General features: G+C 38.5%; 1 protein-coding gene across 2 annotated transcripts; it reads right to left on the reverse strand.

The window, feature by feature from the left end:
* Positions 1-3,459: 3,459 nt before the first annotated feature.
* On the reverse strand, positions 3,460-93,175 carry MAPKAPK2 (MAPK activated protein kinase 2). 2 transcript variants are annotated; one of them, XM_026715546.2, is made up of 10 exons: positions 92,486-93,175; positions 18,462-18,601; positions 15,880-15,944; positions 12,280-12,359; positions 10,958-11,084; positions 8,403-8,478; positions 6,938-7,062; positions 6,064-6,149; positions 5,890-5,970; positions 3,460-5,312 (listed from the first exon to the last, which is right to left on the reverse strand). In XM_026715546.2, the coding sequence occupies exons 1-10, from the start codon at positions 92,792-92,794 to the stop codon at positions 5,169-5,171; spliced, it is 1,233 nt and encodes a 410-aa protein (XP_026571331.2). In that variant the 5' UTR covers positions 92,795-93,175; the 3' UTR covers positions 3,460-5,168. The 2 variants fall into 2 exon arrangements, with proteins under 2 accessions (XP_026571331.2, XP_087785501.1); XM_087929375.1 differs by having other exon boundaries at positions 12,280-12,407; positions 92,486-93,165.
* Between the last annotated feature and the right edge of the window lie 51,004 nt (positions 93,176-144,179).

Below are 144,179 nucleotides of genomic sequence, written 5' to 3' on the forward strand. Positions count from 1 at the left end.
AAAAAGAAAGGTGTGTTACTTTCCAATACAGGATGGCAAACCCAACTGCTCTGACTCATAATTCCCCTTCCAGCCAAAACCATTGTGGCATACAGCATGAGCTGAAAAATCAAGGTAGGAGCAATATGGTTCTTGTAGACATGACTGAAATCCTAAGTACATGTTTAGTATCTTCTGCCCTGATTGACTTGGTAATTTTTAGGAGTTTTTCTTTAAATTGTAATGGCAAGACAGAATTAAAAAAAATAAAAGCAGTGGATTGCTACAACATGATGAATATATGGTGGATTTGTTGGTAGGGAACACTCAACAGTGGGCTAACTGAGGAGACAAGGATTTTGTCTTCTAGCAAATTTCTGTTATGTGATTTGATTAACACACTTTAATAACCATTTGACAACAAGACGGCCTTTCTCCACCAGCAGTTATTTTGTACTCTCAATAAACTCTTAAATGTGCTCAGTATCCTAAAAAGTTTGCTCACTCTTGCAGTGAAAGAAGTGTATTCATTCTATTGTTTTGTCTATCTAGAAATCTTTCACAAAAATTATGCCGTTTCTTTATTATTAAACTTGCATATTATTCCTTCAAGTCTTTAGTTTCATTCTCTCTGATCCCCAGATAGGATCCCCACTCACCCTCATATTCTGAGGAAAGATTTTGCAAAAGGATATGCCCCATGGAACTGTCATTTAATGAGAAACTTGCAAAATGTATTCAGAATTCCAATCATCCCCAAACAGTTACTAGATTCCCACTTGAAAGGTTTGAGGGGTGGAAACTAGCCAGTGGTGTTTATGGAAGATAGCATTGGGAGACCTGTATAGAATCTCACTCCACAGATTTTGCAAATGCGAACGTAGTAAATGAGATAAAGAAGACTAGAGCACTATTTCAGTATACATTCATTCTTGTACTCTGCAGTCACTGAGACTCAGTTACAGGGCTGAGTAATGCCTAAAGTAATTGCATTTCTTTTTTGTTTAGTTATGGATTTGTATATGTTAAAGTCTGCGTAATTGAATTCCATTCCAGCCTGTGGTTATCATCCTTGAGCTTAGCAGTCTCTCTTGCTGTCCATAGGCTTCGATAGGTAAAAGTTACCAAATAATAGGTAATTTTGGAGAAGCTAGGCATAGAAAAATTGTAACTTTGGTTTGTTGTAAGAGTTTCAACAAAAAGGATATATGTGAAGGGAACTAAACATCTGTAAGAACTATAAAAGTGTTTTCTTTTGCTTTGTGTTACTACAGTATTAGGAGCTAGGCATCTTGTTTAAAAATCTTTCATTTCATTGAAAAAATACTCTATTACAGATTTTATTTTTTATTTTATTTTAGCTTCCCTTGGGCAGAGTTTGATTCTAAAGTAGAACATATGTACACAATCCCTACAGCAATATTCCCTTTGTCTTTTGTATAGAAGAATGACATTTTTCCCAATATAATAAAAAATTGAAATGCCTCTTGATATAAGAGTCCAATCATTCAAAAACAGTCTTACTGAAGAACAGAGAACTAAGCAGGAAAGAGCAAAGCCCACATACATGGCTGATACAAATTAAATCTCATCCAACTGAAAAAAAAATCAAAAGCACTGCCAAATTAATGTTTTTTAAACAATCTCAAAAATGCATTCATTTTAGATTTGTGTGAATGGATCTAGATTTTAAAAATGTTCCTTATATTACCATTGTTCCTAATAATGACTATGTGAAGTTTTGTACACTCGGCAAACTTCCAAAAGTTTACAAGCATCACTGTAGAGGAACAAATGTTTTAAAATGTTCCTATAGTTCTTTGGATCACATTTTTCTACAAAGCAAGGAAACTACTAAAACATCTTGCATGGCTGAAATAATGAGTATTCTCTGGTTCTCTGAGGTATGCTGAGGTGTTTTTTTCACATCCTTTATTTAACCCAGGCTTCCTAAATGACAATTCATTTCAAATGACAAATTCTTAGTTTGAAACATTGACTCAACAGCAAAGTAGACATGTTGTGTTTCCACCATTGTAATCAGTCCAAGGATTGGTAATCATGTAACTTTAATTTTGTACTCATACAAATCCAACAGTTCAGCTCACACGACTTAATCAAAATGAAAGATGTCTGGCATCTTCCCATTATGCTTGTTTCTCACCAATCAAAACCTATTAGCCAGAGACACTGGAAATAAAAATGCTTTGGGTGTGATTGTTTTAGGTGTGATATCTATCACACAGAAACTGCCCAGCCTAATGCAGAAATTAAAAGTTCATTTGAAAAGATCCAACATTCATTCACTTTCTGAATAGTGATAACTGCAAATTTAAGCAACTGGCTCCATCTAGAGGAAACATTCTTTCAGAAATTAAGGAAACATCCCTCCAGAAATTAAAAAAGCTCATTTGAAAAGGTCCAACATTCATCTGCTTTCTGAGCAGTGATAGCTCTAAATTTAATCAAGTGGCTCCGTCTAGAGGAAACTAGAGGAAACGTCTTTCCAGAAATTAAACTCATTTGAAAAGGTCCAACATTATTAATTCACTTTCTGAACAGTGATAGCTCCAAATTTAAACAATTGGCTCTGTTTAGAGGAAACACTCAGCCAAAATGAAGAGCTCTTCCTACGGAGAATTGCATTTCCAATATTTTTTCATCATCATGGAGAAAAGATTTGTTGTCCAACTGAATATGCCAATTAAATGTTAATATTTTGTTACCTCTGTCTCCACCACAATCTAGGATAATCAAGACACTGATTATGGAGTAGGCAAGTAGGAACAAAATTCCTAAATTTGTCTAGACCTAAAACAACTTCCTTCCTTCTTCTATTTGTGTGATCATTAGCCATGGCATTTGTTGATAATAGGAGTTGTAAGATAACATAACTGGAGGTTTAACATGGTGGAATTTCTATGAAAGCCTAGAATGGAGTTATGGAAAAGTTATGTTACAAATAACAGCTTTTAGCATCTCCAGTCAACATGGCTGGTGCTGTGGAATGTTGGAGGTTATAATTCAGCAACATTTTTAAAAATGTCATTTTGCTCATACATAGACAAGGTTCTGATTGGGTGCACACAGCCACTGTTCAAGCTTTTGTATGTAGATCTGTGTATTACTCAGCAGATTGAGGGATTTTATTTTTTGCATCACCAAAGTCAACAATGCGTCTGTTGTTGAAGTAGTACTGAAGTAGAGGTCACTAAAGTCCTTTACTATTTCACCCAATGAGAGCCAGATTCTTCTTATCAAGACGACTCAGAAAAGATGACAGGATTTTCTTCTAAACAAGCATGGCCAGAACTAGAGATATAAGTGTTGTTCTGGAAACTTTTGTATGTGCAAAAACATGCACATATGTTGATTACAATAAAGCTTCTTTCCATGGATATATAATTCTCATAGCAGAAACTGTCCGGTCAGTCTGGTGAGCAAGGCAACAATTAACACACATAAATACAAAAGCAAACATTGATGTATTAGGTGTCTTTAATCCAAAATGAGGGAAAGCAGGAAAGCAGACTAAATCCTCTTGTTAGCAATAAGACACCAAAACAAATTGAACATTTTTTTTTACAAATTAAAGTTCCTTACAGTGTCTAAAATGTCACTAAAAACTAAAGTTTTCTTTTCAAATGGAAAGGAAAGCAAGTATGTGTGCTTAAAAAAAATACCAATAAAACAAATATGATAAAAAGATATCCATTCATGGGAGGATATATGGGGGTGGGGGACAAAAATTGACCATCAGGCAAACGAGGCAAATTTGTATATAAAGATTTTCTCCTCCATGAAATAATTGTAAGAATCAGAAAAACTCTCAATTTTAAACAAATGTGCCCAAGGAAAAAAAAGATAATCCCAGCTGAAGTTTGCAAACCTTGTAGATACATTCCATCTTATTCAAAATAAAATTGTGGCGCTTTGGTTTTCTAAACAGAACTCACACCATAATCATCACATATTTGTGCCACATTGCCAACTACTACCTAGAAAAGTTCAGGTATTCATTCAACAAAAAAGCTAATTTTTGTTGCATTTATCCTTTTACATCATTATGGCAGGGGCAGACTCCATCCTACGTGAATCTGAAGCTACCTAAAGCTTCCATGAGATGCTTATCTCATATGTAAGTAGTCAGTCCCAAGAGTTGTGGGTTCTTAGTAATTTTTTATTCCTAAAAAAAGGGGGCCACCATGAGCAGCTACAAAATGCAACAGCATGAGATCTTTTTAAATGGATTCAGTTTGACACTGAATGAGATGATGGTGGAAACTGGGCAACAAGACATATTTTGGTATACTGCTCCAGGATCAGCTAGTGAAAGAGATCAGTTAACCAGCAAACACCTTCTTTCTGTCATGCCACCTAAATACCCTGAGATCATAATTGACTTCTGAGTGCATCATGGATCCCACCATTATCGCTCAGAAATTCAAGTTAAACTACAAAAAGTAGGGACTTCCTCCTTCTACTAAACATTCTACTACAGCATTATATATGATCTGCTAAATCACAAGCAAAGGGGAAATAATCCTGTGCATACCAGTGAGTGACAGAAAGAGAGAAGGCTTCCAGTTTAAGATGGTATCTTACACTGGGACATTTGATTAATTAACTCTTAAGATTACAAACTGAGGTCTTTACAAGTTGCACAAACAACAGAACAGTTCTTGTTAAATGAAGACAAAAAAATCAACAATGCCTTTGTTTCAGATGGCATTTCAATGGCCCAGAAGTTCCTCTGAAACAAACCAAAAGCCTTATCTTTTAACAAAACAAAACAATCAACACCATAATACTTTGCACAGGACTCTGTTGGGGTTTCAACTCTACAGTAATTTTAAAAATATATATATATATTATTATTAACCCTTATAAGGTTATCACAGAAATTTCAGTGTTTCTGAGGATCAAGGGGAGATTTTACAAATAAAAATCCAATTATCAGAATATTTTTCCTATTGGACCATTAAAAAAATTAAAAATAATAAAAGGGTGTATTTGTACAGCAGCTGTTTCCTGCCTCATCTTAGAAACATGAAGGGCAGCTAGAACTAGTCTGATATAAAGAACTGAATTCCATGTGTTTGATAGGACAGTCTTGTTTCCAATTTCGTTTAAAAATATATAAGTATTATTATTGCTTTCACAACCATCAACCAGGCTCTATTTAATTCTCAGTGAGGGAGAACTGCAGTTTCAGAAGTGTTTGCTTTCTTCCGCCTTTTCATGAGCAATGGATTAGAGGAGTCTTCAATTTTCTTTATTTTAATCTGTTCATAATCTACCCTCATAGTGGCCAAGGCACTTGTCATCTCCTCCTAAATTGGGGTAGAGAGAAAACAAAATTACAGGAGATTAGTAACAGAGAAATGAAGCCACAAATTTAGAGAAGATGCTGGAGGTCTCATAAAAATAATCAGCATGGATAGATGATAAGGAACACTTCTCCCTAGAGATCTCCCACTCTATCCTTTGCCATTTTCAGTGTTGGCTTTTTAGAATACTATTGCCTCTGTTCCAAATTAAATATCTTCAAATAACTTTTACCTGCCTTTCCCTGCTATATTTTATAGTACCTATATAGCAAGATTAAAAGTTAAAAGTCTAAGGCTCTCAGTGAGCAGCTATCCCTTTTATTTTCTTCCCAGTAATAGCTGGTACCAAACATTTATAAGAAAATAGGGGCCTATTGCAGATTCAGCCTGGATGTCTTTGATCAATCTTTTAGCATTTTTAAAAAAAATTCTAGCATAAGACAGAGGGAAGGAGGGTATCTTTCATTTTGTACTTTGTCTATGCATACTCTTTATCATTATAGTGTGTGTGTGTGTGTGTGTGTGTGTGTGTGTGTGTGTGTGTGTAAAAATATGTGACATATAGAGTGTAGGAATTTACCTTCACATCCTCCCAAAGGTCTTTCTCTTCTTTCAAAACTCTACTAGTATGCAGAGGTGTCTGCGGCACTTGCATTGATTGCTATGGAGAGAAAAGAAAGAGCAAATTAGTATATTCTCAGATGTTCCTAGATTACACATCAATATTTACTGCTAATAAACAACTGAGTCTTACCATTATCCATGGATGATTCATGAACTCTGTTATAGTCATCCGCTGGGTAGGATCTGTTTTCAGCAAATTTCGAATCAATTGTTTAACTGAAGGAAGAAAACACCAGATATATCAATATAATGCGCATTATTTTTTCTCATATACATGACGTGATAATGGTGAGAACAAAATTTGCTCCTTTAGTTCAAGAAATACAGCACTGCAACTTCATCTTCTACTGTTCTCAGGTTGATCTAACTATCTAAGCATATCAGCACATTAAAGCTAGTATAAGCCAATTTCCCCCAACATGGCACCTTCCAGATCTAATGGACTATAACTTCCATTATCTTTTCCAAATTGCTGGCAGAAGATAATGAGAACTACAACCTAACACAGCTGGAAAGACCATGACAGTATATTTTGTCAAAATGTGAAGTGACACTCATTAAAGAATATCTTGAGAAACACTTTCAATCTGTTTTGATTTTTTGCTGTAATGAGTGCTGAAAGTTATGGATACATGAAAAAAGATATTGGGGCTTTTAATGCCTGCTTTCTTAAAAACTCATGCTCCTTATAAACTTTCATTCAAAATGCTTCTAGTAATATGTTCTTCTCCAGTGGATTCTACTAGCAAAAGCTGAAGAGAAATTTACCAACATCTCCTCTTCATTTAGGACTAGGGTATATGAAAGAATGCAAAACTCACAAAGCAGTTCTCTTGGATCATGGCCAGATTGTGGAATAACTTTAAGTTTTCAAACATTAAAAAGTATACAGGATCCCCTAAGATCCTTTACTTCTTTTCTTATTCAAAGCACAGGTTTGAAACTCATTAAGCCACCTTTTCCCCCAAAATCCCAAAACAATAATTGTTCACAATAACATTTACCTTCTTCTGATACTTCAGACCATTCTGGGTTTGGAAATTCATATTGACCCATTCTGATCCTTTTCTTCATCCCTGGAGAAATTGCCAAACCATGGTTTGAATAAAAAGGAGGGTAGCCACATAGTCTACACAAAATAGAGAGAGAAATTATCTTGCGTTATTTATTTTGCATTAGTCACTTTCAAAGGCAGTCCCATGTAATATCTAACTGTGAGTGTGAATTACTATGGGCCGGTCATTCCTTCCAAGGGTCACTTGCAGCCTGAGTGACAGAAATGAATGCAGAAACAGTGTACAGTGCTCTTTCAATCTGAAGCCTCGTAGAGTGTTTGATGATAGAAGTTGTATATACTGAGTTCACATGAAAGAAAAGAGTAAAATGTCCTCATGACTTCAAAACTACACTCAGAAGGAGGGAGGCAGCGATAATAATCATTAGAGGAGCAGAAATAAGCTTTAATAGCATCCTTCTTCTTAATTTAGTAACCCTGATAAAGAGTAGATATATCTATAGTAAATAGAGTCAAGGGTCCATCAATATTGGCTCATCTAAAAAAAAACAGCCAAAACTAGCAGACACCAGGACCTTATCTCTTATTTTTGATTTACTGTTTCGCAAAATTCAGGAGCAATCAACTTCTCTTTGTTCTTACTACATTTCTGGCTCTCAAGAAGAAAGTATGAATTATTTTCACTGTTGCTCTCAATTATAGAAACTTGACACCTCTGGCCTCAAAGGTGAATTAATTTGTTATACAGTAGTATTGGTAGTCTAGCAGTCAAATCACACGGCAAGGTATTCCTCTTCAGAGCTGGCTGAGAGGTTCATGGGTTGCCAAGATACTATTGGTTGCCAAGATACTCAGAAAACCTTTATGGCTCAGTATGGAAATCATAAACTCTACTTCCACTTCCCTCTTCACTTATTTGAAACTGGGGAGAAAAATTGTGTTTGTTTTTTTATCTGAGTGTCTATTTTAGCATTTTCATATATGCACTTTAACTCAAATGCTGACTAGTGAAAAATGTCAAGTAATTTGGTACAAAACTGCTTAGAAATTCAAATGACAAGATCAGCTTTTGGAATAACGCTCATGAACATTGTTGATACCCTTTTACCCATTAATCACTGTTTTCTAGAATGGAAATATAAGCAACAATACCAAGACATGCAATCTTTCCATTCTATCTTATAATAATAGGCTTTATCACTATTTCCATTTTGACAGCCTGCTCATTGTCCACCCCACCTGCAAATAAGCTGAGCTTGTAAGCATATTCTGTGCATCACCTTTAGTGCTTACTGATAATTATTTTGAACTGCATAACTGATTTGATATGAACTGCACAACTGATTTTAAAAAGTTGATATACTGAAAGGCCTGTTTATAGGTTCAATAAAATCTAGAACACAGTATGGAGAGCAGAAAATTCAAAGTAATTCCAGGTAAGCCAAGCAACTTACAAAATATACATGATGACACCAAGAGACCACATATCACAGGATTTGTCATATTTCTCTGGGCCTAGTACTTCTGGAGCTAAAGGGGAAAAGAAACAGAGATTTAACTGAATGTGATCTCTATTCTGCTGTGCCTCCAAGCAGTGAGGCAACATTTGTGAAGTAGAGAAGACAGAGAGCAGAAAGATGTATCACAGAAAAGCAGCCAGTATACTGCATGGGTGCTAATTATTTTTTCATCTACAAAACCTGAATGAGCATTCCTGCTTTGGTAGCTTAAAACAGTTCCCTTGTCATGATGAGTAAATTCCTCCTCACGATAGAGAAAAGGAATTAGTTATATCAATATCATGATATTATTAGTCATAATATCAAAAGAGGAGGAGGAGGAGGGGGAGGGGGAGGAGGAGGATTCTCAAGAGCTTCCTATAGCCAGAAAACAAGCAAAGAATCTTCAAGGAGAAAGATCTGAGAGTTTTTCACCATCTTACCATAGCTGACGCTAAAGAATAAGAAAGGAATAAGTCAGTCTCTACTTCCTCATGTAGATGATTTTTTTTCCCTTGCCATCCACAGCTCTTAAAACTGGATACAAGCTCCAAACACCCTCTTTTTATTTACTTACATTTGTATTTATTAACCAGTTAGGGCTAGAAAAAGCAGGCTCTGGTAGAGACAGTATAGGCCACAGAGCAAGCCAGCCAATTACAATCTAAGAATGTTGCTTGCTTTGAATTATGGGCAAAATGACCACTTAGCCTTTTGAAATAATTGCTAAAAATTACTCTGGGGAAATGGATTATATATAGTCCAAACTGTAGCTGACATATTTTTGAATCCCTTAAGCAAAGACTTGAGCAGCAGAAAATGACTACCTAAGACAGCAATAGACCATCAGCCTGTGTTTTAAGAAGAAAAGAAGTATGTTAATTCTGAAGAAAAGGCTGACATTATTAGGTAAAAGACACCACTAGAAGAGCAAAGTATGACATGGCAGGATAATAAAAGACATCTTTTATTTTAACAAGAGTATAGTATTCAGGCTTTTACAAAAGAACATAATTGTCTCTTCATTTAGGAACTTATTACCCCTGGCACTGTGCCTGGAAAACCCTTGCTTCAGTATTTGCAATTTGGACACAATTTATCAGCACAAACTATCCCTTCAGTTCCTGTGAAAGAGACTGTGAGTGACTGATAAATACAATTTGAAAGTTTGCCAGCAAAAGATCATTAAAGGTCATTAAAAAAGATTTAAAAGTTGCATTAAAAGTCATTTTGTAACTGAGTTGGATATCACTCCACGCACATTCTTTTAAAATTATCAACAAGATAGTTATTTTACATAATTGTATATATAGGCTTTGTCTTTTTTCTTTATTTATAGATTTAGAAACTTAATTTTTTTTTCTTTATGAAAGCAAGCTTGTTTTAATTGGACATTGCAAAGTAGAATTTCTACATTCTACTCATATTGAGAAGCAAAAATATTAAAACAATTCAATTAGTCTTCCTAGATGGAATAAACTAATTGAAAGCCATCTTCTGGATATGCCAGTAAATGTGGCTTCAATTCTGCACAATTCATGTTGAAAACAAAAATGCAATCATTATAAGCATATTTGTTCACCCAATCAGCTGGAAGAAGAACTAGATGGATTAAATCTATTGATGGATAGTTCTGCCCATTTTTGCAGGAAAAAGGACATATTTGGAATCTCATTCCAAAATTAAGGTATACCCAGAATAAATAAGTAAGTAGAATGTGGCAATAGTCAGATTTGATTTCATTCTGTTCACATTTACATATGCTGAAATTAAAACTAAAGAGTATTACTTAACTTTTACTAATATTAACACATTCCATGTATTTAATAAGTTTATAATGCCCAGGCAACTTTTGAAGCACCTACTTCCACAACTTTCAAGGAATTCAGAAATACTTTGCTGCCACCTAATGGTTGTCTGGAGATTTACAACCCAAATTTAGTAACTAGAAATTACCAATCAGTTCCTATGAAGTGCTGCCTTGCATTCTTGAACATTTGTTCTTGTTCCATCCCAGCTATTTTCAGAACAGAGCAATATGCATGACCTTCACCTGAATTTTACCATCATTGTCTCTCTAAAGATACAGATAGTCCTCAACTTACAGCCATTCATTTAATTACAATGGGACCAAAAAGTGACTTATGACAAATAAGTGTTGCAGCATCTCTATCGTCACATGGTCAAAATTTGAATGTTTGTCAACTTGCTCATATTTATGACAGTTGCAATGTTCCAGGGTCATGTGATCATGTTTCACGACCTTCTGAGAAGCAAAGTCAATAGGGAAGCCAGTTCACTTAACAACCAAGTTATTAAACAACTCCGGTGATTCACTTAACTGGAAAGAAAAGTTGTAAAATGGGGCAAAACTCACTTAACAACTGTCTTGCTTAGGAACAGAAATTTTGGTCTTAAGTCGAGTATTACCTGTAACAGCAGAAGCCTGTAAGACTCAATCTCAAAAAAGCATTGTGTTCACAAATTATTCATGTAGTGATGTTACTTACCCACATAGTATGGTGTGTAGCATGGTGTAGCTAAGGAGTTATGTGTTGTGGTTTCTTTAGCAAAACCAAAGTCTGTGAGTTTTAATACAGCATTTGGCCTTTTTGAGGTATATAGAAGATTTTCTGGCTACAAGACATAAAAAGATAACGTCCTCAATCAAAAGCTATCTTCTATATCAACTTTTAAAAATTGTTCTAATCATAGAAGGTAAAAAAAGAGCCCAGCACATAAAATCATGTAATGCTATTTCCTCTGTAATTTCATTCAAAATAATTCCTACAATTTATTTATACAATAATTTTATAGGCTACCTCATATGCATGACTAACTCTGTGGTTGATTTCAGTTCCTCTAAATCAATCCCTAAATTGTTCTTACTCTGTTTTACTCTGCCAACAGCTAACATGTTATAAACAGAGTAAAAGAGAGTAAGAAAACCTTTTTAAAAAACTAGAACATTTATTGCTTGACTTCATTTATACACTCACAGTCTGGAGGCCAGCCCTATTCAGCTGTTAGAAACCACTTAGCTTAAGAAAAATAAGTACAATCAGTAAATGAAAACATCAAGATTATAAATGAAAAACATACACGGTGGCTCAGTGGCTAAGAGGCTGAGCTTGTCGATCAGAAAGGTCGGCAGTTCAGCGGTTCGAATCCCTAGACTGCATAATGGAGTAAGCTCCCATTACTTGTCCCAGCTTCTGCCAACCTAGCAGTTCGAAAGCATGTAAAAATGCAAGTATAAAAATAGGGACCACTTTGGTGGGAAGGTAACAGCATTCTGTGTGCCTTCGGCATTTTAGTCATGCCAGCCACATAACCACGGAGATGTCTTTGGACAGCACTGGCTCTTCGGCTTTGTAACGGAGATGAGCACTGCCCCACTACAGCCGGAAATGACTAGCACATATGTGCGAGGGGAACTTTTATCTTTTCCTTAGTGCACAATAGCAAGCAAAAATATTGGGAGCAACTTAAAATAATTCATATGGATATGTTAAAATGGCTGAAAAAAGGATCTTTTCTGATCCTTCATGAAAAGGAATACATCCTTCAAAGGTGAATGCTGTATAAACAGAGTATCTCTGATTTAAAAAAGCCCCAACCATGGTTGTAACCTATCTAAACTTAGAACGTTCATCATGCAAAGAGCTCCTTATAATCTGCCACTAATTATTCAGTTTAAAACCAAAAAATATCACATAGTTCAAGCATACTGCATTAAGTAAGGCCTCCTTTTGCTTGTGGCGATATAGGTATTTAAGAAAAAACTTTAGAAATTATCGGTTATATTGCATAGGTCTAAGATAATACATACCTTAACATCCCGGTGTGCAATGTTGATAGAGTGTAAATACTGGATGGCTTCACCAATACTTTTCATTATTTCAGAAGCCTCTGAAGGAGATAGAGAAAGGGGGGAGGAGGAGACCCCCACCTCAGTAACTAAACAGGCAAAAAATTCACATCCCAATTAAAGATCACAAGGCCATTGCATTTCGGTATTAGATTAAGATTCAGAGCATAATCAAATGTAGCATGGCTACAACTTGCACACTGTGCATTTATATTACATTTCTCTCTTCCCTTTTATAACGTGGTTCTTCTGTCCTCATGTTATAAGGTATTTGTTTCCTAATTGTTGTTCACATCATAGGCTGGAATAGACTGCCTATCCCAGCCTATGGGATTTGACCATGTCAAATTTAAGGGACTGATTGCACTCAAAATACCATCCCATCTTCAATTCTATTTTAGGATACTAACCATGATGTTCAGGCTGGTAAAATTACTGTATGTTCAACATCTATCCAGAATCTCAATAATGTTTTTTTTTTTTAAAAAAAATCTGGTTTAAAATTGTTAAACTGAAAGCTCTTAAATAGATGCAGATGCAGATGATGTTAAGGGAGACTTTGATGGACATTACTGGAGAAGTGGGCTGTTTTTTTTAAAAAAAAGTCACTGACACTGCTGTAAAAAGGAGGGCACAATTCGAGACTAATGAAGGACTTTGGTTAATTTGAGGGAAACAGGCAGTTAAGAAATATGAAATATAAATAAATAAATACGGTTTTTGTGGGAAAAATGCTGGCAAAGTAGTTAGAATGCAGGCAGTCGGTAGGCTAATTCTACTGACTGCCAGAGTTTGATTCTGACCAGCTCATGGTTGAGTCAGCCTTCCATCCTTCCCAGGTGGGTAAAATGAGGACCCAGATTGTTGGGGACAATATGCTGACTCTGTAAACCACTCAGAGAGGGCTTTAAAGCACTGTGAAGCACTATATAAGTCTAAGTGCTATTACTATTCATTGACAACACCAGCTTCAAGCAACAGAATGACAATCTTTACCTCAAGCACCAACAAACAGACTTCATCAAATATATTATATAACAGGAAATCTAGATACAGATTATTAAAAAATACCATGAATTACTTATGTAATTATTGATGTAGATAGCTGCCCTAGTAAGATGTGAGCTGGAGAATATACAGGATAATATTAATGTAAGAAGCATGTACTTAACTAACCTGAAAATATACCTGAGGAAATGTAAAAATTGACAAGAGATATAATACTGGAAAAAATACTGGAAAGTATTCATAAAATTTCAAAGGATCAAGACAGAAGATTAAAGCCTAAAGCCATAGGAAAAACATAATAGTTGAAAGCAGAACTTTTAACATCAAGCAAGAAAGGCCAAACAAAAATCCACTTTGTGTCTGTGTGTGTGTGTGTGTGTGTGTGTGTGTGTGTGTGTGTGTGTGTGTAATTGCTTAATGGGAAGTATATATACTTAAAGTAGGATTTTCAAGAGTGATAATATATATGAGAAGCCATAGAGAAAAAGACTACTATAATGAAATGTTTTATGGATGAGAGTATAGAATAACAAAAATGAGCCCCTCCCCAAGGGACATGGGTGGTTAAGAAGTATGAAATATAAATAAATAAGAAATATTTAAGGAGAGAAGAGATATTCAGTACAGTCCCCACCAGAAAACAGACAATGGACTGACAAATACACACACACACACAAAAACAGATGCAAATGAAACCTATAGGAAAAATGAGAGTTAAACTCTATGCCAACAAATGTAGGATAAAATTGTGTGATCTAGAGATTGGGGGAAAAAGTGGGGAGGGGGAGGGAGGGAGAGAGGGGGCAGACAGTCAAATTCAAATGAAGAGAAAATTCACACAAGGCAGTGGGAAAGATAATGAAAATAAAATTGATAATGAAAAACAAATTGAAGAGATTTCCTTCTTCTTTAATGATACAACCTTTGATTGCCAGATTGTGGAATATATTAAAGCTACCCGGTGGGTCCAAACACCCAATTATTACAATGAATAAAAAGCTGATACAGGAACTGAATCTGAAGAAATAACGTAACTCAGAGTAAAAAGAATATGAAACAAGGGTCTATATTGTCACCATATATTTTTAAGTTCTATGCTTTTGGAAAGGGTAACTGCTGGAATCAAACTGGAAGCTAAAACTCTAACAGTCTAAGATGTGCAGAAAATATTTTGTTAGCAGAAATCTAAAAAGACTAAAAAGACCTCATTATGAAATTAAAAGTGTACAGTGAAAAACAGATTAATGTTAAGTATTTAAAAAAATACTGTCAACAGGCATGCTGAATGAACTTACACAGTTGGTGATCAAGAAGTGAAGTAGATAGTTTTATTTTCTTGGACTTAGATAAAGATGGGCAGAGTGCTGGAGAGGTAAAGAGGAGATTAGTGCGATGGAGGAGGGACATAATACAACAGACAAAAACATGAAGGATTAGAATATGTCCCTGATAATAAAGATCAGAATAGTTAAAGTAATGCGTTTTCCAATGGTAATGGAAAGTTGGGACACTGAAAAAGAACAAGAGAAAAGAAGATAGATTATGAAATAGGGCAAATTACAAAAGAGTGTCATGGACAGCAGAAAGAATCAATCAACCAACCTAAAACAGTTACAGACTGACCACTCCTTTGAAAAGGTTATTATTAGTAGTACTATAAGGCATTGCTAATTAGCCAGGAGATTACAATGCTAATGTAGATTAGTAGTTTGGCTGCCAATTTGCTAGCCCTGCTTGTGCGCTTCCCAAGGTGCGCCATAGAAGGACAAGCTAGCTTCACATCAGAGAGAAAGACGAGATGAAGTGTTCATGGAAGGCCCTCTTCCTCCACAAGATCCACCTCACAAATGGATGTCACAAAGAGGAAAGTTCAGAGCCAGCAAGAATCTGACCGCCTGCACAAAGCACAGCTCATTTCCCTACTCAAGTGTTCCTATTTATCTACTTGCTCAGGACATGCTTTCAAATTACTAGGTAGGCAGAAGTTAAGGCAAGTGATGGGATCTCACCCCACCACACAGTGCTAGGGCTCGAACCGCTGAGCAAAGACCATCTCCAGTGTCATCAAGCTGCTGAGCCACCATGCCTTCTTTGAAAAGATGATCAGCAAGAAAAAAAGCCTCTTATATTTTAGGCATATCAGACTGGAAAAAGCAAGTAGGCTGGCAAGGGAACTAGAAAAAGGGAAAGACTATGGGTAAGATGGACAGACAGGATCAAAGACATTGTGGGAAATTTACTGGAAAAGCTATGGTATTATCTCTGGAGGCAAATTTAAACATCCATCATCCTATCACCAGAATCTGGGCCAGATTCAGCAGCACTCGACTAACTAGCTTGTTACTGATACATTATGAGATCAAGAAAGATAAAGAACACAGTAGATTTAGTGGCCTAAAGTTTATCCAAGCCTATTTGAAATAATTTTTGGGAAACTCCTTGGAAGAATTGGGTTAGGAGTCTTAGGACTTTTTCAATAGTGCCCTTGCTAAAGAGTAGCAGAATATGAACACATGTATTAGGCTTGAACAAATCTATTCTATCCCTTCATACCTCTTTCTGTGAAAGCTTGATCTCCTCTATCTTGAATTCGACTGAAGAGTTCCCCTCCATCCAAGCTGAAATTCATAAACAAATTTAGTTATGATAACAATTGCTGTCTCAACCCAAAACTATGAACACATTTCTATCACCTCTGAACCACAAATACTCGGATCTTCAGAATATTGTCCCTTTTAAGTAAATTGGCATTGCAGTAGATTGGCTGATTACACTGATGCACGAAACCAGCAATGTCCAACTTGGCAACTTTAAGACTCGTACACTTCAGTTCTCAGAATTTCCTGGCCACAAAGTGAAATAGCCACAATGTGAATCATAAAACATACTTTTCAAACTATAGTGGCTGAAATCGGGCATTCCTGCTAAGCAAAATCAAACTATAAAATCTTCTGGTTACATAAGAATGTGAACTCAGTCACTGTCTCAATATTCAGATAATTGTGTTCATTGGCTAAAGAAGAAACAACAGAGTTATATGTAAAGTTAGACTAATATATTAGATGTGATGCAGTCCACAAACCCCCCCACCTCCCACGATAATAAACATGGGGTATTAGAGGGGCACAAGACAATTATTGTCTCAACAGTAAGTATGTTAATTCTCCAAATCAAATCAAAGCATGGAATGGATCAGAAATGCAGCAACTTCAAAGATTAAGATATATAGACACTGAGAATATATTCCACAACATAATCATTCCTATAACCAAGAAATAGGTTCCTACCCATATTCAAGGCCCCAAGACCAGGCATGGGGCCAGATCATTAAGGACTTGCTTCCTTAAGAAACCTGTCAAGAAAATTGCTTACAGCAGTAAGATCCACCCTGGGATGTAAATTTGCTACTTGGAAAAGCACCTAAGATTTACAACCTCCAAATGAAAGAATGAGAAAGTTGCTCATTTTAAGCAGTTTTCTCTTAAATGTTGCAGCTATTTGGAAGGTCAGATGATCCAGTTACTAAGATAGATAGTGGCCCACAGCATCTGGTGCCACAGGATTCTTGGAAGTAGAAATACTTTTGAAAGGTCAGTGGGAGGGTAGAATTCAGTATACAAGTGTGCTAAGCTGGGGTAGAAGCCTGCACAGTTATATACTCTGATAATGACTTTGCATTCACAAAATTACTACTGATAGCATAAAGTAATTAGAAATGTATAAGTCATCATTCTAGACAGAATTTCCATTATACAATATTAAATAATATTTTTCAAGCAAGATTCATCATTCCCCATTCCTCATTTGCTTTAGAGAACAATTTCTGGGGGGAAAATTCCTTTAATTCTCTCTACAAAGTCTCTATATTTCAGTGATGCACTGGTGTTAACAGTTCCATCTGGGTGGAGAGATTTAGAATTTCTTCCAATGCTTAAAAACTGGGCAGAAGCATTTCTCATTAATTTAAAAAAATATCTCTCTCTTCAGCCTATACTCTACTGCACAAATCTGTCTGCCTTCCTGGCTTTGCCCAACGACCAGCATGAAGCTAGGCACAGAAGAAAAGATACAAGGCCCACAATCTGTATGGAGGCATGTAGAATGGAGTTGTCCCAAAGATGTTTTTTCAAGAGGCAACTGGACTTCCTTGTTTTTTCTTTGAAGACGTTTCATGTCTCATCTAAGAAGCTTCTTCATCTCTGACTGGATGGTAAGGAATGGAAAGAATTATATTCTTTGCAGACAGCTGGTCATTTGCATTCTTTTAGAGAGTTGTTGAGGCCACTTGGGGGTTTGTCTGTATCCTCAGAGTCACCTGAGTAGTGCAAATGGAGCCTTCTTCGAACTGTCATTCCCCACCATCCAGTCAGAGCTGAAGAAGTTTCTTGGATGAGAAGTGAAACATCTTCAAAGAAAAAGAAGAAAGTCCAGGTGCTTCTTGAAAAAGCACCTTTGGGAACAACCATGACCTGGATGATGGACCTGTAGAATGGAATTAGCAGTTTGCTGCAGCCCACTTGGACAAGTAGAAAATGAAATGAAATGAATCATTGCACATCCTCTTACCCCTATCTTTCTCTTCTAGGTCTTACTATACCACCCATTCCCTCTTCCTCTTTTAGCCAGAGAATGCTTATTTGCTTAAATTGCAATATGCTCAAGTTTAAAATAATATGTCCTATTTTTTTAAAAAAAATCTTACTGTTATATTTAAATTATGACTTAAATTGATTGGATGGTTTACTTTACCTTTGAGTATGAGATGGGACTACCTTTAGAAACTGCCCAGAAAATTCAGCTGATCCAAAAAGCTGCAAAAGTGCTAACATGATCACTTAGCAATGAATATATTATCTGGCCCTTGAAAGATAGAATTTAACTTCTATTATCTTTATGAGCCTGATTCAACAAGTTGACTTTAGTTATATAGCTCTGAGTGGCCAAGGCTAAATAATGTGAAAAACCATATTCTTTCTACCGTGCTATGCCGTTTACAAAACCCTTATCTTACATGCTTTGTTTTGGCATAAGGCAAATGGAATTCAAAAGAAGAACATCTCTATGGAGCGGAAGGGAACTACTATGCCTTTAGATTTCCACTCCCCCGCCCCCCCCAACCAATAAATGACACTCACCATTCCATAACTATCAGGAGACACTTTCGACCCTGGTAAAGATTTTCATAGACATCCATGATCTTCACAATATGGGAACACTGAGATGCTCTCCAGTGGAGTTCAACTTCCCTTCGAGCTTTTGGACAGTCTTGCAACATCTAGAAAGGACAAAAGGAGAAAGAGGGATTTCTCCCTTAATTTGAGAAGCACACTTTGAGAGCATCTTTGGTCAATACTGATCAGTAACCATGGGATACTGCAGATTAGAATCTCAACTCCTTTACCAATTGGAAACTAGATTTCACATGGTCTACCATAATAACACATTCGTTAAAAATGAATGATTTACTAATTTTACATATCTGCCACTTCCAAGTACTTCCTTTGCACTCCTGGAATAGATGGGGAGATTTTGTTTCCAGTTTGTTCTTTGGTTGGGGGTATTAAGGATTTTAAGGCCCTTTCCTAAATTCACATCCTGAATAGATATTTCTCATTTTGTAGCAAGTTGACACAATCAAAACCTTCAAAATCACTTTAAAGGCTTTATAAAAAGAAACTAAATTACAAAACATTTTGAGCCCTTTAAAAAGGTCTCCGCTCATGATGTGCCCTCTAGTGGTGGACAATTACAGCCTATAGATTCTGGGTATGTTATATTAGTGAAAGAAGGGATTGTGTTAGATTTCCCAGTTTTCTGAATCTCTTTGCTGCCATCTAGTATTACCCAGATTTCTGCAGTTTATGCCATTTTCATAACTAAACTAATAGAAAATGAAATTGGTTCAACAGGAATAAACATGGCTGATAGGAAAAGAGGCCAGGATCCTGCAGCTTTGTCATACAAATTAATCATGATGAAATTCCTAATGGTAATTCTAAATCAGGGTCTTCTATGATTAGCTTAATTTATACTAAGCACAGATGAATTAAAGCTCTCTCTGCATGCATTCCTCTAAGACAGGGGTCTTCAAACTTGACAGCTTTAAAACTTGTGGACTTCAACTCCTATAATTCCTCCTCTATTCATGTTAGCTCAGGAATTCTGGGAGTCGAAGACCACAAGTCTTAAACTTGCCAAGTTTGAAAACCCTTGCTCCAAGAAGAAAGGTAGGAAGAACCCAGAATGCAAGGGATCATGACTTTCTCTATAGCTTGATACTAACTAGATCATCACAAGTATGAGTTTGGTGTAGTGACTATGACAGGGGTCCCCAAACTTGGCAACTATGCTGGCTGGAGAATTCTGGGAGTTGAAGTCCACAAGTCTTAAAGTTGCCAAGTTTGGAGACCTCTGGACTAAGACATTAGGCTAGATGTCAGTTGGGTAACCTTGGAACTGTCCTATGAAGGAGGCAATAACAAATTATTTCTGAAACCCTTACCAAGAAAAATGCAAGGACTTGTCCAGGCAATCTCTGAGAATTGGACATAATTGATCAGAAGTGGGGGGAAACAGCAGTAACAGAACATTGGAAGAGAGATTCTACTTTCAAGATTTCACTTGTTATGCTTAGTGATGACTAAGTATTGCTTCCAGAATTTTAAAATAAAAATCATTTACAGAGAAATGAAGAATCTTGCAACCTCAAAAGATAAACATGTAAATGAAGGGAAGCTTTGTCATTTAGCCATAAGTATAAAACCTCTTTAATTGGCCCAACTGTTCCCATGTAATGTTAATATGATATCTGGACTACTTGTTTAAAATTAACATTCAGTATTTAAAGGGAAGTGGTGCATAGTTCCAGCTCTGTACATGTTGCTTTTAAAAGTTATCAAATGTATATTAAAAGGGTAGGCTTAAAGTAGAGGAAGTTGGTTGTGTGGGCTTCATAATCTTCCTCCATAAATTTAAATACTGTTTCACTGCTTGTTACAGGCAATGAAACTTGTACAATTCTCTCACCCCATTTGCTCAGAAATCAAGTATACAAAGCATGAGAAGAATAATCCTGACTAAGCCAATACAATAATCAATAATCAATCTCTCACAAAGCTCTCTAATAAACATGTGCATACTTCAAAAATGATTTGGAAGGATTACTTTAGAAAAACTTTTTCAGGTTTTTAAATGAGCATGTTCCTTGAAGCAATATTATCTTTCTTCATACTTGAGAGAAAAACTGAAAAAATTGTGTGGGATATTTTAATGAACGCTGGAGAGATGTTGTGCTCATGCTGACATAAGATCCACAGAACTTCTTTTTGAAGCATGCATTGCCATACATTCACAAATTCCTTCCCAAATATGACACAGAGACAGCAAAAACAAATGATAAAATGATGCGAAATTTTAATGATGCAATAGTCACAGCACAACAATGGGAAGAATTCTGGACCAAATCCGTAACATTCACTCCAAGCCTAAACAAAATTGATACATAATGTTTTACTGATAGTATACAACTCCACAAATAATCCCCAAGATAGATAAATCATACAATAATGATGTTGGATATGTCATGGAGCAGAAGGAACATTTTATCACATGTAGTAGATACATAACCAAATTCAAGCAAGAATGATTCCGATATATAATATATTACACACCAAGCAAATACAAACATTTACAAGGTGGCTTCTAAGGGGGCCTACATATAAACTGGTCAAAGTATTAAAAAGGGGGGAACCAAATACTTTTTCAACTTTTTTGAATGACCTTTGATTAGTTTTTTTCCTCTTTTCTAATATGCATAAACAACAAGAAGTAACAATAGAGTGGAGACCTTAGTGTTAAATATTAAGCTTAAGACAGAAACCTTTATTAAGTAACAAAACATTAATGGTTTTTGCAGCTGTTTATCAACGCCATACTAGTTCTGGATATATGATTTAAGCAACCTTATATTAATTAGCATTTTAGAAATCATAATATTGATACATTTTCCCTTATCTTTAAAGGTTTATATTATATAAATTTAACTCAAGGAAATCATGCACACTCTTAGAGAAAGGAAATCACCCCAATCAACAGAAAGGAAATCACTCCAATACAAAGCCAATTGTGCCACCTGGTGGCAAATGTTCATCTATACATTAATCAACCCATATTTTTATATAACTAGCATTCTCCTTTTCAAAATGGTATCGCTGACTAAATACCTTTCCTGAGATTCATTCAGTAATCCTGAGTTTTCATTATTTCTCAAGTCTTCAGTGATCATTAATTTAAAAAGTAATTAAATATAAAAGCTGCCATAAGTCATTTAGGGGTTTAAAAAAGGCTTATTTTAAAAATCCAATTTTCAAAAAAATAAGTATCTTCAAAATTAAAACTTTATCTTGTAGTTTCTATAGAAAAATGATAATGAAAATTCTTGCTGGATCAGACAAAAATATCCCCAGTGTAGCATCCTTTTTCCATGTTGGCCATCTTACTGGTAAGAGTGGTGGACACAAATGCTGTCATTCCAACTATGTCCTGCTTGAGGTATTTTTCTTGGTCCCAAATCTTTCTATAATGATATGTGAGAATGACTTTGGGGGATGAAAGAAAGAACTGCAAACTATGCAACCATACTATAAACCAGCAGGAAAAAGGGGACATGGGAAGCATTTCAGAAGGGACCCTACACCTTGTTTTCTGGAAAGTAAAAAATAAAGGAAGGGAGAAATGCTTTCAAATTTGAAAGATTGTCTTACTGTAACCCTACAATAAAGTTGCGGCTAATTTAACTCATGGTTTGGGCTTCTTTTCTGGACTACCTTGCAGTGGCTTCACTTCACACTTTCAGCATCTTTGACTGACATTCAGTTGTTGCTTTGAGGAGAATGTTTTCATATCTTATCTTCCTAGCAAAACCATTCTATACACCTGCAGCATATTCTTTGCTGGTCATTCAATCCCTTCCCCAGATTATAACTTTACCTCAAAAAGGGATTCTTCTATCCCCGTGAAATCTTTTAGCTAATTTTTTTCATTGGGATTCCTTTGGCCACCATAGAATGCAAATGCACAAAGGCCACAAAGGCCACATTCCATCTGTGCAAATTTCACTTGAAAGAAATGACCTCTGCCCAAGCTATGATGAGAGTTGTAATCCAATATAAATGAAGGTGGCACTAGATGAGATAAATTAAAATATTAAATATATTATGACATAGACCTTTTCAGCTTGTTTACAAGAAAGATCCGACTGCTTGATACTAAATCACAGCTTTTCCTTTTTCCTAGGAAATAACCTAGCAAATTTCCACTATTTATCTATGTGCAACTAACAGCTGCCACCTTTGGGAATAAAACGTGTTAATTAGTGTAAACTGTGCCTGTTTATACATAACATTGAGGTGTCTACATTTGAAATTTTGGGGATGTTTGATGGAATCTAAATTAGATGCCAATTATAATTGGAATCTAAATTTGGTCTTTTCCAGTTTTTTAGCAGAAATCAAGGCAGAACACATTCTCCCCCACTCCATCCCCACAGAAAATATAAGCCAATAAATATGCTTGTATTGCTGGCTAAATCTAATGTTTTCCTGGATGATTGTTTTAAGAGGAACTTTCAATCATGTGATAGTTTCTCCTTCAATCATGTGATAGTTTCTCCTTCTGCATGGAATTTGTGTTATATTCAGACTGGCAGCTATGGTTTAGTGTTGCAATGCTTTCCTGGCAAAGCAAAACTACTATGTTACCTTAGCAAACTACTGCTTTCTAGACTTGGAAATATGTCTCTGGAGTCTAATTTGTTTAATTATATGTATAGTATACATTTTTTTTAATTTTGATGTTAACAAGAATAACTTCCCTAGCAAAGAACAACAGCTTTACAGAGAAGACAGAGAAAGAGATAGAAGAGAAAGAGAAAGAAGGCCTTACTCAGGGAAACATGATAGCCAGCATTTGACTTAGCTTCTCAGGTCACACAGTCAAGGCTCAAAATAAATCCTGTCTTTCAAGCAGACAACATCAAAAGAACTGCATAATCTCAAACTTGAAAGATTGGGAGAGTTGTCTTAATATTATAGCAACATTTGTCACATGTCCACATGGAGGGTTAAAAATCTAGTAAAAAGTTCCCCATATTGGGCAAATATTGCCAATTCATCTCCAAGCATGAGAATCAAATACTTCTGGAGGGCATCAGGTTGGGAAATGCTGACCTAATCCATGCTTCTATGATGCTCCATTGAAGTTTACAAAGAAGATATAAGATCAAAATAATCCCCTGGTATTTGTCCCTTCTTCTAATATTAGAAATATACAAATGTAGTTTCATTTAATGATCTTGCCTGATAGGAAAGGCTTCCAGGGATGAATCAGGTAAAGGAATTTAAAACTTGTTTTGAATGGAATTAAGGGCTGAGAAGCTGGCAGGGTAGATTGGATTATAACACTTCTCCTGTTGGGTGGCGCCAAAGCAGTGAGGGAGAATCTGACCTAAGATAAGAACTTCCACAATCTGTGACATGCTTTGGAAGATCTTCCATACTCTAGGTATTTTTATCTTCATATACATCCTACAATTAAAGTTTATTGTAAAAACATTTCTATTGTTTACCTCCTAAATACAGCCATGAATGGTAACACTATTTGTTAAACTTTTTTGCCACACAACTTGCCATGGGTCTACTCTAGGTGGCAGTACTAGTTGTACTTTATATACTTTGAAGAAAATGCCCCCAGGGAGGATGTCAAAGATGGTGAAGGTTTTATCCTGTTTTTATTTTAGTTTATTATATTAAATGTAGGAAGGAATTTAAATGATTAAATGCTTCTACATTTTTGGAAGAAAAATATCCTCAGGAAAGTTAGGTTTGTCTAGAACTCTAGAACATGTTCATTTTTTTTTAAGTATGGAGAATGTTTTTTGTATGGATGAACATTCAAGACAGCTGTGAGCCCATGATAGTCTGAAATGATAGAGGCCAGAAACACATTTGCTGCCTAAGTAGAAGGAAATTTTTATTGTATCTTGAACTTTACATAGTAAAACCCCTTGGCAGTTTTCTGGCTAAGGTTCAGGAAAGCTTGACATTAGTAGAAAATATTTAAGCCCGGGTGCTAAAGAAGATGAAAATCCCTGATAATATCTCTGAGCATGGAAAGAAGCTGAATGTTAATAAGTTTATGTGGCTTCTCACAATGGCTTACAATTCTGAGAATTGCAATTTCAACATACATTTGGAGAACCTGATGAACCTAACAGTGAAAGCCACATAAAAGCCCTAATCACTTATAAACCACTCCCTTCATCCTGCTCATTTACTACTGCAATTTTTATTTTGCAGTAAGTCAAGCTGATGATTTACCAATTATTTAATCAGAATTAGGCAAATGCAGTCCCAACTCCCAAATCAACCACTCCAACATTCTTTTAATCCATGGAGCTCCTCCTCCTGAATTACTTCCATTTCAAACATTATTATTTTCTGTTATCAATTTATCCCCACGTCCTTTCTTTTTCTTGGATGCATAAACATTAGTTTGAAATCTGATGCAGATTATCTCCAGTTCAGGACAAAATATAGATACAGAAATTAAAAGGAAATAGCAGACCTCAGAATCAGTCATCTAACCAATAATATGTGAGTGCCTAATAGGTCAGTCAGGCTATCTTTTTTCACTCAGTTCTTCTTTACTGGTTGATATAGCAGCTGTCAGTACAGGCACAGGTGTGCATCAAGATTCTCCAAGCCTCCTAGTCCATAATGTAAGAATTTGGGGGAGGGGAGGAGGAGAGACGTCCACAGATAGAACACATAACATTGCTTTCCTTCAGTGTTAAACTCTCAAACATTCAGTTAAAGAAATGCTTTGCTGAAGGCAAATAAAAGGGCTTCCCTGGCACCATTGATGCCAGACCCACAAGTCAATGACAGTATATGGAAAGAATGTGGCACTTGGCAAGTACAGAATGTCTAGGATCAAGTCAGCTACTAGGGTGATCAAGAGAGGAAATGGAGAACTGTGGCTGAGGCAAGGCACACTCCAGAAGCTTTAAAAACAGAGGACTCTCATGCTTATGAAGTCACTTGAATTTCAAAGTTCTTCATGGGCCAAACAAGCAAAAGTCCTGGCTACATATTACAAAGGGAGGGGACAAAAAGAAAAAAGTCTTCAGAATCAAGAGCATATCAAATAGTCAAAAAAAGCAATACGTAGTGTGGAGCAGGATCACAAAGTCCTATTTAGAAACACAAGATACCCTGCACTGTGATTAAACAACAGTATCATACAATACAAATGTTATATTGTATTTAAAAATAATGGAATGCACATATTCTTGTAGCATTTTTGAAGCAAACTATTTTGATTTTACGTATCATACAGCACTGCACATAGCTGCACAAGTCACAACTTTGTTAAAAATCTAATTTTAGATATGCCTTTAATTACTAAATTCACAGCCATTCAAACAACACTGGCATGGAGGTTTCTAAATGTCTGATGCCATATTAAAGCATATATATTCTCCAGGTGTTTAATTAGCTGTAGCCATCACATATCATGTATAGAGGATAAGGTACTATTTTCAGGTTTTTGAGGAATTGTGGCTTTAAGTATTTTATAGCTTTTCTGAAAGTTTTAAAAATTTAATTGTATGTAACTACTTTTAACTTAACTGTAATCAAGTGGGTTAATTATTTTAATTATATTTTTAACTTTGGGATTGCTTTAGAAATGATTATTTCACATTGTAGCTATTATAAATAAATGATTTGAAATCTAAAACAAAGAGAAAAATCTTAAAACATCTCAGGCATTACACATTAACATCACACATGTAATGGTAAAGGAATAAGTAAATACATATACTGAAAAATGTGAGGAAATGCAAAAGATGTCTTGATGTTGATTACAATGTATAGAGTTTTGTTTTACGTTTTTTGGAAAATTAATAAAAAAATTATTTAAAAAAAAATCACACATTTTCAGCACATGACTGTATTATGCATTGAGTTGACATTCTGGAGATGCCTCCTTTAGCTTTAAAACCACACATTCTATACAGCAATTGACACATTTAATTGATTGCATGCTGAGAAAATGCTAGAATTATTGAAAGAATTAAATGCTCTTGTAAAAGAAATTATCCTACTAAAAGAAGGAAGGAAAAGCAGTAATAAGAGGACTTTTTATAAATATCTATGCCATATTAAATCAGGGAATGAATTAAATATTTTAGGTGAATAACAACAATAACACAAAATCTAAGAGTTATATATTTACTGTTCCATGTGGTGCTACATCATGGGTGATAGCAATTGCCCGCAGATAAACTGATCTTAACTTCCATAATATGAACTATATTATTTGAGCCAGACAACAACAAACCAAAGTACTTTGGCAGCTGTTTTCAGGGTGGGGGGTTGATGATGGTGCCAGTCTTGGTGTTGTTATCAATAACAGTACTATGACTGCTATGTTGACAGTGCTTCCTCCTACTGGAAAAAAAACATAGCACAAGTACAGGTGACCTCTGGGCAGAATAGTAGGACACAAATCAAAATGAATAAGCAAGCAAATAAGTAAATATGGGTGGCACCATCTATCAGCCTCCTGCTGTCAGACAGGAAACGTGACAAAGTGACTTTATTGTAAGGCTACATTAACAGAATCTTGCAAGATTGAAAGCACAAATCTCCCCCTGTCTCTTTTTACCATTTGATGAGTAAGGGCCAGATCCTTTCTAAATGTCTTCCTCCATCCATTATTCAGGTGTGGGCTCCCCTCCCCCCAAATTTTCTCCCAAATGTTTGGAATTGTTCCAGAGGTGGTATTCAGCAGGTTCTGACCAGTTCTAGAGAACCGGTAGCGGAAATTTTGAGTTCAGAGAACCGGCAAATTCCACCTCTGACTGGAGATTTTATAGTATCCTTCCTCTGCCATGCCCACCAAGCCACGCCCACAGAACAGGTAGTAAAATAATTTGAATCCCGCTACTGGATTGTTCCCTAGGCAGTACCTCTTCCCCTTGCCTCCCATATACCATTATACTGTCCTTGGAAGTTACATTCCCACCCCCCACCAACTGTCATGATTCTGAAGTGTCCATTCAGGAAGATCTTATATGATCAGAACAGAAAGCAGACAAATGCTTACAATCAAGTAAATATATCTATAGGAAGGGAGTAATATGCAGTGATGATTAGGAAACAAAACAGAATCAATTATTTTAGCTTTCCATTATGATTATAGGTGTCTTAATCATCAACTGTATTTAAAACCCCTTTTAAAAATAATTGCTCTCAGGCAGCCTTGTCTATATGATAAACATTCTGTTCCATCAAAAGAATTCTAAATGCAATACGGAAACAGGAAACACCAACACTATAAAAAGCAAAGGAGTCAGAAGAGGCTAGAGGAAGTTACCGCACACCCTCCCATGAACTGCTTGTGAAATCGGGAGATCCCCAGCCACCCCCCCCCACCAAAGTATGCCCTTTTGAGTTTCAAGGCCATGTGACTGGGGGTGGGAATCTACCTCTATTAATAGCAGGCATGCTTAACCTTAATATTTGGCCTTCCAAGCTTTTGGAAATTGGATGAGGAGGTTTCTCAAAGGAGAACTCCTGCTACATACATTGTTTTCTTTCAGAAACTAGTAACCCTATTCAAATTTCAATCTATTATATCTTTTTTTTATAATGGTCTATATAGGAATGACTAGGAAGATCTGCAGACTAGGCAATAGCCTGATGAGGCAGCTCAGTCTGCAGGTTGGGGGGAAAGCATGCAAAATGTTTGGAAGAAACCAATGTTGGGATTCAATTTTTTTTACTACCAGTTCTGTGGGCGTGGCTTGGTGGCCATGGCAGGGGAAGGATACTGTAAAATCTCCAGTCAGAGGTGGTATTTGCCGGTTTTCTGGACTACTCAAAATTTTTGCTAACAGTTCTCCAGAACTGGTCAGAACCTGCTGAATACCACCTCTGGAAGGAACTCTCCCTAGTTTTTCAGAGACTAAAACAGAGAGGAGGGGAGAAATACTTTCAGCCTTACAAGATTCTGTTAATGTAATTTTCAATGAAATAGTGTTAGTTCATGTGGGTGTACTTCTTGTCTGGACTACCTTGCAAAGTTGGCATCTTTCAACATATATTAACAGAGAAGTTGGATTTATTTTGATCCTTGTGTGGGTTAAGTGTGTAGACATCCATATGAACACTCAGGCACTTGTAGACATCTCATTTGAGCTAAGGGCCTCCCTGCACTATGCAACTTTAAAAAAATATAGGGAAGCAATATTTTATTTAAAAAGGAATGCCCATGGAAACCGGAATATCAGTCTCTAATCTCACCTTTATTCACAAAAATATCTCCAAGTCCTAATAGTTCTCAAGGCATTTTTTGAAAATAAAAAATGTAGATGACTACAGAGGTTTGCTTCAAGTTGTGTTCATCTAACTATGCAAGGGATGAAGATGAAAAGACCACAGCAATAGGTTGTGTGTGTTTGCATGAGTTCACCTCCATTATAGTTACTATTGTGAAAGCAAGCAGAAATCCCATGGTAGTCCAAAGTGGTTCCAACTAGTTCTAAAATTGTTTATTTCTAGAGTAAGAAATGCAAGAATATTTGCCTACTAATAAAAAGATAGATGCAATAGTTCATTAACCAGATTTTTTAATGGAGGGTTGTTTGAATTCTGATATGACCTACAGAGATCTCTTTGATCCCACAGGAAAAATACCTTAGTTAAAATAGAAACACAATGCAAATTGTTTTATTGCAACCAGATTCAGTACAAAGATAGCTTCACAATACTGTCGCTAGTTAGCTTGATTTTCAGGGAACTCATTTTCAGAATAAAAGTATATCAAAATAACTAACAGGCTGATTATGTCTTGTTAATCCGTTACATAACAACAGTCACCATTGCGAGTTTTATTTCTGTACTTCAGGACTTAATGTAATAATGCCGAAGGCCATAGGGCACATTAAGGCTATAAGATTATATGATCTAGTAAATCAATATAAATTGTGAACTACATAATCAAGGATAAGGCTAACAGAAATTCACAGGGCATTAGACTTCTGGTTTGGGCTTCTTTGGCGATGGACCGAAATCACGATCGTCCACGGTTTTGATCCATGCTCACCGCTGGAGCGCCCCAAGCCACCCGGATTCAGGGCTGAAGCCACCCTGTAGAGGTGGTGAAGAAGGGGGAGCCATCAGCGGGGTTGAGGAGAGCTGCATCTCTCCTTCTCGGCTGGCCATTACTCCCTTTTCCAAAGGCAGTTGCAGCGGTGGTCAGAAATGGCCACCTCAAAGAAGAACCCGACCGGACAAGATTGTGCAGGAGGAAGTTTAAAGGAGAAAATTTGACTGACCAGGTTGAATGGAGAACATCTATTTAAGGTACCTGGAACCTGAATTTTAAAGACTAATACTATTCCTAAAAAAGATTTTAAGCTGGAAAAGAGAAAGGGAGAGGAAACATAATTGGCTTTTTTTCCTCTAACATCGACAGTTTTGACTGACTTGGAACATTAAGAAGAAGAGATTCGAATAAGAAATTGATACTAATCCACTTTGACATGAATAGGCTATTTCTAGCTGAAAATAAAGTGTCAAAGGGATAAAGATTCTTGGATAATTTAAAAACTTTCTTTAAAAAAAGAAAGAAAGCAGTGGAGGGAAAAAGGAAAAAAGAGGGTGGAATCTGGAAAATGGACGAGACCACCTGGAACTTTTAAAAAAATGATAATGGAATTTTAATAAGGCTTGCAAAAGATACATTGCAGCTGAAACTTTGTTATAAGATAACAAAGGCCCTGGAAAGAGAAAGTGAGAAAAGAAGCAAGAAACAATTTTGGATTATTGGAGGATCCTAATGAAATAAAATAAAATCAATTGGGGGTTGTTTAAAAATTTTTAAAATGGCATCACTCCTTGAAGAGTTAAAAATGAGACTTAAAGAACAAAAAGAAGAAGCACAAGACAGAAGAGGATATTTTGGCTTCATATTTCGATTTTTAGAAATGGAGATCTTGAACTATGAAAAACAACAAGAAACGCTGGCAGAACAAGAAGGGCAGGACAACGAAGAAGCCATCTTTAATGACCAAGCAATTTTAAACGGGGTAAAAAAGGGAAAGGGGGAAAGGGGATTAAAAACTTAAGCACTGAGGCAACAACCAAAAAAAAGAGTAATTTGAAAAGTAATCATAATATCAGGAAAAAGCAGAAGGGAGGATCACAGAAGGGAGAATCAGATAGAAAAGGGAATAAAATGGGGAAGGAGAAGAAGAGAGGGAAGAGGGAAAGGAAAAGAAGCTACAAAAGACAGAAACAAGATATAGAGGTACAAGAAAAACGTACAAGAATTAAAGGTATAAACCTATTAAAAGACACAGAGAGAATGGTTAAAATTTAATTTAAGGAGAGGATTCTGCAAGGGTGCATGGGATAGCATTGTTATATTAGAAAAAGAAAAGGGTAAGAAAATATGTTAGATGATTAAAGTGATAGAAAAAATGTCTTTTGATGTGTAGTGGAATATTTGTTTGTAAAGAGAACAAGGCTCTCAATGATTTAAAAAGAATGTTTTTAAAAAAACTGAAAAGAAACATGGAAGATTTTTATCAGTTGACAAGATGAACTTGAATAAGAATAATAACTATTGACTCCTGTTAATAACTATTGTTTGGTTTTTTTATTTAAAGACAGTAATAAATAAAATATGAAATATAGATGATTAAAGTGAAAGACAACTGATATTACTAGGTAATGTTTCTTAAAAGAAATAGAAATGTAAAATATTGTTATTAATATTAATGGCAGAGCTGCACTTGAATAGAATAATTATTCCATTTACTATTGTTATACATGTATACACAGATATATATACATATATACTTCTTTCTTTTAAGAATTTAGTGTGTATTTTAAGGGAATGTACCAAGCAGAATTCGATTGAAAATAGGCATGTGTTATAAAATAGAGGTTAGAAAATGAATGTTATAATTGTAAAGATGTAATTTAAATTTTTAAATAAGATTTGAAAAAAGATACAAAGGTGTTACACTCCAGTCTAGTAATTACAGGGGAAAATTTGTTTTATGTGAAAAGATAATATGAAATTGTAAACAGGACAGACAAAAGTATAAAAACATTGATTAGAAAGATTTTAAAAATTAGAAAAAGATATGTAATTGAATTAAGAAAGGAATGAGATAATGTAAAGTAAGGCTATAGAAAGTAAAGAAAGGGAAAAGCTATTGAAAAAATTGTGAAAATAGTTATAAGATATGGATTAGAATGTATAAGATAAATACGTATTGAGTTTATGTCTGTATGGAGAAGTGATAACCCGGGGCCACACTGTTCTCAAAAAAAGATATTTTATTTGTATTTGTATGTTTTGTGAAAACTTAAATAAAGCTTTTATTTTTTTTTAAAAAAAGAAATTCATAGGACATTAGTGGCACTTTTGTGCCACAGAACAAAAAAAAAAAAACTGCTGCCAGGCTATTAAAGTACTTATTTCAAATATTACACCCCTGTGCAAATGTATACTGTACCTGAACTTTTTGATCAGATTAATTAGACCACAAGAATGGGTTTTAGTAACTATATTTGTTTTTTTGCATAATTGCATGATTGGTTAGCTTAATACAGAGTAAATTAATGTGTGGGGTGGGGAATCCTAGTACCATAAATACACTGATAAAATTCTTCTCACAGTTAACCAATAGCTCTGAACCTCTCCTCCATCTGTCAGCCATCAAGGCCCCAAGTAATTTTCCCCAAATTTCTGTTCTTTAGGAAAGACAAATAGCAAGGGGAAAGTTGTGCTTGAAACTTCTTTCCATTCCTCTAGTAAGAAAGTCAAAGGAAGCCTGTATTGTGTTACTTTCTGCCTTAAAGAGTAAACAATTTAGCTGATTTTTAAGCAGTGGTGAGAAAAGGCCTAGCAAATCAATCAGCCATCTTAACCACATTGTCAGCTAGCAGCCGAAAATAAATCAGATCAGCTCAAGGAGTAAACTCCCAAGAGTTCTTCTTAATATTCACTGCAAGTTATTGATGGCCCATCGTTGTCTTTCAATACAAATATTTAAAAACAGCTTCAGAAGTAGATTAATGTTTTGTTGCCAGGCAGCACAAACCATAGAAAGTAGGAATTCAGTTTCAATATAATCTTTCTGTAAAAATCAACAACTGTTTAGCACTGGTTCTGAAGAATTGTTTCGTTTCCATAAAACAAAAACATACAATGCTCCTCGTTTCCTTTCGGGCCACAAGACTAAGGAACAGCTCCCATCCCAAAATAGGAATGGAATGAAGAATAATCATCAATGGCAATGCTGCATTTGGCATTTTAAAGAATGTGACCTCGGTCCAAAATTCCAGCTACAAGTTTTAAAATTCCAGAGCATATTTTTCAGTCAAATTTTGTTGACAATGGTAGAAAATGAATGGCTCTTATTTTGAGATTTCAAAAACTGATGGGCTCTGTGGCATTGTATAAATACATTTCTTAAAAATGGTAGAATAGCTATGAACAAGCCACAACTGGTGGTAATGGAGTGTGAGCATAAGAATACTTTTTTTAATGCACTAGGTAGTCAATATCCATTAAGTGGTCACTGCTAGAACCTCTGCAGTTAAACCAGTTAAATGTCAAGACTTCCTTCAAACAAATCCAAGGTAGCTTAATAAAGATCCTCATAAACCTGCTACAATGGAGCTCCCCTTTAATAGCACTGCATGTCCCAGAGTTCTTTGGAGAGAAGAAATCCTGATTAAGCTTACTGATAGGTTTAAACAAGAAATTCACCTATAGCCCTTTTTCCTCTCCCATATTTTATTTGAGTGTTGCATTAACACTTTGAATTAAAACCCAGAAATAATTCTGCATTACTTTGGTTTTAAAGAACTAAGGTTTGAAGGACCCAATTCATTACCTCACTTGATTTCAATAGAACACTTATCTCATAGGCCTCCAGATATAACTAAACTCTTTACAAGATAGCATTCTTGCATTAAGTGATTTTCTTGCCATTCCTCTTCCTATTCTTTGACTCTGATGCCACTGTCACAAGTCAACCATCTTCTATCATGCCCTTATCAAACCCCAAATATTCTGGTTGCATTAAAACTTCGGCAAAACCAGGTAGGGATGTTCATCAAAAAGTAATAGGGGGAGACTGCCTTTGCAAAAACCACATCCTTGACAACAAATTAGCCTCAATTTCACAATATTTCATGCTCCAAATCTCTCCTTCCTGAGCCTTTACACTGCTTCCAAAGTCTTCCAAAGTCTATTAGACTCAAAAGCCCCTTAGTAAGAAACAGAAGTGCGTAGGCTAATCAAACTTATTTGCTACTTCCTCATAAAAGGGGCGTTGGTTCTTACCTGATACGCTTCTTTTCGTAGAGCTGCATAGAGTGTCCAGGCTGGGAGGTGCTCCAATCTCGGCTCTCACAGGCTGAGCTTGAAATTGAGGAATGCCTCTCACCATCACGTGGTCCTCTGGGCGTCCCCAGTTTTGCGAAGACGAGAAGGAAGGCCCTGTTCTCATCCTAACTAAAGAGTGTTAATTTGCTTGGCCGAACAGTGAGGTTCCCCACCAGACGGACTAATGGGTGGGACTGGACACTCTATGCAGCTCTACGAAAAGAAGCGTATCAGGTAAGAACCAACGCCCCTTTTCCATAGAGCTGCTACGAGTGTCCAGGCTGGGACATACCAAAGCTTGGCGAGTCCTGCAGGTGGGCTCCCGTCTGAGGTGGAACCTCCCCTGGAACCTCGAGGACCCGCTGAAGGACCCGCCTGCCAAAGGAAGCCTCGGCGGATGCAAATACATCAATCTTATAGTGCTTGATGAAGGGAGATGGGGATGCCCAGGTGGCAGCCCTACAGATGTCGATTATAGAGGCTTGTGTGGCCCATGCGGCGGAAGTAGCCGCACTTCTAGTAGAGTGGGCGGTGATGCCCATGGGAACGGGAAGGGACTGTGTCTGGTAGGATTTGGCGATGGCGGCCCTAATCCAGCGGCCCACGGTTGTGGGCGTCACCTTGTGACCGAGAGAAGCAGGTTGGAAGGACACAAATAAGGCCTCTGACTTGCGAAAGGGCTGGGTGCGTTTGATATACACTCTCAAGGCGCGCCTTACATCAAGGGAATGCCACTGTCTCTCCCTCTCGCGAGAGGGATTGGGGCAGAAGTTAGGGAGTATGAGCTCCTGAGCTCTGTGAAATGCTGAATTTATTTTAGGGAGGAAGGTGGGGTCGGGGCGGAGAACGACTCTATCAGAGTGAAAAATACAAAGGTCCTGTCTAATGGAAAGGGCTGCCATCTCCGAGATCCGACGAGTGGATGTGATGGCCACGAGAAAGACAGTCTTGAGGGTGAGAAACTGTAAGGAAGCCTCCCTAATGGGTTCAAAGGGGGGCTTGGTAAGAGTGACCAGGACCTTGTTGAGGTCCCAGGTCGGAAAACGGTGTATGGTCGGGGGGCGGAGATTGGAAGCTCCCCTGAGAAAAGCCTTGATAAGGGGGTGATGGGAGATGGAACCCCCAGTGTCCGAGGAGACAACTGTTGTAAGGGCAGTGACCTGACACCTTAGGGTGTTGGTAGACAGACCCTTGTTAAGGCCCACCTGAAGGAAGTCCAGGATCTGAGCAGTGGAGGAAGAAAGAGGGTTAATTTGAAGCTTGAGGGCCCAAGAACGGAAGGCGACCCACGTGGCATTGTATATACGGGTGGTCGAGGGTCGCCTGGCTGCCAGGATGGTGTCTATAACCTGGCTGGAAAATTTCTGTGCCTTTAGGCGGTTCCGCTCAACCTCCAGACGGCTAACTGGAGCCATTGGGGTTTCGGATGTAGTAGAGGGCCCTGGGACAGGGAGATCCTGTCTGGAGGAATCCTCCAGGGAGGGGCCACCGAGAGGTTGCGGAGGTCCGCAAACCAAGGGCGTCTGGGCCAGTAGGGGGCTACTAGCAGAATCTCTGCCCTCTCCAATATCAACTTGTGTATCACCCTGGGAATGATGGAGAGGGGGGGAAAGGCATAGAGGAGCCCTGGGGGCCAAGGGCAACGGAGGGCATTGTGATTCTCCGCCCCGTGGGAGGGATATCTTGAAAAAAACCTCGGTAGTTGGGCGTTGAGGGGGGATGCGAAGAGATCCACCGTGGGGAGCCCGAAGATTGAGGCTGCTTCCCTGAAGAGAGAGGGGTGGAGGCGCCATTCTGCTTGGTCCAGAGTGGCCCTGCTGAGCCAATCTGCTTGAATGTTTAGGGACCCTGATATGTGATCTGCCCTGATGGAGGCCAGATTCGATTCCGCCCAACGGCAAAGGCGTTCGGCTTCTCTCATGAGCCTTGCTGACTGAGTGCCCCCCTGTCTGTTGATATGTGCTTTTGTGGTGATGTTGTCTGTGAGGACCAGGACGTGACGTCCGCGTACCTGGGGAAGGAAGCTGCGAAGCGCCAGGTAAACAGCATGAAGCTCCAGCCAATTTATGGAGCAGAGTTGCTCTGTTGTCGACCATTTGCCCTGTGACGAAATGGAGAGGACGTGAGCACTCCAGCCGAGTAGGCTCGCGTCCGTGGTGACGGATAGCCTGTCGGGTTCCTTGAAGTAGTGACCCTTGTTGATGGCCGGCTTGGTCCACCAAAGGAGGGACGTGAGAACTCTTGGAGGAACTCTGACCCGGAGTCGCGAGTTGCTCCTTCCTGAGCGTTGATACGGCAGCAGAAACCATTGTAGGGACCTGGTATGGAAACGGGCCCAAGGGATAATAGAGATGCATGAAATAAGCTTCCCCAACAGTTTAGACAATTCTAAAAGAGGAACTGTTCTTGCCCTCCTGACCTCTTTAATGGATTGTTGGATGCTAAGCCACCTGTCTGGAGACAGGAAAACCAATTCCCGGGCGGTGTCGATCACTGCCCCCAAGTGAGTGAGTCGGGTAGAGGGGGAAAGGTGACTTTTCCTCCAATTAATAATGAACCCATGGTTCTGAAGGGTGTTAAGGGTCAGTTTAGTGTCTCGTTGGGCGAGAGCCCTAGAAGAGGAAAGGATGAGTATGTCGTCCAGGTAACAGTGGAGCCGGACAGGGAAAGATCGCAAGTGGGCGGCAAGGACCGCCAAAACCTTGGTGAACACCCTGGGGGCGGAGGACAGACCAAAGAGAAGCGCAACGTACTGGAAATGTTGTCTATTGTAAGAAAAGCGGAGAAACTTGTAGTGGGAGGGACGAATTGCAATGTGTAAATATGCCTCGGAGAGGTCAATTGAGGTGAGCCAGTCCCCTCGCCGGGTTCCCGTAAGGATAGACTGCAAGGTGTGCATCTTGAATTTGCGGGGGGCAATGTAGCGGTTTAGTCTTTTTAGGTCTAGGATATCCCTCCAACCCCCCGAATGCTTGGGCACTACGAACAAGTGGGAATAGAAGCCTCGCCCCCGTTCAGATGCGGGGACGGGCTGGATGGCCTTTATGGCAAGGAGGTGGCTAATGGCAGCCTCCATGAGAGCCCTTTCTGCAGGGTTCCTGGAAAGGGGGGAAGACATGAAGAACTCGGGAGGGGAAGATTGGAACTCGAGTGCCAGGCCGAGGTGAGTCGTGTCCCTGACCCATGCGTCGGTAGTGATGGCCTCCCATCGATGGGCAAAGTGTTTGAGGCGGCCGCCTATGGGGAGATTTGCATTAACGAGATCGGCGGAAAGGTCTGTTTCCGGATCCCCGGAAGGGCTTCTTGAAGGAGGCACCTCTTCTGGACCTGTCGGACGGATCCGACCGGTCGTGAGAGGGGGGGGGTTCTGTAGGAGGGTTGGGAGTATCTGGGGGGGAAGTAGGCATGGGAGGAGGGACGAAAGGAACCTCGGCGAAGGGAGGGAAAGGAACCTCTGGGGTCGGGCCTCCGAAAAAGAGAGGGGAGGTACTTGCGTTTGTCCCAGGTCTCAGCCAGGAAGGGGTCAAGAGCCGGTCCAAAAAGTTTCCCCCCAGAAATGGGAGCTGAGGCCAGCTTGGCCTTGTTTTTGACGTCCGCTTGCCAATGGCGGAGCCAGAGCAAGCGGTGGGCGGTGACCTGGGACGAAATGGCCCTGGTGGAGAATTTTGCGGCTTGGAATGTGGTGTCCACCGAGAACTCGGCCACGGCCATGAGCTTAGCGATATCCTGCTGGGCTCTGAGGTTGGCTGCGGGGACATGCTGTTTGAGCTGTCGAAGCCACTTGATGGATGATCTAATAAAGAAAGACGCGGCAGTGGATGCCCTGACTGCCCAAGCGTCAGAGTGGTGAGCGCGGCGCAGGGCCAGCTCGACTCGTTTGTCCTCGGGCTTGAGTGCCTCGAGGGCGTCACTAGGAGTTGAACGGGAAGCTAGGCCTACAATAGGCTCATCCACAGAGGGGGGTCTAGCAAGAGGAAGAACTGCAGGTCGAGGTTGAAGAAACGCTTGTCCTGGGTGGTGGGAGGGGGAGGGGGCCCTGAGGAGGCTAGCTGCCTGGAGACCATATCAGAGAAGATAGGTGGAACAGGGACCACATCAGTTTCCACCAGGGGCTGGGAAAAAATGGAATCGAGGGGTTCCCCCGATGCCGCTGGCTGGGATGGAGTGGGGGGGGGTCAGGCCAGAGGTATTTTTGGCCTTAAATAGAATGGACCTAAACAGGTGTGGCTTGAACAGCCCCACAAAAACGGGCTGGTCCGGAGAGAGGCCCTCGTCCTCCGACATGTCCCCCTCCAGTGGGTCTGCTCCCGAGAAGGGCTCACTGCCAGTAATGGACCCCAAGTCGAGGTCCTCCTCTTCCCCAAAGTGGGTAGGGCCCCCAAGCTCCTGGGTCTCCATCTCCTCCATCCCCAAAGGCAGAGGCAAATCCCTGTGGGATGCTACCTGACCGTGCGAGGCCTCAGATCCGCAGAATGATCGATCGGAAGGTGCCTGAACTTAAGGGACCGCGGACCGTGGGGCCGGACCGGCCATGTGCTGGAGCTGTTGCGCTATCCCTTGCCGGATGGCCAGCTCCATCCATTGCTTCAAGTTCTCCGGAATCTCCACCGTGGGGGGTGGGTGAGGCTCCTCCAAGCGCAGGCCTGCAGCAGTGGGAGTAAAGGTGGCCTCAGGGGCCTGTCTAGGCTGTGAGGATGAGGAGGGAGCAGGGGAGGAGGGGAGAGGGGGTTGGATGGAGGTTGAGGGAGTGGAGGCGGAAGGAGCCAGGGGCACGGAGCATAACTCTCTGGACCGCCTATCAATTTCCTTCTCAAGTGCCCTGTGGCGCCTGAGGGCATCCCTCTGGGAGGCTTTGGAAGCTTCCTGTGTCTGTTTGCGCAGGTGGTGGGTTTTTGACTTGGCCTTCAAGGAAGTGCCACGAGATGCTTTGTCATCTGCCATCTGGAGAAGAGAAAAAAGGGGATTTTGAATTAATATGAGACGGTTGGCACGTCTGGATGCGGCCTACGGAAGGCCGGGGATCCCACGCCTGTTTCACACACCCCTTTGATCAAAAAAATTTTTTTTGTAAACTGCTATTAAAGCTCAGGGCCTAGCCCAGGAAAACCAATCAGCCAGAAAGTGAACGCCCATGCAGCTGCCCTCTTCCAGGCAGACCGGGAGGGGAGGGTGACAGTGCTGCTACCTCGCCTGCTGGGGAGGCTGCAGAGCCAACGGATCCTTGGTGCTGTAGAAAAAAAACCTTTGAACAAAAGACCTGGAGGTACGAGCTGTAATGTAGGCAGTCCCAAGGATCTGCCTAGTGATCCAGAAATACAAGCAGCCTGCAGAAAAAAGGCCTCTAACAATGTCGGTAGGCCATGCGGCCACACTCAAAATGGCGCCAACACCTGAGTGCACTCAAGATGGCGGACGCCATGCGGTGCCCCAAAATGGCGGCCGCAAACTATTCGAGGCTACAACCAGCGGCGGAACTCTCCCAGAGCAAAGGGAGAGGCAGGGGAGGCGATTTCCCCTGGGCTAAGGGGCGTTCGTGGGGGCGAAACAGCGATCGAAGAACAAGGCAGGCAAGGAACGAAGCGGCTTCGCATGGAGCGAAGAAACGGCATGCGAAGGAGGGGGGGGTGGGGGGGTGCAGCGCCCGAAGCGCTAGCTTCTACCCCTGGAAAAGAGAAATAAAACTCCCCCCTTGGAACAAGAAGAATCCCTTGGGAATTCAAACCTCAATTCCACCACGCTGCTGAAGAAGAGGGTCCAATTTCAATAATTATAACTGTGAAAATGCTGATCAGCCAAGAGCTAAGGAACAAACAGCCTGACTACCACGAGGCTGAGCTAAAAACTGGGGACGCCCAGAGGACCATGTGATGGTGAGAGGCGTTCCTCAATTTCAAGCTCAGCCTGTGAGAGCCGAGACTGGAGCACCTCCCATCCTGGACACTCATAGCAGCTCTATGGAAAATGATATTGATCATCCTTTTGCCTCTCCTATTTTCTATCTAAAGGGATACTCCCCAGAGGTTTCTCCACTCTTTTGTAGAAACTTCAAACCTCTCAAGGTTATCAGCATTCTTATCCCTGTTCTAAACCATGTGGATGTCTTCTTTCTATGGAGGATTAGATAGTTAATGAGGCTGAAAAAAAAGCATGTTCATAAATTATTCACATATACAATGCTATTATGAAAACAAGACGACCAGAGATTTAGTCCATTTCACTCACCTTTCTAACACAGATATTCACACCTTGAATGTAGTTGTTTACAAAGCTGTCCTAATGTTTTTGGGGGTGTTGAAGTGTTTAAGTTGCAAAATTAGGAAATCCCTAATTCCTTTACCAAGATTAGTTGAGCATTCTACTGGTTAACAATTGAAAATGCCCCTTTTCAAATAGTTCTTTAATTGTTTGCTTTATTTTTCTTCATTATGTGTAATTGCTTTTAATATTGATTTTTATTTAAATCCCAAGATTCTAGTAGTTCTTAAAGAATACCTTTAAAAACAAATAAAAGTATAATATCGAAGATCCCTTCAAAGATGTAACATGCTACAAGGATGACAGGTGACATCAGGACCAAAAAATAAACAAGTCCACTCCCACTTCCAAACAATAAGAACTTACCCAGGAGTAATATAGGCATAGGTCTTAAGTTGGCTAAACAAAAGGAAATGTCCAAGCCATTCACTCCTTCAGGAATCTCACTGTTCATGGCTTCCTCCTGGATCAGATTGTACTTGTAGTGGAGAGGGAAGCAAAGGAGCTCAAAGCTGCTTGTAACTTCTTAAAAGTGAAATTTAACCATGATCCATAAGCTACAGAGAAGGCAATGAATGAAACAAACTTCACTACATTCATATTTCATAATTGCACGAGTACCCTTTCCTTTTCATATACATAAGATTCACCATCAGAATAGAATATCAAAGCATGAATATAAAAGTAGAGACACCGCAGACAGGATAAAAACGAATAGACTTGCTTTGCTTAAATGATGCAAGAAAGCTATTTTTATATTTTAAAAAAGTTCCACTCCAACAGTTCTAATATAATTGTGTGCAGTTAAACTCCAGGTGTTTTACTGATAAAGCCAGATAAACAGCAGGCAAGAAAAACAAATACTCAGATGCAAAACAAACCCATAAATGTAAACTCTGAGACAATGTGCCAATTCTCACAGAGACCAAGGAAACCACTTTTGGAACATCTGAACAGACTTTTGGAAAGAAACCTGATTTCCAGTTTCCCCAGCTGCTGCAGACATAGTTTCACCAGGTGCTATGTATTTTCCTAGTTACAATGTATGGCTGTGAAAGTTGGACCTGAGGCTGAGTGCCAAAGAACTGAGGCCTTTGAACTATGGTGCTGGAGAAGACTCCTGTGAGTTCCTTGGACTGCAAGGCGATCAAACCAGTCAGTCCTGGAGGAGATCCACCCTGACTGCTCTTTAGAAGGCCAGATCCTGAAGATGAAACTCAAATACTTTGGCTACCTAATGAGAAGGAAGGACTCACTGGAAAAGAGCTTAATGTTGGGAAAGATTGGGGGCAATAGAAGAATGGCACGACAGAGAATGAGGTGGATGGATGGAGTCACTGAAGCAGTCTGTGTGAACTTAAATGGACTTCAGAAGATAGTAGAGGACAGGAAGACCTGGAAGAATGTTGTCCATGGGGTCGTGATGGGTCGAGCACGACTTCACAACTAACAACAACAACATGTATTTTCTAGTGTATCCCTCATTCTAGCCTTTTTGTAATCAATTTGCCTTTTATAGTCTAACAGAGCATTTGTGGTATTGTTTGCTTTATTCCCAATAAAAGGCTGTAATTTAATTAATGAAGCTATAAAACACATGCCCACACGTTTCACAAAAAGCCACTGCATCTCAAAACAAAAAAGATGTTACCATCCAACTGTACATGTCACAAAAACAGCTTCCCCTCATTAGAACAAAATGCTCAGATTGCAGACACAATACGGAATACTTTGCACTGCTACATTAATGACATTCCCTATGATACTCTATGGAACAGAAAGTTGGACTTTGAAGAAGGATAAGAAGAGTCTTCATGCATTTGAACTTTGCTATTGGAGAAGACTCCTGAGAATACACAAATAAACGGATCATCCAACAAATCAACTCAAGAGTTTTCACTTGACAAGAGTGACAAAGGTTAAATTATCCTACCTCAGACACATTATGTAAAGAGTTAACTGTCTGGAGAAGGCTCTATGCTGACAAAAGAGGAAAGAAAGAGAATTACCAGCAGCAAAGTGGATGGATGCAGTGTTCAAAGACCCGAAGGACCAAATGATGGACAGATTGTCACAAAGAAACTGTATCTGATTGCTAACAGTCAACATGACTTAAATCAACCAGTACAAAGACAAATCAATCAGAACACACTATTACAAAAAGTAATGAAACATGCACTCATAAAATAATATGTAAACTGATCCCAATATGAAAGAGGGTTGAAGTATAGATTGTTTCTCTTGCAGGAAGTCCTCGACTTATAGACAATTACTTAGTGATTGTTGGAAGTTATGATGGACCTCCAAAAGCTACTTATGACTGGATTCCCCCCATGGTCATGTGATTGCATTTTGGGCTCCTGGCAACCATTTTTATAACTGTTTGCAGATCCTGCAGTCATATGACTGTTCTCCACTGGAACAGTCAACAGTCTATTTCACAGAATCAGAAAAGCCTGTTTAGTAGATATAATAATAGCATAAATTTTGATCATTCTTGTTACAGTTGTCAATCCTATAAGGTAGACCAGAGTAAGAAAGAGGGTCTAAAGGGTTTTTTTTTTTTTTGAAAACAGTTTTATTAATTTTAACAACAAACAAAAACACATAAAACATAAAAACATCATCCTTTCCTTCATGAGTTGACAGACAGTGTGTCGGTTGGTTTACCACTTTTTTTTGTGCATCCATTTCATAGTCTCCATTTAGTTATATTACATAATAGCTCATATTATCAATCAACAATTATATAGCCTGATATCATTATTAAACAATCATTTGACTATAATTTTATTAGTTCATACTTTAACGAGATAACTATAGTTTACTTAATTTATTTTATAGCAAATCATAAAGTCATACCAAGTCTATCTTAATAAAATTTTATAAAAATAGTATCAAGGAAAAAAAAGAAATATGTATTCATTGTTTCCTAAGGTTCTAAATATTCTATTATTATATTTTATTATCTAGCCATTGATAGAAAAGGTCCCAAACTTCATAAAATTGTTTATCTTCTTGTTCTCTAATTTCAAATGTCAATCTACTCATTTCAGCACATTCCAATATTTTCTTAGTAATTTCTTCCTGTGATGGTATTTTCTCACTCTTCCAATTTTTAGCAAACACAATCCTAGCCACTGTTAATACATTTACAATCAAATATTTCAGATTTTTATTGTATGTATCAGGTAAGATTCCCAATAAAAAAATTTCTGGTTTTAAATCTATATGTTTCTTTGTCATTTTTTCCAACCATATGTGAATTTTAGTCCAATATTTTCTAGCGTCCTCACAAGTCCACCACATATGGTAATATGAGCCAGGTATCTGATGACATTTCCAGCACCTTTCAGATTTATTCTTGAACATTCTTGCTATTCTTGTTGGGGGGAAAATGCTACCTGTAAAACATCTTATACAGATTTTCTTTATATGCTGTTGACATTGTCATTTTATAATTATGAGACCACAATTTTTGCCATTTCTCTAAATCAGTCCCATATCCAAAATTCTTCCCCCAAGCAATCATCGTTTCTTTAACTTGTTCTTCCTCTAGTTTAATTTCTAGTAAATAACCATATAATTTTTAATCACTTTTTCATCAGTACCTGTCAAAATCTTATCTAAGTCAGTCAATTTATCATAGAATCCCTCTGTTTTAGAATCTTTAAGATACCTTGAGTGTATTTGCGCATATGAAAACCAATTAGAAACAGGGTCTAAAGTTCTTAGAACAGTAATCCTGAGTTACATTCACAACTGAGTCCAAAATTTCCATTGCTAAGCAAGGCAGTTGTTAAGCAGGTTTTGCCCCATTTTTGCCACAGTACTTAAGTTAATCACTGCAGTTGTTAAGTGAATCATGTGGTCGTTAAGCAAATCTGACTTCCCCCATTGATTTTGCTTGTTGGAATCTGACTGGGAAGCTTATTCTCAGCCTCCACTAGGTACTGGAGGATTACATGCAAGAACAAACATTACTCACAGGCTTCGTAGCAACTTAAGTTTATTCAAGTATTCCAGTCCTGAGCAGCAAGAATGGACAACCCAATCAAAGTTAGCGCTGAGAGTGGGCGTTGGTAAATTTACCTGAGAACGCCCTTTCTATAGATGCTGCTAGAGAGCCCAGGATGGGTTAGACTCCTCCTGATGACATCATCAAGCTTGTATAAAAAGGACTGCCTGTGGGAGTTTCCCCCCAGCTTTGGCGAAGGTACTTGACAGACTGTAGGAAGTGTCTCTGAAAGCCAAACAGAATCTTTAACATTAACATTAACACATCTTACCATGGTCTGGACGAAATAAGGGAGGGGCTGAGCTCTCTAGCAGCATCTATAGAAAGGCGTTCTCAGGTAAATTTACCAACGCCCATTCTCCTAAATGCTGCTGCGAGAGCCCAGGATGGGACATACCAAAGCCCGCATGTCCACAGGAGGGTCCTCATCCGGCAAGTCTCTCAGAAGTTGGAACCACTCACTGAAGCAACCGTCTGCCAAAAGCCACACTCCTCGAGGCATAGGAGTCCAGACAGTAATGTCTGATGAACAGAGACGGGGAGGTCCACATAGCCACTCTGCAAATCTCTACTAGGGGTGTCTGGGTGGCCCAGGCAGCTGAAGTTGAGGCATTCCTAGCAGAGTGTGCCGTTAGGCCATGGGCTACTGGAAGGACTCTGGTTAGAAGGCCTGTGAGATGCATGTCATGATCCACCTACTCAAGGTGGGAGGAGAGGCTTTGTTGCCCCCAATGGGAAGGGAAAATGACACTAACATGGCCGCAGTTTTGCTAAATGTAGAGGGACGTCTGATGTAAATTCAAAGTGCCCTGTTAACATCTAGGGAGTGCCACTTGCGCTCTAAGTCATGGAACGGAAGGGGACAGAAATCAGGTAATACTATGTGTTGGGATCTGAGGAACCCAGTATTAATCTTAGGTACAAAAGGTAGGGTCTAGATGTCTTTCCTGACAGACAAGGGTGCCAGGACCAAAATCCTTCTAGAAGGGGTGATCGCTACCAGAAATGCCACCTTACAAGACAAAAAACTGCAAGGGAATTGACCTCAGTGGTTCGAATGGGGCCTTAGTCAGTGACTGCAGTACTTTAAAGAAGTCCCATGTGGGATCTCGATGACCACTGGAGGGCTCAAGTTTGTAGCACCCTTCAGAAACCTGTGGACTGTGGGATGTCTAGACAAAGATTCCACTCCCCCCAAGGATAGAACAGAGGGCAAGGCTGCAACCTGCCTCTGCAGAGTGTTAGGTGAAAGTCCCTTGTCTAGGCTCTCTTACAGGAAGTCCAGCATCTGGCAATTAAGGCCCCGGAAGGGGCAATGTCATACTTACGACACCTATCACTGAAAGCCTTCCAGATTGCATCGTAGATGCAGTTGGTGGAGGGTCCCCTGGAGGCTTGGATAGTTCTTATTACTCTGCAGGAATGATAGTTCCGGATCAGGAATCCCTGCTCAATCTCCAGATGACCAACTGAAGCCACTGGGGCTCTGGAAGCAATATTGGCCCCTGTCTGATACTCTGTCTACCAGAATCCTCCCAGGACTGGAGATGGAATGGTTTACGAAGTCTGCGAACCATGGCCTCCTGGGCCAGTGAGGGCTACAAGTATAAGTTCTGCTCTTCTGCCCACAGTTTCTGGAAGACCCCCAGAATTAGGGGCAGAAGAGGAAAAGCATACAGGAGTTCCTGTGGCCAAGGGCTGTGTAAAGAGTTAATTCCCTCCACCCCCGGAACTGCACAACTGGAGTAGAACCTTGGGAGTTGTGTGTTGTCCTGGGAAGCAAGGAGATCTACTGCTGGCAATCTGAAGCACTCCAACAGCTCCTGAAATAAATTGGGGTGCAAACACCACTCTGCCTGGTCAGTGGTGGCTCTGCTAAGCCAGTCAGTCTCAACATTGGCCCCGCCTGTAATGAGCTCAGCTCTGAGCGATACTTGGTGTATCTCTGCCCATAAGCAGAGTTGATCTGCCTCTAACATCAGGGGTCCTGAATGTGTCCTGCCTTGGCAGTTAAAATGTGCCTTGGTTGACACCTTGTCAAGCAAGATCAGGATGTCCCTATCTGAGACAGCATCATCTAATTGTGTCAGGGGCAAATAGACCGCTCGAAGCTCTAGCCAATTAATATTATAGGCCAAATTTGCCTGGGACCATGGTCCCTGGACCACCCTGAATTGAAGGTGGGCTCCCCAGCCATACAGACTGGCATCCGTAGTCAGTACTAATCTGTCTGGTTCCTTGAACAAGATTCCCATGGAAAACACCTCAGATGACCCCCATAGAAAAGATTTAAGGATCAACAGAGTTAATCTGACCTGAAAGAGGAACAACTCCTACCTGTCTTCTGATAAGGTAGAAGAAACCATTGGAGCGACCTGGCATGGAATCTAACCCATGGCACTATATTAATGCATAATGCAACTTATTGTCTAGGTAATGGATCTTCATCCATCTGGCAAGATTGAAAACACCCATCACCTCTGCTGGCTGTGGCTGAAGGTATATTTAGTACAACAAGTTGGAAAAGGCTAAAATAGAAATTGCCGTGAGAATTTTCACTGGTTTAATCAAGGCTCTCTATGAGCCATCCAATTGTCTTACAGAAGCAATTTATTGCAGCAATTTTAGTCAAAAAAGGTGACTAAGATTTTAAAGTTCAAGTGACATAATGTGACAAGTCAACATCCTGCAAACTATTTTATGTTTTTGTGTATGCACATGCATGCGTGATTTTTGCGTGAAATCTGAAAATCACTCATCTGAAGCTGAAATCTCATGAGACTAAGTAATCTGTGAGGCTTCAACCATTTTTTTAATTGAATGCACATTTACTTTTGGGGTTTCACACTGAGTCCTATATTAAAGTGCAATTTCCTAGAATCAAATGCAAAGCAAGTTAATAAAATATAGGACCCTACATGAGCACATACATGGCACGTAAGAATCATTAGTGACAGACATTCATCAGCTAAATATTCTAGATTTTCAGGGAAAGGACAAGAGATTAATGCACAATATTAATGGGCTAGAATCACCTTGTAGGGGAGAAGAGTGGCATAAAAAATATTAACAATATTGAGAAGAGATTTGGTGCACCTGCATCCTGCAACCAGCTATAAATAATACATACTCCTCAAGGTGTACAAGGATCACAGGCAATTTGAGGCCCTCAGCCAAGTAGGGCATCTGCTGAGTATTTTATACAAACAGACACAAATGGTCACTCTTCCAGAATGACAGATGTGGCAGCTATTCAGGCCTTTCAGATGGAACAAAAGCTTCCTCCGGAAGGACAAAGGGAGAAAAGTGAGTTGTACTTAAATAGGAGCCACCTGCCAGGGAAGCCCCCTTCATTTAGCAAACCTGCATCCTGGCTTGAAAACAGCCTGTGTAAACAGGAACCTTTCTCTCCAAGCTGTACTACTGCATTGTAAAACTCTTAGTCATCTTTTATGAAATTTAAAAAAAATCTAAGATCAACATGTAATGCCATTCTCTATCTCTTCAATCTTGTTAAAAGCTGCTATATATCCCAAAAATTAACAAAATCTTGGGACGAGGAAAGACCGAACCTTCTCTTAAGACAGTTTATAATCCATTGTAATGTAAAAGAAATTGATAGTATTGAAAATTATAATGACAAATGACAAGTCTAAGTAATCAACAACTTTCATTCCTGCAATACTTCTCCATATCTGGGAAATTAAAGCCAAGAAATAAACCAACAATAATGTGAAAAATAGTTCTATAACTAGGGGTGAGATTCAAATTTTTTAACAATCGGTTCTATGGGCATGGCTTAGGTGGTCATGTGACTGGGTGGACATGGCTTGGTGGTCATGTTATTGGCTGGGCATGGCCAACTCAATATCACTCACAACGAAGCACGCATCTCCTCACCTGGCCTCTCATGACTGTGGGGATGCTGCAACAGTCGTAAGTGTGAAAAATGGTCATAAGTCACTTTTTTCAGTGCCATTGTAACTCTGAAAGGTCACTCCACACAAGCAAAGTTCCAGCAAAAGAGGGGGAAAAAACTCCAGAGATGTTCCTGAGACAGGAAGTCTAGTCCTACCAAAAATGTAATAAGGGTTAACGGAGAGGCAGTTTCTGTAAGCATCACCAGACTGTTTCCTTCCTGCCTTCCTTACAGGATTAGGCCAGTAATTTCTTTTAACAAGAAATTCTCCAATCTGCTTAGAATATAAACAACCAGTTCTAGCGAATAGGTGCGAACTGGTAGAATCCCACCCCTATCTATAACAATCTATAGTTTAATGAACTGAACTTCATTTCTGCTTTCCAGATAGAGATTCATATATGTTCTTTGCTGAATTATAGAATGTATTTGTACAGTCCTAAGTACACTTAGTTTAAATCTCACTAAAATCATGGAACTAAAATGTTTCTGATTTTAAACATTGTTGAGCCTTCTGTTCTATGAGAAATGCCCATAGTCCAAAAGCTAGTTTCTGATAGTTGCAGCATCACATATTATATCATACATTGCCTTATATTTACACCTGCTCCATCAAAAATATTAAAAGCTGTGGGTATTTCAGCTAAAAATAATTGCTAGAATTTGTTTTCTTCCATATCCACAACATGTGGGAGAAATATCATACACTGCTCAATTGTTTTGTGCAATGGGAAATGTTTTAATATCAAGATGCTTTTATACGCTACTGCCCGAGAATATTTATGCCACAATGGAAAAGGTCATGCTTCTGTATCATTTTTAGCAATTGATTTTGTGCTGTGTGTGACCCACTTTTCCTGAGAATTGCTAATAGGCAAACATTGATGTAGCTTCTTTTCCACACTGCACAATACTATTGCAGTGTTTTAATAAAAGAAAATCCCTAAAATTGCTATGTTAAAATGTTTTAATGAAAAACAAGGCTTTGTTCCAAGACACTGCTCAAATGATTGTGAAGATTTGGGGAAACCTCTCGTCCTCTGGGGAATCAGCTACCACTGAAGAGGCAGCAGAGAGCACAGCTTCACTCAGTTTGTCCTGTTTTCAGGTAAAACTATTTCTGAAATTTGAGCTGCGGGTTACAAAATTTCACCTGTTTTAGTCCCTCTCCTCCTCCCCACCCTAATGTTTCCTTTTTATTAGGAAGAACTAAATCAATCTGAGTGACACCCCACCAATCCAAATTCATTTGGGGGTTTGGGGCTATTTGAAGAACCTTTTGGTTGTTTGGGTTAAACTCCAAAATTGTGAAACCTGCACTGTGAATTGGAGTCAGGCTTTGTCTGAGTCCAATTCACACCTCAAATATCTCCTTGTCCCCTGCATCCTTGTAATATCCAACAGAACTAAATTGCTTGTTCTCATACACTTTATTTTTCAATTTTGCTTGTCAGTTTTTTTTCAAAGTGCAGTAATTTCAACAAGCAAAACTGATGGTTCTCTTCAGTGGTGGGATTCAAATTTTTTCACTACCAGTTCTGTGGGCATGGCTTTGTGGGCGTGGTATGGCTTGTGGGTGTGGCTTTGTGTGCGTGGCAGGAGAAGGATAATGTAAAATCTCCATTCCTGGGGGAAGGTTACTACAAAATCTGCATTCCCTCCCCACTCCTGGGGAAAGGTTACCGCAAAATTCCATTCCCTCCCCTCCCCACCCCACTAACCTGCTTTCCAGCTCCGTTCTCCTGTGCAGGGCAATAAAAGAATCAGCTGGGACTCAGGAGGCAGAGAATAGGTGGGGCTGGGCCAATCAGGGGTGGTATTTGCCGGTTCTCTGAACTACTCAAAATTTCTGCTAACGGATCTCCAGAACTGGTCAGAATCTGCTGAATACCACCTCTGGTTCTCTTAGTGCATCCCTTTTTTATTGCTATGTGAGTGTTTCACAGGCATCTCTTTATCCTTCCTATTCCATTAGTAATAGAAACTCCCTTCCCACACATTGTAAACAAAAAAGGAGAAGGCCTAGGATGCCAACAAAATGGCAGTTAATAGAATAGAAATAAATATCAAACATGTATTATCAAATCCTGCCAAAGTATGATAAAATAATCCTCCAGTATTTCACAATTTTAAAAAATGACTTCCCAAATCCAAGCTCATGCATATTAATTACAAGTTAATGCTTCTGCACATAGCTGAAAGTACATTGCTATTCTGATCTTCTTACTGGCTACTTTCATTATGAAGAAAATACCTTTCATAATTACTTCATGCCATGCTACATGTATGACAAAACTTTAGGGCAGAAACTAAGGTTTTCCTTAGAAGTAAGGATAGGATTTTTATTCTGAATTAAATGTAATATTCATGATTGTTCAATCTAAAATAGAGGGATGAGGTTTGCAACTATTGGTTTCAAATTGTTTAACTGTACAATTGATTACATGTTAAGCAAATCAATCTAACAAAGGCCCAGATTTATGGTTATGAAATTTTAGCCTATGAGCTTAATAATATATTTGGCAATAATTTATTTTGAGGTATTTCACAATTATGCATTTGATTACAATGAAGTTAAGTGCTTCTCTTTGGATTTTTCTTATTTGCAAATACATTTGTTGCCTTTTTCACCTAGCTAGCAGAGCCTGACAAAATTTATAGTAATTTTTTTTAAAAAATCCAATATTTAAAAAAACATGGCAACTTGTCAAATTACAGTCACTCCTCTGTTAAAGACTGCCTAAGTTAGCAATCATTCACAAAATACTTTTTGTGACCAATGTATGCATTTATAACTAATTTTCATACATCTCGTAACAAAGCAAACCAGTGTGAGGGTAACACAGGCATCGATGTATGAGTACTTCACCTGAGTGAGACAGCAGCAATCTGTGATCTTAGAAAAATCCCTCTTCCAATGGCTAAACAACATAAAGTTTGATACTTAAATTTTATCCATAAGGTTATATTTTTTTATTTATTCGGAACTGAGATAAGAGTTATTGCAACCAGGCAAGTCTTTTTAATACAACATCAGAGTCATAATCTACAGTTGGCAAAAAGTGTCTTCCTTCCTTCCTTCCTTCCTTCCTTCTTCCTTCCTTCCCTTCCTTCCTTCCTCCTGTTTTTTGCATGCCATCCTATCCAAAACCAATCATTTAGTACTTTAAAATTACAAACCCATAATCAATAGACAGGTGTTATTCAGGGGTGGGATACGACAGGGTTAACTACCAGTTCGGTGATTTATGATGTGCTTCCCTGCAAGCTGCGAGTGCATGTCTGTAAATCGTCATCAGCATGCTGCATGCAAAGAAGCAGCCTTTGAAACAGCCCTCTTTTCCTGCATTTTTAACTGCAGCTGTGCCTCATTCGGCAGCTGAAGTTGAAAAATCAGGAAATAAAGATCAGGTAAGAGCCCAGTTGGGTGGGCGGGAAAAAACATCAGCAGACATAGAACCGGTTCTATGTTCGCTGCTCTTCAGAGCTACCAGTTCTACAGAGGTGGACAGAACCGGTAGAAACTCACCCCGGTGTTATTTATGTTCAAACAGCTTATATGTGTATTTAACTCAGCTTTCTCCAACCTAGTGCCTTCCCAATGTGTAAAATTATAATTCCAAACACATTTTGACTATCAGGTTGAAGAAGACTGATTGAACTAATTAGAATTAATCCCAAAATTGGATAAGGATTTCAATGTTGCATTTCAGCCACATGACCAACTAGCCCTTCTTAATCAAAATTCTAAAATTTTCATTCTCAGACTTAGATGTGTCTACATCAGTGGTGGGTTTCAAAGAGGTTTAACACCAGTTCAGTGGGCGTGGCTTGGTGGGCACGCTTTGCACACATGCAAAGGCTTTTCTACTCACCTCCTCCAATCCCTGTAGCTTCAACAGCTGACGCGATGCAATCTGCTGTGCCACGCACAGCAGCTGCTCTTCAAAAGCAGGGAATAAAGGTCAGTATGGGAGCCCAGGTGGGCAGGCGGGCCCAACAGCAGCTCGTCAGAGAAAACTGGTTCGGTCTCAGCCAATTTTTGGCACTACCGGTATGCCAGAACCAGGCCAAACCGGTAGAATAGCACCACTGGTCTATATGTCTTTTAACCCAAATGTTAAATGCTATATATTACAAAAATAAAGAGTACCTAAAATCAAATTAGACATTTAGTGACTATACAAACATAACTTTCTTAGAACAATATGGAAGCTGTTAGCCACTGTTTTCTTCTGAGATGTTTTAATAGATTCTAGGACACAACGTACAACAGTTTTGCAGGATACCAAATCCGGGAAGGCTTGGTATGTTGGATAAAATCAAAAAGGCAGTCACAGCATGAAGTTAGGAGTAGACAGAATAGACAAAAACAAAGCCATTATGACTCAACAATTTTCAGAGAAATGGTACAGGACACTGACAGCAGTAGGAACAAATATATGAGAGTAAATTGATGTCATTACCGAAAGGAAGAGATCATTCAAAGAAAGGCAGGGAAATTGAAATGCTGAAAACAACCTGTTATGTCAACTGATTATTTAGTGAACTATAACTGAAAATGGAAACCATGTAACACGTTAAAAGGAACACAGGACCTGAACAAAGGAAAATTTGTACCAATATATATTAAAGAAATTTTAGAGGAATATTATTTATTGTTGTTGTTATTTGTGAATTTGAGTTCTGGCCAGATATAAATAACTAAGGATACATTCAACTCCTGTTTTGTTATACCTTTCCAATAGATAGAACTGCTGGGAAGAAGTTGGAAAATAAGACAAATTGAGTAAAGTAGAATTGTACCAGATAAACTGAAGACTGTAAAGCAATCTTTGTTTGCTGCAAAATCCCCGTCCTGGATTTCCCCATATTTTGTCCAAATCATATCATTCCTGTCCCCGTAAGTTTCATTTGGAGGTTGAAAGTATTAGAAAACACAACCCAAGAATTTAGTCATGGCATCTTTGACTGAAATAAAGAAATTTGTACCAAGGATCAAGGAAGACAGCTTTTATCTAAAAGGATAATAGAGAATATTATGTATACTTTACATAAAATGAAGAAACAAAAACAGAACAAAAAAGAATCCATGGACTTTTTCAAACAGACAAATAAACACTGCTCCATATTCCCTAATAGGGTTAACAGATCATACCAGTTACAATTATAAAGAACCAGGCAGCTTAGCAAAAAGTATGAACCAGGTCACTACGGTTATCTATCTATTTAATTATTTAGAGTGCTTTTATAAATAGTCCTGTTACAATGGCTCCGGAAAGAGTGCTTTACAGCTTATAAAGCACATCTGGTTATCGTACAGCATCATGCTTCTGCCACCATCCCTGCAGTCATGTGGTGCATGGCAACCAACATTTATGCCCAATTGTCGAACACTCCATGGACATGTAATCATTATTTGTAATTTTCTCTGTGGTAGCTTCCCCGGAAAGTCAATGGGAAAGCCAGCAAAGAGGGTTCCAAGCAGAGGGACAGATGGGAACTGGAAACCTTCAACAGGTTGCATGGAGGAGAAAAGAAATCCTTCAGCAAGCTGCAGGAATGGAGATGAAATGTTGAAGATTTTAACTCCATTCCTGCAGCCCCACAAAGAATTTCCATTCTGTATATGAAAGGAAGCAGAAATTCTCCCATCAGGAAATTCTTTCACCCCATCTGCTTAATGACCTGGTAGATTGCTTAAAGACAGAAATCGGGAGTACCAAGATTGCAGATATTGAATGAAGCAATCACATGGACGTCCCACTTAATTATCATTTTGCTCAACAATCAAGATTCTAGTCCCATTTGTGATTGTAAGGCAAGGACTATTTGTAATGTCATTTAATAGTCTGTCAGGCTCCAAAAACCAAGAAGGACACACAGATTTTTAAAGCAATTTTGTTTATTCTTCCTCATCAATAGACAGAAATCTTTCCAAATGAAAGCTGACTAGTTGAACCATCTGGGAACTACCAGAGAGGAGTCATCTTAACTATCTCCCACACAAACTACAGGTAGTCCTTGACTTGTGATTGATTGCTTAGCGACTGTTGGAAGTTATAATCAACTTAGGACCCATATTTGAAGTTCTGAGGGTCTAGCCTCCTCCATGGTCACATGACTGGAGTTTGGGCACTGAGCAACATGGCCACATTTATGGCCAACTGCAGTGTTCTACAGTCATGTGACTATATTTTACATTTATATTTTATCTAGCACTTCCAGTTTTCAGTAAAACTGCCTCTATAGCAGAGGTGTCAAACTCAAGGCCTATGGGCCGGATCTGGCCTGCAGGGTGCTTAGATCTGGCCCACAGGGCTGCCCTGGAAACAGCGGAAGACCAGCCCACAGTACTTCTACCAGAAAAAAAGGAGCTCGCAGCCCTCCTGAGCTCCGTTTCTGCTGGCAGAGAGTTGCAGGAGGCTGACGCAGCCAAAAATGGAGCTAGGGAGTCTGTTTTCTCTGGCAGAGCACTTGTGCCACCACAGGCATTCTGACACAAGTGACATTGAGCTGGCCGTGTCCACTCTTGGCCACGCCCCTCATCCCCCTAAGGTCAAACACAACCCTAATGGGGCCCTCAATGAAATTGAGTATGACACCCCTGCTCTATAGTGAACCACCGGTTGGTTCACTTAAGGACCGCAGCATTCACTTGATCACCATGATGCCTCTTATTATTATTGTATAGCTCTTGTTAAAATCATAAACAGAGTTGGGATCCTATAAATTGTTTAAATAAAAATAAAAATAATCCACTAAACACATGATGACATCATCCAGCTACACAATTGACTAGTTCTCGTTTAATCTGCCATTCTTGATAGAGACCTTCAAACTGCCAGGTGTTAAAGGAAGAAAAAAGAATAGAGAAAAATTTTCATCTACTCAATCTAAAGTCTTCTCTGGAAGAAGAGACATCCTTTAAAGTTAATTTGCTTTTTTTTCCCCATTCACTGCCCGAAGCTTTGTAGCTAATAAGAAATGTTCATGTCTGCAAGGTAAACAAGCTTTCTTCTAGAAATATGACTTTACGTTTTGCTATCTAGTTTAAATGGCACATATGCAAGATTGGAAATAATCACTAATCAATGTAATAGGATTAAAAACCAAAATAGGGCTCAGAATCAGATTTGAGTGAAATCTGGTATTAAGACTGATCACAAAAACTCAGAATAGATTTCCTTTTACCAACATAGAACAGATGGGTCTATTCCATTCTGTTTCATTCCGGTTCAATGTAGTTCTGTCCCCAATCCTTTTTTTTTCTTTTTTCAGTTCAGCCACTTTATGTCATTATATCCTTTTTCAATTTGTAAAAATATAAAAGTACATATATTTTTTGTCAAAGTATTTGTTTATCAAATTTATACACCTGCTCATCTCAAAAGAAGTGATTCTGTGTGGCATACAATAGTCAGTGTCAGTGTGATGTTTTAGTTCAATATGCTCTACTCCTAAGAAAGCACTTGCAGGCAAAATGGTTCCATCCACATCAGTTTTGCTATGTTCAAATGTACAAACAATTGCAGAGAAGAGCTTCATTTGGCAGGTTCAGTAGTAATCATCACCAAGTTAATTGTTGTTCAATATGAAGTCACACATGCCAAGTAGTTTCTCCACTGCTCAGAGAAATGGAGAGATTGCACCCAGAAGGGGCAACAGTTACTGCACATACTTAACGAAAGAAAAGGTCTTTGAAATATAACAATTTCAAGAAGATAGAAAAGGGATTGTAAGAATAAACTGGTCCATGAGCCAATCTAGATCCAGAGTTATGCTACAAGTTCCAATTGCAAAGCAATTAATCAAAGCAAATTAAATATTCAGATTAAATGGACAATTGGCAAAAGGGGACTTACAACTGCTGGCTACCTTTCACACACACTGGAAGCAAAATCCGTATCTTTCACACACTGGAGCAAAGTCTGTATCCTTATCTGACTCAGCAAGCTACCTTGCTGCTCCCATAGCAACCTTTTCAACAAAAAGACAGTTTTACGTATATTACAGTAAAATACATTTTCCATCTGGCTCTTAACAACTGTTTACCTTTCTGTTGTAGATAATAGCAGGGAGATAATTGCTCACTCACTGCCACTATTCAAGGGGATCATGGGCTAGTTTCAAAATCTGAGACTAGCTTCTCGCTAATAAAAAATATCGGAATCACAAACATTTTGACATATTCTCTTATAAAAGCCATATTGTAACTGCATGGCAAACATGAAAATCTCTAAGATAGAATGGATAAAAACTCAGCTTCTATGAGATAATAGCGTGTGCAAATTCATTCAATCCTCATATATGGACTTATCAAGGATGGAAAAAATTAAATTAAGCAACCCATAAGAGAATACAATAAACAAAAAGGAAAATTGGATGTTGAAATAAGAGAACTGGAACAAATAAACTCAAATAAACAATTGATGAAAGAACTGTAGGAAACCAAGCAGAAATTAAGCTTATTAGAAACAAAATATCTGTAGAAGAAAACAAAATTTACTAAACAGAAAAATTCTGAATATGCAAATAAGCCAGGCAAATTTCTAGTCTACCAACTTAGAAAAAAGATAGAAATACAAACAAACCCCCAAAACTTTAACCTTCGACTGTCTACTATTGACCTCACCCCTTTCCTATGAGGTCTGTAGGGGGCGTACATAAGCACACTAATGTGCCTACCGTCCCTGTCCTATTGTTTCTTTTTATTTTTCTTATATGTATCCATTTCATGTATTCATAACTATGTTTATACTTATACCTGTTATCTTATAATCATTTGACAAAAAACAAACAAACAAATAAATAAAACAATATCAGCCAGAAAGAAAGGATTCAAATCCTTTCTTTGAGGATCCTTAAGTTTAGAAATAATAGAAGAATGGCAGCTTTTTAAAAAAAAATTATATACCAAGCAGCGGTGGTATTCTACCGGTTCGACCTGGTTCTCCCGAACCGGTAGCAGAAATGAGCAGTGGAGACCAAACCGGTTCTCTCCGCCACTCTGCTGTTGGGCCCACCCACCCACCTGATCTCCCATACTCACCTTTATCTTTTGCTTTTTAAGTGCAGCTGCTTTGCTCGACACAGAAGAAACAAAACAAAGAGAGTGCTGCGTGGCAGCTGCTGAAGCGACCTGGGAGAGTGCAGGCTTGCAGGAGGTGAGTTGGAACACCTCTGCGCCTGCGCAAACGCCTCTGCATCTGCGCAAAGTGTGCATTTGGCATACACGTGCACACAAAGTGTGTGCACATGCACAAAGCACGCCCCCAAGCCACGCCCACCAAACCAGTGTAAAAGTTTCTGAATCCCACCATCGATACCAAGACTAATACTAAAATTGTTGCTTGAATAAATATACTGAAAAATCAGTTATTAAAAATGTAATGATCAACACAGGCAAATATTAAGTATACCTATCCAAGAAACAAAAATAGCCAAAAAAAATCAAGATTTTTATTACTTATACAATAGATGTTCAACTAAATTTAAGCAAGAATGGCCCCTATACATACATACATCACACAACATGACAAATATTACTTAGAAATTATTTTCTAAGGTGGCTTAAATGTCTACAATAAGGCAAATTAGCAAATATACCAAAAAAGGAGAAGTTAAAACTTCTACTGGAGTTTTTCTTTCTTGTTAATTATTTTTGGTATTTTAATTTTGTTAAATATGATATGCTTACCTATTTTTTTCTTTTACCATATACCTTTTGCGTATTTATGTTTGTAAATACATACACACACACACACATACATACATACATACATACATACATACATATTTGTTTTCTGAGGTTCTCGCGGGTATTAGTATGTGGATCTGTGATTATTCGGGTCATCCCCCCACCCAATCAGAACACAGCCAAGCCCCCACCCAATCAAGTCACACCCCCACTAGCAGTTAAAAGGAAGAAGCAGCTGCAAGCTCGCATCACTCTGAGAAGCACAGAGCCGAAGACACAAGCCTGAAGATGATGAATGAGACTTCATCAAAACGTTGCCTAGATACTTCCAATCTTATGCGGGAGAAAACCCGAATAACCAAAGATCCACATATATATATGTTTATATACACACATATATGTATACATGTGTGTCTATGTGTGTGTCTATGTGTGTGTGTGTGTATGTGTGTTTATTTTTATATGTTAATAAAATGATATATATGTGCTGGTGTGTGAGTGTTATATATGTTAATAAAAGAGGGAGACAGATAGAGGAAAAAGCACAATCATGCTATAGAGACTTTATTAAGTATTCAGTTCAAGACTTAAACCTGTACTGTATAAGAACATTCTGAGGTACAAGCAGTCCATTAGTTCAGCAACCATTCAGAGTTACAAGAGCAGCAGAAAAAATATTTTATTTATTTATTTAGTTAGTTAGTTAGTCAGCGCATACAATATAATAGAAATAAGAATAAATATAAGTATAAATACATGAAATGGTTACTAATAATTGGGGACAATAGGACAGGGACAGTAGGCATTATTGTGCGCTTATGCACACCCCTTACAGACCTCTTAGGAATGGGGTGAGGTCAATAGAGGTTAGTTTGAGGGTAAAGGAGTGGGGGTTTGAGCAGGTGACAATCAGATAGTGAGTTCCAGACATTGACCATTGTGTTGCTGAAATCGTACTTCCTGCAATCAACTTTGGAGTGGTTTACATTAAGTTTACATCAGTTGTGTGCTCTTGTGGTTGTGGTTAAAGTTGAAATATTCATTAACTGATAAGACATTAAAATGGATCTATGATCCAAAGTTCTGGTCATAAGAAGACCCAGCAGATGCCCAGCTTGCAATTACAACATTGCAGAGAGCTGCTCTCGCATGATTGCCATTTGAAGAATTTCCGTCTGGTTCCCCCGAAGAAAAATCAATAGAGAAGCCAGCAGAGAAAGTTGCCAGTTGCTCCTGTCTTTTCTCTTGCCCCAAACATCCTCCATGTAGTTTTTACCAGCCCTTCACCTGGCCTCCCACCATATGGTTTCCCATGGTTCTACAGGAATTCTCCAGCCTCCCCACTTTTCCCATGACATTACCACACTCCTTAGCTGGACTCCTGCCTCTTCCTGCTTAACACCTATGCATCTTGGGGTTACGATGGCAACTGGGACTGCCCAGGATTGCTATCACTAAGTGGTATGGTTAGGTGATGCTGTGCTTTATGACTGCATCTCTTAATGTTGACAATCCCAGCCCCAACAACTACCTGTAATCAGCAGCAGTTCTTTTTTCTAATGTTCTACTCTATTTTGGATTTTTAAAAAAATCAAATAATTGCATGTTTCTAACACTGATGTTCAAAATTGTAATTAATAATGATAGAACATACATTTCCTTTTTCTCTATTTCTGATATTTTAAATTATCTACAAAACAGAATATTAAAAAATATCACTGTGCTGAAAGTATAATACATTAAGATTATAATAATGTAATAAAAATAGAAAATGATAAGAAAGAATATAATTTAAACAATGATAATTTTGGTATCAGTATCTGATTGATATAGAGACAGCCAGTGTTTGCTTACTGAATGCATATTTCCAATATTTTAATCCTATTTGTTAAGAGATGGAGGGAGGGACACACATTATTTATTGACAAAAAAGGGTTGAAGTGAGTAACCACATCTAGTTAATCACAGTTATAATACTGATAAGATTAAAATGCTTGTTTAAAAACCATTTCCAATAGCACAGAGAGTGCAATTACATTGCTCCAAGTCAAGGTACAATCTTTCTCATCAAGAGAAGATAAAGACTGAAGGGTGACATCCTTTGTAAAATATTTTTCCTATTGTTCAGGATTATTGTCTTTAATCTATTTGGGCTTCCACTCATTGTTTACCCTTCTGTTTTATATATATATATATATATATTTGTTTTCTGAGGTTCTCGCGGGTATTTGTATGTGGATCTTTGGTTGTTCGGGTTTTCTCCCGCGTAAGATTCGAAGTATCTAGGCAACGTTTCGATGAAGTCTCATTCATCATCTTCAGGCTTCTGTCTCCGGCTCTGTGCTTCTCAGAGTAATGTGAGATTGCAGCTGCTTCCTCCTTTTAACTGCCAGTGGGGGTGGGACTTGATTGGGTGGGGGCTTGGCTGTGTTCTGATTGGGTGGGGGTGTGTTCTCATTGGTAGAGGGTTTGGCTGTGTTCTGATTGGTTGGGGGGTTAGCCGTGTTCTGATTGGTTGGAGGCGTGTTCTGTTCAGGTGGGGGCTTGGTTGTGCTCAGGTTAGTCTTAGTTGCTGGGGGATTTGAGCTGGTGAGTTGTGATCTTGCTGTTTGGCTTCTAGTACGTGGTCCTGCTGCATCTTCATAGTGGGTGTCGGTTTGCTCTGAGCCATACATGAAGCAAACCGAACAACCAAAGATCCATATATATATGTGTGTGTGTGTGTGTGTGTGTGTGTGTGTGTGTGTGTATGTATATTTGGTTATTCGGGTTTTCTCCCACGTAAAATTGGAAGTAACTTGGTGATATTTTGACGAAGTCTCATTCGTCAACTTCAGGCTTGTGTCTTCGGCTTTGTGCTTCTCAGAGTAGCAGAAAAGTAGGAGAAAACCTGAATAACCAAAGATCCACATACAAATACCCACAAAAACCTCAGAAAATATTTAAATATTTATATTTGTTTATACACACACACACACACACACACACACACACACATATATATATATATATATACATATATATATATATACATACATACATACATACATACATACATACATACATACATACATACATACAGATATACAGATACAGATATATATGGTATTCAGCTTTGTTCGGGTATTTTCCCACAACATTATAGTTGTGCTTTTAAAGTTGTAGCGACGTTTCGGCAGGATCTCATCTGCCATCATCAGGCTTCTGTATAGTGTTCGTCTGTAAGTCAAACTTTCACAGCCATTTATGTTTTAAATTTGGTGCTAGCCTATACTGTGCCAGAATGGTTTTGTCTTCATCCTGATTGGTTGGGAGTCTTGGTCTGTGTTTATTGGTCTTGGAATTTGCTGTGTTCTGCTTGATTGGTGTTTCTAATATCTTCTGTCTGTTTTGTGGGGTTTTTTTCTTGATAGGCTGGCAACATTGTGTTCCTGTATTGGAGGCTTTTAGTGCAGCTTGGCTCCGAGTAAACGGATGGCTATCATTTATTAGGAAGTTAGGTTTCATCTGGGTGCCTGGTTGGGGTGTGTTTGAGCTGGAGGTATCAGGGGGAGTCTGTTTGTGCCCAGGTATTTGCCTGGCTTGTGGTGTGGAGAATTTTTTGTTTAAGAGAGCAGGCTTCCAGATAATTGACAGTCTCATGGAGTCATCTCTTCTATTCATGCTTTCAGGTCTTTTTTCAATCTCTATTGAAATCCGTAGAGGGAAGAAAAATATGATTTAAAAGTTACTAGCATTGCCCTCTTTACTTGATAAGGCATAGATCTTGAATTTTGTTCATGTTTAGTTTCATTTCATTTGCGGAGATCTCCTTTAAGACCTACCTAGATACGGGGTTACTAGAAGTGAAACCTTTGGATCCCATGGTTTAGTGCAGTGGTTCTCAACCTGTGGCCAATGGATCCTGGGGGGGGCACGATGTCATTATAGGAGGTACACAAAAGCTTGAAGAAATGTTATGATTTAAATCTTGAGTTAAGGGGTCTGTAGCCAATGGTCCGTGGCCACAAAATTTAAAGGGGATCCATGGTGAAGAAGAGGTTGAGAACCACTGATTTAGTGCATTCTCTCTTCTGTATGTTGTCTGAGTGTGATGTTGATATATACGTACACAGCATATATCCAGTACTGTATGTACATATTCTTATGTGATTCTTTTTTCGTAAATCATTCTAGGCGTATTAGCTGGCTTCCCGGAACACAGAGTATAAAACATTTGGGTCAAACATACCTTCTGGTCATGCCAAAAATATTTATATTGTAGATAGAGAGCTTGTCACGCAATCTAAAGAGGCAAGATGATGAAGCAGATTTCCTGACAGGTCTCTTTTCTCTGTATTAGCTGCAAGTATGACTAATTCAGAGGAGAGGGGATGTGTACTCATGATGAGCAATTCATTAGTCGCACAATAGATTTCTCTCCCCCTCTTACACACATTGGAGCTGATGATGATCCTGCATTTTATCATCTTTGATAACAACATGTCTGGGGTGTGTGTCATTTGTGTTTTTTATATGGATTAGTTGGGAGCCAAACAAATTAAGTACTCCACTAGATTCATCTGCATACCTGTAATATCAGAAACTTGATTTTCAAATGTTGTAAAACAACAACAACAACAAAATCAGAAAAATCAGAAGAATGCTGTTTTTTAAAATTCTTCCATTGGCCACAGGTTGAGAACCACTGCACTAAACCATGGGATCCAAAGGTTTCACTTCTAGTAACCCCGTATCTAGGTAGGTCTTAAAGGAGATCTCCGCAAATGAAATGAAACTAAAAATGAACAAAATTCAAGATCTATGCCTTATCAAGTAAAGAGGGCAATGCTAGTAACTTTTAAATCATATTTTTCTTCCCTCTACAGATTTCAATATTAAGGCATAATAAGCATTTAAAATGCTAGGGTTTCAAAACCAAATGCATCATTTTTCAGCAAGTCCCCAAGGTCCTCTAAAGATCAGTTGCTGTCTAGTTTCTTGTATGATTTGAAATATAGTAATCTCACAGGATTGGTGATGTCTGCATAGAACTATTAGGTCAGTATAGAGAGATCCTGTTTAAGAATCAGAAAAAGAATGAGAATGCAGGTTAGACTGTATGAATACAGGGACAGTGGTGGGATTCAATTTTTTTACTACCGGTTCTGTGGGCGTGGCTTGGTGGGTGTGGCAGGGGAAGGATACTGTAAAATCTCCAGTCAGAGGTGGTATTTGCCGGTTCTCCGAACTATTCAAAATTTCCGCTACTGGTTCTCCAGAACTCGTCAGAACCTGCTGACTACCACCTCCGTACAGGGAGTACATTTTCCAAAAGCAGGGTGCTCTGAACACTTGTGTGATAATTTTTAACCGACAAACATAAAAGAATAGTTAGAACCAGTTTTACTCTGAGTTATCAATTCACACAGAGACACGCTCTGCTTACCTATTATACCAAACGAGGAATCTGAAGTCCTGTGTTTATACCCCCCCACCTCAATTTCAATTTTTTTCCAAATAGTTTGGTGTTTGGAAAACACAGAAGATAACAGTACAAAAAGAAGGAATGCCCATACCCCTTTTGGTCTGGACCCTACCCATTACTAGCTCCCATTTCCTTGAAGAAATGTGGGTCTCAGCAGGAAAAAAACACATCCTCCTGAACAGAAGATTCCTGCTTGGTTTTAAATTGGTACAACTAAATGAAAGGCATTATTGTGTTGTCTCGTCTTACCAAATCACGCCATCCATTCCAGTAAAACACAAAAAATCCACCAAATGTTTTGCGTTCCTTTGCCTTGAAGACTGTTGATTTGCAGAGTATGTAATGCTAACCTAAATGAAAGGCAAAATATCTTGGCCGTGCTACCAAGATATAAATGTCCCAAATCTCCTTAATTATAAAGAAATTGTGTTTTTATTCTATGTGCGTACTCAATTATGATTAAAAATGAAAAGTTTTAGTTTTATATTATATATGATACTTGTAAGATTTATTGAAAATTCATGTTGTTTTTGATGCATTGATATTATTTTCTGGTTTTTGTAATTTATGAATTGCTAGAAAAGCCTATTTCTGGCAGTTCTGAAAGAAAACAATATTTAAAAAATAAAGATTTTAAAACTGGCAAGATCAAGATTGCCGGTCAAGATTAATCAAGATTGTTTTGTTTGTTTTGTTCTTAGGCAACCATAAGGCATGTACCAAAGCTACATACAGTAATAGTTACAGAGTGATCACTAAATATCAGCTGTTCCTTCATTTACAATGATAACACAGACAACACCTTTCAGTGTTTCTCTCTATACTTGAGAATGTAAAGGTAACTGGTATAGATTTATGAAAACATGACTATCTTAATTAAGGCCATTTATCTAGGAACTCCACTAGTATATCCAAACTCTGCTGAAAATATGCTGCAAATTAAAATTCCCATCCTATTACAGAGGGGAAGATGACAAATATACTCTCACTACAATAGGGGTGGAAGTCCATACTATACCATAGCCATAATATTTAAGACTACTTATAACAAGCTGTTGTCATTGTCGTTGAATGAATTCAGATAAAAACTGAAGAATCCAACAAACCAATTATCATACTCATACCTACTTGCCCTCATTGGCCATTCTGAGCAACTCAGTTTGCTCACCACTTGTCCAAGGCTTGATGACAATCAAGTGTATGAAAGGCAAGACTAGGAATTCTTACAGCAATATAGCTTGATGGCTGAACATTGTAGCTACAGTACCACATTTTTACCAATTAGCTGAAGTCATCAAAAGCTTCCTCAAACAATCAAAATCATAATTTGGTTGATAGTCACACTTACCATCATGTTCTTCACCATCCCATATTGTGTATTCTAAAACCAATTTATAGTTAGTTATCCTTACATTTTATTTTCCAATCAGTATTTTAAATCCTTCCGTTTTTACAGGAAGTTCTAAAGCACTTAGGACTGCCAGTTTCCATTTATTTATTTACTATTACATTTTATTTGCCACCCATCTCACTTTGAAGCTACCTCAAAACTTTTTCCAAGCAATCACAAGATGATTTTCTGAAAATACCTTTTTAATATTTCTTTTAAAAAAAAATCATACTTCTGTTCCAACCGTTCAAAATAACACACATATATAATACTGTTATTTGATCTAAAGTATGTTTATGTGCATATATCATGGTCTGCCCAGCTCCTCCCCAAAATAATTGCCTTGGTATTCTTAATTCTAGTGATACCATGATGCTAACTTAGCAAATTGTTTTGTTCATAAGGTTCACCACTCCATTCTGTGGTTGTTTTGGTAGAGTATTGTTTATGTTTACATTTCTTGACCTACCATCAATGAAATCCATTGTATGTAGTGGCCTATTGCAATTTCTGCCAGCCCACCCAGACCAGTGTATATAGGAGATATTTTGAGAACTACTGTGAAGATGTGTGCCATATTGAACTAAGGTTTTGGGTTTTTTTTCAGAATGCTGAAAAGAAAAAGGAGCTTGCAGGATGATATAAAAATTAAGACAGATAAAACATTATCATAGTAAATAATGGTTTAACCAAGATTCTAAATGTTAAAATAGAAGAAAAATCCATCTTAAAACAGAATATAACGTGCATTTTAAATCTCTACTCAAAAATTTCATAGAATTAAAAACAGAGTTGCCTAAAATAAAACCAAGGAGAACCAACCTGAACAACACTTAAGAGGAGGCTTCCAGAATTGGGACATTGCCTCATATAAGTCAGATGGGGGAGCAGGAGGGGCAATATATCAGTGCCTCCAAAACTGGTTGAAACAATGAAGGGATGCTTGCAAATTCAAGCTTTATTGTTACAACCAAAACATGATTTAATGGTATGAGTTGGGAGAAGGGATGTTTTTCTTAATCATATGTTAAATGAGGGAGTATATCATTACAGCAGTGGTGAATGATTAGCAAAGCTAATGAAGCATTAATGAGCGAGCAGTCAAGAATGTGGTGGTGTCAGCATACATGCCAAGAGAAAGTTCTAAGAATGCCACTAAAATACAAGATTACTGTCGGCAGAAGCAAGTAGTAAAATGCAACAAACTGTATTTATTGAATCCGCATCTCTGCACACCATAAGCATTATAGGCTGAATGCAGATGTAGCTTTCAGAGCCAATGTAAGTTTGTCACATGCAATTACTGTAAAATCCTACTGAATCTAAATCTAAAAATGACTGTTTTTATGCAAAGAGAAGTGTCATTACAATGTGATACAGAAACACCAAAGAAGTCCAAAGCGTGTGATCTATGTCTGTTCATTTTGCTGTTCCTCAAGCAACTTCCTGCATTTCTGCCACTTCCAAATTACTCAATGAGCCTAGCACCCAAGAGCCTGAATTTCAAAAGGGAACACTGATGATGGAAAAGCAGTGGACAGACAGATGTGCCTATCACAGTGGAGGTTGGGAGGCAATATTCTAAGGGCACCAGTGTAACAGAAGCGTTTGCTCAATAAAATAAAAAATCAATAAAAAAGAAAAAGGTATATGGACATGCAGTACTCAGAGAAGGGCTACAAAACTAAACTCCCTCAGGCTTTTTACCTGGTATATTTGCAGCTGCTGATTCTGACTTATAAGAAGTTAGCACCCATGCCTCTCCTAGGAAAATGAAATATTTTAGGATATAGTAAAAAGGCAGAATATTTCCCCTAAAAAGAAAAGTAGAAACTCAAAGAGGCAGAAACCCAACCCCCAACCTGCACATCTTTGCTAATGGACCATTACTCTGGCCTAGGCCAGTCTATTTTACATAACAAAGATCTACTCCAGATAGAGCTATAATAGGAATTGCCCAAAGCCCTTTCATTACATCATCATCCAGCAAGGCTCAACTAAGCCCGGAACTCAGGACAGCCTACAAAGTTGCCTCTGCATGGCCCCATGGGAGACTGACAACCAATCAGAATACAAGCTCAAATTAAAACCCAGTGCCTATAAAACCCAGGCACTTTCAGCATATCAGCCCTTCCCTTCTTTTCCTTCATCTTGAAGCATGTGATCGTTCTTTTCACTTTGGAGCTCCAAGCTATGTGGAGCCTTGTCCACCATTAAACCATCTTTCCAAATAGCTTCCATGTTTCCAGTTTCTTTTTCCCTACTTGGAACTGAACCCAGAAGGATAATTCTTCCAACAGACTCTACTTAAAGTGAATATGGGAATTATTTCCTTCTGAAGCCAGATGAAGTCAGCAACAGACTATTCCTGGCTAAGGATCCCAAGCTGTTTTTCTTTTCCAAATGCAATTAAAATAAGATGCCACCAGTATATTTTTTTTAAAGGGCAATGTTATGTTCCTCAAATAAGTTCCATTTTTTAAAAAAAGTATTGGTTATATTTTCCCCCTAAAATCCTCCTCCTATGCTGGCACGTTGAAGAACTATTTACTTCGAAATTAGCCACATTTTATCATTAAATTTTATAAAACCTAGATTTCCACATTAGTATTCTTGAAGTACTTACAAGCCCAGTAACATTTCTATTCCCTTATCATTACCCATTTTCAAATCTCCTATTGATAAAGAGGCAAATTATCATTGCTGTACAAATTAAAAACATTTTATATACCGTCTTCAATGTGTCATAACTAAAATAAATGTGTCTGCTTGACAAAGTTTGCATCACGTAGTAGAAGCTGACCCTACATTTAGTTCTTCATTCAATGCAGTTTTGCAATAGCCAGATTAAGGAAGTAATAGTCATCTACATTCAAAAAGCACCTTCAGAACATGCAGCCAACAACTCTCGAGTGAGAAAATGGCAAAAGCTCCTTTTTTATGTTAGCACATAAAGCATGATGATCCCATTACAAGTACATTCTTCCCTTCCAAGCACACTCCTGAATAATATAGTGTACTGTAAACTCCGGGTCCAAAATCATGCATACCCATCATAACCAGAAGATTGTACCCTTGTGATGACCTTGAACCTCTTCTAAATTAAACACAATTATTTATGAAACATTGGTTCTCAAGAAGTATGTAATATTTAAAATTATGCATGAAAAACAATTACTGCAACAATTCTACTAACATAGCCTTTTCCAACTTAGTGCCTTCCAAATTCATTGGACTAAAATAGTTATTATTCTTCACAACATGCAGGTTAGTTATTATAGGGATTTTATCAAATATGGCGAGGGGAGGTAAGGGTTAGTGTAAAATAAAAACGCTAAATTATAAATTTTAGTATTTAAGTTTTTTTTTCTGAAAGCACTGATATTAGGATACCAACTAAGGAACTGCATTCAAGGTTAGCAATAGCCCTGATCATGTGGCAGTAGCCTGAAGCCAAGCATCTCATCAAAACTCACTGCTGAAACAAATTGGATCATCTCCACATAAGGCATTCAACCTTCATTCTGTGGCACTGGGGAACATTAAAATGAAAGTGCCTGACACTATCCAAGCTCAATAGATAAACATCGTGGAGAGACGGCATGCAAAAAGGGACTGAAGAGAGGAAATCTACCTTAGTGACAGGGTAACTCTGAAACTGTTCTTGATCGCATACTTTAGTAGAGCTGAATTTCATATTTAACATTTATTTTGCTTTATAGGTTAATAACTTGCTAGCTTTGAACAGGTGAAGATAACTTACTCTGATGGCCACAAGAACTCAGATTTATTAAAACCATTCCCTTTATCAAAATATTGGGATCTATTTGTTTCTAAAATACACAAACAAGTATGAGGTCACACAAGGATCTCTATATCCATTCAAGAAAAGCTATTGAAGAGAAGCATTTGTTCAGATTCATAGTACTGGATGTTACATCGTTGTCTGAATGGACTACTCTAAAGCAGCAGAAGCAAAGACATTTTTAAATTATTGAACCGCAAGCACTTTATTGCTAATGAAAACAAGAAATAGTTTGTACTCTACAGCCCAAATCTAGGAAAGCCACAAAGGCAACCTCTTTAATGTCCTGTACCAGAATGTGTTGTCCTTCAAAATGAACTTTACTAAATGAATTGGCAATTAGCCCGTCACTCCAAATCATCCAGCAGTCATTCTGATTCTCCTTGTTTCATGTTGAAAGGAAGCTATACAAGCTATCCAATATCATATTAGAAGATCCTAAAATAGAATCAAGGCTGGCCCTGACTCAGATTCCACAGCTTCAACAGATCAAAGTACTGCTATGTAATGGAATGAACCAGACACAACAGACAAAGCAAGTCCTTCTAAAGGAAATCCAGCCGTATGTTCCTATTGGCATAGCATCTGTATATATTCCAGTGGCTCTACAAAGCCAGTCCAATATTCTGGATTCTTTAAGCATGATTATAAGCAGACATACCATCAGTAAAAGTTGCAGAGTCACAAATTCACCCTAATGATGTCATCTGGATAATTATACAATTGCTAATGTTGGCAAGCATTGCTGAAAAGCCACATGGCTCTAGATTGGCTTCGTCATATGCTTTACTCATCTCCAAAAGCTGGTTTCAATGTCCTGATAACTTCAAGGAGACATCCTAATTTACTGATTACTAGGAGGCCTATATTCCATGGAAAGTGAACGCCAGCAAAATGTAGCAGAGACTGCATTTATGAAACAAATGTTTCCAGTGTTTTATCAGAGAGCAGAATGAGATACAAATAATCTTCGCTTAATGTCTACTCATTCAGCATCCCCTCTCTCACAGGATCATGATTCAGGTGCTTGGCAACTGGCTCACAATTAAGATGGTCACACTGACCTGCAATCACTTGATCACCATTTTCAATCTTCATTGACAGGTTCCACAAAGCAAAGTCAATGAGGAAGTGACCACATGACCATAGGACATTGTGATCATGCAAGAGTTGCCTATTGACAGCAACTGGGGATGCCAGAATTGATGTCATAAGTCAATGTGGTGACATGACATGTCATATTACAATGACATTGGTCAGCAACAGAATTCTTCGTCCCAATTACCATTAGTAAGAGCGAACCAAACAGTTGCCACTATATGTTTTAGAGAATGTTCTAAACTGAGGTAGAGGTAATCACCCAGTTCCCCACTAACCATTTGCATGAATACTGTACACTTACCCATAAAGAAATCTGCTTCTTTATCAAACAATACAATGAAAGATGTGTCAGAGAGAAAGTGGGGAGGGAGACTGGGACACTGTGTTATTTTACAGTTGAAGTACACATCAACACGTTGGGGTAAATCAGGGGTGTCAAACTCACAGCATAATGTTGTCATCACTTCATCATGACTTTTTTTCCCTTCACTAAACTGAGGGTGGGGTGGCCAGCATGTGATGCATCTGGCCCACAGGCCGTGAGTTTGACATCCCTGGCTAAATTATCTGGAAATTACTTGCCAATTTCAAAAACAAGCTTACCAAACAGCAGAGATATAAATTTTACCAGAATAGATCTTAGAAAGGAAACTAAATGGAGGCATACTACATGTCCACAGTGAAGTATCCATTCTGCCTTGCACTAAAATCTCATTTAGCAAAAATTGTATGACTACTACAGTTGTTGCTCAGATACAGAATATCTTCCCTACACTTTCGTTACTCATCTTCTCTTAAACATGACTAAACACAATCCATCAACATTCTGGATTTATTCTCCTTGATTGATACTATGTATGTGTGTGAGTTTCTTCAAAAGTAGATCCTTTTAGGAAATGAATCTGGGTGAAACCTTCAACTGTGCTTTGAACTGAATAATCACAAAGCAGAAAAGGAAAATACTGTTTGAAAAAAATCACTGAGCCAGATCTGTTTCATTTAGAAACCAGTCTTAAAAATTACTCATTTCTGTTTGTTGGACAAACCAGGAGGTTCTGCACCCTCCTCAGTCTCTTTCATTTTGTCTGCTTTGCATTGATTAGCATGTAATTCTGCATTGTGCAATATTGGCAAAACCTAATTCCAGTAGCTTTCAAGCAAGTGCAATTCCTCAGTTTCATAGATTATGGTAGATCAAAGCTTACATTTATTGGCAATTGAAACCTATGATTTAGTCAAATATTTCTGAACCTTGACAACTTTAAGATGTGTGGATTTCAACTCCCTGAATTGCACAATAAGCATGTCCCTGAATGTAACAATTATTTTCAACAGTTTAAAATAGATTTGCAGGAAGGGTCTGGGCAGTTGTTGTTATTGAATATTTTATTACATTACATTATAGAATGGATAAATGAATTCTTAGAGGGATTATAAGGGAGTTTAGTGAGTTTATTTAATATGACAAAACTCATTTTTAACAGAAAGCAATTTCTTTTTCTAGAGAACTGCTTTTACCAGACATCATGAATTTGTCCAGGAGATATTACCCAGGAATGTTTCAATTCTGAGAATAGTGGTTTCTGAGTAATCAGATTTCAAAAGGGTCAAGTGTTGAAAAATAGAAAGAAAAGGAAAAGCCATTCCCCTTTCACCATTGAGAACGAATACTTTATGTGGCTTATTAGTGGGGTACTAGTGCAACAGTACAATAATATGGATACGGTTTAATTATCCTTTATCCTAGACAAATGTATCAACTGTGCTCTTACTTATGTTTGTGGTTCTGAAATACTTGCTAAGTCTTGTCCTCTATGTATGGGAGAACAATAATGTGTCACTGAAGTAATTAACACTGGACCTCAATTTTAGACTGTGCTATCACCAAATAAAACATCACGCTTCAAACATAAAAGAAAGACATGCTGAGATCCTTTCAAGCAGATTTCTTTATTGTTCTTCATCTACAGCAGGGATGTCAAACTCACGTTGTAACGGCGACATCACATGATGTATCAGGACTCCCCCACCTTTGCTAAACCGGGCAGGGGCTTGGCTAGCACATGATGCATCCGGCCCATGGGCAGGGAGTTTGGCAGCCCTGATCTACAGGCAGAAATCTTGTCAAAGAAAAAAAAGACTAACTTGCACCCTAAAGCATATATTCTGGGAACTATTAGGAAGAAGTCTTCTTCATCCTTCCTCTCACATAAACTGCGTAAACTGTAGCGTCTCTTGCTTCTCTGGAATGCCCCCCTCCCTCCTAGGAATCTGGATAATGTTCCATCACATAAAGTAAGACTTTACATTCCAAAGATTTTTCAAATTACTATCAACACTGGCTTATACTACCTTTTAGGATTTAAAACAATCAAAATAACTATTTCATACCCAACATAAATAGGATTAAATGATTACATTGATTAATTAATTAGAAATTATCAACATTAGAACACTGAATTCAATCTTTAGATTACTTATGGATTGGCCATTAGACTGCACTGTACAAAGCAGTACTGGATGAAGCAGTTACAGTACATGATCTGAAATAAAGACTCCCAGAAGCTGACTCTTGGTCTTGGCAACAATCTGGAAGTGATTTCTCACTGCCTGCTCTAGGATTTTTATTTTTTTTAATTTCTCGGTTTAGCATATATTGATCGCATTTTCTGGTGGTCTTCTATCCAAAAACTACCCAGATTCAATTCTGCTTGACTTTTTTCTGAAATCAAATCAGGCCGATTAGCTGCCATAATGCTTAATCACTACTTTCAAGTCCCTGTGTCAACTCATAAAAAAAATTGTATACATGTTTTATAGTTGACAAAAGAAAGAAGTGGGGGGGAGTTTCAAAGAGCAGGTGGCAGTGTGGAATCGATATTCATATTTTCTTCATTCATATTTTCTTCAAAGACTGATTAGATGACTGAAGCTTCTGCCACCCCAAAATCTAATTGGAGAGCATGATTGATGACTCTTGGCCATGGAAGTTTTTCATTGGATGATACATCCAGAGGGGTGGGGGGGGGGAAGCAGGATCAAGGGTGACAGTGAATTATGTATCTCAGAGTTGGCTACACCCAGGTAAATGCCAGAGTTAGAATGTTACCTTCAAATAAATATTTTTTAGTGTTGGGAGTGTGGCTCAAGGCTCATGATTTAATTGGAGTAACTGCCAGAATCCTGACACCCTGAATCAGTCCCAAATGTGCTAAAACACATCCCCATTATCCTGCTGCCAACATTTACAGTCCAATGTATCTGGAATGCCCCAAACTTAGGAAGATTTCACTTAATTAAATATCTCTGTATATGGCCAAATTACTTCTACTTGTTCTATCCAGCTGATTTTGCATTTTATATGCCAATAGCAATAACTGGATTGGACAGTATTAGTTAAGGCTGATTTATCAACAAAATGTTGCTTACCTTTCCTATGAGACATTATCATGTGTTTTGTTGTCATTTATTTTAAACTTACTATGGGTATTTTCATATTTTTCAGTTAACCACTGAAAATTTGCAGATTGTATCAACATACAAATATAAATAACAAATCTATCAAATTATATAGTTGATCCCTTTAAAAAAATGAATAGTTTCAGGTTCTTTCATGATTTCCAAACTGCCCTGTCCTAGAACATTCCAGTTCCTTGCTATCGAAAGCCACTATTCTTCTATCTGCATGCTTATTATTCTATCATTGGATAACTTTCCACTCTTAAATGGTTATGGCAGCATTTGTGTAAGCTTTTCAAATCAAACAGAGAAAGTCAGTAAGTCCTGTGGAGTCACAGCAACTCATTAATGCTGCCTGTAAATGCTAAATAATATAAATAAATGATAGATAGATAGATAGATAGATAGATAGATAGATAGATAGATAGATAGATAGATAGATAGATAGATAGATAGATAGATAGAGTCACTGTGGTGCCAAGGAAGGGAGATCTTACAACAATGCGATAGGCTATCTTTAGAATCCCAGCTGTAGACATGTAGCAAGAGAGTGATTGAAACCCTATCAAGTATAAGTGGGGAGGGGAGGTCACAAGCTATTTTACTCTTTTTCACTAGAAATATTACAGACTGTGTGGAAATTAAAAATAAACTGGTATATCATTTTTCATTTAGATTGTTTCCCATATCTCCCCTTTCTTCCCCATGGAAATCCACTTTTTCCAGATGTTTACAATTAGTGATGACAACTTTGAGCCCAATCTTAGGAGAATTAGAGGTGAGATGAATATAGGCATCTCTACAGTTAACCTTTGTGTTAATCTTTGTGTTTTTAACTGTGAACCACGGAGAGTTTAGATTATTAAAGCAACATATAAGTATCCAAAACTAATATATAATTTTTTCAATAGTACTAGGATAAATAATGGTTGGAAACAATGTAAACAGTTTGTAAAATTATTTTCCACACATATGTAACTCATATACTGAATAATGTATTTCAAAATTGGTGGATTGTTAAGAAAAAGATTTGGAAGAAAATGATATGAATTCGTGTGAACCTATGAACCTAGGAATTCAGTCCCTGCATGATAAGAATTCAAAAGAATCAAACAACAAAGACTGAACTAATCAAACGTTTGATAATCATCTGAGATTCACTATTCTGGATTAGGAATATCCAAAAAGGAATATCTGATCAGAGAAGCTATAAAGGGAGTGCCCAAGAGTAAACAAGTGATATTTTATGGCAATGATATCATAGAATTTTTCAAAAACACAGAAATGACATGGTGCTTTACAAGAAAGGTTTACACTTATTAAAACCCAATGTGACCCCCCGCCCCAAAAAAAGCCATCACTGAATGGCACTTTTTTCTCAGATCAAGAGCACTATTAAAAAAAATTACAAAAAGAACCAAGAAGCCATGGAAAGCAATTCATTTTGCATTGCTTCACAAAATGTTTGTTCCTTCGTTCATTTTCTATAGAAACCCATCTCAGTCAATGATTCTGGGTAGTTTACAATTGAAAAAATATATTAAATATTAAGAAACTAAAAACATTTTGAAACAATAAAAACATCCAAAATTAATAGCAGCCGAGATGCTTAATCAGTTAGTAATATAAACAGGAAACAGGGCCCTTAGAAATTAGTTTTCTTCTTCCAAAAATATTGTTCTTCATATTGTTCTGAAATTCTAAACAGCGAAACTTAAATTTCTTCCTTCAATGAATAACAATTAGGAAAGGTTAAAAAAATGCTGGCGTTTCATCAGATAAAGCAAATACAAAGATAAAACAAAATTAAAGATCATTCCAAAATCCAAAATAAGAAGGTTAACAAAAACCCACCAATCAAACTTCAAATTTGAGGAGACATTTGGAGAAATATAGAGAGCATGAGAAGATACCCATGGGCAAATGTTTTTTATTCTTATCATACAGGGATTGAATTCATAGGTTCAAAGCAATTAAAAAAAAAACTGATTCCATATGCAAAGTTCTGCAATATGCTAGCTAGTACATCTTGAATGCTATGCTCCCCAAGGAAAACAGGAGGTAAAAGGCATTATCATAAGAGGTGCAAGAAACATCGAAATCACATTCTCTAGGATCTTTCTCACTGAATGTAATAATCATAATAGGTAAGCATTTGAGAAGCACTGACTTTGTCATATATATTTTATATGACCTTCTTCTGATTCTCACTAGTGGATGCAAAGAATATTGTGGAAATGATACCGCATTTTCCTTTCAACCTAATAAAATGAAATTGAACCTTTCACTCAAATGGACTATACTATTATTGTACAACTATTTATTTCATTTGAGACAAATTGCTATATAAATATAAGTGCCATCTCTAGCATAACGTTAACTTGGAAGATTAGATGATAGAAAAATCTAAGCAGTAAAATCCAATTCTATGGTTTTTTAGTCTATCTATGGAGATTCTCAGTCACCCAGACCATGGTTGTCCCAAAGGTGTTTTTTGTTTTTTTAAAAAGGCAGCTGGACTTTATTTTTCATTAAGATGTTTCTTTTCTTATTCAAGAAATGAATTCAGAATTGAAGAATAAGAAAGTCCGGGCAATATGGTGCTTTTTAATGAATGTGCACAAAAATATACTATTAGATCTCCCTGAAGTAAACCATCATGAATCCAAATGGCTTAATTTAAAAACAGCTTGAGCTAATTGCTGTTGTGATCTTCAAGATTAAAAGGATAATCAAAAATAACTGGGTTAAGTACAGCAATGGTAAACCCTGCTCAACTGGACAAATGGAAGTCCCTAAGGGAGCTAATAAGATATACGTCACAGGACAGAAAAAAAGTTCAGTCCTATTAAAGTAAATGAAAGGAGAAAAAAAATGGAATTGATAACTGAAGATTTGCGTATTAGTAAAGAGCAGATTTTACTTTTCCAGTGCTACAGGTTTTCCAGTTCTACATGGATTTGATATGGATATTTTATTTGAGATGTCCACCTGTAGGGATAGAATTTTACTTTTACATACAAACAAATAAAGAAAAATATGAATATGAATATGAACACCTTGTTCAGAAAACCATAGACTTAATCAGGTTTTAAAAACTTACATGAAATACAACATTAACATGCTAAATCATGCTGACTGTAAAAAGCAATAAATACTGCCAAAAGAGTTATTTGCTTAAATACTACAATGAGTTAACACAACTTTTACCCCAAGAATTTTTTATTTCAAAGAGAAACATGTGGGAATCATCATACATTGGTTCTGGACATCATGTAACCTTTGGCTGTAAGTATAAAAAGTAGCCTTTATAGTTGAAGACACTGCTTCCTTAATTCTACAATCTGTGTCACATAGCTCTAGAAACATATCAGCAATGCATAGATCTTGAAGTAGCCAATAGACTCCAGATTTCACACAGTACATATGTATACTTTACCAAATTTATCAGCAAGTTTCTACAGTTTGAGGAAGAAAGGAGACAAAAGAGCCCATTATCTCATTTCCCCATGCACTTGAAACTATATAGCAATAGCACTTAGACTTATATACTGCTTTATAGTGCTTTACAGCCCTCTCTAAGCAGTTTACAGAGTCAACATATTGCCTCCAACAATTTGGGTCCTCATTTTACTCACCTCAGAAGGATGGAAGGCTGAATCAACCACCTGGTGGGATTTGAACTGCCAAATTGTAGGCAGCTGGCTGCAGAAGTAGCTTGCAGTACTGCACTCTAACCACTGCGCCACAAAGGCTCCTGTTTTTAATTTATTAATGTGAACATTTAATATGTTCGCATTAAATTTAAGCTTTCAATAAATATAAGCAATATTTTTGAGGAACTTGATTGGTATTAATACTTTTCATGGACTACATCCCTTACTCAATGCCCATGGAAAGTTAACAGCTTTTTGTCACTTTATATACTTTCTAGAGGAAAAATGTCTGGATGTGAAACATTATAGAAACATAATATGTTTCTGTACTGTAGTAACCAATAGCCAGTTGACTTTTTTTTTTAAAAAAAGAAAGGTATATGCAACATGTTGTCATCCTGCCAGTTCTCCTTAGAGCTGCTCGGATCATCCAGAGTGGGAGGTGCTTCAGTCTGCGTCGTTGTAGGCTGAGCTTAATTACTGAGGAACGCTCCGCCCTCCACCACGTGGCTCCGTTGCCGGCGTTCCCCAGTTTTTTGCTCAGCCTCGTGCAGAGTAGGCAGTGTTTTCAGTTTTCTCTTGGCCGTCTCAAGAAAACTTTCTTCTTATCAGGTTGTATTGTTTTATTCTTTTCTTAGCCCTGTGCAGGAGGATATTCTATGGCTTAGAGGTTAAGCATCCACCTAATAAGCATGTAACCTGGGTTCATATCCCAGATGGGCAGGGCTAACTGATCAGACCTATAGCTTGAAATAGAGCTATAGGTAATACTTAAATTTAACTTAATTTTTCGACTCCCATTCTCCTGGGAAGTCTCATAGTCTCAGGGGCGCCTAGGGAAGGCTAGCTAACCTTCTAGCCACCCCCTCCTCCTTATTGCCTAAGGAGAGCCCATGGCTTAGAGGTTAATACATCTGCCTAATATGTAAATAGCCTGGGTTCAAATCCCAAGGGTATGGCTAGCTGATGAGAGCTTAATAGCTATCCTCCTTGCCCTCCCCTGGGGCCCTCGGATTGCCCCTGGGGAGAATTTTTGGCCGCTGTTCAGGAGCCCTGTAAGTCCTCATCGCAGGCAGTCGCCATTTAAGCGCCGCCCATGGTAGGGCGCCTTTTTCCTTATCTTCCGATCGCTACAGCGCGCCCCTTCAAGCTACAGAGCCTGCTGGCCCTAACCGCTTTAATTGCATGTGTGTTAATTGCAATGTGTGCTGAAGGCTAGCTCGCTGCCTCCGTTGGAATCCCGCCCAGCCTTGTCAAGGCTAGGCTGTTGTTTTTTCGTGCAGCTCCTTCACCCTTCAAGATCGTGGGAAGATCGCTCTTTCCTTTTCCCTAGCCTCTGCGCAATTAGGTTTGCTTCTCAGACTCAGGGGAGCACGTTCATCGCCCCAGGGAGACAGATAGCGGGTGGTTCAAAGCGCTCCGGCGCTAACCCCCCATCTCCTTTGAATCTCCTGCCTGCCGATCTCCACGCCGCCTTCGTTAGCGGCTTGAATTTAAGCACTCCAAAGCGCTGCTGGTTTTCCCCCCACCGACGCCGATCATCTCAGGAAGGGGCGTACCCTTCCTCGTGGTCCCTCTCGGCATCTAACTCGCCGGAGGGGCCCAATTCCGCCCTGAGCAGCCTCGACATCCAGCAAGTAGGCGGCCGCCTCCTGGGCGCCGCCTGCAGTCGGGCGCCATCGCAATTCTCTCTGCTGCTGAGTATTCTCCAGCTCTCCACACAGGCCTTATCAGCCTGTACAGAGTCTCGCTCCTAAACTTATGTTGGCAATCCGCAGCCGCGCTCAGGACGAAGCAATGCAGCACCTTCTTCCCCTCCCGGTTGTTGTCTGGGAGTTCAGCTGCTGGAGGCCTTATCTTTCCAACCCAGTGTGTTCGGCCTCAGGCGTTCATTTGACTGATTGGATAAAAGACACTTGGGTTGATTTTCCAGTTAAAGGGAGAGGCCTTATTGGTCCAGGATCCAGATTAAGCATCAAGCAGTTTCAAAGAGTTGAAATTAAAAATAAAGGAATAAATAGAAGGAGAGACAATAATCACGTATACAAGACTTATTCATACGTATATATCCATAAGTGAATAAAGATATTTAATATAGATATTAATGATGATGATGATGATGATGATGATGGATATTTGTATTCACCGCCTTCCGCGGTACATTAAATTCCAAAAGGGGGCGCGGGCCAGCTGATAAGGGTTCCCAGCCTCCTGTGGGCTCAACCCTAGGCGAGCCAACCGCCTCTGGTATTCTCTCATATGATTATTCTTCGTAAAGCGGCAGATGATAATTCTTCTAATGGCCCTTCTCTGAAGGCCAAATCTAAGTCTTACCATTGCGCAGCCAGGCTAAGGAAACTCAGGGGAGTTGGACCAGATGACCTCCCAGGTCCCTCCCAACCTGTTTCCCACTAGGCCCTTTCTCAGGTGGCCCAGAGATGGAGCACCGCCCTCCCAATCAGAGGTTGCTGCTCAATCCCAGGTAAAGGCTAACATTGGAATAGACCTCCTGTTGGAGCTGGGGTTGGACTAGATGACCTACAAGGTCCCTTCCAGTTTATTATGCCTGAACTCACCCGATCTCTCCTGATATCGGAAGCCAAACGGGCCTAGACCTGGTTGATCTGGGATGGGAGTCCATCTGGGAGTATTGGGTGCCGTAACAGAGACGCCTTGAGGTGTCATAGTCACTGGAGAAGGAACTTGACGGGCTATCCAGCGGGTCCCTCCAGGTGACCCCAGCCCTGCCACCCTCCACTCCTCCTATCCCTGCTCACCCCCTCTCCAGATTCTTTCCTTCTCCAGGCGCAGTTCACCCCAGGGGCGTCAGGACCACGGGTCAATGACCAGACGGACAGCAGCAGGAGGCTGCCAGTCGGGATTTCAGAACAAACCAGGTCATGGATGGAGCTGACTTCCTGCCAGAGGACTGCGAGAGGTCTCAAACAGGTGTCCAGACCGGATTCTTCCTGAGGTCTCCCGATCATGAGTATCTATCAATCAGGCCCCGGCCTAGGTGGCTCCTACCATGGTCAGGTACCTTCTCAGAGGGACAGCCCTCTCCCAAAGGGAACAGGGAGCAGGAGAAATCCGTTTGGGGTCAACTCATTTCAGCGAACCCCTATCAGGGACGGAGCCCATGGAGGGGTGATGCTCAGGATAAGGACCCCCAGTTAAAGGAAAGGTCCCTTACCATCCCTCCTTTGGGGGCTTGCTCAAGCCGCATACTTTATCCTGCTTTGCCTTAAGGCCAAGCCATCTCTGGCCTGGGCTCTTACTCTCCCTCTGTCCTCCCCTCCTTGGCGGGGAGCCCAGGATGCCGTTTCCAGGCAGCCCAGGGCGGAAGCTAATGTTATTCTGGCCCCGCTCATTTCATCCGATCCGGGATCAAGGCAGCTGATCTCCACAGGGGCCCTCCCACCTCGCCCGGGCATCAGGTCTTTCACCTCAACCTCGACTCAGACTTTTTCACCGATTTAATCCCTCAAAGTTGATGAGCCCTCTGTTGGCTCCGCATCCTCCTCCTCCGCTAATGATTCTCCGGAGGCTCAGAAACCCAGGGACAAGAGAGCCGAACTAACCTTAGGCCGGGCTCCCCAAAGCCTCTCTTGGGCCACCAGATCGGCTTCGGCCGTCTCCTTTCCTCCAGGCCTCCAACCCGGTGGCCGCCAATTAAATCGGCATGCCCCGCCTCTATTCCAAGGGCTCATCAGGACATCGCTGTACTCACGACCACGGCATTAGGTTAAGTGTTCCTCTAGGACCCTAACCTCCCTGGTTACAGAGTTAGATTGGTCCCGGCTCCCACCGAGGGGGACATACTCTCCGGCACAGCCTCGGAATCTCTGCCAGCTGAGAGCTGAAGCAGAGAAAAGTCCTCCCCTCTGAGATCAGAGCCACAACCCCTCAGCCATTTCGGAAAGTGCCCTTGACCTTCTTCCAGTCTCTCCCCGCCCAGGTACCTCCTCTTCAGCCATTCCTTCTCCAGAATCCGCCGACCCGGGCAGCAGGAACCAGGGGGTGGCTCCTCGGGACTCCCCTCAGGGGATCAGGTGGAAGGCCCCTCCGACACCCAATACAGGTCCCGCTCCCCCCGCCCCTCTGGCACATGCAGTCTTCAGATGCTATCCTTACAGTCCCTCTACTGGGCTCCAGGCGAGGAACTGACTCTCTCCCTACATACCAGACATCCCACTCCCGTTACAATCCCCCGCTCCAAAAGGTGCCCCCCTTGGGTTGTTATCTGCCCAAGGACCCTTCCAAGGTCCTCGTGGCCCTAGCAGCTCTCCTCAGAACGCCCCGGGCGTTTCCACTGCCACCTGGATGACGCCTCATCCTGTCCCCCCCAGACGCCAAACAAAGGGACACCAGAGCTACTCCGCCACCCTCTATGACCACCTCCTCGCAAACTGACAAGGGCCATGGTCGCCATCTAATTGCATAACCCTTAGGGTCCGTAATCGTTCCAGTTAAAGGGAGAGGTCTCCCCTTTTCCCTCAGAAGTCCCCTTACATCCGGACTTCGGTCAAGCGTTCCGGTGCCCCAAAGGAGTAACTCTATTAGAAGGGCCTAAACTATTGGCGAGGTGGTCTCAGGCATTCCCCTTGTTCCCTGGGCCCGCTTATGCATCAGACCCCTACAGGGCTACTGCTCCCATTTCTAGGCCGACAGAAGCCATTGAAATTCCTGTTCCAGGTCCTACCAGGGGTCCTCTCGTCTCTCCTCGAGCGGACCAACCTCATCATCAACGAGGGTCTGCCCTTAGGAGCCCCAACAGCTCACACTCCCCTCAGATTACAGCCTGGCCAGAGGGGCGCCTCTCCCCCTGGCTCCAGTTCAGGGCAAACGGTCGGAGAAAGACCGGGCATGTAGGTCAGACTAGTTGAAACTCACACCACCGTTCTGGCCCTCCATAGCTCCCTCTTGCGTGCGTGGGCATCCTGTCCTTACCCTCTCGGGCAGCATTATCACCAGGCTCATGTTAACAGACCACACAGTCCATATAGTTGATGGGAGAAGCCTAGCGCCCCTGCTACCGGGTGGTGTGCATCTTCTCTGTCTCACAGTAGAGCTCTTTTCCTCCAAGAGGGTCCCCACGACCTCCAGCCTACCGATAGGGGTCCTTTGGCATCCCTTCTCAATGCCGTCTCCCAAGATTCTCCAGGCTCCCCTCCCAGGAGCTGAAAACTACAATGCCTCTGTTACCCCTGGCCCCAGGGCCTCTCTACGCATTCCCTCCACTAAACCTAGTCCGCAGTCATTCTAGGTTTACTCACAAAAAAGCAAACTGCTTCGGGTGGCCCTCTTCTGGCCAGGTGCCCATGATTGCAGTCCTCTGCAACCTATTGGTGACTCCTCTTGGAAAAATCCTCCGAATGGGACCTCCCCTCCTCAAGGGGCCCTCTACATCCAGATTCCCTGCGGCTCCCCTAGCCATCGGCAGGTTGAATGGAGTTGCCTGGGAAGCAAGAATCTCTCTGACCAGGTTAGTGATGCCATCTTCGCTTCCAGTCGGTCATTAACTACCTGAACCTACTATACCACTCGGAATTCCTTCCGCATGCGTGGGGGCATAAGTCCCAAGTCAGCCTCTTTCATTCTCCGTCGCTAGATCTTCTTGTCACAGGCTCCACCAGGAACATCGGAGTTACAGCTCATTCTTACCAAGGTGAGGCTTCTTCGGCGGTTTGGGCCTCCAAGGGCCCAGTCATTGGCATTTGCCGGGTCATCACCGGGCCTACTCGTCTCCCTTAAGGAGACCTTACAGGTTGGCACATTGCCTCGGCGGGGGCCTAGTTGGGCAGGCGAGTCCCATAGCAGGTCCTCAGGACACGGAGAGGCTCATGAACCAGGACGGGGTCCCTCCCGTAGGACAGCCAAGCTTTGGTATGTCCCACTCTCTGGATGATCCGAGCAGCTCTAAGGAGAATGGGCATTGGTTCTTACCTGATACGCCATTTCTCTTCGAGCTGCGAGGATCATCCAGCCCCACCCTGTTCTTTCCGTCTGGTGGGGTCTTGTTTGACCAATGAACCTTAAGTCTAGTAAGATGAGAGTATGAATTTCTCTTTTCTCTCGCTTTCTAAAAACTGGGAACGCATGACAGCAACGGAGCCACGTGGTGGAGGCGGAGCGTTCCTCAGTAATTAAGCTCAGCCTACAACGACGCAGACTGAAGCACCTCCCACTCTCTGGATGATCCTCGCAGCTCGAAGAGAAATGGCGTATCAGGTAAGAACCAACGCCCATTCTACTTCACTTAAAAGGAAGACAGTCCCTCTACCATGATTACTTAAATGCAGCACTTACGTGACAGGTACTCTACATTGATGATGATTCATGAGAGGTGTTTTTGAACATTATAATTAAAAAAATGTGCAGCCCCTTACTATAAGTAAAACTTACTGGAGAGAATTGTGCTAGAAATGTATGTATCACTTTATTATTTTAATATTTTTCTTACAATGATATTCTAATTCTGGAATTGCCCACTGTGGACTTTAATGGATAAAGCAGGGAACAGCAAAGTGAGAAACAAATCCAAGTAAGTTTTGACAGTTTTTTTAGTTTCCATTTGCAAAGCTGAGGGTTTTTTTTTTCTAAAGTATTACCCATAATACTCATAATGTTCTCTGGAGTCACAATTCATATTTGAGAACCTCTTCCTTAACAAAACAAGTCAGATTTTGATTGTACAGTGCAGAAATGAGAATGGAAAAATGTAATTTCCCTTAATATTTGTCAAATTTTATAAAATTCTTCAGGAAATTGTCATTTTTTCCTATCACGGCACATTTCCCCAACTGGGTTTTCCAAATCTCTTTAATTTCAATTCCTTTATAACTTAGTTAGGCAGCTACAGCTGTGAGATTATGGCAACTGAGAAAACTATACTGGAAACAAATTGTATTGAGAAGATAATAAAAATATTAAAAATACTATAGAAAACCTTAGATGAACAGTATTTGTTTCATAACTTAAACATGAAATTTCAGGGAAAGTTTCAGTTTTAGCTCCTGTCAACAGTTAGTTCCTTCACAACCTTTACAGCATCAACAGAAACACAGCAAATCCTGTTGCAATAATTTCCTGGTATCTGATTTGTTCAGTTCTTTTGTGTTGACACTGCCAAATCACTTCCTTTTGTCATAGACAGGCAGATAATGACTGCATGAAAACAGTGTACTTCTGTATTCACCTACATGGTCCCTTCATCCATCACCAGTAAAATGAACTTTAAGCATAAAAGGTAAACAAACAGGTTGTTTTAAAGAATAAGACTGCCCTTCAACTTGACCATTTTGAATAACCCGGAAGCGATAACTTATAGCTGTGCTCAAGTTTGAAGTAACTTGATTTCCATTCAAAAGTTTACTTAAATTCATTCCCCAGGGCAGTAAGAAAAACACTAACAAAGCAATTGTGGAGAGAGGTACCAATGAAATATGAAGTTTAGAAGTAGTAACTGTGAAGATTTTACAAAATAGTTGTCCAATGGAGTATTTGTGGTTGGCATACCATAATGAAATATAAAGCCCAAGTGAAGTCTCACCTTAGGACAACTACGAACACCGAATAGTGATTGTAGGTAGGCAAGCCACTGTCTCTCAATTCTCCACTCCAGCATTAGTGTATAGCTCTAGCTAATATAAACCTTGCTTATTGCCTCATGCAGCAACCATCTGAAGAAAAAATAACTCTGTGACCAAGGTACACATATATGACACACTCTCCCCCTCATTTCTTTTGTGTGTCTTCCATTGCAGTCAGTTAGAATGTGTTGCCCTGTGCCTGATCTGGTCCCTCACTTCCTTGCAGAATGTAGAGATTGCCTAAATAAGAAGTTACTTAGTAATCAAGTTGCCAGTCCCTATTGTGGTCACTAAAGAAAGAACTTCCTCTAAGAAAAAGAAAGCAGCTTATTTAGAATTATTTGTAAGCATGACTTAAATGTATGCATGGAAATACTCTTGAAGACAATTCAATCATTTTATTATGAACATTGATGTGCCCTTGTTGATAAATTTTAGAAATAAGTAACAATATAGATGAAGCTCTTTGCATATTCCGAACGCCATAAAAATGCTAATATTTTTATTTGCCAGTAAAACAATATAAAGGTGTTAAAGGTAAAATGTCTAGATTGTGTTTGGAAGGATGTAACAGACAATTTCACTGCATTTCTGCTCCCAACTAATTGGCACATTTGGGCACATAACTTGCAAATATACAATGTCTTATGTTAACACTGGCATTTGGTGCACACATTATGTACATTATGATGTTTATGTGTTGTGATTGGAAGGATCGGTCCTGTTAGGAATTTTGAATCTGATGACTGTTAGATCGTGGATTGACGTCAGAACCAGGAAACGTTAATCTGAAGGGCAAGCCAGTTAATTAGCACGTTGCCTTAATGGGTATAAAAGGACACCGCTGAGCTGGTGCCTTTTGCCAGAAACAAAATGTCTATTTGAGTGAGGACGTTACTGCAAAGAGATCTCTGTTTGTTTGAATTTTGAAGGGGAATTCTAACCGTTTCTGCCAGTCGTTATCTTGTTATTTTCCTTCAGTTTGATTTGATTGTGAACGGCTGCTTTGTGTTTGTTCGTTTGAATCTCTAAGAGGAGACATAACATTATTGTTTCTGGCCTAAACAAACCATCTTTCAAGCAAGATGGATTTAAATCAACTGCAGCATTTGGTAGAGCAGCAGCAACAGCAAATAAATCAGCTACTGCAAAGCAATGTGACGCTTCAGAATCAGGTAACACAATTGCTGAATTATGTTTCCAGCTTACCAAGCCCTGCTGCTGTTCCCCCTGCCCCTCCTGTGAGGAAAAGCCCAGTATCCATGCCGGAGAAATTTTCTGGGCAAACAGACATGTTTCCGGCATTTCTGGGGCAGTGTCAATTATTTATGTCCTTGAGGCCTGAAAACTTTCCAAATGATCGGGCCAAGACAGGATTCATTCTTAGCCTCTTATCTGGGCAGGCTGCTAATTGGGCTACTCCTTTGTTAGTTCAAGATAGCCCGTTGTTGAATGATTTCCAGGATTTTCTTCAACAAATGGGAGTGATGTTTGAGAACCCAATTAAGATACAAACTGTGGACAGACGTTTATGGGATATAAATCAGGGGAAACGTTCTCTGCAGGATTACGTTGCAGAATTTCGCTTGCTGTGTTTGGACTCCAATTGGAACGAACCGGCTCATATGGCTGCATTCCAGGAAGGTTTGTCTGATGCCATCAAAGATGAGCTGGTCCATGCAGAGAGGGCTTTGACTTTGGATGCATTGATAGTTCAGTGCTTTTAATTGAAGCTCGTTTACAGCAACGTGGACGCAAACGGTTCGGTATGGAACCATCTTCGCTTTTTCGTGCACATCCCACGCCACCGAGAGTTTTCCAACCCACGGTTAATGTTGAGGAGCCGATGGAGTTAGGTGCACTCCGCCTCACTTAACGGTACGAGAACGATCGAGAAGGTTCCAGGAAGGCTTGTGCCTTTATTGCGGGGTCTGGGACATTTTGTTAATTCCTGCAAACGGAGAGGGACCCGCAGATCCGTACCTGAAACCACTCTTGTCTCGTCAGGAAAACAGGGTAGACCTGATCTCAAGGAAACCCTAGGTCGGACACATTTCACATCCCCACCTCAAATTGCTCAAGCAAATCCTGGCCCTCCTCGGCATTTACTTTTGGACACTCAATTTTTCTACAGTCACAGAAGGAGGGAATTCCCGCTGTTGCGTTGGTGGACTCAGGGGCTACAACCAGCTTTATGGACCGAGCTTTTGCTACGCACTATGGGATCCCATTGGTTGCTGTACATCCACCCATTAAGGTGGAAACCGTGGATGGACGTGTGCTCAAGTCTGGGCCCATTCGTTTCGCCACCCAGCCAGTGCGTATGATCATTGGGGATCATGAGGAGGCGATAAGTTTTATATCACCTCGAACCTTCATCTCCCTTTGGTGCTCGGAATGTCCTGGTTGCGTTTGCACAATCCGTTGGTGGCTTGGTCGCAGAACGGTATTTCTTTTCCAAGTCTCCAATGTGTAGACCACCTGAGACAATTGGACAGTGACGCCTCCATTGGCTGTGGGAGACAGAGTGGGGTTGTCAACGAAACATCGTCAAGTTAATCATCAGACTCGGGGAAGGGCCCTGCGGTGGGGGATAGTGTTGTGATTGGAAGGATCGGTCCTGTTAGAATTTTGAATCTGATGACTGTTAGATCGTGGATTGACGCCAGAACCAGGAAACGTTAATCTGAAGGGCAAGCCAGTTAATTAGCACGTTGCCTTAATGGGTATAAAAGGACACAGCTGAGCTGGTGCCTTTTGCCAGAAACAAAATGTCTATTTGAGTGAGGACGTTACTGCAAAGAGATCTCTGTTTGTTTGAATTTTGAAGGGGAATTCTAACCGTTTCTGCCAGTCGTTATCTTGTTATTTTCCTTCAGTTTGATTTGATTGTGAAACGGCTGCTTTGTGTTTGTTCGTTTGAATCTCCAAGAGGAGACATAACATTTATGTATTTACATGTTGGTGCCACCTGATTCCAGTGCAACTATATGAATCATGGAATCACTGCACATGTGATATAATTTATACAGTTTGCATTGTTTGTGCCATATTATGATGCATATGATGTCACATGCCCTCGAGAGACCCATACATATCAAAAAATACTCCCTCAAAAAACACTTCAGTTTTACCAATAAAAGGAACATCCCGCAATTTACCATTCACACCAAGTGTCTTATTCTTGGGCTACAAATGTCACTTTAATTGGCTCCAACTGATTAAAGAGCCAAAGCTGGATTCCATCCATGCCTATAGCTTTGTAAGTTTCTGATGAATGGACCTTGGAAGACCTTATCTAACCACATACTTGAATGCAAGATGGCCATGGTGACGAAGGGGCAGGATTCCCTTCCGCAGTTATCCGTATTCTTTGGATTATTTCACACACAGGAGTACTGGAAAAATACAATTTAAAGAGTGGAGGCAATTGCCAAATTGATTAATGCTGTGCTGTCAAAGCAGTGGTTGAGCCTACTCATTTACAGCTTAAGAAGGAAAATAAGCATTAGAGTGTGTCAGACATAATAACAGTGATAGATGTGCGTGTTCTCAAGCAAAAGGCAGGAATCTGCCATTCAGCTGGTTGTGAGTATCTGTTACCCTCTCTTTATGGCTTCGACATTTTTACTACAGGCATATTGTGATGGAGGAACCTGGCAGTTCTCTTTGTAGAAGAAATGGCCATGTTGGTTTTTTTTTTTTTTCCAGTTAGTTTTAAAGCAGATGTTTATAAAAAAAGAGAAGTAAGATTTAATTGCAACAGAAGGGTAACTTCTTGTTTTTTAGCATTGCAATTAACAGGATAGTCTATAGCATTCCCAAACAGCTAATGTGTGGGAGAAAATTTATGGCTTAAATACAGACTGTTCTACTCTTCTGAAACAAGCATCCATCTTACCTAAGAACTTAAACTGCATTCCTAAAGCCATTTCAAAACAAGTGAGTTTTTTCCAAAAGGGTTTCTAGAGTGTGGCTTAACAAAATTGAAAACCAAGCTAATGTAGTAAAGCACAAGTGTCAAACTTCACGGCGTCACGTTGCCATCATGTGACATTTTACTACTTTTTCCTTTCATGGAACTGGGGTTTGGCAGACACATTCATGCCACCAGCCACCAGTTTGGCAGCCCTGTAAAGAATATATTACTGATAAGTAGGCGCGTACAGGTGAAAGGAATACCTAGAAATCAGAATCATTTTCAGTAAATACCATTCCATGGGTTTCTCAACAGTATATTTATCTCTCTCCTTGTAGACACCCCTATTGAGAAACCCATGGAATGGTGTGTATATATATGTGTGTGTGTATATATATGTGTGTGTGTGTGTGTATACATATACATATACAAATGGCAGGTGCACTGGAAGCCCTGCTGTGCATGTGCAACCCATTAAAATGGAGTGAAATTTTAACCACATCACAGCCACCAGCTTGACTTGACACACACAAACCTGCCAAATGTTCTTCTCCTGAACTGAGGATTTTATCTTTTTAAAAGTTAATATGATTTTGTTTCAAAGTACTTGTTATTATATGAGACTTAATATGAGGGAACATCAATGAATTTTAACTCAATTTTGCATTGACATTTTGCAGTTCAAGTTATGTCAAAATGTTTTTGTCGGTTGATCCTGAAAAAGGATCACAAAGACACATCCAGTAATAGTTAATGATCATTCAAACCAGCACCTCTCTCACTAGTATGTGATAAATGATATTCCACCCAGACACTATTAAACTGACCAAAAATCAAAGACAACAGATCCAAAAATATGAAAGGAAATGCAGACAGTGTGAAAGTCTACTTCCAAGCAGATCCTTACAAACCTTGATATGCATATAAAAATAGTATAAAATTATGGACACCTATCTAAAAGTTGTGAGTACTTAAAAGTTTCTACTAGAAATCAGTAATGCTGCATAGGAATAATTCAAACCAATAATCAGGAGACTCACAAATATTTAGTTATCTTTCATTCAGTAATACATATTTAATATTCTTACCTATAAAATAGTTTTGGCTTTACAGAAGAAAATATCATGGCTGTGATACCTACTTCACAAATGCATTAATATACAGTAAATCTATGCAGAAAAATAAGACAGAATGTGAAATGAAATATTTTAATATTGATTGCATTGTATCTGAAATACTCTTAGCTGCCTAACTATTGTGATCTTGGGCACAAAGCCAGCTGAGTTACTTTGGGCCAGTCACTCTCTTTCAGTCCTAGGAAGAAGGGCAACAAAGGCAAACCACTTCCAAGAAATCTTGCCAAGAGAATTGCAGGGACTTGTCCTGGCAATTGCCAGGAATCAACACTGATTCAAAGGCACCAAAAAGGGGAGGGGAGGGGGAAGGAACGGTTTATAATACTTCTATCTATCTGATACTTCTATCTAATTCTTCAAGGCTTTATCAGTCATCCCTACTTTATTCCGTCAGGGCTCTGTTTACAAAAATAATCATTTGCCTTTTAATTTTATTGTGGAGCAGTAACTTCCACAGTTTCGCAAAATTGTTTAGCAAGCTAAGATGGAAAGGGCAAGCTGGCCAAAAGGTCATCCAGTTAGTTTCAGTGCTGAATGAAGATAAAAATATATGTCCCCCAACCTTAGTAAGAAGAACCATTGCCAGCCTTGTGTTATAAATGATTGACAACAGTTGTGGAGCACCAAACCTCAGGTTCAGTTCACTTATCTTCCAGGTAATTCCTTTTCAACTTTCATTCTCATCTATATAATGCTGGAAGTTAAAACCCACCCCTCTCCTAGGAAGATGAAATATTTTAGGATATACTAAAAAGGCAGAATATTTCCCCTAAAAAGAAAAGTAGAGACTCAAAGAGGCAGAAACCCAACCCAACTCACCTTTGCTAATGGACCATTACTCTGGCCTAGGCCAGTCTATTTTACATAACAAAGATCTACTCCAGATAGAGCTATAATAGGAATTTCCCAAAGCCCTTTCATTATATCATCATCCAGCAAGGCTCAACCAAGCCTGGGACTCAAGACAGCCTACAGAGTTGCTCCTGCATGGCCCCATGGGAGACTGACAACCAATCAGAATACAAGCTCAAATTCAAATTGCAACAGAGGGTATAAAACCAAGGGACTCCCAACATCTCTGGCCTTCTTTCTTCCCTCAAGGCACATGATCCTGTCTACCATTAAACCATCTTTCCAAGCAGTCACCATGTTTCCAGTGTCTTTCTTCCCCACTTGGAGCTGAACCCAGAAGGATATTTCTTCCAACAATAATATACCTATTTAAACTACCCAAAATGCATATGAATTTCACAAAAACAAATACAAACTGAGCATGTTTTCACAAATTACTGTGCTTTGAAATTAATTAGAATGCCAGCATGTTTCTTCAAGAACACCTGAAATTCTTATATAGCACAAATGGAAAAGTGTCACACGTTGTCAATTTAACTTAAGCCAGGATTTTATACTGATTTCGTAGGAAATACCCCTCCAAATGTGTTTAATGCTATGTGCATAAATACCCTCATTTTCACATGCCATTCTAACCAAGGCAGGATTTGTATGCATCTATCTGGAAGTGATAAATGTTCTGGTGTTTAGAAACAATGCAACAGATGGTCCCAAACTTGTTCCTTCCAGATATGCTGGCTTAGCACCTTACAGGATTGCTGTCTTCTAGGAGTTACAGTCTTGACACATCTGGAGAGCATCAGAGGGTCCCCTTGAGATTTCTTTTAACGTCCTTACATGAAACTGTCTTCGGAAGCATCTACTTTAGAGGAGGTGGCAGGAAATTCAAGAGCCCTTAAAATCGACTCCCATTGTCCAAATCCCCAAACAAGCGATCCGTCCAGACAACGTTCAGATGACAGGTTAAGAGTCTCCATTTCCCGCTCCCCACCCCCAGCCTCATTTGCTTTGTTGTTCTTCCTCTAAGCCCCTCCCCTTTGGGGCATCGATGGTCCAGCAGCCCCAGGAGAATAATACCCGGGCAAAAGTGCTTCCCACGGCGCTCTTCTCATTCTTTTCCCGACCGCAAAACAACAAACAAAAAACAAAGGTTGCTGGTGAATTTGCTTTCATTCCCCCCACCCCGCCCCCCTCGGCTGAAACCAGGCACTTTTTCAGCCAACGGGACTTTTTTTCCCTGAAAGAAAGGAGGTGGGGTGGAGGAGAAAAACCAGGCCCGGCTGCGCCAGAAGGAGCCTCCACGGCCTGGGGGTCCAAATCTCAAAGGGATTTACGTTTCCTAATCAGGCACTCCAACCTTAGATCCCGCACTGGTTTTCTCAAAGGGCCTCACGGGATTTATCAGCCCCTCAACCAGCAGCTGCTATGCACGCAAAGCTTTCTCCTTTTATTTTTCTCCGATCTGCCTCCCGCTCTTTTCTCCCACCCCACCCCAAGGTAGGGCAATCCCCAGGGTCTCCAACCTTGGCAACTTTAAGCCTGGAAGGACTTCAACTCCCAGAATTCCCCAGCCTGGGGAATTCTGGGAGTTGAAGTCCTTCCAGGCTTAAAGTTGCCAAGGTTGGAGACCCCTAATTCTAGACTCCATGACAAACCAACCGAGATTCAAGCAGCTTTTTTTTTCTATGAGTAAGGGAGCGGGGTGGAGGTGTCCTTCGGCTACTACGTAGGAAAACTGCGTAGGAACTACGAAGGAAGCATGAAATAAGTTACGGGGTCCCGGAGGGGGAATTCAATGCCAAAGTCCCGCCATCCCACGAGTGTCAGATCCCTTTGGCGTGAAAGGCGGCGAGTCTGCGGTTTTTTACTTTGGGACTTCCTCCCCCCTGGGGAATTCCTATCCGATCCAACGCTGAATGGGGAAGTATCGGTTAGAAGGGACAGGAAACTAGATTACATCTTCCAGCAGTCCTTCACCTAAATAGAGGCCAGGCGAGGGAGAGAGAGAGAAACTTTCCGCTGGTGAATGCACTTAAGTGTGGGACTCCTCCTAAACCACAAAGGACCGCCTCCGATCACACTTTTCGCCGTACGGGGGTTCAAACCACAACACCACGGCAACCAGCCTTCCCCACACACGTCACGCACTAACACGGAACAACTTTTGTGGTTCGGAATGGACCGATCGAGAACATTCAAGTCCGTTATAGAATCACCTACAGGAGTGGCCAAAACACCCTGAGTGCGGTCCATGCATCAGAACCGGTCCGATTTATTTTAGCTTAGTGGGGAAGTTCCCATTTACACAGAACTCCCGGTTCCTGCCAAAATACAGTATAAAACCGCAAAGGCGAAGAGCAACCAGAGACGCAGAGAAGAGGCCGTAAATTCAAATCAAATTTGACAAAGCCTTACCTTCAAGGCAAATTTGTCCCCGGTTTTCCTGTTTAAGATTTCCAAAACTTTTCCATTAATCCCCAGTCCCAGCACTTGCGTGGTGACCCTGTAATCATCCGTGATGGCGTTTTTCTTTATCGGGAGGACAGACTTCAGGTGGAACTGGGGAAACTGTTGTTGTTGTTGTTGCTGCTGCTGCTGTTGTTGTTGGGCCAGCTGCTGCTGCTGCTGCTGCTGCGGAGGCTGGTGTGGCGGCGGCGGCGGCGGAGCCGGTGGCGGATTGGGGAAAAGTATTTGAGGGTTCTGATTCTGAGAGTTAGACAGCATCGTTCAGTCCGAAGCGGACACAGCCAAACTGCGGGTTCCACCCTGCCCGCCTCGCCCTGCCTCTTCTCCCTCCCGCTTCCTCTCCTTCGTCCCCACGCTCGTAGGAAGTTTGCGCAAAACAGCCGGATCAAAACTCAATTTCTTCCCGCCTCGCTGCTTCTTAAAGGCACGGTTTCTTCTGGGCTATTCCTTTCCTCCGGTTTGAGCATAGAGAGTTGTTCTCTCGGCTTCCCCTGGGTCTCTTCGGAATAAGCCGCCGCTTCTTCGGGTCTGTCCCGATCCCAGCGGCCGGCTCGCTGCCTCTTTCGAGCGCGGAGACAGGAAAAGGAATCGCAACGATGTTTCACTCTCGTTACTTCCCCGGGTCGGCTTCCCTGCGCTGATGTCATAGCCTTGCGTTGACTGGCTGCGCCGTGTTCGGGGGCGGAGCCTAAGGCGGGTGTTCAGGCAGGCAGGCGGAGCTAATTCAAAGATTCGGAAGGGGCGGATGATTACGGTTGGCGGTCGAAGTGTCGTTCTGGCTCAATTCGAGAACGTATTTAAAATGCTGTTCTTTTGGAGATTTTGTTGCAGTATTATCTTTAGTTGTCAGCTTTTCCTACCTGGATATTAGGTTGGATGTAGATCAGAACGCTGGTCTTGATATATATATTTTTTTTAAAAAGCTGAATCACATCAAAAGTTTATGGGAAAAATGGATTATTTCATTAACCACTGAGACGAAAAGTTTGTAAAGTAATTGAAACTTCTTATTCATGGCCCAGAACTAAGAGCTCTGAAAGTTTGAAGATATAATATACAATTGGCTTTGACTTATTATTAGATTACAGTCATATAAAAATCGACACAATAAAGCAACAATAAATGCAAAGTAGAAATCCTGTCCCATAGGTTTCAAATGCCCCTGTAGAAGGATTCCTTTACACCATGAAGGTAGACATAACCCAAAGAGGCATGGGGGGGGGGGACATGTTTTGGGGGATCTTCTCCATACTTTGTGGTACTTGGATATTCCAAGTTTCATCATTTTACTGTACCAGATGGGAAGGTTCTACTTGGAAAGAGGATGATTTTGACAATTAAATATTGTAGATTTGAAACCAGCACCATGAATTGCACTTAGAAGCTCACTGAACATCAATGCAGTGCCCATAACACAATGTTTGTGGTAGTTCTTAAACTCCACCATGTGGACCACAAAATTTGGCATCAATTTCAGCTTCTGAGTAGTTCACAGAAGCAGCTCCCATGAAAAGTGCATTGCAATAATCCATACAGGTATTATTGATAAGAATGTGAGTCAATGCTGGAAAGGCCTCCTTCTCCAAGTAGGACTGCCGCTAGAACAATTGAAACTGGGAAAAAAGTCTCCTGCCTATAGCATGGACCTTAGTAAGTCCAAGATAACTTCCAAATCCTTCAAGTTTCATCCCATCTAAGCTCTCACAAACTCCAGACACTGCCTCAATATTTCACAACATTTCTGCCCTAGCTGTATTGGAGATATTGAGATGAATATAATTTGCAAATTGATGCTTTACCTTGAAACAATCGATTATTTTAATCAGGCAGCAAGAAAACTAGCAACCGAACAAGGACAACAAGAATTTTTTTTATCATAATTAGACTTTTTACAGAAATGAGTATGTAGCATGTGAGGCCTTGATCTCTAAAGAGTCCTTATTTTTAATGTGTTACTTTATATTTACTCAGTAATAGTTCTTTATTTCTACTGTAGAAATAAAGTAATAAAATTTAAACACATTCCAGCCCTTCTTTTTACAGGAATCAGCACTCCATAGGGGGAAAAAATGAACATTTCACCAAGTGCATAGAGGCCAGTGTGGGATCAGTGCAAGATGGACAAGTTACAGGAAAAATGAGAAAGATGGTTGCTATTGAAGAATAAAGCCACTGATTTCAGTGATCAGAGCTTTCAATACTAGAAATAATAGCTGAGAAGCCAGAGAACATCATTCTTTCAAGTGCAATGAGCATTTATAAATTTTGCAACAAAAAAGGAAGAAGAAGCTTCAGTAGGCAATTATATGAAAAACCCAGATTGAAGTCAATAATTATACTTCTCTAGTTCTATTAACAATTATTTATATTGTTATCAATATCCTGCAACATCATAAATCTTCTTTGTGCTATAACAGAGCTAGGCAATTAATTTTGCATTGGATACTTATGCAACAATTCTTAGGATCTCTATTCTTATATCCTGTAGGTATCAATTGCTTGTGTGGAGTTTGGTCAATACTGAGCCAAAAATATACTATAAGTGCATATTTAATATTTTGCTTTTTACTGGCTTTTCTCGTCCACATTTATAAATGCTAATTTTATATTTTAAAAGGAAATGCCTGTCCTACTGAATCTTGTTCCAGCATTAAAATTTGGAAGAAGGACTCTTCTTTAAAAAAATTCCTTTTGCCAAAATCTATCTATTGGACTGGATGGAATATGTGCCTACTTCTTAAAAAAGATACCCACTGCCATAGCCGAACCTCTAAGCATAATCTTTGAAAAATCTTTCAGGACCAGCTCCTTGCCAAAACTATCTTCAAAAAGGGAGACCCCAGCCTAGTTGAAAATTACAGACCAATCTCCTTATGCTGCATCACCGGTAAAGTCATGGAATCAATTATTAACCAATCCATCATCCTCCACTCAGAAACAAACAACCTACTCTCTAATAAACAATTTGGTTTTAGGAAAAAAAAATCATGTAATCTGCAACTCTTACACTGCAAAAACATATGGACTACACAACTCGATCAGGGCAAAGCAATAGACACAATCTACATAGACTTCTGTAAAGCCTTTGATTCAGTGGTACACGATAAACTACTCCTAAAATTAAAATCTTTTTTTAAATTTTTATTGGTTTTTAAAACAAACATAAACAAACAAAACATAAAAACATCAAGCCATCTTCCATATGTATACATACAGTGTGCCGGTTGGTTTACAAATTGTTTTGTGCTTCCATTTCGTAGTCTTCAATTAGAATTACATTGTATATACTCTCATATTTTCAGCCAAATATTGAATACATTAATAACATTATTAACCAATCATTTGACTATACTTTTATTCATTCATGCTTTATGAAATAATCATATTTTACTTAATTTGTTTTATGACGGTTCATATTATCATCTCAAATTTATCCTATAATCATTTTGTAGATATAATAAAAAACATCTTTATATATTCATTATGTTCTAAAAATCTACATATTTCATTATCATTTTTTATTGTCTAACCATTGATAGAATAGATCCCAAATTTTATAAAATTGTTTATCATCTTGTTCTCTAATTTCAAATGTCAATCTACTCATTTCAGCACATTGCAATATTTTCTTTTTCTTTTTTTTTGTAAATTTTATTTGAGTTTTCACAGAAAAGAAATACAAATAAAACATCTTTTTTGAAAGCAGCATAATCCCGGGTTACATTTCTTCGTACAGACGCAAATTCAGGTTCATGCTCATTTTTATATTCTATTCCATATCTTATTACTATTTTATATTTTCTACATAGCTTCTCCCCTCTTTTAATTTCCTCAATTTTATTTTATTTATTTCATCTCAATTCAAATCATTATATTTATATTTTTTGTCTGTCCTGTTTCAATTGTCTATTATCTTTTCTCATTAAACAAACTTTCTCCTGTAGTTACTGATTGGAATATGATGCCTTTGTATCTTTCCCCTAAAATTATCACACTCAATATAATACATAACTTCCATTCGGATTCTGCTTGGTACATTCTTAAAATACACACTGTATTGTTAAAAAAAGAAAAAATTATAAATGTATATAATTAAAACAACATTCCATTCCATTTCAATTCTATCATTAATATTAATATTCATTAAAGTCTTAACATTTTTCACATTACTTTTCAATTAAATATCATACTTCTATGGGAACAATTATAAACTTTCCATAGTTAATTCCCCCCCTTCACTTATATTTTATAAAACATTGACTAATTAAAATGTTCCCGTTCCTTCCTAATTCAATTTTCTCATTTATTTTATTTCATTTATTTTATTCACAAACATTTCACTAAATTACACTATTTTGTCCCTCATTCTAATCATATGTTGTTTCCAATTTTCTAAAGTTATTTCTATTTCAAGTATAACAATACAATCTTATGTACCTTTACAGAATCCCTTTTTCAGTTAGATTTTCACCCATTATCTCTAAATAGGTCCTCTTTCTTTATATTTGCTCCGGACCTTTGTGACTTTTTTTCCTTTCCTTCTTCCCTCTCTTCTTCTCTCTCCCCCTTTTACCCCTTTGTCTCTCTACCTCTATTTCCCTCTTCCGTATTCCCCTTTTCTGTTGCTTTCCAGTATTATACTTATTTTTTGAATTATTTTTCTTTTCTTTGGTTGTTTTTTTAAGTCTTAAATTCTCCATTCTCTTTCCCCCCTTTCCTTTTTCTTCCTCACATAGAGTTACTTGTTCATTAAAGATGGCTTCTTCTTTGTCCCAGTCTTCTTGTTTTGGAGTCTTTTCTTGTTGTTTCTCATAGTTCCAGATCTCCATTTCTAAAAATTGAAAAACGAAGCCAAAAGAACCCTTCCCTTCTTGTGCATCTTCTTTGTACTTTTTAAGTTCTATTTTCAATTCATCCAGAAGTGATGCTATCATAAAAAATTTAAACAACCACCCAATTAGTTTTAGTCATTCAAATATAATAACCAAAAATCCAAAAGTCACCAAGTAATCCAAATACACACAAGCTGTTTCTTTTTACTCTTTGTTTTTTTTTCACTTTCTCTTCCTGGGGTTACTATTTAGTTGCAAAGTTTCAGTTAAATTTTACTTTAGATTCTTTTAAAGTCCAGGCAGTCTCCTCCCTTTTCCAGATCCTGCCTTTATTCTTTTTCTCTCCCTTCCTGCTTATAGAAGAAAAAGTTTTTAATGTCCAGAAATCTTTATTGTCCCTCTGGCATTTAGTTATATTTTCAGCTTAATTGCCTATTGATGCCAAAGCAGATTTTTCTGATTTCTTATTTAGGTCTCTTAGTTGTCAATATAAGGAAGGAGAGAGAAGAAAAAAAAGCCAAACCTTTCCCTTTTCACTTTCCTTAGCTGCTTCCAACTCTTCTTTGGGAGCGATGTTATTTTTTGTAAAATTTAAATTCCAGGGTACCTTAGTTGTTGCTTTTTCAACTTAACCCGGTCACCCGGTCTTATCTTCCTCCTGCACGTTCTTTTCTGGTTGAGTTCTTCTTTGAGGTGGCCATTTCTGACCACCGCTCCTACTGCCTTCGGGAAAGGGAGTAATGGCCAGCTGTGGAGGAGAAATGTGGCTCTCCTCGATCCTGCTGGCAGTCTCCCCACTCTTCACCACCTCTATGGGGTGGCTTAGCCCCGAAACCAGCCGGCTCAGGGCGCTCCAGCGGCGAGCCCAGACAGAAACCACGCACGATCGCAAATTCCTGCTGTCACCAAAGCCCTTCAAACCGGAAATCTCCAATATTTTCTTAATGATTTCCTCCTGTGATGGTGTTTTTTCTCATTTTTCCAGTTTTTAGCAAATACAATCCTAGCCACTGTTAACACATTTACAATCAAGTATTTCAAGTCTTTACTATATATTTCAGGTAAAATTTCCAATAAAAATATCTCTGGTTTCAAATCTATATGCTTTTTTGTCATTTTTTCCAACCACATGTGGATTTTAGTCCAATATTTTTTAGCATCAGCACATATCCACCACATATGGTAATATGAGCCAGGTGTCTGATGACATTTCCAACATTTTTTGGATTTATTCTTGAACATTCTTGCTATTCTTGTCAGGGGAAAATGCCACCTGTAAAACATCGTATACAAATTTTCTTTATATGCTGTTGATGTCATTTTATAATTTTGAGACCACGGTTTTTGCCATTTCTCTAAATCAATCCCATATCCAAAATTCTTCCCCCAAGCAATCATAGTTTCTTTAACTTGTTCTTCTTCTAGTTTAATTTCTAATAGATATCCATACAATTTTTTAATCATCTTTTCATCAGTACCTGTCAAAATCTTAGCTAAGTCAGTCAGTTTATCATAGAAACCTTCTGTTTTAGAATCTTTATCATACCTTGAATGTATTTGCGCATATGAAAACCAATTCATCTTTATACCTTGTTCCTCTAGTTTTTGCATAGATTTAAGTTCACCCTTTTCATTCAATATTTCACCTGTTTGTTCCTTTTTGTATATTATAGGATAAGAAAATGCTTCATTAGTCGATAACCAGACTAGAATTTTCAAATAACACTGTCTTTTAATCTTTAACCACAGAGACTCCCGTATATAATGTCTTCTAAAATACCTCCTTTATACCATAAAAAAGCATGCCACCACAACAACAGATCGTGCCCTTCTAATGTCATAATCTAGTATTTCTTAATGTTATCCATTCCTTAACCCACATCAGATTTGTAGCTTGGTAATACAACTCCCAATTAGGCAAACCAAATCCTCCTCTTATTTTAGCATCCTGCAAAAGTTTTAACTTTATTCTCGCTTTCTTACCTTGCCATATATATTTCAGCACAATTTTATTTAAATCTTCAAAGTAATCTTTTCCAAGCCTAATTGGAATTGTTTGGAACAAATATAAAATTCTGGGTAATATATTCATCTTGATTGTTGATATTCTCCCTATTATTGTAGATTTTCCCATTTCGCCAAATCTAGTGCTATCTGCTGCTTAAGTTTAATATAATTATTCTCTTTTAGTGTACTGCATCTTACTGTCAAATATATCCCCAGTTAAAACTAAAATCTTATGGTATCTCTGGACACCTACATTACTGGATAGAAGCATTCCTGTCAAACAGACAACAAATGGTCAAAATTGGGTATCAAATTCTGTACCTGTCAACAGTGGTGTCCTCCAAGGCAGTGTTTTAGGACCAACTCTCTTCATACTCTACATAAATGACCTCTGTGATCATATTAAAAGAAACTACATTCTCTTCGCTGATGATGTAAAGCTATTCAACACCACAGACAATACTACTACCCTCCAAAAAGACCTTGACTATGTATCAGAATGGTCAATCAAATGGCAACTTCAAATCTCAACAAATAAATGCTCTGTCTTACATATTGGCAGAAAAAAATCAGAAAATAAAATACAAGCTAAATAGTCAAGACTTCGTTGAGGATCCAAACTTTGTCAAGGACCTTGGAGTACTCATCTCAAATGATCTAAGTGCTAGAGCCCACTGTAACTACATAGCCAAAAAGGCATTAAGAGTTGTTAATCTAATCCTACGTAGCTTCTTCTCTGGTAATATCACACTACTAACTAGAGCATACAAAACATTTGCTAGTCCTATACTTCAATACAGCTCATCAGTCTGGAACACATATCATGTATCTGATATTAACACAATTGAAAAAGTCCAGAAATATTTCACAAGAAGTGTTCTCCGCTCCTCTGCTCATTGCAGAATACCTTATGCCACCAGACTTGAAACTCTAGACCTAAAAGAACTTATTTTCCTGGCAGATAGGATATTCTCCTGCCTAGGATGCAAGATGTGGAAGGAACTCTTGCAAGTTGTATTTGGCCTTCATTTGCCTCGTCTCTAAAAAAGCAGGTAACGTTTTGTTTTTTTTGGTCAGGCTTTCAATTGCTAATTGAAACATGAAATAGTTTTATTCGTTTTTGAATTTTGCTTTTTGTAGTTCACATTGTGTTTATTGTTAACCACTATATTCAAACTGAGAATTTGGATTTAAGTAAATAAGCATAGGATTTTAAAATAAGCTGTTGAGATTTTGATTTCCTTCATATAGCATATTCTAATTAATTTAATTCGTACCTATGAAGGGAAGAGATGGCTGAATCAGAACAAATCTGTGACTGTGATTTCAATATGTGATGCAGTATGGACAAAAAAAATACTGATATTTGGGGTAGAAAATGTCAACTGTGAGTAAGTGCTATCCTTCTGTTCCCACAAAGGAAACAGAAGATAATTATTAAAATAACAGCAAACCATCTTTATATATTTCTGAAATGCCATTTTCAGTTTTTATTTTATCTGTAGCAAAGGGTGGACTAAAAATGGTATGAATGCCTCATGTTCTCAGTGGTACAAGTAGGAAAATATTGCTAGTTATCCATTTAGCACAGCCACTACTAACAATGCTGTGCAAAATTGTGTCTGAGTGGTTGCTAATAGGCATGTAGAAGAACATCTCTAACTCTGCACAGAAACACAGAAGCAGGAAAATATTCCCTGGGATGTACTAATTGATACCTTTGCTAAGCTGCATCAGCCTGGCATCTGCCCTCCACAGATCCAGCCACAAATGTTATATGGCAGGGGTGGGCAAACTTTTTGGCTCGGGGGCCTCATTGACTTTTAAAATTTGACAGACGGGCTGGGTCAGCACAAGATTTTTGGGGAATCGCCCCCCCTTCCCCCACTTCTTCTCCTTCTTCCCCTCCCCTCAAAGGCCCCCTGAGTCAGGAGTTGCTACCGCTGGCGCAGCTCCGCGTGGCTCCAGTCCTGCATTGCCTCAGGAAGGGAAAGGCAAAAAGGAAGAGCCGCAGCAATGCTTTGCAACGGCAGCAGTGGCACCGGAGGCTCAGGCTCAGCAGCTCCTGGTTTTGCCTTTCCTTTCCCAAGGCAACGTGGGACTGGAGCCGCGCGGAGCTGTGCCGGTGGTATCAACTCCTGACAGCCCCAGCCAGACACCTGAGCGGAGCCCGGGCGGAACTGCCTGTTGCTGCTGTGGGCACTGCTGCGAACGTCTGGCTGCCCAAGTAAAGAACCGCACCAGCTCAGGGCAACTGTGAGGAGCAAGAGGGGAAGCCAAGGTGCTCATTTCATAGCAGTCAACTTCGCTCTCTTTTGCTCTAGTTAGGTGCTCCCGGCATGCACAAGTAGCATGAAGGGAGGCAAACACCGTACGGATGTGTTTTAAAAGTCAGAGAACTTTGTCCAAGACTTCTCGTGTATTCAGGGGCTACACCTCTCCCAACGATGAGTTGGTGGAGATTTAACAAAACGTCTTCCAGCTCTTAAAGATTGACTTTAAGAGCGCCCCCATGGAAGAAGCCAAGAACAAGAACAAAAGTAGAGGCGGCGGGAGCAACAAGGGCATGTGATGGGTCCCTCCACGGTCCCCTCCCAGGTGACAGCCAGGGCTTTGGCACCTACTTTTTTCCTGAGAGGTGCGGTGTCTGCCTCCCTTCATACTCCTTGTGGAGGGACACACATGCCCCATCATCCCTGCTGCCATTATGTTTGCTCGGCTTCTTCCATGGGGGCACTCTTAAAGTCGACCTTTAAGTGGTCCCGGAACATCCACCCACCTGCCTGGCACCCGCCCTCCTGGAGCACACTTTCTTCCTTCTGGAGAATGTGCCTCTTCCGGCCTGGCCCGGCCAGCCAGCAGGTGACCACATGTCCTGGGGCTTGTCACGAGATGCCTGCAGCATGCTCTGTTCTATGTGTCAGGCCCAGCAAGTCCGAGCAGCCGGCGCATAGAACAGGGTGGTACCGGACCATTGGAGAAGTGGAGCAAAGCCGGAGATTAGTAGCTGCCTCTTTCAGTGCAGAAAGCTTCCCCCAACCAGCCGGCTGGTCTCCTCCTTCTCTGCCTGTTTGTTCTGTATGGCCGAGGAGGAGGAGACCCGCCGAGAGGCGCGCTGCCAGGCAGGGGCCACGTGGCACAGGGCAACACACTGCCCAGCCCTGGTGAGGGAAAGCAGTGGGCGTTACCCAGGTGGAGGCCTCGGCCCCGCCACCAGGGAAGCGGCTGCCCAGCTCTGTGTTGTGTGTGCGATTTTTTGGCACGCGGGGTCTCTTTTGGCCGGCCCCGATTTTTTTTTCAGAGGGGAATTTTTTTTTTCAGAGGTGGGCAGTATTAAAATGACCAATGGGCCGGATGTGGCCCGTGGGCCGTAGTTTGCCCACCCCTGTTATATGGTAATACACATACATACATCTTTAGTTCTGTTACAAATAAAAACAACTGCACTTGAAGTTGTTCTTTCGGCATCAAATATTTAAACTGAACTAATCGAAAAGTGTCAGGCCTGCTCTGAATTGAATGTCTGAATGTAGCAAGTTGATGGTTGCTTTAAGGAAGTAAAAGAACTAAATGGATAATAGATAAATAAATAGAACTCTAGTGCTTTTTTTAAAAGTATGTTTATATGCAAATCCATGTTGTGTAAAGATAATAACATGCATATTAATTGCTATTTGCTAACTCTATACAGACAATTTCTATCAATTACTGATATCTGTGTTTCTTTCAATTGCCCCAAATATTCATTTGTTTTGTTTATAGCATCCTTAGCATCCTCATCCCCAAAATAAAAAGGATCCCCAACCAAGATAGAATGCAAAAAATTATCTGGAAACAGGAAAATTAATAGTGTATTTACTAACTAGCAAGACTGAAACTCAATTCAAAGAATGCTGGAATGAAAAAATCCATATCTTTAAGGATAGACACAAATCTCTTTTCTTCTACTGATAGACTAACTATTGAAATTTGATGGAGTAGAGATCGTGGCTTCTCTGAAATGCTAATTTTGTCCCAATTTCCACTGTTGCAGCATGCTTCTATTTCTTAGATTGGCTTTTAGTGAACAAAAACAAACAAAAGAAAAAAGGCCTTCCAGATAAATACTTACTTAAAAACATAGAAGTGAAAAAGGAAAACAAAGAAAACAAAAATAGTTTTAAAAGGAAATTGGGGTTTTATATATACCAGAGCATGTGAAATCTTAAGGAGAAATTGATGGTTTATATTGATGTCAGCTGTCAGCAACCACAAAGATTTTCTCAATCATGATAAATGTTAGCACTGCTTTATATACTGCTTTGGTAAAACCAACTTGGAATACTGTGTCCAGTTTTGGTCACCATCAACATCAAAAGATGTTGAGACTCTAGAAAAAGTACAAAGAGCAACAAAAATGATTAAGGGACTGGAGGCTAAAACAGTTCCATGGGTGTCAAACTCAATTACGTCAAGTGACGTCATATGATGTATCATGATGCTTTTTGCCTTTGTGCAGCTGGGGTGGGCGTGACCTGTGCATGCATCTAGCTCACGGGTCACCAATTGACACCCCTGGAGGGTAACATGGTAGCAGTCTTCCAATATTTGAGGGGCTGCCACAAAGAAGATGGGGTCAACCTATTCTTCAAAGCACCTGAGGGCAGAACAAGAAGCAATGGATGGAAACTAATCAAGGACAGAATCAACCTAGAACTAAGAAGAAATTCCTGATGGTGAGAACAATTAATCAGTGGAATAGCTTGTTTTTAGAAGTTGTGGCTGTCCCATCACTAGAGGTTTTTAAGAAGAGATTGGACAGCCATTGTGAGAAGTATTGTAGGATCTCCTGCTTGAGCAGGGTTTGGTCTAGAAGACCAAGAAGATCCTTTCCAATTCTGTTATTCTGTCCTATCATGTCCCTAAACTGATTCTGCAGGTCTTCCAGAAATCACTGTAATTGAGACTCAACTTTGCTCTTGATCATCCTCTTTCCTTCCACCATTTCCAGAGAGCTATATAGTCACATATACATGTTAAGAATGATAACTTGATCCTGGTTATTTGTGCCTCCAATGAGAACTCTGTGTTGACTGATGATTTATTTGTTTTCATGGCTATCCATAGTATGCTTGGAGTCTTCTCCAGCACCAAATATTTAAAAAGCAGCAATGCTCTTTATAGGCTGGTTTTTCAAACTCCAGTTTTCACCTCCACAGATGGTTACAGGGAAAACTATAACCCTAAGGTAAAAGACAAATATGTTTTAAAAAGCCCAAGGCAATGTATGAATCGGTATATGAACATAATACCATAGGAACAAGGATGGGTAGAAAAGTATAAAAAGGAATAATGAATAGTTCCAGTGGAATTTTTTCTACTTTCTCCAGTGCAGAAAAAATGCAACTATATTTTCTTTTATCCTATGATATATATTCATTTATATGGCCTAATATATCTTGCTCCTTTTATATGCACTGCATAAAGTTGCTTACTTTGAAAGAGAATAGAAATTGAGAGTTCGAGAGTGGCAGGACAGGAGAACGGAGGTGAAGAAGTCTGGTGCAGGCTTCGAACACCTTTTCTGGCGTCAGGAGCGATCCCCCAGGGATACATGAACTCCGGAGAGGTTCGTGTCAACGTGGAGATCCTCGAGCTGCAGAGGGGGGAAGGCAACTCCCCGACAGTGAAGAGGGAAGCTCCCGAGCTCGGCGCTAAAGAGTAAGCTGTCATTTTATGGCGGCTTCCAATCCGGTCTGCCACTTGAGTGAATAAGCAAAGCAGTGACAGCCTGCGAGATCGAGTAACAGGAACAGAGAAACGGTTTATATCTTGGATTCTTTGAAATCTGAAGGGAGTAGAATGACAGAAGAATGATAGCATAAATTCTTCTCTCCTGGTTGTGATAAGCACCTCTTGGAAGTCGGGCGGAGAGCGGCCAGAAAAGCAATTGGGAAAACTTTATCCTGTGAGGGGAAGCTTTGGGGAAAGACGGAGATTGCTAAAACCTGGAGATTGGAGATCCGGAACTGGTGAGGGGCTTTATTTGATTCTTGGACCTTTCTTTTTGACTCTATTTGAGAAGAGGGAGGCGATGGAGGTGAAAGAATATTGACATTGATTGAGTCTTATGAATCCTCAGGTCTGAGCACAACATGACTATTACATCTACTTAATATTGGGGAGAAGATAAATTGAGCATTATATTGGACTTTGGAAGATTTGTATGTGGATTTAAAAGTTGGAAAGCAAAGAAAGAAGCAGCAGCAAGAGGAAGAAGCCAGAGGCGAACAGAACGCTGGGAAAGACGGTTTTGGGACTGCAGATTAGTCAGCACATTTCACCATTTGCTGATTGGAAGGCTGAAAAGAAACCTCTAGCTGGAAGATGGAACTTTAGCTCACCCAATTTGCTCTCTTTATTACGTGGTACTACTTAAGTTTACTAAGTTGGCACTATTTTCTCTTTAAGATGACTTCCTTGTTGTTGTTTGTTTGTTGATTTTCTGAAGCTGTGGTAATCTCTCTTCTACCCCTTCTCTTATTATCTTGCCCCTTGCCTCCCTATTGTATCTCCTAAATACTTCACATAATTTTACTTACTGGGGTGGGGGGGAAGAGGAGGATACACTATTATCAAAGAGTTAAGAGTTTACTGTTGTAAGTATTAATAGTAAAAAGGGATAAACTTTGTTGATATAATCTATTTATAAATTATTTAGACTACTTACGACATTTAAGATTAATTCCTTAAAGTGTTAATTGATGTACTATTGTTGACCAATTTTCTTATTACATTGACTAGAATATTGTTGCAGATCTCTATTTATGATATAGGGGAAAAGACTGTGGAGTGAGATATAAAATTGAAATACGTGAATAGTCTTTCAAGTACAGGACCCAAATACTGAATGGTGATTTGGGATAATATATTTAAAATTGTGCATCAACAAAAACAAATACTTAGAGAGATGACATCCACAACAACTATGGCCTTAAAAACAGGAAAGAAGGCTATCCCGACCCTATCGACTACGTTGACAGCCACCCCACCAACATCTCAAAAAACTATCGAGGAGTCTTTAATAGGGAAAAGCAGCCCAATGTCCCCAATATTAATATACAAACTTCCATATTAGCCTTGCAGGAAGCTATATCTAAAATGCAAGAAATGATGATTAAAAATCACAAGGAAACTAGAGCAGATATAAGTGAATTGAAAGATGAGATGGGGAAACTGAAGGCTGAAATGAAAGCGGATATAGCGAAGGTGGAGGGTAAGATAGGGTCTCTACAGCAGGCCATGGAGAGAAACGAAGTGAAAATAAAAGATATAGAGAGTAGAACAACACGCATGGAGACTAACTTTGAAAGGATGGATGAGGAATTTAAAAATGTACTTAGAGAAACGGAAGACTCTCTGATCCACCTCGCGATGGACAAAGCAATGGTGTATTTAAGATTCCAGAATGTGGCGGAAGCCAAAAATGAAGAATTGGAACATTTGATGGCAGAAATATTGGCTGAATGGCTAGGAAAGGAAAAAGATGATCTAATTAAAGAGTTTGATGAGGTATATAGGGTTAGCACAAGCTACGCCAGGCGTAACAACTGTCCAAGAGAAATTCATATCCGCTTCTCTAGGAGATGTCTGAGGGATTTAATTTTGAAAATGTCTAGGGAGGAAACAATATCATATAAAGGCAGAGAAATTAGGATTTTAAAACAAATTCCAAAGAGAGTGAGGATGATAAGACAAGATTATAAATTTTTAGCTAATGATTTAAATAAAGAAGGAATCCATTTTAAATGGTTAATCCCGGAAGGGATGTTAATTACATGGAAAGAGAGGAAAATCAAAATAGAATCGATAGAACAGTCCCAAGTTTTTCATCAACAGCTCACAGATAAGAATAGTCAACCCACCAAAGAAGAACCTAAAACAAGACCACAGGAGGTCCGATATTATCACAGAACCCAAAAGGAACGACTTTCTCCAATTTCAGGAAGTGATAATCCACAACATGGGAGAGAAGAGCAAACTCACAACAACAACAACAAGAGAACCGAATCATTACTAGGCAAAAATCTAAGCAGAAGTAGATAAATGGTGGAGGGGAAGAAGTTGCTCTCCATCAATATAAACGGATTAAATTCATTATTAAAAAGAAAAAGGATATTCTCAAAACTTATTCAACATAAAGCAGATATAATATGTCTTCAAGAGACACATATTTCGAAGAATGACGAAAGACATCTAATTTGTCCAAAATTAGGTAAACTTTTTACAGCACCGGCCGACCAACACAAGAAAAAAAGGAATTGCAATTTATGTAAAACAAGATGTAAAGGCAGAATTAATCTGGTCGGATCCTGAAGGAAGAACTCTGGTTATACAAGTTTGGATAAACCACATCACATTTTTACTTGTAGCAATCTATGCCCCAAATGATGACCAGGGGAAATTTTTAAACACCTTCACCAAAAATAGTAGGCTTTGAAAAAAGAAACATTTGCTTGATTGGCGATTTTAACTCCATTGCAGACTACCAGAAAGACCATAGTAATATGGGGAAAAACAAGAAGGGGAAAAGGGAACTCTCTGCGGCATGTAAGGAAATGTTGAGAGAGTTAAATTTAAAAGATCTATGGAGGGAACGGAATCTTGAAGGAAAACAATTTACATATTATTCTAACCCACATAAGTCTTGGACCAGAATAGATATGGCTTGGATGGACTTGGACTTGGCTAATGAAATAAAAGAAATCAAAATTCTACCGAATAAATGGGCTGATCATAACCCAATACAGCTAATTTGGAGGGATAGGAGACGAATAAAAAAAAGATGGACACTAAATAGCCAAATTGTAAACGAAGAAGAGTATATTAATAAACTGAAAGAGGAGCTAAACTATTTTCTAAAAGATAATAATAATGAAACAACTTCAAAACAGAACATTTGGGATACTATGAAAGCATTTATAAGAGGCACAACAATTTCCTATAATGCTATGAGAAACAAGAGAATTTATGCCCAACAAAACGCGTTACAACAACAAATCCAAGACTTAGAAACACAATTACAAAAAACCCCTAAGACCCAAGGACTACAAAACCAGTTAATATTAGCCAAACATAAGCTGAATTTAATTGAACAAGATAAAATAGAAGTTAGCTTGAGAAGGTCCAAACAATTATAGACCAATCTCACTCTTAAACACTGATTATAAATTATTTACCTCAATTATAGCGAATAGAGTAAAACAAGTTTTAAATTTATACATTCATGAAGACCAAAATGGTTTCCTTCCATTCCGCCAAATTAAAAACAATTTAAGAACCGTTATTGACATCTTAGAATATTATGAAGCTCATCCAGAGAAACAATTTACACTCTTGTTTCTAGATGCGGAGAAAGCATTCGATAACTTACATTGGCACTTTTTAATACAAAAAATCTATAACATGAATCTGGGCACTAAATTCGAGAATATTATCACAACAATTTACAATACCCAACAAGCCAATATACTAATTAATGGTGAACAAACAGGCCCACTAAGCATTGAAAAGGGCGTTAGACAGGGTTGCCCTCTCTCACCCCTCTTATTTATATTTGCTTTAGAATCATTGTTAACGCGGATAAGACAAAATCCTGAAATCCAAGGGGTTAGGGTCAAGGCAGAGGAATATAAATTACAGGCGTTTGCAGACGATATGGTTTTCTTCCTAGAGGATCCCATGGAAAAAGGACATAATCTAATAAAAGAACTAGAACAATATGGTTCAGTAGCAGGATTAAAGATCAACAGAAATAAGACGAAATTACTGACTAAAAATCTAACAGAGAACCAGAGGAAAGAATTAGAAAAACCATGGGGATACAGGCAACAAAAAAGGTCAAATATTTAGGCATATGGTTAACACCACATAGTAAATCACTCAAAGAGAATAATTATGATAAACTGTTACAGCAAATTAAGAAAGATCTAGAATCTTGGAATAAGTTGCAGCTTTCTTTACTGGGCAGGATTGCCACAATCAAAATGAACATTTTACCAAAACTCCTTTACTTATTCCAGACAATCCCAATAAAATTATCAAAAATTTTTTTGATGATATAAATAAGGTAACTCTTAAATTTATTTGGCAAGGGAAAAAGCTAGAATCAGTATTAAGGCCTTACAAGATGCAAAAAGTAGAGGTGGGCTAGCGCCCAAACTGGGAATTATATTATTGGGCAGCCAACTTACTATGGTTAAAAGACTGGGTCAATTTACGGAATAAAAGAACTCTAGCCTTGGAAGGGCACGATCTTCAGAGAGGATGGCACGCATTTCTATGGGATGTGGGGAAAACTAAACAGGCGTACTTTCATAGACATCTTATTAGAGATTCACTATTAACTAATTGGAAAAAATATGTAAAAACATTATTTAAAAATTCGATTTGGCTTTCAACAATGGAGGCAATGGTTCATCCCAACAATTTGGATATAACAAAACGACTAAATATAAAGATTTATTAGATCCTTTAGGAAAATTAAGAACTCGACAGGACTTACAGGAACAGGGATTTAAAATTGATCAGTGGTTATATATACAAATCCATAGTAGATACAAACAAGATATCAAAGAGTTTGGAATCTATAGCAAATTACAACACTTAGATAAAATCTTATTAGGATCAAATAAAAAGAATATCTCTAAATTTTATAAATATCTATTGGAGGTAGAATTAGAGCAAGAGATAGTGAAAGGGAACATGATAATGTGGAGTAGGAATATTGGAAGAAGCATTACATTAACAGAATGGGAAAAGATCTGGAATAGAATCATTAAGATTACGAAATCTGCGGCGTAAAGAAAATATGTATAAAATGTTATATAGATGGCACTTACCCCCTTCGAGGTTAGCGAAAATGAACCCAAACTCTAGTCCAAAATGTTGGAAATGTAAAAACATAGAGGGAACCTACTTTCATATGTGGTGGACCTGTAAAGAAGCCCAGAAATACTGGCAAAAAATTAGAAAATGGCTGGAGGAGATAACCAAAGATCAAACTGAATATAAACCAGAGTTCTTCCTACTAGGGATTTCTGATAAACATTTTCCTAAAAAGACGAAATATATAATAATTCATATTCTAACTGCGGCCAGATTAGCATTTGCTCAGTGCTGGAAATCATCCCGTTTACCTACAGATCAATTGGTCATTCAGAAAATATGTGACTGCGCAGAAATGGACAATTTAACCATAGCTCTTAAAAATAAAGAGTCTTCAGCATTTGATAATAATTGGAATGCATGGTATAATTGGTTAGAGATAAACTGTTCAATGAGCATAAATAAGCATAAATATCCATAAATAGCGATAAGATGTGTATATTTAAAGTAAGAGAAGAATTGGAGAATTGGATCTTGTAGACTGTCAAAAAGAATATTTGTCTGGTTTTAACGTATTTTCTTTTTCTTCCGTTTCTTTGTTTTTTTTTTTTTTTCTCTCGTTTATACTCCTTTTTCTCCTTTTTTGGTCGCAAGACCGAGCGTTTTTTTTTCTTCCTCTCTTCTCTCTTCTTTCTTTCTTCTTTTTCTCTCTCTGTTTCTTATGTAATGTTGTTATGTTATTTTTTTAATTGTAAATTCAATAAAATTTATATGCAAAAAAAAGAAAGAGAATAGAAATTGTTATTTACATCCATATTTAATATTTTTCCAGACATACATTTGTACAAATAAAAGGAATATTTTAATTATTTATGAAATAGTGGCCAAGTGGGAATAAAACTATCCTTAATTGTAAGGTTCTTCAAAGCTCTTTTTTGCTGTGATTCAGGTGGAAGGGTTTGCTTTGGGGGGGGGGGGGAGAAAAAGCAATCTCCAATATATTTAAATAACATTAATCCAGAGACAGATCTTCTTTATTTTTTCAACCTTTTGCCACAACTAGCCCAGCAGTTAATAGGAATTCAATCAATGTTTTATGATGTAATCATCCTTAGGAAAAATGGACAATACGCCAATGCCAGAATTCATTATCAGTTCTCATTTCTTTAGAAAATGTGACCAAAATAAATTACTAATTGATCATTGTAACCAAATAGGGACATATGTATCTACTTGCCTTTCAGTCTCACAGGTACAATCTACATAGGTTACAACCTTCATGATATAATATTAATAGCATGTTATTGCTTACAAATTATCTTTAGTAAATTCTTGGCGACTTGCTAAAATAGAGTTAGCTTCAAAGGAACTTTATGTCACACAAAGAATTGCAATGAAGTACTCAGTTCATATCACAGATAGAACTTTTTGAGACTCAGGATAATCTGCTGGACTAGATATAAGAGCTTTATATAGTATTTGAGGTTTTCAATGAAAAGATATACGTTATTCTTCAAGTGGCTAGTAAGCTTATAAAAAGAGTTACCGAGTTGGCCTCATTCGAAATCAAAGTACAACATATTTTAAATAAATTTATTCAGAAGTGACAAGTTTTCTGTCAATAGTCATGTCTAATCCTATACATTCCTCTTTTTGATATCATGTTTTATATAAAATTTAGTTTTGTTTAAAAAGTGAATGAGTAAGGAATGGGAGAAGAGATAAGAGACAAAGATTGTTTGACTTTTACCAGACTTCTAAAATAAGTTCAAGGTGAATTTTTAAGAGTAAATATTATATTTTAGTGTCATGGAAGAATGCTATCACTCTCAGTGAGAGGGAATCTGGTGATTAAAAATTCTTTTTACACCTCTTAAACTCTCTTTAAATTCCTTGTGAGGGTGGAAGAGATCTTAAAACTCAGGGTCATCATCCTTTCTGGTAAATACTTTCCATTTAGAGTGAAAATATTCAAATTCCATGGCTTCAGGAATGTCATTGGGGGATAAAAAAAGAAAAGGTTTATCAGCTAGAGCAAGAAATTCCGTCCTCTTCTTTTGAACCAAAGCCAATCAACTGATTAGCAAAGAGACCCTGTGCAGTTGTGAACTTTGGGACAAGTCACAATGGAATGAACCAGAGACCAGGATCAGATGGCATATCCTCTGTTACAATGCTTTTCTTCCAGTCTTTTCCTTTCACCGAAAGTTTCCTGTTTTCAGCTCCCCACAGTAGATGTATCCTTTTCTCCTGTAAATGTAGAAGGGCAGAACTGGATTCTGTTGCTCCTTTTTACCAGGTACTATACTTAACAACTAGATGTTAATTAGTTACACAATTTTACCCACTGGCTGGGTTTGTATAATAACTGTTACTTAGCTAACCTCATTTTAACTTATCATGTGGTACATACATTATAACATTTATCTAATGGAGTAAATTATATGTAAATGTCTTGTTACTGCTCAATCATAAATCACATGGATATTCAAAATAAGATTAGGGATCATGGCAATCCAAAACTGCAGAGCATACAACCAAATAAGATGTTAACTTTTTTTTTTTCATTTTGAAGAAGAAGTATTTGTAAGGTTGAAGTGATGAGCTGAAGCTTGCATCAGTAATTGGAAGGCACTGAAGGTGGAGGGCTAAATAGAATTGCTAGGGGTGAAAAGAACAGTATTTGTATCTCTGCCTTTTCCATGAGCAGCTGGTTAATCATAGGTATCAGCATTACCTAAAAGAAAGGTGCTGGCAGATAGAAGCTATCACAAAGCTGGCTTTAGGAAGCCAAAGCCATTTACCTGTGAGAGATTTAAAGCTTTTTCTTGTTTTATCCAATCATCACAGTGGCTATATAAATATATAGTGACTTGGAAGATAGAAGCACATGTGTGATTGGATGATTAAAAGACACCGTAAGTCTTTAATAAGGTTCTGCCAAAGTGGGCATTGCTCTGAACAAGCAACGAATCTAATAAAATGGCAAGCTGGTAAGCAGCTTAGTAAAGAAACAGCCTGGGTAGCAACTTGGGCATTAATCTAGAACAGAGTTTTTCAACCTTGGCCACTTTGAGATATGAGGACTTCGTTTCCCACAACTCCCTAGCCAGCCATGCTAGGCTAGAAATACTGATCTAGAGAGAAGCTGTTAAGGCAAAATAAGGTCCATATGGATAACCAACAGAATTTTTTTTTTCAACAAAGCTGCATCCTCTACTTTAGTACCATCTTCTGTTGGAGGCTGGAATCTGTTAAGGTTGAAAATGCTAAATCATGTATGCTAAATCATGTACATAAATTTTACAGCCATAATATACATCATTTGCCAAACTCTTTTTTTTCCTTTGAATAATTCATTGAAGTAATTGATATTTCTCACTGTGTATCACATGTTTTCAATAAATAATCCAATTAATGTTCCTGATATTCACAATCTCTATATATCCACTCTTTGGAAGCTTATCTAAATGTAAGTTGCACATAATTAGCAGGTGCACAGTGAATCGTTTGGTTGTTTCTCTACTCTTCTGTTGCAGTTCAAGGCCACCTTCCCCTTCTCCAGTTGCTAGTTGACATTTAGAGAGGGGGAAAAGCAGCTAAAGAAGCTTGTGCAGCAATAGCAGAAGAGAGAGAGAGAGAGAGAAAGGGTAAAACAACAACGCACACCTCCTTGTCCTGCTTTTCTGCTACATATTACTCCTTCCAAAATTCCATTGACTTAAAGAAACAGATGAGTATATATGTCCATGCACTGTAATTTTACCCACAATCTTTTTATCATTATTGTTGTTATTACAGCTGCGCCCACTTCCAAAGAATGATGTCAAACCTTTGGATCTTACACAAGCACAGCTCTCTCTGTTATTCCTGAAAACAACCTGACCTTTTTCAAGCTTTCATATGAGCCTAAATAAAGAGCATTAAGGAGTCCATTTAATAAAAGTTAACAAAACTTTTAAAGCAGTCGTATTTTTTTTCAAGATTGCTCAATAGACTGAAAAAAATGATGCTGCTTTCATAAATATCAGAGGGGCCCTCTGCTCATTCAGAGTCTAGGATATTGTTTTGAAATCACTTCAAAAGATTACCTGGTCCAAATTGTAAGATGTCATGATTGTACCTTCCTTCAGAGACGCTCAGAGCAGAAGAACAATTTTCATGATAAAAACTTCAATAAAGCAATGAAACTGAATGTAATAAATAAAATGATATTAAAAGTAGAGAAGGGGTGGGATTCTACCTGTTCTGTCCGGCTCTGTAGAACCAGTAGCTCTGAATAGCAGCAGACATAGAAATGGTTCTATGTCTGCTGTTCTTTTGACCCACCCACCTGCCTGGGCTCTTACCTGACCTTTATTTCCTGCTTTTTCAACCTCAGCTGTCATGTGAGGCACAGCTGTAGTTGAAAAAGCAGGAAAAAAGTGCTTTTTCAAACGCTGCTTCTCTGCACACAGGGCTGCTCAGCTGTCCAGGCAGCAAGCTGATGACGATTTACAGGCGTGCGCAGCATGCAGGGAAGCACATCATAAATCACTGAACTGATAGTTAACCCTGTCGGATCCCACCCCTGAAGTAGAGCATTAGAATAAAAATGATTTCAAAAGCCAGCATAGGATTGGGGTAGTTATTACTTTGCAAACATCCAAGTTATGCAACATATTAAATCCTATTAACTTTGTATATCATTTGATTACCACTAATTCAGTGCATGAGTTTATACATTGCATAAAGCTGTTGGGTAATTTGGTTTGTTTTGATGTAGTATTTTGCATTAATCTAGTTCTCATGGTTTCTAAAAGCTGGGTTTAAGGATGAAGAATAAGTGAGTCTATGAATCATTCCATAAATTATAGTTAAATGAAGCTGGTATGTATGGATTCAGTCCCAAAGTTTCTCTATCATCTCAGATATGGGAAAGGCGCAAATGAAGTGCAGTGCTGATAACACAAGTCCTTGGGAAAGATGCTTTTAATCAGGCAAGTTGGTGAAAGAGTTACTTTATGTTGTCTTCTCTCCCAGGAATTCTAAGCATGCGTATGTGTGAGAGGGAGGGGAGAACACCAAGACATTGCTTAATCATGATTCAATCACAATTGGCTTCCTTTACTATATCATTAAATCAAAACCCATAGTTTAGAAACCATAGTTTAGTGTTCATGGTACTAAATAGATTCATAGTGCCACCCACTCATATGAAGTCTCCTTAAAGAGAGTGGTAAGCTTTGCAAGCCCAGAAAGGCTGCCCAGCCTATCATAAATATATTATTAGCATTCAAGTTCCATTTAGAGAGAGGCACATCAACTTCAACAAAATAGCCCAGAGATTTTAACTTTATTGACTGCTGGATTATTCAGAGTTTAGCTGCCCCTCATTAGTATCATATGGCTTTGTTGTATATCTTACTTTCTATGATAATAATAGAACAATAATGATATACATAATTATAATGCTGTCTTCTTTATTCTTTTTTTTTTAAGACAAATTTTATTAACTTTACAAAACAATACACAAACAATCAAGGCATAATAACATAAAAGATCTTTTCTAAAAAAAAAACCAGTAGAACATACAAAATAGTTCCAAATTATAATGTATATATTTACGTTATCTGCTCAACTTCATATCTTATCCCAACTTCTCCTTATCATTCTATTATCCAAATTATATTTCTTACTAATTAAAATTTTATTGCCTTTCAAAAACAATACACAAACATACAGAACATAAAACATAAAAGAACATAAAACATCTTTTCTGAAAGCTGCTTGATCCCAGGTTAAAACTCTTCGCACAGACGCAAATTCGAAAATCATATTTAGTTTATATATCATTGCATATCTTGTTACCATTTTCAATTTTCTATATAATTTCTTCCCTCTTTTATCTTTCTTAGTTTTATTTTATTTATCTTATCTTAATACAATTCATAATACTTATCATTCTTTGTCTGTTCTTTTCCAACTATCCATTCATCTTTTCTCCTTAAATATACTTCTCCTGTACACTAATTAGAGTGAATTTGACTCTTTCCCCTAACTTAATAATACTTAATATAACACTTACCCTATATTGGGATTCTGTTTAGTACATTCTAAAATTACACCATAAATTTTATGAGAAAAGCAACAACACTACAATTACAAAATAAAAGCATATAAACCACCATCAATACCATTAAAAAGCTAATCATATATATTGATACTCATCTATATCTTAAACATTTTACTCTAAATACACATATAAAAACACAATCTTATGTACCTTCCAGAATCCCCTTTTCAATTAGATTTACCCATTGTCTCTAAATAAGTTTTGTTTCTTTAAATCTTGCTTCCCACCATTAAGGCTTCTCATCCCCTCCTTTCTCTCTTGTTTATTTTTCTCCTTGCCCTTTTTTACCCCTTTGTCTCTCCTCCTCCCTTTTCTTCTTCTGCTTACCTCCTTTCTGTTGTTTTCTAACCTTGTATCCACCTTTCATCTCATTTTTCTCTTTTTGGATTGTTTTTTCAAACCTTAAAATCCCCCTTTTCTTTTCCTCTTCCTTCTCCTCCCCAAAGAAAACCCATTGTTCATCCAAGATGGCTTCTTCTTCTTCTTCTTTATTCCAGTCATCCTGCTGCGTAGTCAGTTTTTCATAAGTGCATACCGCCATTTCTAGAAATTGAAAAAGAGTGCCCAAAATGTCTTTTCCATCTTGCTCTTCTTTTTTATATTTTTGTTATTGGATTTTTAGTTCATCCGGAAGCAATGCCATCATGAAGAGAAGAACTTTTTCAAAAACAACCACCCAAGTATTTTTAATCAAGAATAATTCCAAAAAGTTCCAAAGTCACTAAAAGATCCAAATAAACTCTTTCTTTTAATACTTTTTCTTTCTTTCTTCTCTTTCTCTTTCTGGGGCTGTTTGATCAAAGAGTTCCCATTAAAATATATCTTTCTTTAAAGTTCTAGGCAGTCTCCTCCTTTTTCAAGTTCTGCTCCAATTTTTTTTTTCTCTCCCCCCACTTACAACAGCAATTTCCCTTTAAATGCTCAGAAATCCATACCTCAAATACGGGTTTTCCAATTTCTGAAGTTGTTAAATCCAATGTCCTTTTCTTTTATCCAATCCTTTATCCCTTGTCTTTAACTTTCAAGTTGAGTTACCTTCAGTGCCCAAATATATTTTCCAAATCACTGTCTGCTATTTCTATGGGGTGGGAGAGTGAAAAAAAAAAAGTTTTCCCTTGACAGCTTTCTCTGCCGCTTTCCTCTTCTTAGGGATACAATGTATCTTTCAGGCAACAAGCAATTCCGTTTCCAGGGTTTTAAAGGTTGTTATTTTCCCGGCTCAGCCAGCACTTTCACTTCTAACTCTTTCTCCTTCTTCCTCCAGCACAATCTTTTCCAGCTGCCAGCTTCTTTGTGGCGGCCATTACTGACCGCCTCTCCACCGCCTTGAGAAAAGGAGGTTATGTCAGGTGAGGAGGGGGTCTGCAACACCCCCTAGCCCCTTCCCAGATCCTCCCTATCTTCGGCTGCCTCTATGGGGCAGCCTTATCCTCCAGACCCATCAGGATAGGAGGCACCAAGACGGCTAGCGCAACAGGGATCGCGCACAATCGCGAATTGCCGCCGAAGCCTGGCAAACCGGAAGTCTGTCTTCTTCATTCTTCACTGTTTTTTCATACTACATCAGACTCCCTACCCTTCTAAGAATGATGATTGGGTCACAATTCTTTTAAGCATTGTTTTTTAAAAAAATCATAATTTGTAGTTGGGCATTTTTTCTAATTTTTATCAAGTTTATAGATATAGTTGTTTACTGCCTAAAGGGTACTTCCACTTCAGTATTTTACAAGACCTGGCTAGGGATTGGTTAGGGATCTGATGAATCTTATATTTTTGCTTGTTTTAGGGAGCTGAGTCAATGTACTGTAGTTGTGACCCAATTTGGTTTACTGGAAATGGCTGCAAAGCTAGCATTTTCCTCTGTTTGGCTGTGGTTTTGCATACTTAGTAAGCAGACTGTTTTTCCATTAGCAGAAGCTCTTGTCTCACCCTGAATGATCTGCCATACTCTCCATGCTTCATAGATCCCGTGTCTTGTTCCCAGAGTTTATCTTTTCTTATATGTTTAACATTTACCTCCTCTCCCATCCAGATGCCATAGCAACATGCAATTATGGTCATAGTTATTAGAAAAAGCACCTGATGACAAAATTACCTACATGCTAATAGCATTTTGGAGTCACAACTCTTTGGGGCTTTTAAGTGAAAGTTCGCAAGCCTTAGGGAGTATTTCAGTGTGCTTTGATTTTCATATTTTACAGTTTAATAATCAATCTTTCATTTCAAAGCTTGCTTTCATAAAAAGTTTTTGCAGCCCATAAGATTCACAAACACAGGTGTTAAAATCATGGATATTGATGGCATTAACAATCTATTGCATTTCTTTTTGAATGGAGGGGTAATACGTATTGTAGGTTTAGGATCACCGTACATTCTGTACACTGTATTAATTAGCTTCATTGATTGTCTATAGAGTTCCAATACATGTTATCTGTATTTCATGTCTCCTTAAGCAAATAGGACAATGGGCCAGATTCACACTGCTTTCTGATAAATGCTTAAGTGTTTTAATATTTTGGTGACAAGAACTATGATAGTTGGTACTATCTTCATTATTTTCTTATACTGAGAAGGCTTGATTCATTTAATCTGGTTGTAAATTTGACTTTTCCCACTGTTGTCCAAAGCAAGATTTGCAGGGAAACGTCTACTACATAAAAAAAGAAAAGTCATTCTGATTTCAGTTAATAAGCTTGAATCTACTTTAGCCCTTTGTTTCAGATGTCTCTAATGTCACAAGTGAAAATATTGATGAGTTAATAACTGTACTGACCCAAAAACCCTGGTCTCTGTCAAGTGTTTATCTGTAATCAATGCCCATGAAGAGAAGAAACATGAACAACAGATCAAGCAGGTTGTGTGTCAAAGAAAGGCCAAGAGGTGAGAATGAATTCTGGAAGGAACAAAGCACACCCCAAAGGCAGCAAATTAGCTGGCTCAGCCATGTGTAACTGTGAATAAAAAAAAGAAAAAAAATGAGCCTCAGAATTGGACTTCAAAGATAAGAGACAATTAATCAGACCCCATTTATCTATAAGCAACTTGGTATCTGCTCGGAATCATTTGAAAAACTGAAGAGAAAAAGAGAATTGGAAGGTGATTTTTTGCCTTTATAAGGTGAAGATAGAATATTTAATAAATCCGAATTCATGAAGAGCACTGAAGAAAATTAAATAATATGAAAATCTACATGTTAGGGCAGTGTTCTTCGCAGAGCTAGATGGGGAATTCTGGGAGCTGAAGTCCATACTTCTTAAAGTTGCCAAGGTTGAGAAACACTGTATTGGAGTAACTCTTGGTTACAACAAATATGAAAAGGAGAGGGAAGAACAGTAATTAATGCTCTCCCTGATGTCTTCCTACTTCATTCTATCTCTGTGATGTGGAATAAGAACATGCAATTGCATCTCTCCCTTTGTTATGCATGGTAGAACAAGCACCCCAGAGATCCCCAAGCCTTATTGCTCACTGGAGGACTTCTTTCTCTGAAATAATGGAATCAGTCATCTGGCCTCATTTATGAACACTGCACAACAGAATATGCAATATAATATAAATATGTGATGCATATGTTTATTAGTAAGCCCAGTTGCCTGATTCCATTATTTCAGAGAAAGAAATCCTCCAGTGAGCAATAAGGCTTGGGGATCTCTGGGGTGTCTGCATGGCTTGTTCTACCATGCATAACAAAGGGAGAGATGCAATTGCATGTTCTTATTCCACATCACAGAGATAGAATGAAGTAGGAAGACATCAGGGAGAGCATTAATTACTGTTCTTCCCTCTCCTTTTCATATTTGTTGTAACCAAGAGGCCATAAAACCACATCATATGTGGCATCCACTCCACGGAAGGAGAGCTCACTGCTATCCTTAACCATGTAAATTCTTATGGCGTTTATCCTTTTTTCCCCCAAATTGCAACTTTGTGTAATTGGCTTCCCCTCTTGGACTAATTATACTGCCTCTGGAAAGTATATTTATTTTTCAGCCTATTAGCAGAATATATTTTTAAACTTTATACTATATGAAATATCATTTAGAAATTTAAGAAAATTTAAATCTAAGGAAATACAACAGAACACAGATGTGCACAATGTTCTATGCATGAACCAGTCCATGCACAAAAACAGTTGATAGATGCATGAGCTGCAAACTGTGTTTTGGATACTTTGCCCCATAAACTGAGTAAACAGGGCATTTTAGGGGGTACAGACTAAAATGTAATAATTCCAGCCAAAAATTATTTGGAAAGATAGTGGAGAAAGCCCAAATAGCCAAGTCATGATAGCTAGAGTAACCAAAGGCTTATTCCATGCTGGAAGTTACTGATTAAATACAGGGAGGGGTCAACATGCACCATTCAAGCCTTTCCTGAGATTCCCTCAGACTTTCTTTAATGTCAAATGCACAACAACCAACAACCAAAACATTCTTTGTTGTGTTTCTGCTAAACTACAGTGACCCAAAATATTTTTTATTGAATTTCTATTACCTAATGATTTTGTTCCAACTTTGAAACATGATGTGTGTGTATCTTTATACACACAAATATATATGCATGCAGAAAACTGTGTGTGTGTGTGTATACTGTATACACATACATACACACACACCATTTCCTGCCCATCTTTAACAATGCTCAAGTTTCATTAGAAATTCTTTATATGAGATGTGCTCTCAGTACAATGCAGTAGTTAAGAGAGAAGTTCACAATCTTAAAACAAAATAAATTATTGTATGGAGAGAAATTTCTAGCCAGTATAAATGCTTCATGGCCAATGAGTCACTCACATTATACATGTCAAAGATATCAGATACAGAAGTTATATCCAGGAGTGGGATTCAAATTTTTTAACAACCAGTTCTGTAGGTGTGGCTGGGTGGGCATGGCCATGTGACTGGGTGGGCGTTTTCTTTCTTTTTTCTTTATTCCACATATTACTTTCTGTTAGTTTTTCTCTTTCTGTTTAACATTTTAATAAAGCTAAACATATAAATATATAGTCACCCAGATTAGAAAAGGCTAGTATTATATAAATACTTTCAAGCAGGGTCACAGATCTGATGAGGATGGAGTCAAGTCTCGTGTTGAACTGGAAGCTGCATCTGGACGTTGTGCTTAAGGTGGGGGGGAAAAGAAACTTTGACTTTGGATTGTACTGATTTAGATAGATTTCTTGTTATAAAAATGGCTAGTTTATACTATTATGTAAAAGTAAAAAGTTGAGATGTGATGTTACTGTTTTATTCTACTGCACCAGGAGAATTGGGAGTCAATACCATTTTTTCCTCTTCTTTTCTACATTTCTCCTTTCTCCTTTCCCTCTGTTATTTTTCCTAATATTTACTTTCATATTTTTGTATTTTATATTATTATAAACTAATTAAAAAAATTGGAAATATGCTGAACATATGCTGCTATTCCTAGTATTATAAATTCCAGATTGCCCCAGTTCTAGTTGTGAGTATTTAACTGCTCAAGAACTCCCATGTTCAAGCAATGAGTATTGTTGCTGGTGTCAGCATTCCATTGTGCTAGGTTTCCTTGTTAGGTATGTGTAATAATGAGGAGATAGGGCTCACTATACCTTCCAATCCCTGATATACTAATAGGGCTCACTCCACCTTCCAATCCCTGATATATTTATGTTATGGTTGAAAATCATGACTGGATCCAAAGATATACAGCCATATGACAGCAGAAGTCTGTTATAAAGCAAGGTTTTTTCATATTGACAAGCACAAGAAATGCCAGCAATGTAGATTGCTTACCTTTTTTACAGAAGGAGAAGGGATTTGTATTTCAACATAAAATTGGTTTGCATTCTTTATTGGTTGACAAGTGTACACTCTGTATGCAACTCTTGACCAGGAAGGACAATTGTTTGTTTGCTGGCTGGCTGTTGTCTGCGAGAGTGCTATAAATTTGCAATCAAGTAAACATACTTGTCCCTATCATTTCTTTGTATGTTTAGAGATCTAGAAATTTTCAGAATAACCCATTTAATCCTTGCTGCTTTCTAATTGAGGAATGAGAAGCATTAGGCAACAGAAAGGACAGTTTTCTGGAAATAATCAAAATACTCATCCCATTCATAGAGAACTGAGTGTGCAGTCTCACTAGGGGGCACCAAACAGTAAAGAAAATGTAGCAGATCTTAAATCAAAATTGATAAAGAAATTAATTATTTTCTTTCAGAAGACAATGTCTCACTCTCCATATATTTTCAACAGAGACTGCAGCTAATCCTTTTCTGTAAAGTTTGCTGTGACAATCTGCAAAATGAAGTCATAAGAGAAAGAGGAAGGTAAAATGTATATTACTTAAGTCAATATAATTGATATATGAGCTTCCATGTGTGTGCTTAATATATTACTCAAGAAATTTCTAACAGAATAAAAACAGTGTACTGTAGGTTTTGAAACAAAAAGTAAAGCAATAAATAAAAAGGATGCAAAGAAAGAATTAGAAAATAGAAAGAAAGGAAGCAGCTTCCGATCTTCTTAATAGCAGTTACAAATTCATTTATTTTTATCCCCTCTTTCTATGGTTATAATTTCCTTCTTTCCATAATTTACCCTTACTAATAGTCTAACCCATAAATCACAACTTCATTTTTTTCTTTTTTCAACAAAAACACTTATATTTCAAACACAAGGTCATCACACAGAAGTTACAGGTGGTCAGTCCTAGATTAACAGAGGCCATAAGGCTTTTTGTTGGGCTAAAATCTTAAACTGAGCATTTTCTGCATCCTTCATAACAGTTATCTAGACCAGGGGTTTCCAACCTTAGCAACTTTAAGACTTGTGGACTTCAACTCCCAGAATTCCTCAGCCAGCAAAGCCGACTTCTTCAACTGGATACCTGCTGGATATATTGGTATTTCTGGGACTTAAAACCCCTAACATATCTGAAGGGATCCAGGTTAGGGAAGACAAATACAGAACCATCTAGAAAATCGTACAAATTTGTTCAAACTAAATAATAGAAATATTTTCTCTCTTTAATTCTCAGTGGGCTGTAATTCTGCACTTCAACCCCAGAGAGCAATATTGTTTCAGTTGGTTATTCCATTAAGTTTCAGTGATACAATAATGAGAATTCACAATGTAGCATCATGAAATCTCAAGAGACATAAAAATAGTTGTAAGTATAAATTTCAAAATTTGACACAAAGGCTTATTTGAAAGTCTTTTTTCCAACAATGTGTATTAGATTGTGCCAACTTCTAATACACCAGCCTGTGACTGGTTTCATGCAATACATTAAGTTATACAGTAAACCCTCCATGTAACTGGGTTCAGTTTAGCTGTCTTTGAATGAAATAGACAAAATCTAACTTGGAAAATGTGCCCCCCCACACACACACAAAAAGCAACTCAGCTGCTCAACTTGGTGCAAAAACTAAACATTCTGTAATTCCATATTGCTGTTCTGGGAAGGCTTGCAACACCCTTTCCCCCACTTGCTGTCATTATCTGAATGGTTTATGTCTACTAGACCAGCTGCCTCTGACAATTACAGATCTTATTTGCCTCGGTTGTAGTACTCAGACTCAACATGAGAAAATTTCTCTTCAGATTTAATGGGCATTTGGCATTAGTAGTCTTTCCTCCATTATTCCATTAAGTAGAAATTTTATTGTAATGTAATTTGCTTGGTATGGGTATGGCTTTGGCTTAGCATGCTGGGTAAGACTAATAATGTGTTCAGTACTAATATGGCTTATGGCTTAGCACATTGTATGAAGCCAGCAATTTTTATTTACTATAAATGATAGTTAACAAGCCATGGCTTAGTGTGATATGCAAGCCCAGTTAGTAAATCCCTAGAATATACACAAATTTTAATATACCAATGATGTTTGTATAGTTCAACATTTGTGTCTCACAGGGTTAAATCACATGAATTCCATGCATTTTTAATATACACTAAGGAATATACTTGGACGGGCGCAATGGTTCAGTGGTTAAGATGCTGAGCTTGTTGGCTGGAAAGCTGACAGCCCAGGTTCGAGACTCAAGCATTGTGCAATAGGGTGAGCTCCCATCTTTGCCTATTTTCTGCCCACCTAACAGTTTGAAAGCATGCAGATGTGAGTAGATAAATAGGTATCACTTCAGTGAGGAGGAAATGGGACTCTGCAATGTCATGCTGTCCACATGACCACAGAATTGTCTCTGGACAGTTTTAACTCATGGCCCTTGAAATGGAGATGAGCGCCACTCCCTATAATCAGCAATGACTAGAGTAAAATCCGCAGGGACCCCTTTCATTCCTTTAAGCTGGGTTTCTCAACACCTCATCATAATGAGCCATGGAGGAAAAATGCAATAATAATTTGATGCAAAAACTGGCTGCACCACCTTATCTGCAGTAACTGCAATCAAAGACTTCCTTAAATTGATGATCGGCCTCTCATATCACTTTACTGGATTTTTGGTAGATTTCTCCATAGCAAACTGCTTCAGATCAATATCATTTGATAGTTTTCTATAGCTTCTACCCATTTCTATGGACTTTAGGTCCAAACTTTGATATGGACGTACTAGGACATACCAATGAATTTTGACACATTAATCACTAACCTAAAGTATGACCAAAATCCAGTTTTAGCCCAAGTATACCATGCTATGCTATGGAAACTAGGTTCCCTGATGAAGAGACTATACTGCAAATCAGCAATCTGTTGCCTGAGGTTATATATAACATATACTCACAGTCAGGATGCAAGGGAAGATTTACTATTGTCCTATATTTTATTTCAGACTATGTCTCTGGCTGAAGATCAATGGAGCACCAGAGCTTTAGAAGTAATTTAGGAATCTTTCCCAAACTGATAGGCATCAGTTACTTTTTTATGGAGGTCTTCAGAAATGTGTTTTAGCTGGAGCATGACAAACCTTTGGAATCTGCATAGTGAGAACTTAATTTTGAGGAAAGGAACAAACTTTGTGAGATTTATGTAGGACAGATTTGGCCCAATCAAGCTTGATTGTTGAATGAACTCATCACCAAACTGGCTATAGAGGTTGTGTCATACATGTTGGATGACTTTATTCATGGAATACAGGAGACAAGCATCAAAGTTTGGTGTTACATATTCACTCACACTTCCTTTATATTTCAATAGAACAACATGAAATTCCTTTCCTTCTTTAAAATGGCAGATGGTAAAATCACTTGAATTCATTCAAAAGAGGGGAGTTTTTCTACAATCAGCACTGTTGCTGATTAGGCCTGAATGATACATTTTTACAATTTGATTATTGATGTGGGGTAAGATATGGGAGGAAGAGTTGTTTTTTTAATTGAAGTGCTAGAGAAGGTTTCCAAAAATTATCCAAATGGTTTATATTTGTCTGGAGAGAAGGCAGAGTCACCTTTCATATATTTTTTCTTTACTTTTTATATTTTCTTTGTTTTTGTTAGTTTTTAATTTTTGTGTTTATAAACTTTAATAAAACTATTGTGAGGATATTAGGATAAAATAAATAGAGGATCACCAGTTTCTTGAATCCAGTTCAAAAGAATGTGATTAGAGAAAATCACTTAGTGAGTTTCAGGATTAACTAGGAATGTAATTCATACATACAGAGTCTATGCATAAGTATGTCATCTGGAAATTTTAGGAAATTATCTAACAATGTTATACAATCTCTATTCTCATTCAGTAAAACTACATGATGCTTAATCGTCATATTACCCTTTAATGTCATTTTTTAAATGCCCACAGGGAATTATATTAACTAAGTGTTGAAGTACTGTTTAATTTGAAGAAGCCTGACACATAGAATAGGCATGTAGTACTAACCTACAATCTACTTTGTCAGTGCTTTAGGGCAATTTCAAAACAAAAATCTGCCATCTCCAATCCACACTAATGAAAAGAAAAGGAAATAATTTTATTTTTAATCTTCTCAGACTTAGGATACCTTCTCAGGATACCTGTTCTTTTTGTTTCATATTACTCCCATGAAAGCAGTTATCGAAGTGAGAGCATTTCCTTCAAGGGCACTTTTAAAAATATGCAATTAATCTGAATTTGAAAATGTTTAATAAACACAAGGCCAGGTTCATTCATCATAACATAATCATTTCCATCCTTGTAACAATGAAATAATTTTTCTTTTGCAACCCCCTCCCTCAGTACCTTCAGTAATGGGATTCAAAAAGACAACTAAGACCCTGTTTCCACATTTCCCCCCCACCAAGCCTTGTCTTGATTGTGTTTTTCTCCTAAGGCCCCATGTCCAGGTTCCATTATTGGATACAGACATGGGGCAGTAACTGGCGTGTTTTCTGGCATCAACAATATTTGCAGTATAATACACTTGGCTTTTCTATGGCGCCTTCAGCATATGCTGTGGTCTCCATTACATATTTTTCACTGTAGCTCTCTTGAAATATCCTAAGGGCCATAGGAAGCCATATGTCCCTTGTTTGACAAACACTGAATTAAGGCACATTGTGTTAGATAGACGCAAGTGAAGAAGCGGACACGGAACCGCCAGGTAACTTTAGTTTAAAACACAAGCTGCGAACTTGCGGCTGTCCAAAACTTCACCTACTGACGGGACTTTATTTCTCCCGCTAATGGCTGGGCCAATTGGTGGAATCTGACATCAGACTCCACTCAGCTGGCCATATAAGGCAATACTTAACACATTGAAGAATTGATAGAAGGGAATATTTGTGGCTCAGTTTTGAACTGTAGGATTCTTTATTTAATATTTTAAACTAATGGTGTACATAACAACTGGGCTGATCCAAGAGTGAGCAAATGTTGGCTGTACTCACTATAGTTCAAAATGTACAACACAGTACAGCTCAAATGTAAGCTCAAAATCACTACTGGCATCAAATTAAATTACTATAATTGACAATGCACATTTGCACTAAACATTCCACCTGGAAGCCAACCAAAATACTTCCAAAATATACTGGGGAGGGGGAAGGCAAGGTAAACTATTTGGGCAGAATCTCCAGGGGAAAAAAAACTCATTAAAATTCTTACCTCCTCTCTTTGGAGATCTAGGTATTTTCCTGGGACATACTGGATATTATCTATATACTAGGGCATTATCCTGAGGCAAAGAACAGTCAAGTGAAAAACCATAAACGAGCACATTCCATTTCTTTCTTAACATAATTCATTCATCATTCCTCCAATGCTCATCAGCCCCAAAACTGGACAAAGAAAAAAGTGAAAACAATAACTTTACATTTTGGATTATAGGCAGTTACTTATAGTACCAAGGGCTGCATGGAAAATCTGTTAGACCTGGCCCAAACAAAGGTGTTCCCCTGAGATGAAGATTGGTAAACAAAAATAATATAAGCAAAAAAAGTTTGCAAATCTGAGGGATAGAAAAATGAAGGTAAATGGATGAAATAAAAGATGGATGAGGTGTCCTTGAAATAACTATTTAAGTCAAGATGATGTGTTCATATAGTCACCAGAAACTGAACTAAACTCAGTGGCACCCAGCTAATGACCAAGCTATGACTTGACCTTAGTGATTAGCAGGGCTCCAGAAATTTCCGTCCCTCAGCTGCTTCCAATACAGGCTTTTAATTTTCTTCAAAATGGCTTCCTTCTTCTACAGATGACAGCCTGAACAGAAATGTTACAGGTGAACCCTTATGAGATCTGCATTACTGCCAGGACAAGATGAACTGTTTAATTTCTATCTGCTAGGTAATTTGCCAAATCAAACACTTTTCCTAGGGAAAAAGTAGTAATGATGATGATTGCAAGGCAGCCAGCACTTAGCTATTTGGCAAGCTATAATGAGAATAATCTTAGTGTTAGGCCTGTTTCCAGAATTATTCCATTAGGAATATAATGATACATCCTTATATCCATTATTACCTGCTAGAGAACATAATTACAAAATATACTTACAGTTTTCTCATCTATCAATGTCTACTAATAACTGCACAAAATTGAACCCTGCTGGCAAATTTAATGGCTCTGTGTGGAAAGAGGTGACCCATTAAAGAACCATCCATCATTTGTTCAAAGCAATTCAGGGTTAGAAACATCACTGAAGACAGGTTAGTTCTGCAGAATCACTACTTATGATTGAAAGTTATCAAAAATTCCCTAAATAAGAATTGTCAACATTACTTCAAACTTCATAACAAACACCAGAGCAGCAGCATTTTGGCATAAACCTACCAAAATACTCTGTTGAACTGAAGTGCTATAAATTCATCTTTAAGCCATCTGAAAATAACTCCAAGCAAAATTCACTGTCCCCATTTCTGGTTCTTATTCTTCCTCTGTTATGTCTGTTCTGATTTTGTCTGCATGAAGTTTGAGGATGAAGCGTTTGATTCTTCCAGTTTTGCTGATCTCTCTATTTTGTATAATACTGACAGGAGAAACATCCTGTCATAGTTGTGTAATGTCTGAGTTCAGGACTCTCTCATCTCTTAGTTCTGTCATGGGTGTCTCACCTAGATCCCATTCTGTCATAACATAAGTTGAATATTTTTTTTAAAAAAAGATTGGAATCTTGAAGGGAAGTGAATCACAAGCAGCACTGTTATTCAAGATTTCCCTTCCTTTCTTTTCTTTATATAGACAATATATTCTAAGTTCCAGATAATTCCATCTTCCTCTCAGAAAGGAATGGAAGTTAGGGTTAGTCACACTGTTCTACTGTTTCACTATTCCAGTTTTGCCCTGAATTAGAAAGGACCACTGAGTTGAAGCATTTCAAGGATTGCTGGCTAAGCAGTTTTATGCTATTGTGCAATTCTAATAGATCATCAGCACAGCTCTGTTATATCTAGCTCTTTGTAGAATGACAGCAGAATGTATAAATCTATATCTATATATATTTATATAATCTCTACCTAATATTTGTCAGTCTGTCTATCTATCTGTCTCGGGTGTCAGCAACCCAGGGCTCTAGAGCTGCATGTGGTTCTTTGGGCCCTCTGCTGCAGCTCCCTGTCCCATCGCTGGCTGGCCCCGCCCCTCGCCCTCCCTTCCCAGTCACTCCTCGCCTGACCTGAGAAGGTAAGGGCTATGGCAGGGAATGGAGAAGTGGCCAGGGCTGATTCTCTGGTGCCACACTTTTGCTGGAGCTTCTTCCGGCTCTTGTTAGTGCTGGGTGTACCTCAGTCGCTTGGGGAGATGCACAACCTGCTCTCCCAGATTTTGTGGCTCATGCTGTTTTCTTTTCTGTGGGAAATAGGTCCAAATGACACTGAGTGTTTAAGGTTGCAGACTCCTGATCGATTTATCTATCATCTATCTGTCTATCTATCTATCTATCTATCTATCTATCTATCTATCTATCTATCTATCTATCTATCTATCTATCTATTCCTTTGCCAATAGCAAGAGATATGCCCAGCAGGTCTTGCTCATCTTAATGCAGGCCTGGAGGAATTTCTTCACATGTCCTTCAGGATGTAGCTGAGTATAAAGAGTTTGTTTTTTTAATTTAATGTTTCCCCTAAAAATAGCCTAAAAGATAAAATGATTGTCTGAACATTTAAATTAAATTACAGCATGTTAATTGGGAAATACTCATCCCTCTCCTGCCTTTGATACAAGCTTTCAAATGTGTGCACACCTTGTTTAATGAGGGCTGGATCACTTCTTCAGCCTCATTGATAGATTAACATGTGAATGGAAAATGCTACCAATGCCATAGGCCCACATAGCCCAATCCTTGAAGGGATCCTATAGATTGAAACAAAACTCTGGCTTTTTTGACTGTATATAGGGATTATTAATTGAATTGGATTATGCCTAGTTCATATTTTGTTTATGTTCCAATCTGGAGTCAAATATACAGATTCACATAGTCTTGCGTGATAATTTTTATTTTAAAATGACAGAAATTTAGTTTAGTTTCCAGTATAATCTAGCTTAATTTAGTATGATTCATTGATTGAAAATGGAATATTTACTTTTAATTAGTATGTAATAATAATTTTAAAAGTTTCTGAAAAATTATAAATGAAATACACTTTACTTCAAACAATGGATAGCAATATAATCAGTTCAATCATTTGCTATAATCCTTGTATGAGCCTTCCCCTTTAGCAATCTTTGAAAATTGGAGAAAGTTTTTACAGAGGCTAAACTAATAATTTGATATTATCAAAACTAATAAAAGCTACTAAAATGAACTTGGATAATATCAAGTAATTTAATATACACTATATATCAGAAAACCAATGGCTTCTGAGTTTTAAGAAATATAAACTATGTTTCTTATGGTTTAAAAACTCAATTAGATCATCAAAAAAGTTTCCAGGGATACTGGAGTCCTCAGTGGCTGTTAAGGAAAAAGTTGGTTGTCATGTTTCTACATGCAATAAAGGAATATTAGTATGCATATTTTAAATATGTCCATTGCCATTTCCTAATCAGTCAGAGATTAATACTATATGTATCAAGAAGAAGGTCCAAAACTACACTTTTGATGTTGAATTATATTCCAAAAAAATGTAAGTTGTCTATGTATGAAATGATTTGGACATATCATTCCTGGATGGTAGAAAGATTTTGTATTCTTATTTATTTTATAATATTTTTGTAACTTATCAAAGTATAAAATACAAATGTAAATGAAAACAGAAAGAAAATGGGGAAGGGAAAAGGGAAAAAAGAAATGTAGAATAAAGAGGAAAAAAGAAAGAAAAACTTCGACTTCTGAGTCTTTTTAGTGCATTAGAATAAAATAATATTACAACTTCAACTGTTTCACTTTGTACTAGCCATTTCTATAACAGCAAATTTATATAAAACCCAATTGGTATAATCCAAGCACAAAATCAGAAATGGTTACCAAGTACAAACAAAGTTGGATGTATTCTTTTTATTGATTGGAGCAGTTAATTTAGCTGTCTTGGTTACTATAATCAGTTTTTCCAGCTATTCATCCATTATGAGAGATGTTTTGTATTCTTGATCTGGTGTATGTACCAGATTTTAAAGTTTGGTTTCATAAAATATAGTTACTCTCAGCCTTCAAAATTCTCTTGAATCAGCAGAAAAGAAAGAATGCACAATATCCCTTTCTATGATCTAGGCTTCCCTCACTATTTAAAAATTGAGGGCTACAGGTAGTCTTTGACTGACAGCCAGAATTGGGCCAGGAACTCCCATTGCTGAACAAAAAGGTCATTAAGTGATCATTAAGTGACCCAATTTTACAACCTTTTTTGCTGCAGACATTAAGCAACTTTTTTTTCCTCCATTGACTTTGGAAGGCTGCTGGAAGGTTGCAAATGTATTTATTTGATTTGTCAATTGCTTACAAGATAATAGGTATAAGTATAAACATAGTTATGAATACATGAAATGGATACATATAAGAAAAATAAAAAGAAACAATAGGATAGGGACGGTAGGCACATTGGTGCGCCTATGCACACCCCCTACAGACCTCTTAGGAAAGGGGTGAAGTCAATAGTAGACAGTCTAAGGTTAAAGTTTTTGGGGTTTGGGGAAGAAACCACAGAGTCAGGTAGAGTATTCCAGACATTGACCACTCTGTTGCTGAAGTCGTATTTCCTGCAATCAAGTTTGGTGCGATTTACCTTGAGTTTGTATCTATTGTGTGCTCTTGTGTTTTTATGGTTGAAGCTGAAGTATTCATTGACAGGTAGGACATTGCAATGTATGATTTTATATACTATACTTAGATCAGAAGGTGGTGTAGTTCTAGGTTTTCTAGGTCTAGAATTTCAAGTCTGGTGGCATAAGGTCATGTGACCCCAGGGGTACTGCAATCAATGACCATGAGAACATTGTGATAGTTGTGTGAGGCCCAGTTCCAAGTGACTTTTTTCAGCACTGTCATAACTTTGAACAGGTGCTAAGTGAATGGCCATAAGTGAAGGACTGTGTATATAATATTTGGTAACTTTAAAAAGTTGGAGTTTTTTCCTTTTCCCTTTTTTTCCTCCCCTTTTCTTTTCTTTTTTCCCTTTTCCTTAGTTTTCACTGGTTTTTTTTGTAAACTAGATTTTTTTTGGTATCAATAGACATTTAGTAGTTTCATTTGCAATTGTTACTATTTGTATCATTCTATTAATATTTCTATTGTTTTAAAACATAGTAATAATTTAAAAAGAAATATGGAAACATCCACCAGAACTGATTTTCCCAACTTAAGCTTTACATTCAGTCTCATTCTTAAATATGAATCCATTAGTTAATGGCACCATTATTTCAAAGAGAGATCATTGGTTCTCAGATTCCTGTGTAACAATGAACCTTTTCAAATCTTAATTGCACTCTTATCTTTTTATTTTTAATGTGTGGAATCACCAGACAACTCTTTTCAAAAATGAAATCCTAACCTTCCTGATTTATTCAGTGCCATTTGACAGGCATTGATCGTTGTTCTCTCTAATCTATTTATAATAGAACTTAGCTTTTCATTTTTCTCTTGTTCTGCTTCCTTTTCTTATTCCACTTAGCACTAAAGCTGCTGTCTGCCTTAGCATCAGACTAGAAGTATGTTTGCTTAATTCAAGGATTTTTCCCCATTTCCTCTCTAGAGTTAATACAAGCTGCACTCCGCATTAATCTTTCTGCCTCGGCAGCTTCTGCAGAAGCCTATTCCAAATGCAAATTTAGCAGGAATCTCAGCTTTACTCTATCAGCATCCACCATGCTCCACCACCTAGGTAACCACTTCTTTTTTGTGAACAGAAATAGACAACCATCCCTGGCAAGAATAATAATATCTATTCAGAAATGAGCATGGTCTAAGATAACCAAGGACAAAGTAGATTTTTTTCAAGTGTTGCAGAGAGAAAATTCACAGAGCTCTATCAAAGATACATCTGAGCTACTCATTGTTGTTCGGAACCATGCCCTTCCTCCTTTCACACTAACTCAATAAAATGCATCCATGATACCCAACATCCAGAACTGATTTTGCTTTAGCAATTCATATGAATGAAATCAGTTTGTTGCCCGTTCTTGCTATTTGTAACTTCTCTCCTCACCCTCCATAAAAACCAAGAAAAAATATTTTAATCTCACTTAAGATTTTACACAATTACACTTAGGTGACTAAATAATGCCCACTCTGTAGCAGAATATATCACCATTGAAAGAAATTTAGGTTGCACTGGACACATTTTAACAGAACAGATTTAACAGAATAACAGAATTGGAAGGGACCTTGGAGAACTTCTAGTCCAACCCCATGCTAAAGCAGGAAATCCTATAACATTTCAGACAAATGGTGGTCCAATCTCATTTTAAAAGCCTCATGTGTTGAAGCACCCACAAGTTCTGGAAGCAAGTCGTTTCACTGATTAATTGTCTAACTCAGGAAACTTTTATATATAGTTCCATGATAACTATTCTTTGGCACATATTTAGCTCCCTGTCCTTGCTCTCTGTAATTTACTGGTCTGTGGTAAAGTTTACAAGTAGGTAAGTCATATAAGACATTATATGTTATTACACTATATATTGTTTATTTTTCCTGGGATACATTCCCAGTTCTTTTCTAACTTCATCATAGCCATCTAAATTCCAGAATGAAAATTAAGGTATGAGAACATATCTAGTAGCTCATCTGAAATAATGCAGTGACTCTGCAGAATAAATATAGTATGAAACATTTTAGGTGTTTTAGTAGAAACTCAATCACTTACACTAGGCCATTCAGAATATCTGTGGTAGCAGGGCAATTTAAACAACAAAATATTGCAAGAGAGAGATATTGCAATATTTTATTTTTCAAGTTGAAAGTCACAGAGAGATGGGGAGGATGGTTTTAAGTCAGCCAGGACCATGTAGTTTCCTTGATAACAGTACCGAAGTAGAGGAGTTTACCATTGTCTTCTAGGAAAATGTTTGTTTAACTTAATAATTTAAGGATGAGAAAGACTGACTAGTCACTTATCTGGCCTCCATGCCTTGGAAAGACTAGAGAGCCAGGTTCTTCCTTCTCCTAGTCCAGAACTTTAATGACTACATCACATTATCTGTTCTGATCTTCACCATTCCAATGCATAATAAAATATGTAACCTAGTGATGATGTGGGGACAATTATAAAACCTATCATTTGTTCTCACTCCCATACTTCAGTAACAGCAGTTTCCTTGACTTCTGAAGTCAAGTTCTCTTTTTAAAAATGGTAGTAGAGAAGGTGGAGGAGAAACAGCAAAGAAGCCTGGATGAAGCAGTCTACATGGATCCTTTCAGTATGCGTTCAAGCTGAAGGGCAATGGGACAGAAACAACACTGGCTACTATTCTGGATAACATGCAGCAGGACTTGGAGTGCAAATGAGTCTTTTTGCTTTATCTCTTAGTGGCATCTGATACCATCAATCATAGCAGGAACAGGTGTGCAATCCGCAGGTTTTCATGAAATTGCAGCTTCTGCTAGATTGGAAAGATGCTGTAGCCAGAAGAGTATTTGACTAGCTTTGGCTGTTGTGATTTATCTGGATCAAAAGATTCTAGCTCCAGGGACCCATGGCATTATTTCCTTATGTTTGAACTGCTGTAATCATTTCTATATTGTGCTTCTCTTGTAGATGTTGAAGCTATAGCTGGTACAAAATGCAAGTCCTCCTTGCTGGTGAGAATCATTACCACAAGGAATTGTATTGGCCTAATTCAAGTCTTTGCGGATCAGGTCCTTGTTATCTGTATGACCATTTGTTCCAAATAGAAACCAAAATAGAATGCCAAAAGCAGGTATTCTTGGTCATAATCCGAATATAGTCTGAATATACTCTGAATAGCTTTCTCCCAAGACCTCATGAATTCCTCTCTCCTAACCTTCAGGAAACCCATCAAGATTGTCTTTATCCATAAAGAGACTAGAGTCAGCTTCTTCCTTCTTCTAGTCCAGAACTTTAATGAGTACATCATATTATCTGTCCTGATCTGCATCATTCCAATGCATAATAAAATATGTATTGCTTTGATTAAATGTAGGTGGTCTAGAGTCTTTGATGTTGCATTGTAAAATTCATGTAATAAACCAGACAACCAACATGTTGCCTTGATCATCAACTTTTATAATCCATAGGTAGCCTAGCTGAGAACCTTTGGGAGTTGAAGTCCACCATATTTGGAGAGGAAGCCAAACTTCAACTAATTGGAAGGCTGTGAGCACCACATTTGCAGTGATAGAAAAAATCCAAATCGGATCCAGGCACCCTCGTTACATTGCATACATCCATTGCATAATGTTAGTAATGCAAGCTTGGGCACAAGAGACCAAAGTTCTACTTGTTTAAATAAATTAAAATATAGCATAGTGAAATATGTGTTATATAAGGTTCAACATATGAGTGAAATTATAAGAAGAAAACTGGGTGCTTTTCTCCTTGAAATACAAAAAGTTTCATGTATCTAGATGAAATCTTTTTTTTTTTTTTACACAAGCGTATATGAAATACAATGCTTTAAAATGGTCTTTTGGGGTATGATTCACTGCTAAAATGGGACCACTATAGCTTTCTGATTTCAGATCTCATGCTTCGCACAGAAACAACTTGATCAAGTTCCTGGCAATCCACACACACACACACACACACACAGAGTGGTCTTGTGTCACTCTGGCCTGTCATCGGCTCCTCTTAGCAACATTCCTGGGCAGGTGGCAGCTATTTCAGCTCAAAGAGGTGGAGGGATGGAGAAAGACCATCTATTTTTTCCTTAGTGATCACAAGTTTTTAGACTGGGGAGAGACCTTAGAGAGAATTGCCATTTTGGGGTCAGAACAGCTGCTGTCACATAATGCTAAAGAAACTTTAATCAAAACTTGAGGAAAGCAGGCCTAGGCCAATGGGGCCAGCTGATACAGCATTGACTTACAACTGTACCCAGTTGGTGTGAGCCAGAAATAAATATGTTTATATAGTAACCAACATAATAGCAACAGTAAGCTAGATGAGACACTTCTCTTCCCCTCCCAACTCATAAGCCTTTCTCTTTGTTCCTCACTAGATAGCTATGTTTGTTTGTTTGTTTGTTTGTTTGAAAGAAAGCCATAGAAAGCCAAAGTTTTATATTCTGCTAAAGTTTGTATCTGCAGACATTTCTCCACTGTTAACCTTGTTTTTGTTTTTTTTTGCTAAAAGAGTCAGTAAAATATAGTATATTCAACTCAATCATGTGTTGTTTGGTCTAAATGCCACTGTTATTTCTGCAGTTGGTTGAAGGAATTAATTGAGACACCTAAGTCTGATACGCTGTTTTTATAGGAAGCTGATGAAGCTAAAAATAATTATTTTTGTAACCACTGGCATAATGATCTTGAAAATCCTCTTTTGGAAAACTAATAAATGATTGCTTAAGGTAATATGCAGTTAGTTTCCTATGATATAAGCATTTTAATTAAAGGTTAATTAAAGAGAATCCTTCTTGTATTTTAGACATCTAAAAAGAATGCTTAATAGGTCACGGCTGTATTTGCTTTGATATTAAATATGCAACCCAGGAGTGGAACATAAACTCATATAATTTGGACCTATCCTATTATTTCTATATTTTGGAGTGAACTCAATAGCACCATAATAAGAATTTTGGTCATAAGTTGAGGAATACCTGTATTTTGTTCTTGTAGTGTCTTAAATGTACAGGGATATCATGATTATGATATGAGCGACAGCTAAATAAATATTACAGAACAACCAGAAGGAGAAATTTGCACCTGGTTTGTAGCAGTGGAACTTTGATAGGTGGGGTTTTTTTTAAACCAATATCTGAATTATTTTTTTCTGGCAATGGTAAAACGTGTGCAAAATGTCATTGTTTTCCTCTTCCTCATCAATATCTTGTTGCTTTTGTTAGAATGATAAGAGCAGTGTTGCAGCATCTTGCCATGAGCACATCTACTTCATATGTGTGAGAAGGGGGGTTATGTTGTATTGCTGTGTGCTCTGCTGATCATTCTATTCCCCTTCTCTCTCCCAACAGATAAATCTGATCAAAGAAGGAGACTTTTAAGCAACACTAAAGCCATCCGTACTATAGTGGACTAAGACATATGCATCCGTTGTCATTCTGTATATGATTACATGTTTCAGTTGGGCATAAAAACCATGGAGTTGTATCTGCATTTGAAACTAGGTAGGGTCACTTGGTGTTTCCATAAATTTGTGGTCACATTCAACTTATGGTCCCATCTAGGATCTCCATAGTGTACGATCAAAAGAATAACCTGTCAGCTGCAGTAGTACAATCAAGGCTCAGCCTATTTTTTGTGTGTCACAGGTGCAACAGACATATAAAAATGGATGGAGCTTAGAAGAAGCTTCATGAAAAAGGTGCTTTTTCAAGAGGCAACTGGACTTTCTGATTTTTCTTTGCAGACGTTTTGCTTCTCATCCAAGAAGCTTCTTCAGCTCTGAAGGAGACCACATACAGTAAGTTCTGAACTTGATCCATTTCAGGCAGGAATACATCTGGGTCAATAGTAGGTTAAAGCCTTGTTCCATTTTCTTTGCAATCGTTTCTGAAAACTCATACACATTTATGCAGATTTCAAATAGAGTAACACTGTAGTGTAAGTAAGAAGTAATACTTATCAAAACAAAAGTGTACCATTATATATAAAATCCACTAACCTGATTTAACTAATTCAGAGAATAAAACAATGTAGCTTTATTCCCTTGAAAATTATGTACCCAAGTTTTTCTTCCCACAGTGGTTATTCTTTAAAGTTTCTATCATACGATATTGTGTCCACAGCTCATGCTTGAAGCTGGCTTTCCTAGGGGTGCTAGAAATAAAGAGAAGAGATGGAAATATTGTGATTAAACATACTGTCAGAGAAAATGGAAATGATTACTCTACACACACTTGTGCATTTGGTGCCATGCTACTTGGTGCACTCAGTGGTCCATGAATTTCACAAAGAAAAGAAATGAAAAAAAGCAACTAGCAACTGGAGCAATGAAGCACAGCTTGTACTGGAATATGCTCAGTCACATTCAATTGGATCCCCTCCACAGCTGTCACTGCAAAAGAATGTCATTTCATACAGCCAATAGGCATTCCTCCTCCTTTTTACTTCTCCTAATTTGTAGCATTTGCCTCATTCTCCTACAAGCTGGAATTAGAAGGAAAATCAGACCTGCGTCATAACCTACAGTTACAGTGTGCCCTTTTTTTGATGGCTATTTTTATAAATTATGTTGAAATGGTATACATGGAAAGTAACAAAAAATAACCTACTCCACAAGATCTGGAAAATGTTATTTGCTTTAAATTAATGTGAGTGCACAAGATCACTAGCAGAGTGAAGCCTCCTCAACCACCAGAGAGTGAGGAGTTTCCAGGCCCCAAAGATCCCCATCCTAGCATTGCCTTATTTCTAGTTAGCTGGGCACACTTCCAAACCAGGTTTTTGGCAATTCACCATTCTCTATTTTCTAAGAATTTCTTTCTGGGACTTTCTTGACATAATGTGGGAGACTAGCACTTTGCAGCAGTCCAGAATCCCATTTTCAAAAAGTAAAACAACCTCCTTTTTTGGATTTTATTTTGCTGAAACAGAAAGTTTGGCAAATGGTAAGGACATTCCCACTGTTCATTTGTACCTGTGGTTGCTACATAAAAGATGGCAATTTAAATCAATAATAAGCTGGCATAAAGAATGGATCTTCTGTACTGCATGGACTGGATCAACAAATTATATTTAGATCAGGTGTGGGTGTGGGTGGGCATGCACATGCATATGGATGGCAGCAGAGCAGAAATAAAAGTTAACTCATTTCAAAAAAAATATTCAACTTTTACAACTGTGGTTCAGTAAAATTGAAAGGAGTCACTCTGGTGATTGTAGAATTAGTTGCCTTTACTACACACAAAAGCAACTACTGGAGAGAGTTATATTTTGATTCTCAACATTTTATTCACCACACATTCCACTGAGTTTGGATATTTAGCCAGCTACTGCTAAATATATTTTTGAACAGTTCTAGCATGGCCAGTTCCAAACATAAGGACATGGTTTTAATAGAAAGAAGAAATTCTCAGACAATGGAATCCTTTCCCATTTCTAAATATGAAGCTTGTGTCTGAGCTTGTGCAGAATTCCCGCCATACTTCTTAAGAGCAAGAAAGCATGTTATGATTTATGAGATTCTCAGTCATCCAGATCATGGTTGTCCCAAAGGTGCTTTTTTAAAGGCAACTGACTTTTTTTTCCCTTGAAGACATTTTGCTTCTCATCCAAGAAGCTTCAGCTCTGACAGGGTCAGGTCAGAGCTGAAGAAGCTTCTTGGATAAGAAGTAAAATGTCTTCAAGGAAAAAACAAAGCCCAGTTGCCTTTTGAAAAAGCACCTTTGGGGCAAAACATATTATGATTGGGATTGCTTATCTCTCTGCTGGATGACAACTGGAAGACTTAAATGATTTTGGAACTTTTTGAGATCAATACAGAACTGCAGTTGTAAAGAACTCTTTTATAGGTAGTACTCCACTTACAATAGTTCATTTAGTGACCATTTGAAAAAGAGACCATGATTGTTTTTTATACTTACCACCCTTGCACATTCCCATAGTCATGTGATCAAAATTCAGACACTTAGTAACTGACTCATATTTATGACAGTTGCAGTACTCCAGGGTCATGTGAACAACTTTTGTGACCTTCCTACAGGTAAAATCAATGAGAAAGCGGGTTGCTAATTTAACAACTGCAGTGATTCACTTAATAACTGTGGCAAGAAAGATCATAAAATGGGGCAAAATTCATTTAACCACGCTCTTGCTTAGCAACATAAATTTTCAATTGTGGTCGTAAGTCAAGGACTACCTGTACATGAGCAAATGACTGTATTTGCATGTAGAAATGTCCAAGGGCGATGTAATTCTTCTCTTTTCAGAATTGTCCCTTTCCCGGCCTACTTCTCTTCTTGCTCTACTTCCAAAGAATGCTTCTAAAAGGCAATGCTATGTGGAAGACTCTGGGGTGGGAAAATTGTTGGGGTGGTTTATTATTTGTATTTTATTTATTAAATTTATATGCCATCCACCTCGCTGTTGAAGGGATTCCAGGAGGCTTGCAAAGTGATAAAAAGATAAAGTGATAAAGATAAAACAATTAAAATTAACACAAATTAAATAAGAGACTAAAATCCAAAAGGATAGGTAATATGGGATGGAGGGCTTCTGTCTATCTAATTAACCACCCCCAACACATAGCACCCCCATCAGGTCCTCAGGCTAGCCATAAGAGCCAGGTTTTAAATCCCTTCTAGAAGGCCAAGAATGGGCAGGGGTGTGTATAGACCTCACCAAAAGAGGGGATGTTTTCGTTGAAACATTAGTTGATTTTTAGCAAAGAAAAGCAGTAAAAGGGTTAAACACAGAATCCTTGGGTTGATTCTCTTCCAACTTTAGGAAAGTTTGGAGGGAAGAGAATTTTTAGATGTGTTGATAGCATCTGTCTTGCAGATGTTGAGTTTGGCTGCTGTTCAGTAGGAGAAATATGCTTTTAATTCTCTCTCACTTTCAAAACTCTATCAGTAGATGTTTGGAGAGCAGATCTGCACTTTCTCCTTGGCCCATAGCCAGTTTGATCCACTCAGTACTTCCTGAGTGCTGGAACAGATAACGTCATCTTCCTCTCATTTCCAGCTCATTACAAATGCACTTCATGCCTGTGTTTTCTAGCTTCATTCGAAAATGGTTTTCTGACTGAGACATCTTAAGCCATTCACAAGATAGTCTCCAGCACTTCATTCCATTCAAGCAGCCCCACCTCTGACTGGCTGCAGTGCCTGGCATACCCGCTTCCCTCCAGGATCACTCCCCTGTGCAGCCATTTTATCCTGGACTGAAGATGGCTATGTTCTCAGCAGAGAGAGATATCGCCACAATGGTCCATTAAATAAATGTAGTAGTACAGTATTGTCAATCCTAAAAGCTGATGTTCCATTCAACTTTTTTTTATCTTCCAGTGAGCACCTTCCAATTTTTTTGTTTGGCTAGGCTAGGTGAAACATGTTCCCCTTCCTTCTCAAGCCCTGCCCCACCATACTGCAAGATCTTTCCTTTCCTTTCCTTTCCTTTCCTTTCCTTTCCTTTCCTTTCCTTTCCTTTCCTTTCCCTTCTTCCCTTTCCCTTTCCTTGCAACTATTTTGTTCCTTTGAATCTAAACGGTCAATTCTTCTTTGCTGTGAAGTTCCCATGGATGATAGAAACAAAACAGTCTGTTTCCATTGCTTTCATCATTGTAGCATCAGAGTTATGACTGTATTCATGTCAAAGCAAATGATGTTGGGCTGGGGAGGAGGGAGAGGGTTTGGGTATCTTTGTGTGTACATATCTGGGAAAGCACAAGAAAACAGAGGGACTAATAAGAATAAAACAATCCTTGAGAGGGAAAGTCTGGCACTGGTACACCAACCCATTGCAGAATTTCTCAAGTTGGCTTAATAAAGGCGCTGAGGAGCCAAGCAGCTTGGATTACTTTGTGCTGTTGCCTTAAGACAATTCAATATATTTTGCTGCTCTGTCCATGATTTAATAACACACGCATACGAATGCATAAAAGGAAGATTAAATGCAACAACTTTGTTTTTAGTTTTCTCGATGGTTACTCGGCAACCCAGACTTCAAACACAATTTAATACAAGTCTGAGTGTAAAAGGTTGCCTTCAGTAAAATGGTTCTTGTTAGTGGAAATCATCACAATGGGAAATGAGCTCAATCAGGTTTTCTTGATCCATTTCAGACTTTGACAGGCAGCACCCCACATGGGAATGGATGCAAAATGCCTTGACTTGACCACATGTTATTGTGTTAACTGCTTAGCTGAGTAGTTATTACTGATAGCAGACATATAAAATACAGAAAGCTCAGGTGTACATTTGTGTATAAAACAGCAGCTCTACCTACAGACTTTGAGCTAGTTCAAAATCAGATCCAGGCATATCTGATGACACTGGCTCCTTTTGAAAGAGCCAACTTTTCTTCTTCATTGTGTTGGTTTATTTGAAACCAGGGTAAGTCTTTTCTTTTTGCAATGTGAAAAGGTGTGGGCAGTCCAGTTAGAAAACTGTCCAGCTGTTAAGTAATTGAAGGAGAGGCCCTTTTAAAGATGCCCCTGATGACAACAGTCTTCCTTCTTGTATTGCTATAAGGTTATGGAATGTGTATCCTCTGAAGAGTGTGCTAAGATTTTCTCAGCCCTGAGAATTTGTAAATCAGTCAAAGCACCTCTTTTGCCAGATGTTTAAGTTAAATGCTAATAATACCTATTTAAAAGCTAATTTTTATTTAAAGCTTTAAATTTTTTATATTCTGCTGCTGTTTGAAAATTTCATTCACTGCATTCAGTATTTATGAAACAGAAAGGAAGGGAAGTCACAAATAGTCAAAACAGGAGTCAATCTTGGCTGAATTTTAAAATAGACTTCTTGAAAATCTCTGCTTTGTTTATGGACTTATCCTAAGCCTACTAAAGCTACTACAGCAGCATGTAAACATGCTTCAAGACACTGAGGAAAATTGGTGGCAGAACTCACGATGCTACAAGGTAATCCCTGACTTATAACCAATCGTGTAGTAACTCTTCCAAGTTACAGTGGCACTGGAAGAAAGTGACTTATGACCAATTTTCACACTTATCAACTATTGCAGCATCCCCATGGTCATGTGATCAAAATACAGATGCTTGGGATCACCTTTTGCAACTGACAAGCAAAATCAACAGGGCAGGCAGATTCAATTAGCAACCGGGTAACTAATGTAACAACTGCAGAGATTCACTTAACCACTGTGGCAGAACAGAATAATTACTTTGCTTACAAGAGACATGTTGGGCTCAATTGTGGTCGTAAGTTGAGGACTACCTGTATATTATTATATCTTCAGTTGTTTTTTTTATGTGAAGCAATGATGACAGAAAGCTGACTTAAATTTTCTTTTTTTATTGTTTTGAAGCAAACTACCTTCCTTTCCATAACTTCTGATCTTATCTGCCATGCATGGGCTGTTGATGAGGGTGGGTGTACACTAGCAATTAATTCCCCACCATCATTCTATTTTATTTTTATGGATTAGGGAATTTCTGTATCCCTTTGACTCATGAAAGCACAAAGCCCAGGGCATCAACTGAACTAATGTTTTGTATTTCCCAGTAAGGGGGGAAACAGTAGTAATTAGCTCATGACTCATTGGCAGCATGTTCCCTGCATTTCAGTGTTGGCAACATGAAGACAATTGGAAAGCCATTTCAAATTGCTTTGGGAGGATTGGGGTATGAAAATGGTGCTAATATAGAAATATCCATACCATTTGAGCTGAATTTACATTTTATTCAATTCTTCTTTCAAATAATTTGAATATCAACTTAAAGCTGATGACAAAGCAACTTCAGCCTGCAGTGTTCCAGGAAAGATACAGGATTTATTTGAGACAGAGTAGCTGGGGCCCTTTGGACATGCCTTTCAGACTAACTCTCTGAAATTTCAACTATTCTGCTCTTCAACCCAATGGCTAGAAATTTGGTGACTTGTTTCCTCCTGTGGAAACAATGTGTCCAACTAAATAAGAAATGTATTGTGATTGGTGGCATAGCAGACATGGGACTTTCCCAGCAGGAAAGGAAACTTTTAAATAAAAAGCCAAAGATCTGAACATAGGCACGTTCACTTCTGTTCAATAACAGAACTTGTGATATAGAAAGAAATGAAGAAGCTGCAATGTGAAAATAAATTCACTAATATCAATAAAGTAATTTAGCAGCATTTTTACAAATATCAAACAATTTATTTGTGCAAAATGTCTATGGGAAAAGAAAGAGCTTGGATGAGTTCTTGAGGGAAGAAAAACAAACAGAT

The sequence above is a fragment of the Pseudonaja textilis genome, chromosome 3, assembly GCF_049901715.1.
Source record: "Pseudonaja textilis isolate UNSWEBS1 chromosome 3, rPseTex1.2, whole genome shotgun sequence".
In the NCBI taxonomy this organism is placed as follows: domain Eukaryota; kingdom Metazoa; phylum Chordata; class Lepidosauria; order Squamata; family Elapidae; genus Pseudonaja; species Pseudonaja textilis.

Bases quoted from the DNA above. Each gene is read 5' to 3' on its own strand.
- MAPKAPK2 (XM_087929375.1), bottom strand. From the start codon at position 92,794: ATGCTGTCTAACTCTCAGAATCAGAACCCTCAAATACTTTTCCCCAAT. The intron at 12,408-15,879 runs GTATGAAGGGAT...TTGCCTGTTTAG, and splicing joins TCAAGCTTTCACAGAAAGAG to TTACTGAGGTGGGGGTCTCC. The intron at 8,479-10,957 runs GTAAGTAACATC...TTTCCCCTTTAG, and splicing joins CTACACACCATACTATGTGG to CTCCAGAAGTACTAGGCCCA.